General features: G+C 37.7%; 7 protein-coding genes and 1 long non-coding RNA gene across 9 annotated transcripts; 2 read left to right on the forward strand and 6 right to left on the reverse strand.

Annotated features, from left to right (window-relative positions):
- The first annotated feature begins 3,164 nt into the window (after positions 1-3,164).
- LOC140237695 (protein CDV3 homolog) lies at positions 3,165-11,305 on the forward strand. The gene is made up of 5 exons (XM_072317621.1): positions 3,165-3,547; positions 5,815-5,894; positions 7,967-8,124; positions 8,604-8,814; positions 10,051-11,305. Exons 1-5 carry the CDS (start codon positions 3,287-3,289, stop codon positions 10,172-10,174), a joined length of 834 nt encoding a protein of 277 aa, XP_072173722.1. The 5' UTR covers positions 3,165-3,286; the 3' UTR covers positions 10,175-11,305.
- Positions 11,306-14,756: 3,451 nt separating this feature from the next.
- LOC140237551 (putative gamma-glutamylcyclotransferase CG2811) lies at positions 14,757-27,299 on the reverse strand. Of its 2 annotated transcripts, XM_072317488.1 has the most exons (4): positions 27,082-27,299; positions 22,448-22,694; positions 21,385-21,638; positions 14,757-15,755 (listed from the first exon to the last, which is right to left on the reverse strand). In XM_072317488.1, the coding sequence occupies exons 2-4, from the start codon at positions 22,628-22,630 to the stop codon at positions 15,725-15,727; spliced, it is 468 nt and encodes a 155-aa protein (XP_072173589.1). In that variant the 5' UTR covers positions 22,631-22,694; positions 27,082-27,299; the 3' UTR covers positions 14,757-15,724. The 2 variants fall into 2 exon arrangements, with proteins under 2 accessions (XP_072173589.1, XP_072173588.1); XM_072317487.1 differs by lacking the exon at positions 14,757-15,755 and having other exon boundaries at positions 19,748-21,638.
- A 250-nt stretch (positions 27,300-27,549) lies between these two features.
- Positions 27,550-29,419, forward strand: LOC140237711 (uncharacterized). Its single transcript, XM_072317632.1, has 2 exons — positions 27,550-28,164; positions 28,909-29,419. The coding sequence occupies exons 1-2, from the start codon at positions 28,128-28,130 to the stop codon at positions 29,193-29,195; spliced, it is 324 nt and encodes a 107-aa protein (XP_072173733.1). The 5' UTR covers positions 27,550-28,127; the 3' UTR covers positions 29,196-29,419.
- An 8,865-nt stretch (positions 29,420-38,284) lies between these two features.
- Positions 38,285-40,189, reverse strand: LOC140238349 (putative gamma-glutamylcyclotransferase CG2811). The gene is made up of 2 exons (XM_072318282.1): positions 40,004-40,189; positions 38,285-38,620 (listed from the first exon to the last, which is right to left on the reverse strand). The coding sequence occupies exons 1-2, from the start codon at positions 40,187-40,189 to the stop codon at positions 38,285-38,287; spliced, it is 522 nt and encodes a 173-aa protein (XP_072174383.1).
- An 8,679-nt stretch (positions 40,190-48,868) lies between these two features.
- Positions 48,869-50,070, reverse strand: LOC140238031 (uncharacterized). The gene has a single exon (XM_072317956.1). It carries the CDS (start codon positions 50,068-50,070, stop codon positions 49,348-49,350), a length of 723 nt encoding a protein of 240 aa, XP_072174057.1. The 3' UTR covers positions 48,869-49,347.
- A 10,301-nt stretch (positions 50,071-60,371) lies between these two features.
- LOC140238350 (uncharacterized) lies at positions 60,372-97,062 on the reverse strand. Its single transcript, XM_072318283.1, has 54 exons — positions 97,033-97,062; positions 96,544-96,588; positions 96,016-96,069; positions 95,379-95,432; positions 94,470-94,523; positions 94,047-94,100; positions 93,628-93,726; positions 91,803-91,856; positions 91,060-91,104; positions 90,512-90,565; positions 89,497-89,595; positions 88,838-88,882; positions 88,170-88,223; positions 87,630-87,674; positions 87,109-87,162; positions 86,686-86,739; positions 85,796-85,849; positions 85,007-85,060; positions 84,321-84,365; positions 83,860-83,913; positions 83,488-83,532; positions 82,962-83,015; positions 81,904-81,957; positions 81,415-81,522; positions 80,861-80,959; positions 80,455-80,553; positions 78,744-78,797; positions 78,233-78,286; positions 77,666-77,719; positions 76,686-76,739; positions 76,061-76,114; positions 75,620-75,673; positions 74,982-75,089; positions 74,003-74,056; positions 73,571-73,624; positions 72,942-72,995; positions 72,084-72,191; positions 71,550-71,603; positions 70,750-70,803; positions 70,162-70,269; positions 69,713-69,820; positions 69,108-69,215; positions 68,232-68,285; positions 67,898-67,951; positions 67,398-67,451; positions 66,898-66,969; positions 66,408-66,479; positions 65,710-65,727; positions 65,323-65,382; positions 64,492-64,663; positions 63,695-63,810; positions 63,059-63,130; positions 62,408-62,629; positions 60,372-61,465 (listed from the first exon to the last, which is right to left on the reverse strand). Exons 1-54 carry the CDS (start codon positions 97,060-97,062, stop codon positions 61,319-61,321), a joined length of 3,807 nt encoding a protein of 1,268 aa, XP_072174384.1. The 3' UTR covers positions 60,372-61,318.
- A 1,067-nt stretch (positions 97,063-98,129) lies between these two features.
- On the reverse strand, positions 98,130-99,263 carry LOC140237965 (uncharacterized). Its single transcript, XR_011901872.1, has 3 exons — positions 99,233-99,263; positions 98,375-98,428; positions 98,130-98,208 (listed from the first exon to the last, which is right to left on the reverse strand). It is a non-coding gene; the product is annotated as an uncharacterized lncRNA (long non-coding RNA).
- Positions 99,264-99,591: 328 nt separating this feature from the next.
- Positions 99,592-121,515, reverse strand: LOC140238352 (uncharacterized). The gene is made up of 14 exons (XM_072318284.1): positions 121,419-121,515; positions 112,532-112,750; positions 111,284-111,473; positions 110,640-110,893; positions 109,681-110,124; positions 108,493-108,936; positions 106,717-107,142; positions 105,891-106,310; positions 104,438-104,884; positions 103,310-103,738; positions 102,425-102,853; positions 101,799-102,244; positions 100,325-100,378; positions 99,592-99,666 (listed from the first exon to the last, which is right to left on the reverse strand). Exons 1-14 carry the CDS (start codon positions 121,513-121,515, stop codon positions 99,592-99,594), a joined length of 4,374 nt encoding a protein of 1,457 aa, XP_072174385.1.
- Between the last annotated feature and the right edge of the window lie 13,252 nt (positions 121,516-134,767).

The following is a 134,767-nucleotide window of genomic DNA, read 5'->3' on the forward strand; positions in this document are numbered from 1 at the left end:
AAGGCGCGCGATAAAAATGGACACAAAATGGCTACCCTACATGACGATACAAAAGAGAGCTAAGTACAAACTCAGTACACCTAGGAACATCATTCATTTCCAAAGGTAGTGGTATTTTTATTATCTTAAAAAGATTTAAAAATTATAGTCGTAGCTTTTTTTCGATTAAGGGGATTGTTTTGAAGAACAAGATTTTAGAGTAATAAGAATTATTTCGTGGAGGTAAAAATTTGGCAACAACATGATCTCACAATCAAAACGCTCGATAAACAACAACAACATCTTCAAAGACAGCGCGTCTCAGGCAAAGACACACATCACCTGAGACGCGCTGTCCCTGAAGCCGCTGCTGCGGTTTATTAAGCGTCAAGGCAGCGCATCTCAGGTGATGTGCGTAATACGCTTGAGGACCGCGCGCTGTCCATTGTTTTGTACAGGATTAGCGCGCACTTTCGTGTCTTATTAGTTAAGCGTCTTTGGTTCGAACGCTCCCCTGGCGCGGTACGGTACGGTACAGTTCACTTTAGGAGAGCGCTCGAACGCACCCTATGATGAGAGAATTATTATTAATGACAGTTAAGTCCTATGTAGGGATTTCTCGTTCTCTGTGGAGGTGAGTGTAGAGGTCAGTGGTGTATGCAGTGACACCAAGGAGGTAAAGGCTAGCCTACTACTTTCTTGGGTACACTTACTACATCATACTTTGTCCTTTTTTTTTTCTACTTCTAAGCGTCGTTCTATCTACTTAGAGATCTTCTTCTTTCTTTCTTTTTTGAGAAGAAAGCGCAGGATGTGAAAAGTATGTATGATGATAAAATATTATGGTTTTAAAGAGAAGAAGTGTATATATATATATATTTATGTGAAGTTTTGTATAACAGTCTCGGCGATGCTGATGACGAAAATATATTTTCAAGATTATTATCACAAGTATCCATTAATCAATTATCCATTTTCAATTATCTTGAAAATAAATAGGCCTAATTAGGCCTTTGACAAATACTACCAAAATTGCATGATTTAAAGCCGATTAATTATTCTAAATTTCAACACAATTTAGCTTTAAGCTTTGTTTCCATTTGAGTGTTTGATTATGGAAACATTGCCTTGTAAAAAGATGAAGTACAAAAAATTGGCAGAAGTGACAAAGACTGGGACAATGGACGGTCAAAATGGCCAATGAAGTCTAAAAAGCTGTAAATTTTCCTCAGTGGCATCTTCTTCTTCGTTAATATTGTGCCTGATAGTTCTATGGGGGTATTCTGCTGTATACAAAGATTCTAAAATGAATGAAAGTTACTTCGCGACCACCAAAAGAACAGATCCACTAGTTCTCAATATTCTTATCGTAAACTCTAATGTTCTTAATGCAGGGGTCGCGGAAGCGGGAGGGCTGGGGGCTGCAGCCCCCCCCCCCCCCCCCCCCCCACACACACACTTTTGGCTCTTTAAAAAAAAAAAATCTTAAAAAAAAAAATCGAAAAAAAAAATCGTAAAAAAAATCACAACACCCATGAATTTCAATTTCCAAAGATTCCGCCCTTAGATTCTTCTAAGCGGGGGGGGGGGGGGGGGGGGAGGGGGGAGGGGGGGGAGGGGGGAGGGGGGAGGGGGGGAGGGGGGAGGGGGGAGGGGGGACCTTGATACCAACCCCCCCCCCCGGTCTCGCAGCCCCCCCCCCCCCCCCAAACTGAAAAACGTTCCGCGGCCCCTGTAATCCTGTAATGGGTCCAATCAGGGAGGTGTCTCTTTCCACCTCCCTGGTCCAATAGAGGCACGTGTAGTGAAGTACACGTCGGGCAATGACAGAACAGTGTAAAGGAGATATAAAAGGAATTTCACCAATCTCAATCTCTTTGAAAAAATTATACACATGACCTTGGCCGCCATGCTTTCATGACGAGCTTTAGGCCAATTGTTCTTTCAAAGTTTAAAAAAGAAATGTTTTTGTGTGTATTTGTGCATTATTGAATGTGTGCGTGGGTGTATGCGTGTGTGTGCGTGTGTGCGTGTGTGCGTGTGCACGTGTGCGCATAGTATGTGCAACGTTCTCTCGGGTGTGTGTGTGTGTGTGTGTGGGTGTGCTTTTTGATCTTGGTGAATCAGAGGATATTGGGAATGGGATTTGATTTTAAGAAGAAATATTCTTGCATGAAAGATACCTATACATACCTATATAATACTGATTGTTTTCAAAACAAAACAAGACAAGTTGTGATCACTGTGACAAAGAGTATTATGTGCTGACTCAGTGATTGTCTTCGATTCAGCCATGATCGAAATAATGCCTTAGCAACGATCTACTTTTTGTCCAATCTTCTGATATTTCAAAAAGACGTGTAGAGGTCAAATAAATGCCAAGGCCTGGACAGTTGGAATTAAAAAAAAAAAAAAATGATAAGATTCAGAATAAGTTTTGAATTAAAAAACAAAAAAACATCTTCACACTCGCTTTATGACAATGACAATTATCTTTTGTTTGTCACCTAAACCTAGGGTCTATGTTGACCGAAAGATGAGAAAAAATTGAGAAATTGTCTCAAGAACATGCCTATCTTCCGGTGAATGTCGATATTGTGAAGATTTTTGTTTGTTGATATACCAGGGGCGGATCCAGGAATTCCGTAAAGAGGGGGCGTGTTTACAAAATTAAAGGGGGGGCGCACGCACCCCTCCCCCCATTTTTTTCTTTTTATTTCTTTTGTTTCAACAAAAAATAAAGGGGGGGCGTGCGCCGGCTGCGGTCCTCCCTGGATCCGCCCCTGCATACGCTTCTTGGTCGTTTGTTGTCGTTGTTGTTGCTGTTGTTGTTGTTGTTGTTGTTGTGGTGGTGGTTGTTGTTTTTGTGGTTGTTGTTGTTGATTGCTGTTGTTAGTTGTTGTTGATGTTGGTTGTTTTGTTGTTTTTTTTTTTTTTGTTTTTTTTTTAACCATCGTCAATGGTTCCACAGTGCACATACCAGTATACAAGATCAGCCTCTCACAGCTGCTGGACAGTGGTGATGCGGAGTGGTGCGGAAGCAAGCCCTTTCATATTTGCTGCCTCCATTTTGTTTAGAAGACCCAGGGGAATGTTATAGCAATCCATGACTGCTAGAAGCAGCGAACGCCATTGAATCGTACGGAAACTAACTGCGCATGTTTCATCACACGTGTGTAAATGCGGGCATGGCAGCTAATGAAGTACACGCTACCGAGACCTTTTTCCTGAAGTTTCTTTGTCATATGGTGACTTTATCTACACATTTTCAAACAAATAGAACTGTTTACTGTCATAGACTGCAAAGATGAGTGAGAGTGAAAAATCTCTGGAAGATTTCTTCGCGAAGAAGAGCAAGAAGAAAGGAGGGAAAGGGAAGGGCAAAAAGTTCACCACCAGCGATGAGATCGCGAAGAAACTCGTCGAACAAGACGTAGCGCCCAGTACGGGGTCAACCCGGTATGGGCAGTCATCCAGTTCCACAGATTCAGGTTCTTCCAAGAAAAAATCTGAAGAAAGCAAAGACGACAAAGGCGGCAACGACATGGATATGAATTATCGTTTTAAGGTGAGAAACAATGGCACCTATGGGGAAACTATGGTCACAATGGTATTTAATTATGAATTGATTTTACTAGACTAGATTCATTTTTTTATAAAATTTACTGTAAATTTATTTTGATTTTCTACATTTTAAATTGAAAATGTAATTGTCATGATTCATGAATGCCACTGTAATTTTAACTATACACAGCCCAGTCGCCGCTGTACATTGTCGCGTAGCGTATTAACAGCGTCTGGTCGGGCTACTGTAATTTATACTTACAAAACATGTAACGTTAAGCTGTAGGGCCTATAGTTATAAATTTAATTTAGTGTGAACTTACAGTTTTAGGCCCAAACAAGTATTGAATAAATAGACCGTCATCTAAACCTGCCAATGTCAAGATCTAGAATGCTGAATTATCTAGATATGGATCTAAATTCTTCAGATTTTTTTTTTTTTACAGTATGCTATCTAGATCTAGATGTAGTTTGTAATGTACAGTTGATGTTAAATAGTTTCTGGGTTTAATTTATTATTTTTTTATTTCTATTGAACTTCATTCCTTGCAGCAAATGATTAGAAATTAGGATGAATTATGAAAAAAGTGATAATGGTGATAGAAAGTCTTTCATTTTGCATTATCTTAACTTTCTTTTAGGATGTAGAAGTCTTAATCATGCTGAAAATGTTCTGTTCTACTTTGTTTTACTTGAGGCAGTGTAATTTAGATGACAACTTCTTCTTGCTTGTGGTCTTTCTGGGCCCCATTTCATAAAAGGTTGATACGATAACTCTTGCTGGAATGGCAATTGTCATGGTAACGACAAGAATCCAGCTTCCTGATTGGCTGTTGCTATTGGAAGTTGCCATTCCAGCAAGAGTTGCCATCCTAACATCTTTTATGAAACGGGGCCCTGGTCTGTCAACTTATGTCCTATGCAGAGGCTGCGTCTTTCAGAAATTCAGCCAAGACCTGGCAGCAGGAGTGAGGCTATGCCATGGAGGTCATCCATTCCAGGCATTGAATTGTGCAGTCTTCCACCAGGTGGTACTGCTGTCTACTTCCCCACAGTCTCATCTGTCTGACTCTGAAAGCTTCCGCTGGTGCAGGCAGGCTTGGAAGCGCCCGACTCCAGTGCAAGTTGGTTCAGGCGACACCAGTCCTTTTGTAGTAGGTTGTAGCAAGGAAGATTGGATGTAAATGGCAGCATGTTGGTGAGGCTGCCTGCAGGCTGTTGTTCCTTCCATTTGTTGTTGAGCCAGGCTTTCCGGCTGAGGTTCCTGTTCTCTGAGGAGAGGGCTTGTTCAGTCCCAACAAAGGGTTTCCTGCTTTTAAGATGTTGTCTAGTATAGAGGGAAGACAACATACATATGTAGGGGATGGTAATCTTCTGTGGCAGCAGTAAGTGCTACCTGTCCTATGGTGGCCTCGCTTCTACATTGTAAGGGGATGGGGTGGGATGCCTGCTAGCACAGGGAGCTGGTGGGTAATAGTTGGTTTCAGGCAGCCTGTGATGGTGCGGAGAGTAGAGTTGAGTTGAACATCCACTCTCTTAGTGTGGCAGCTGTGCCCTCAGACAGAGACACAGTATTCGGCTGGAGCGTAGACAAGGGTGAGGGCAGTGGAGTGAAGGGTGGTAAGATTGGCTCCCCAGTCATGGCCGCATAGTCTGCGTAGAAGGCACACTCTGGCAGATGTTTTCCCAGCTACATTCTGTGCGTGGTGACGGAATGTAAGTGATCAGTTGAATTTCACTCCAAGGTAAGTTGGAGTGGCACAGAAAGGGAAGTTGGTTCCTTGGAGTTTGACTTGGAATTGGCGGTCTGCTTCCTTTTCAGGTGGAACACAGACTCTGGAGATGGTCTTTTGTGCATTGAGTTTCCACTGCTGTTGCGGGTGATGCATTGTTCAATACGGCCCCATGCTCGCATGTGGTTGTAGCCATGGTCCGTGGCCGGAGTCTCTGCTGGATACAGTCTCTTGTGAGTGTGACAAGCCTGCTGCGTACAGCCCACACATCAATACACAATGCAGTAAGCATACAATCATTATACACCACCAACATAAGATGAAATAAACAATTTTTTATGCAACTGATTGACAAATTGCCCTACATTGACGTGAACAAATTGTCAATCAGTTGCATAAAAATCCTCTCCACGGAAGAATTTCATGAATTTGAATTTAAGCATAATTTCTGGATATGCTACATACAATGTACACGTACACCGTCCAAAGATGTGTATTTTAGGTTAATGATGTCATCTTATTCTTTCCTATTATGCAGGATGATGATGAGTGGACAGATTTTCATGATGACTCACAGAAGGATTACAGTGGGCTGAAAGTTCAGGCCCTTCAAATCACGTAAGTAAAGATGTAAGAATGTAAATTATGTTATACATGTAGTTTGAACAGGGGAATCATGAATTCCAATTTATGAATTATGCGAGTAATGTATCTAGGGCCAATTATTATTGTCATTAATCAAATTGATGCTTAGAAATGTAATTTTCCAGGTCTTACCTTGATGTAATTGACATTTACTTACCTATAAACACCCTGTACATACTGTGTATGTGTTATGTAGGTTATACAGTATAATGGGACAAGCAAGTGATGAAAGTTTGGCAGATCATGGCTTGGTCAAGAGCCCTTTTTGGTCATGCCCAAAATTTTAGTGCCAGAAAAAGTTGATATATACAAAATCATATCAAATGACATCACAGGTTTGAATGGTACATGTAGTACATTTAAATCTTGCTACAGTTAAACTCGCATAAGTCGATCTTCTCGGGACTGAGCAAAACACATCGACTTAGGCGAGTTTCGACTTGTGCGTAAGTCGAAAAAAATCGACTTACAGTTACACAACGCGTACACATGTATAATGTACATGTATGTTGTCTACTCTGGAGCCGAGAGCTGGAGCGGTGTGCCCGATATTTGCCCTTCAGCAAGACACTTTATCCACATTGAATATTACCGTTATTCATTTCCAAAATTGAGAGCAAACATCTGACATTTATTCTAGCATCTTGTGGAGCCGATTGTTACCGCTGTTCATTTCCAAAACTGAAGGCAAACATCCGGCTTTTTTTTTTTTTTTTTTTTTTTTTTGGTGGTCCGGCGTGCGTTTTTGGTGACCCCGGTCGCATATTAACCATTCGCGAAATCGTGATTCGATTCGCGAAAAGACTCCGCTAAGTATATATATAAGGCATAGATCGCTACACTCGGCAGGGGTGATACGTTGTCCTTTCACCAGGTCTGGGTAACGGAAACCAAAATCTCGCATGAGTTCTTGCGTTACCTGTCGTTAATGTCAACGAAACATCGTTGATTTGCGCTTGGGATCGTTACTCATCGTTACTACAAACGTTAATTTTCCCGATCGTTAGTTTGCGTTAATAACGACTCAGGTGAATCCGCTTGCGTTAATGAAACTTTAATGTTTATTTTGACAGTGATTTATTACACAATAAAATCTTATTCGACTTAGGCACAGTGAATTCAATGGTTTTTCCGTGAAAGTGTTCTTGGAATTTCATCGACTTAGGCGAGTATTCGACTTAAAAAATTCGACTTGTGAGTGAATTAATACACGTAAGTCAATGGGGAAAAATCGGGACTTTTTAAAATCTTTGACTTGCGCGATTATTCGACATATGCGACGTCGACTTAGGCGAGTTTAACTGTATATAAAGTAGTGTAGTAATGCTGGATGGGTAATGCTTTAAAATTATCAGATAATGAGAGGTACATGTAGTAGGGATGACAGTGGCAGCTATTCATTCATATTTCCATTTTGGGAAGAAACTGAACACCTGCCATCAAACATGACGTGTTGATGTCATTCATCTTGTGGAAGTGATATTTTAACCTGTTTCTTCCGCGATGCTCCCAGAAACTTCAAGGCGCCCCCAATGAGGTTTCTTTTGTGCACCAACAAAGAACAGACAGGTTAACCCGTTGAGGACGGACTGATTTTACTACAACACGCATTTCCCATAGACACCCACCCGAGTATTCTCGGGACTCGTCCTCAACGGGTTAATAGTCTGTGTGTGCGAAAGCAGTCCAAGTAGTACAAATGTATTCCTTTTTTGAGGGTCAAGTGCATGTGCCATCGAACAATGGCAAATATCGAATGGACATGAGATTATGAATCGAGCATGTGCTGATGGGTTTTCAAACTCTTGTTATACACTATAAGGGCACCCAAATGTGGTCAGCAAAAGTCGAAATCTAATGAGCTCAGACTCCATTGCTATGTACGTCTACATATGAGTTTTATAGCAAATCAAGCACACTTCTATACAGGAAAAAAAAAAAGTTATAGAAGGAACTCTAAGGAATGGGTTGAAAGTTCAGGCGTGTAAAAAGAAGAGAGAGTTTGTTGAAGTAGATTGACATTTGTGATGTTTTCTGATCCACAGAGATGACCCTGGTGAGGGAGAGGAAGATGAGGAAGAGGTGGATGAAAATGGAGAACCAATCAAGTCCAAAGGTCAGGGACAAAGTGGGCCATGGAATAAGAACACTGAACAAGTTCAACCATCTCAAGCAGTTGCTGCTCCCGCTGCACAAGAACCAGGTAAAGTCTTGAAGGTGCATGATGTTTGCCATCTACCTACCCTTGAGTCTAAGCATTTGAGAGCTTCCACTTATCTCACACAAATTTCTACAAATTTGCCAGATGTGAATGAGAAGGGCGTTAAGTTGCCACTAAAGCCATAGTGTTCACCCCCCCTTCTCATTCTCACCAAACGAATCATTTAAGCTCACTTTTCTCAGGCACAACATTCTTTGTTGCTATCATACGGAATAGGTGAAGGAAAGTGTTCACAGAATTTTTGTGGAAAGTGGGTATTTGCTCTCATGAGCATTGTGCAGTCAGTCATAACTTCAGGAATACAGTCATTTTCTTTTAGATAATACAAAGGAGAAAAATATGATATGAAAAGCACACCACAAAAAAGGTACAGATTGGTAGGAAGAAAGATAAAAAGTTTGGGTGACTTTCTCATAGCAACTTATGCAGTGAGAATATTTGCGTGGTTGATTTCTCTGCAGAACCTCCAAAGGAAGAGCCCAAACCAGCAGCATCGACTGGAAAGTATATTCCACCCAGTAAACGAGCTGCAGCAGCAGCTGCTAGTAGCCAGGTTGCATCTGGACCAAGTGCTGCAGCTCAAAGGATGGGGCGCAAGGGCAAAGCCCCGCAGATTAACAGTGAATTTGAATTCCCAACTCTAGCTGCAAGTTCAGAACTGGTAAAGCACAGGTGAGATACTTCAAGAAAAAGATCAGTCACATGACACGTGACGTCTATAGTGATGTACTAGGAAGGGCAGTCTTTTTGCCATTGATTCCATTGTCAGTGTTTTGTCAACCATGTCACCAGGCCCAGACCCTGCTCATGGGAGATTATTGAGGTTTGGTCTTTTTATATTGCATTTTCAATGCAGGACCATTATTTGTGACTGTGCATCCAGAAAACAAGAGTGTTCTTCTCTCTTGCAAAGAGTTGTTTATGACCCTGAAGTATCTACAGTTTAACGTTATATTCAGTTGGCTTCATGTTCATATTTCAAGGAATCACAGACACATGGAAGCTTCATCTTATGGTTAAATGTCAAAAGACTTCTGCTAGTAAAACTGATAATGATACCATAATATTGATGATGAGCATGGTATATGGAAGTTCAGGCAGGCCTCTAGCCATATCTAACAAAGATTGTAACAAGACAATAAAAATTTGATCTCTATTATATACAAGTTCACCAATGTATGCCCATGTGTTTGTGTTTGACACAGTAAGAATGTTCAAAATAAAAAATCTGCTCCAGCGTATCTCTGTGAATGTCCGTGATTAGCTAATGAATACAAGGAATTTCAAACATATTTCAAACTATTCTAGTGCTCATTATCAATGGTGTGAACATTTCTTCAAATTTTCAAATTCTTCAGGCATTTGCTGGCTCGATATGCTCTAGCAGCCTTTTAAGTAGTGTCAAAGCTCTCTTAGATGCAGTTTTTATTTATAAAGAGTCAAAAGTTGAGGTGTGTTCAGTCACTAAGGTTATGCAAAGGAGCTGATTCTTGAACCTCCCTGAAAAAACAACAACAAAAAACCCCATTCTTTTCATGGCCTTACAACAGGATATTAAGTCCTCTCCAATTTGGGCGGTGTTATTGCTTGTTGAGTAACAGAATAGTGTCTGCCTGATATTTTTGGAACCTCCCTGATTTTGATGTGTAAATGTTGTACAATTACAAAAGCTTGTGGCACAGGTGTGTCATTTTTGCCCACTACATGGGAGAAAAATCCCTGGTTGGTCATGCTTGCATGAAACCAAAATCTGTAGCCGAGAATAAATCTGCTCACCTGCCAATGCAAGAATGTTGTAAATTCAAATGGCATTGAGGTGGTAGTCACTCTATAGTGAGCCACTACTATAATAAACTCTCATGAATGCATTGATTATACAGTGTGCTTTCTTCCGTCATCAACTTTCAGTAACAAAGGAGAGGATGCTACATTCTCCACAGTAACACGGGGAGGACAGGCTGTGGACAATGCCAGCAGTAGAGGCCCTGACTTAGAGCTAGGAAATCGTTATGCAGCCCTTGGAGGAAATTGACACTTTACCTGTGAGGGAGAGAATACTAGGCTGGTATAATGTGGCCTAGAAAAAAAAGACATTGTCAAATAGACTGATATTTTTGTATCGTGGTGAGGTGCTAGAGACAGTGCAGTGAACACCTTCAGAGATACTGATGAGAGCAGGCAGAGTGTGATGATGAGGAGCATCATCTGCGGAGCGTTTCTTGTCTTTGGCTGCTGGGAGAAATGAAGACCTGACTTTGTGCTCTCCAGACTAGGCATTTTCCCCAGCAATGAAACCAGGATCCCTGGACCAGCACAGACCCACACTCCTCCCCCTGTATGTTTTCTGTTTGTTTGTTTGTTTTTTAAGTTATTTTTTTTCTAGCACAACTTCTGTGTAAAGTGAATGCCCTTGGTTAGGGATGTTATGATCTTTCCCATTTCCCCCATCAGAATTTATTCCATTTTGAATATTGCCTATTTAATGATGAAGTGAGGAAGCAGTATTAATTTTAGTGTATCAGTAGGAATACATGTCTTCGTGATGAATTCAATATTTTAGATATTTTCGTTTCAACAAAACATCTGGTACTTCTCTATCCAGAGCCATTTTCTAAGGGCCCAATAATCTCAGTCTCAAATGGAAAAAAAGGAAAAAAAAAATTAGTATGTAGCGAGCTGACATTTCAATGTCTTGTGGAATTAATCCAGATTATAGATGATATAAATATGATCACCCACCGAAAAAAAAAAAGAATATGAAAACCTTGGTGGAATTGAATTCTTACCTGAAGATCAACACTAAAGAGTTCCCCCTATCTTCAAGTAAGATTGTATGATGCTTGTGGTGTTTTACAGGATATTATGAATTGGTTAAATCAAATAATCAAAGTTTGGTAAATTTGGATTAAAATCACAGAAAGATCTTACAGGATATGGAAGTATCATTTGTGATGATAAATATTGTGTTAAAAAATCATCAGGAATTGAGTATGATGTCATGCTGTACAACTCTTGATCCAATTCGGAGATGTTTTCATGGGAATCTGTTTGTTTGTTTTTCATAGAAATAGTCCTTATCATCTCACCTCACAGTCAAGTGTCTTCAACAGTAATTTCAATTACACTGTGTCATGGTAAATATTGCAAGTACCAAGTACTGAGTATACTGTTGTCGTTTTGTTTCGTTTTGTTTTTTGTTTTGTTTTTTTGTTTTTTGGGGGGTTTTTTTGTTTGTTTTTTTTTTGTTTTTTTTTTTGGTGGGGGGGGGGTGTTGACAGGTGAATATGCAGGTGAAACCATTTTTATTTTGACAGTAAACAGGATTAACTTTGAAGAATGAAAACATGGTCAGAGCTGGTGGGAGGTTTTAACATAATAGCAAGTTCACTAATGCACGTTGGCTGTTATGTGTTTTGCTTCCCTGCATTTAATGCCAATATGTCTTACATTGTTTTGATAGAAGTGCAGTTTCATAATCAGATAAGTTGAGTATTTGTCTATTTTGATACTTTTGACATGCCATGTTGGTATTTATGTTGATGCTCTATTCCCATTCAAGTCAAATATTGCATTAGTTACAAATTTATCTTCACTCCTTGTAGTTTTATTAACTTTTGTCATCTATAAGTAACAAGAAATTGCTTTAAATTGTTCAATCTGTATCCATTTCCATGCTTGGGAGTGTTTTGGCCCAAATCCTTTGGACAGGACTGGCCCACTGCCAATGGCTACTCCATCACACATCTTAAGTAGGATGTGTTTAATACATGTACAGGACTTCATTTACTTTTGCAATATGTGGGTAGGGGAAAATTGCATTATCCTCTTGCAGTTCTCATACGTCCATCATATGAATTGTACTGTAGTAATCTTTATACAGTGTACTATCTGTACCAAGAAGAATGTAAATTGCTCCATTTTTGTTTATTCTATAGTCGAAGTACAAGTTTATTCTGTCTCAAAACAAGAACATAAACATTTCATTTTGGGGACTGTTAACACTCATCTCGTAGAGAATAAGCGATACATTAATTTTGAGTTTTACAGTTTTACTTCTTCTTCTTTTTTGTCCAGAAGTACAAAAAGATAAAATAAACAAACAAAAAAACAAGTTATGCCTGCAGGCAAATACTTCGCATTGCAATTGTACTTGTACAAGTATGTAACAAAAATTTCTCTTTCATGTCTATGAAATCAATCCTTGTCACTCTGATCATTTGCCTGCTTTTCGTTAGACATTTAGAAACTTCATCAATGTCCCATGCTACATGCACATACAACATGCAACACTGTTGCGTAATTAGAAATATGAAGTGTACATTGTTCGCTAAAGCCTGGCCAGAATGAGAACAATCTTTACTGTAGCAACAGTTATGATTTGCGTTCTCCTGACCTGTATTCTGCAATATAGGCCATGATGTGATACATGGTTAATGGTGATATTCATCCAAAAGTACTAAAAAGAAGAAATGGAGTAGATGGGGAGGATAAACTTTGCAATATTTCCCCAGAAATGAACAATGCCTCAGGGAAGAATGAGACACAAATGGATGGAAACTCTAAAGAACCATTAAAACTCAACAACTGAGTTCATCATTGTACACCGAATAGATGTATTTGGCACTATGAAGTCAACCTTGCCTTGTTTCACCAACCTTTAACCAAGGCGACCCTAGCCACCCTCTGAACTGGCCAAGATTTAAAGCAGGTGATGGTAAGTTGGGTGTGCAGCTCAGGGTGCCTTTGTCAAAGCCACAGTCCACCTTGCACAAGTCAAAAGACGGCAACATCATGCATACAGCGGGTGAGAGCTAGGATGTTGAATCTTTCTGCTGGACACATTGTCAATCAACTTAAATACAATGTACATGTATTACATAAAAAAGGCCATGCTTCAGTCATCTTTTTTTTTTTTTTTTTCATCTCAGTGGCTTTGACTTGTGTTAGGTTGACTGTATTTATAAAACTCTTCTTTACTATTCATAGACAATTATTGAAATGTGATTGTATTAAGAATATGACCATGTATGGGAGCATTGATGTATTGTGTTTGCATGTATTTATCTTTTTATGATTCAGACCTGAATAATGCTAAAAGATTATGCAACAGATGAGTGGGTTTGTTTTCTGCATTGATATTAACATGTTGAGCACCATGGTAATAAACCCCAAACATGGAGAACTCGCACTCCAGCTTCTGTCTCTTTGGTTTGGTATAACCCATTGTGTAAACTGAAAAGCACTGGAACTATATGGTGTGACTCAGCAGTTTGTAATTGGAACACACCTATTGATGGTAGAAGCAAATTGCCAATGTATTAAAGAAAAAGAAAAATGCAAAATCATTTAAACAAAATTGTGTGTGCAGTATTTGTGTTAATTATCTTGGTGACGTACATGAGGCATGAAATTAATGTATGTCTGGTACATGTATCTTGAGAGCAGAACAAGAAAGAAAGCGGTCATTATGATATGTGCATAGCTACAGTATGGTACTTGTAACAAGCTTTATCTGTTTTTGGTTTTTTTTTTGCATGATGAAGCAATACCATTTGGAAAGGGGAATTCCAGACTACTTATAAGAAGTATGAAAAGAAACGGAAAAGCTTTACAAGCACAACAGTGAAGATTTTATCAAAAGTTCTGATACATGTATTTTTAACTTGCTAACTTTCACAAAACAGTTTTTGTCTCTCCTGCGTAGCCGAAGCTAGACATACACATAGGCATCCCTTTTCTGTCATTATCATCAGCAGTTTGGCGTACTCTCTGTAACTTACCACAGCTTTTAGTAATGACCACCAAACTACGTAACACCACAGATACCTTTGTATGTAATCTAAAATTGCCAGTCAAGTTCGAAAATGGGTGAAGTCTGACAAGTTCAAAGGCCAAATAGTCAGTGAACTTAACCTGATAGCACTATACACATAGTATTGTGGTATACTCGTAATAACTGTGCACAGCTTTGAGCCATGACTGCCAAAATTCACACCACGGGTACATTACCTAAAGATGCCAATCAAGTTTGAATATTGGTGAAATCCGACAAGGTCAAAAGGTCAATGAACTTTTCATAATAAGCATTTTACTCATAGTATTTTGGTGTACTCTCTTTAACTTTCCACTGCTTTGAGCTGTGACCACCAAATTAACACAGAGGGTGTACAGTATCACCTAAAGGTGAAAGGTCTGGTCAAGTTTGAACATTAGTAAATTCCAACATGGTCAAAGGTAAAAAAAATTTATGAACTTCACCTGACCGTATTGTGTGCTCTCGACTTTCTTTTTTTTTTTTTCCTGCTTCAAATGCAATACTGTAAAAGTGGAAATTTTCGCGGTGTTGAAAATTTTTGCACACCATGCCAGGCTGGCCTTCTTTCATGACACTTTGCCACATGCACTACATATTAAACGTGCATGTCATGCTGCTTGTATGTATAGGCAGTGACTTCCTTTCTGAAAGCCCATGATAGGGGGTCAAAATTCTATCACATTTTCATCCGTAGAAGGGCGTAGCTCTAGAAACATGTCACAAGCTTTGTATTATGGTACTATGTACATATAGTTGACTTGGACAGGGATTTCACGAACATAATTATATAAATAAGGATGACTCATCAATGTCACTAAACATTGTCTCTTATTTCTTTCATGTACTAAAAACACAAATGCTTTTGGGAAAGAAGGTCAGAGCTTTATATTGAGGATTTGAGGGGCAAATGGATGTCAGCCATTGACATATAAATGTATGTGATGCTGTCCGCAGTCAGGTCTTTGTTACTTCAGATATTACATTTTGGTAAAAGTACAAATGATGTCACGAATGCTTGTGATACCATTTTGCTACACATTTTTTTTCCTTCAATTGTCTCTTGTGCACTGCAGGCAGCTTGAGAATCTCAAGTTTTCACTGTCATTTTTGAATTACATTGAAAAAATTATTGCACACTCACTTGAGGTCATATCATTATCTAGATATTTCCCAATCATTGATGACATGATCTTGTTCTAAAAATGGTTTTGCACACCATCCAGGTAGAACATAACGCCAACACAGGAGACATTCAATATTATTTCAGTTGCTGGTGATATTAACAATATTTACTGATTTACATCATGAATAATAAAGTGCTCATTATCTATTCAGTGTCTAGGTGAACAAAGTGTTGTTGCTGGGTGTTTTTCTTTTCTTTCTTTCTTTTTTTCATCACAGCATACATTTACGCACAATAAAAATGTAGAGCTAAAAATGCCCACATTTCTGTGACCTACAAACACCAATTAATTGCACTGATGCTTTGTTGCAATTGCCTTTGGCTGTCAGCTTCTTTTTTTTTTCAATTCTATGACAAATAACATATTTCAATAAAACATATGTCCATACTTCATATCAATATTTTTAAACATCAAGAATCTTCTGGAATGAATTTATGACTGTAGTTGCAGGTCCTCATTTAGTGTCTCTCACAGAAACAGCTAGAATAGTCTTGTCACCAGCCAGTCTGGATTTGCTCCTCCTAACATAATGTGTCTCCTCAGGAATCTCTGTGGTTGCTTTGTACAGGTGTCACTCCTAGTGTCATATATCTTCTACATTATCCAATTCTTCACTGTGAAAATGAGATAAAATAAAGTAACATTGCATAAGAATTCAAAGACACTAAACGAAGTCTTGTCATACATACATGTATTAGGAGCGAAGTAACCCCCCCCCCCCACCCCGAATAGTCCTCCAAAGTTTTAATTTATGATTTGAACTTGTGACTGAGACAGCTGTGCTATCAAAGAAGTAAAGCTATATTCTCTCTTGACACACTACAATTGTCCTTATCACTTACTACACATGTACAGAAACAAAACAAACTATTGTATTTACACACTGTCTTGGCACACACTGTACCCCTCCTCTCATGAACACAAGACTTTTACATTATGAGATGAAAATTAGTTGAAGTAATTCTGTACCTCTCAGTTGAAGTATACTGCATCTATACATTCAATCTGTCTTGCCTCTCAATCCCTTGTAAACCGTGTGTGATGTCAACACTTTATTTGTACATCTTATGTTCACTTTTATATATTTATGTTCACAAGTACAGCAGTAAATACATGTAGTTTATACAGATCAAAATGTGTCATGGCGAGCTGTAAGTTTCAAAGGGCTATACAGCTGTTGATTTATGATACAATTTATGTCCCGTAGCAAGTGTCATTTCATGCGATTCCCGCAACCCCCCTCCCCTCCCCCCCCCCCCAAAAAAAAAAAAAACACAAAAAAACCCCCCAAAACAAACAAACAAAAATGCATTATTATAATACTGGTATTTTCTATGTACTAAGTTTTACAACAGAAAAAAAAACCCCACACATAGCAGTTAATTAATTTTTTTTTTTAAGTTTAAAAAAAATCTCATGGTCACATGACTTCACTTATTTCTATGGTATGATCTTTAAATACTAAAAGGTGCTTCCTTCATCAGCTAATAGCTGCAGGGCTGCTTTTGGAGACAAATGAGCTGTTATATCATGTTTCTCTCTTGTAAGCACAGATAGATTGTGTAGTGGTGTGTGGATAGTCAGTCATCCAGTCTTTTTTAGAGTGATGATTGGAATAAGAAGGAACAGTGAGGTACAAGAAATAAACTTTGGTTCTGTCAAGTTTCAAATGTAATTTCTCTTTTGTTGAATGTTACAACCTGTTGAATGTTACAACCTGTTACAACCTTGAGTTTCTCAACCTGTATGACCTGTATACTGGTAATAATGTGTTTGTGATGGTACAGATTTAGCTTCAGGAACAATGTTAATAGAATTATCAGTAGACTTGTAAGATGAAGACAGAAAGGCGGGGGGGGGGGGGACTGTAACATTTAGATAAAATGATGTACAGATTATTTTGAAAAAAAAATAGATGTATTTAGAAAACAGTATTTCATTTCTTTGTCTTTTGATTAAAACACAAAACAGAGCAAGTACATTTTAAGTTGTAAGTAGAAGTTCGGGCATGAAATGTCGTAAGCTACGTTCTACCATGGAAGAAAAAAAGAACCAAACAAATAAAGATAACACAGCCGTGTCAGAATCCTGTCCCCTGTTGGAGATGATTTGCACAGTACTTTTAGCGGGATCAAAAACTCCAAAAGTGTGTAATTATCTGCATGGCTTTCCATTATACATAAGTCATCATCTGCAAATAGTGGCTGCAAATGTTGTCACTCGTCTGGTGGTGTTTTTCTGACATAATCCAGACAGCTTCATGTGAATGACAGGAGCAATAACTTGTTTCGATTCTGTTACTAGTATCTCAATCAGTAGCTTTCCTGATGTGTCAAGCATATTATGGCATCAGTCCTTGACACATTTTAAGTGAATAGTGACCATCACACTTGCTTTACTTCAGCAATGACCTTATAAGGAAATCATTCTCTTGCTTTGATTAGGATTTTAGTCATGAACAATCTTAAAAGTAAATGACAAAATATTTCTAGTCTGTTAAAAAATAGAAACTTTGTGACACAGATACAAGCAGTGAAAGTTCTAATTAAAGTCATGATTCAAATTCAAATATAATTTTATTGATTTACATATTATAACAATATAGACAAAGCACCATAATCTTGACACTACAATGAGGACTGTCTTTTGACCATTACATTATAAAGGAGATTTACATCAATTATATCACATAACACAGTCATTTCTATCCAGTACACCAAAATAACTGCATTACCACTGGACCTCCCTGTCAGAAGTCACAGCAAGAAAATATTTGTGACCTCTGACCTTGCACTCTTTATCCCCATATCATACAAATTTTACTTCTTCTAGGTTTTTCAGACCAGGCTTATAGCGAGCTTTTGCTTTCTGGATGGTAGGCGAAGAGGACAGTTGGGGCGTAATGGTGGAATGTAAAATCTATCCGTGCATGCATGAAAAAAGAACATTCTCGGTGGAAATGGTGTTTGGTTTGTAAACAGGACGGAATGGCTCGCTGATGTATGTTTAAGTACAGCACATGGGCATGTGATAGCTGACACATTACGGTGGACACAGGCATACCCGTCTTCATAAATTGAAACAGCTAACAAATCAGGATGGAGAAAAAGCGAGCACGGTGGGTCACCCTCTATCCTGTATGCCCAATCATCCCAAATTAAAAGCTCCCTCATGAGATTTGGGATTTAAGACTGAAAATCCAATTTAAACATAATACCTCTGACAGAGTCAGTCAGAGTCAGTATGTTTCATATAGAAGATGCAATGAAACAGTGAAATCTAGGCACTTATGCATGTTCTCTATGCTATATACACGTATATTAAATATATTCGATGTAATATTGCTTTTAAATTACTCAATAGTACAGTCATTTTCATAGCTGCTTTCAGAACAGTAGCACAACTCCATTGCACAAAAATGACTAGAACAGTTTGACATTACAATGTCAAGTACATGTATGAGATGGCATCTATAATATGACAGTTTCAAAATACTCACAGACATCTTTTTATTACCAAGCACTTTCATTTCCCTTTGTAGGATTATTAGATGATTGTCCTTTTAACCTGATGAAGACTAGTCCCAAGTATACATGGGCAGGTGTCTATGAGAAATGCATGTTATAGCAAAATCAGTTAGTCCTTAACGGGTTAAGGGATTCAAAGACAATATTGTGCTGTTCAGTGATCATATTGACAAGAAGCAGACAATACATGAATAGTGCAACTTTTCATATTCGTGAAAGCTGAATGCTTGACAAAGTTAATCTACTCCATTCAGGTGCCTTGTTATTCATTTAACCCTAACCAGGCCAGGCTTTTTTGGCTGTTCTGTGGCTGGGGGAGGGTTGAATAGATCCCCCTCGCCCCCCGCGAGATCTCGGCCATCGATCATGCAATCACCATGACAATTGGCACGTACATTACCTGTGGCATAATCAACCAAACTATAAGAAAAAAAGGAATTTAAATTTTCATTTTTTAAATGAATAATGCTAATTAATGTATGCGTGAAATCATACATTCTGCTCTAAATCAGAGAGTAAAGCTCTTAGAATCCTAATTTTTGGTGATAACATTCTTTGTAGCACTTCTAATAATGTACTAAAAAAAATGTGTTATCAAAATCAATTACTTATGAATTGTGTTTTGTTTTTTTATTTCTTATGTATTTCTTTGTTTTTTTACCTTTTGTTTTCGTCTCTTTTTCCCGCAAAATTTATGACAGAACCTATTTCAAGCATGATTAGTCTAAAATAAATTGATTTCAGCTGATGAAAATGAAAATAATCATATTTTTTTTAATAATCACATCTTTTTGAATGACAAAAACTCCATTTGCCTAGACTTTGTACACAAAATCATATTTTCAGAGCCATTTTCGGTCTGACAATCATGTCTAGAAGGTCATGCAGCATGTCATAAGTGTCATGAGTTGTGCGGCGGAATGGTCATGGAAAATGTCGAATGGAGTTGACTAACTCAACCCCCCCCCCCCCCCCCCGGCCATTTTAGGGTTGAAGTGTACCACCAGCAAAGACTTGCTTTTGCTCTTTGACAGATACACCAATCATATCACAACTATAGAAGTTGTGGCTGAGCCAGGTTTGTTTTTGATTTATATACATGTATTCACAGGTTCACTCACTGTGATGTCGGAATTGACTGGTGTCAGCAGTTTGTGAGATACATTGTATATCATGTAACAACAAAAGATTGAGCATAGTGTTGGTGCAAAATTATATATCAAGTGAATAATTCCCAGGTTAAGCATAAATATGGGTTTAGATATTTCCTTTTCATTCTCATTTACCTTGCAAGTGATTTTTCAGCTCAGCTGTGTTCACTGTTTTTCAATGGGTTTAACAAAGAATAAATGAAACATAGATGTATATCAGGCTGAATGGTGTACTACTTTTATGGTCTCCAAGGGGGGAAATCCCATACTTTTCATCTACATACAGGGAGGATACTTATAATTTCCCATACCATCATAAATTGTGGTTCCCAATTGTAAATACAACCTCATGCAAATTGTCTTACAAGTCCTAAGTTATAAATCATGAAATATTCTCCTTCTATAATATGATAATGTGCACACAGTATCAGTAGTACTTGTATTAAAAAAAACATTTTGTAGTACTTTGGCATGAGAGAGTACCATGCAAAAATGAAGTCTCATTAAAGTCCTCATTCTAAATTAGAGTCATTATGTCATTCACATAAAAATAGCCAATAAATTACATTATGGCCATTCCCTTATTTCTGACATATATCAATAGCAACCTGTTAATTCTGCATCAACACACAACTTGACTCATTGTAAACTTTGGAAAGGATGTTTGTAATCAACATGTTAGTGCAGACATCTGTCTGCCAATTCTGTAGACTTTTACCAAAGAAGGACATAGCAAACCAGGGGAGCTTTGGGGGATGTAAGGGCATCGTGTGTATTTATGTATCACACTGGCAATAATACTTGCAAGACTTTTGATGAAAATGTGAAAACTGGCCTCTGATGTGGCACCGGCCCCAAGGGAGCCACCCCTGGCTGTATCTGCCATGAACAAACTTACAAATACATTCACTATTAACGTACATTGCATCTATTCAGAGTATTTCTGGTTTTACAGAAGACAATTTAAAAAGATTCTCTTATTTGGAAGTTCTGAGGCCCCTTGGGTACCCAGGTGACGTTTGGTGCCAGTTTATGCAAGTATATCTATGCTATTGTCCTAGCAAAATAAAACTCTTTTTGCTAGGTTTGGTGAAAATTTGACCATGCATTTTTAAGAAGAGGTGAAAAAGTAATGTGAAAATTGGGCCACATCTTGGTCACCCTGAAACAAACTCGAAACTACAGTCACCAATGTACTTTACATTCGACAAGTACTCATAGCACTAACTAAGCTCTGCTATTTCCTGTTCTAGGGGACAATTTTTTTAAAGGAGAGGGAGGAGCATGGAGTCCATTTGGACAAATTGAGATCCTATCACCCTACAATTGCTACTTGACAATTTAAGTGAAAATCCATCATGGAGTTTGCAAGAAAAAGTTGAAAATGTAAAATGTTTACGCACAATGCATGTCAGAGAATGAATGACTGCAACAGTTCATTGAGCCTTTGGCTCAAGTGAGCTAAAAATGCACATCTATTCTTCTTAAATGGAATGCTTTGTGGGGTGTCAGCTTAAAGAAGTGGTTCTATTTTATCTTCAAACCAGCGATCATTCCTCCAGTACCTTTCTACATATGGCTTCCCATGTGCACCATAGCTGTCATAGTTACTGTACTTTTCCAAGTCTTTCATGTCAGGTTTGAACTGTGGCAGGAAGTAGAGCCAACACTGCAGAACTTGGTGTGATTCGGTGTCATCAGCTGGAGTTGTCATCGCTATAGAAACCTGCCTTCGGTCATAGAAACCAGGGTAGCCTTCCAGTTCATCAAGCTTCGCAAACACACTGTCATTGACCTCGTACACTTCCCCTAAAACATTCTATAGATAGACAAAGGCAAATAAATACATTTCGTCTGTTGAGAATGAGAAGGGCGTTAAGTGTTCTTGAACACTATGGGTTTTGTGGCAACTTAACGCCCTTATCATTCTCAAGCGACGATTTGTAATATCAACACATACATTTTTTTTTGTATGGTTTTACACAAACTTTACCAGAAATTATGATGTTGTACAAATGAGAGTGAACAAGGTACAATGTACCGGTATCTAACTTTTCTAAAGTTCCACAACTAGATGATTCCAACCCCCCCCCCCCCCCCTCCAGTTCACTATGCAACCCAGACAGAAATTTAGAAGTCTCAAATCTAAGACACAGACCAAGGAAAGTACTCATTGTAGTACAAGGAAAGTGCAGTTTCCTCAGTGTACATTTCAGAAGTTTAACCGTACATTGCTCAGCATTATAGGTAGGGCTATTCCACAATCAATAAAGACAAACAGCAGGCAATTAGAAATACTTGTGTTGTACGATGTATCAACACTTTAAACTAATACCAACAAGGCTTTTTAAAAGCTGCGAGTGCAGACCTCAAACCTATCAAAACAAACAAACAAATAAACAGTGATTATCAGCGACTACGGTTTCCATGTATTCATTTTGTGGTACTTAATTCATTAAAATTTGATTGTTCAATATCACTTTGATGCTATCAACATAAATTATAAAAATAAAATAATCTTCTTTTCATGCAACATACTTGTAAATTAATGACATATATCACAATACTGGTAAATCAAACCATGGGAAATGACATCATTTTTTTTTTCTTCTTTTTGCAAATACTTACATGACCTTCCCCTTCACTATCCAGAAGGAAAGGAATGTTGAATTCAGAAGCTATCACCAGTGGCCATTTGGACTGTGTCTGACCTTCCCCTATAAGTTTGTAGCCCTCTTTGAAGTCTGTGATGACATGGTGGTTTGGCTGGCCTCGCTTGAGGGTTCCATACACAAACACAAGATGGCTCATTCTAAAGCTGGCTTACTGCTGACACTGCCTGAGACTCCACTGAAAATGTGTGTCCTGGAAGGTGCTAAACATTGAATGAGAGAGATAACAGTGGAAATTATTTGACATCATGATCAAAATATCTAATTGTATAGTTTACTCTGCGATCAATACAGTCATTCAAAACACTTAAAGTTTAGCTAGCTGCAAAAGTGTTCATTGCCTTTGTCTAAGAATGCATGAGATGATACATAGTGGCCTTGTTGAATACAAATATGCTTTAAAAGAATATGGAGAAAATTTATTTGTGAGAGAATCTAAAGAAATGGTACCATATATGAGACAGATCTGTGAATGAACAATGAGCCAATCTGTTACTAGTAAATGTTATGTACTGTCATTAGAAAAAAAAACAATCTTGTATGAGAAAAACATTTGTACAGTACATTATCTTGATCCCACTATTTACAGTGTCCTTGTGACATTTTGCCTAAAATTGTTCTCACCCCATCATTAATAATACCAATGTTTGATAGAAGAGCATCCAATGTTCTTTCAAGTATCAATTCCATTGCCGGTAATGGATGGAACTGTAGAACTGTATGACCTATTTTCTCCCCACCCCATACGAAAATGCTTTCTTCATATTTTTTCTTTATACAATTCTGTTTATGTTTTCTTTTCTTTCTTTTTTGAAAGCATAGACTGATGGAGAATCAAGGTGAATAAATAGACAAATAACTTCTCACTACAAAGGCACCATAGAACATAAATATAGGACTGAAGTTTGCTTTTGACCTGATGAAGACATTGTTCTTGTAATGTAATTATCATTTGACTGATATAGCCTGTGTCACACTCTCTGTCTAAAAACAGCTTTGCACAAGGTTACTGACAATATTTGATAAAATTAAATTTCTGCCTAGATTTCCCTTCATTTTGGATTTTTTCAGAGTGTCAACCTATCAACAAACCTGCAATTTATTTTCCACAGAAGACTTACAAGTTATAAAGTGGCTGTACTGCTGGCACCAATGAGATAGAAAGTTTCAAAAGATTTGTGGGGTCAAAAAAACTCAATCCATTGTGGAAACTTTTGCCTCCTTTCCCCCAAGTTTTAGCATGTCTCTATCCACTCCCCAGTTTGGGTTCAGCATAGCAAGAACTCAGATGCAATTCTTACAGAACAGTTTCTATTGCAGTGGACAGGCACACACAATCAACAGACATACTTGTAATGACACAACCTGGGCTTCCTGGTCTAGCTGACATTGATAATGAATGACAGGATCAGCTAGAGCGAATACAATCGGTCTTGAGCCAATGTCCTTCATTGTTGAGAATAAACAAAACATTACACTCTTGTGTATAATAAAAGAACCAAGCTTATCAAATTGTTTATGTAAGCTCATACCTTCCATACACAGTCTCACTTTTGAAAGCCTCAAGGAAAAGCCCACAATTGATTAAGTCTGCAGTTCAATGAGACTTGTACATAAGTAATAGGCAGGAGTTCCAATATATATCCACACAAAATTGATTTTGTTTTTCTTTTAGTACTTGATACAGAGTATTTATAGTTAAAGGAAGTGTCAAATACATTTGGACAAGTAGCTCTGAAATATTACTATATCATATCACTCAGAATATTTCCTGGTGTCTTTATTTAGAGATGTGTATGAAATGAAGAAATACAGAGTATAAGAGCTGTGTATGACATGAAGAAATATGTTTGTATGAAGATTTAAACAATATCTGTATGAATTTTGATCAAGCATGTCATCACACTGCATGGTAGTTTGTAAATTGAGCCTGGTGTCCATTGTAACAACCCTTGTGCAAGGTTTACAAATGCCCTTGTTTGTTCAGTTTGTACTTGCATCTTCTTTATTTTGTAAACATACAGTCATATGCACTATTAGAATTGATTTTCTTTCTAGAAATATGAAATATTGCTTTTGTTCACACTTGAGGATAATTTCTGAAGACACATAGCTAAAACATGCTTTCACTTAAAGGGAAGGTAAACCCAAAAAGCAATGTGGATTGAGTGAAAGCAGCAACATTAGTAGAACACATCAGTGAAAGTTTGAGGAAAATCGGACAATCAATGCAAAAGTTATGAATTTTTAAAGTTTTGGTGTTGAAACCGCTGGATGAGGAGACTACTGGAGGATATGACGTATGAGTGGACAACAATACAAAGAAAATATAAAGGAAATTCAACAAAAATTCACTTTTCTAGAATTATGAAAGAGCAATGGACCAACCTCTTTCAGAAAGCAGGGGGAATAATTGCTACCCCTAACATATGTCAATATCAAGTTGATAGAATTTCTAATTTTCATGAAAAATGGATTTTTGTAGAATTTTCTTTATATTTTCTTGGTATTGTTTTCCACTCATACGTCATAACCTCTAGTAATCTCCTCGTCCAGCGGTTCCAACACCAAAATGTCAAAAATTCATAACTTTTGCATCGATTGCCCGATTTTCCTCAAACTTTCACTGATGTGTTCTACTAATGTTGCTGCTTTCACTCAATCCACATTGCTCTTGGGGTTTATCTTCCCTTTAAGGCCTGGTTTGAGGGAAGGAGAGAGTGGACACCAAACTCAAAGTTGCAGCAATATTTCCAGGGTTTAAACTTTGCATATTATGGATACCTCCATGAGCTGACTTTAAATATACGATTTGAAAATGTAGTCAAAGCAAGCGAAGGCAGAATCAAAAATTCAGTTTGAAACACGGTTACTATGGACACACACACACAAATATTCACTGATGTCAGTACCTTGCAGCAATGCAAGGTTACTGACATTATGGCTTCTTTAGAAGCAGCAATCCTCTATCCCATCTGTGAGACCTTGATAAGAGCCCACGGTGGTACATTCATTCTAAAATCAAAGAGCAATGAATGTGTGTTAAATGCTCAGAGGAAACTTGCTACCCGAGGCACTCTTTCACATTAAACATTGATAATGGAATATTTTGAAATTGATTACAGAGTTCACATGGTCATTCTTTTGCAGGGAATTGTTGCTGAAAATTATACTATAAAATATTTGAAATAATGTGCACAAATTGGGTGCCTTCTGTATGCTGTGCAAATGCATGTCATATCATTGGTGTCTTAAAATAGGCCATTAACATTCTACCGTTCATATTTGTACCAAAGCACACACACACACACACGCAAAATCATTGAAGCTTTGAGACACAATCTCATCCAAACAGGGTCAATATGACTGAATAAAAAAAAAAAAAATACACTGGTTGTATTTGAACCACTGCAAATTATACACATGCATAATATTTTTAATGTTCTGTGAATCTCTCCAATATTGTAGAATTATAAAACATTTATCTCAAGTTTTCCAATGCTAGGGCATACTACGTACAGTGTCTCTACATGTCTAGGCATGCATGGCCATTGGTCATTATAATCGTAACTTGGCAAGGTTTAGAGTTTGAATTCGAGTAGAAGTTAACCGAGTGGGGGTGCAATGGCCAAACATATGGAACTCTTTTGTAACTATCTGGAAAACATACATTTTTTTTTAGGGAAAACTTCCTTATGCTCTCCCCCCCCCCCCCCCACTAAATTTGCCATAGCACTCCACTCCAGTGTAGTAGTAGTAATAGTACACTAGCTTACGGTCATGGTGGATGCACACATTTATCATTTGGCAAGTGGTGGGGTCAGCTCAGCATGCATCTGTGCATATTAGCTACCAGGGGTAGGGTTGTGCAGAGTGGCGTGGCAAGGCAACAAAAAAAAGTGGGGAGGGGGGGGGGGGGACAAAAGGAAGTCTTTCCCAAGAAATAAATGAAATTCAAATAAATTAAAAACTAGAAAAGCACCCTCAGAGTGCAGGCCTCCACCTAGACAGAAAGATCCGTCTGTCCGCAGGAGTCTTTTATTTTTTTGACGTTATCACTTATCCGTGAAGCCAGACGCAGTCTCTGTGGAACATTTCCCCCGACAACCAGATACAGACCGATCTTACGGTCAAGCCTCGCCTCCACCAAGCAGCTCATTCTCACCAATCACAATGCACAGAAGCTGAAAATCACCCAATTTCCTAATATAAAAGCCTTTTGTTTACTTTTTTTTAGATTGATTAAGCTCTGCATTGTATCAATCCCATCAATTCCAATTAATTAGCTATCCCAACTGATCCAAACTTTGATGTGTTGATATTAACTTTAGGCCTAGGCTAACCGCAGCAGCGACCCCATACGGACAAATACGTACCGTAAAGGGCTGTTACTGTGTTACAGCGCCCCGCGACGGGGTTAGGCCTAGGCTAGGCCTACTTCAACTTCAAGGTTTCACAAGGTGTTTCTGTTTGACACCCCGCCCGCCCGTTTGGTTTGACAGCTCGACAGACGCCCAAGGTGCTTGCTCAGCCGCCTATTATGAAGATCAAAAGTGAAGTGTTTGCCGGATTTGCCAGGAATAAACGTACCAGCCGGTCTCGCTAGATCAGATGTCAACTTCAATGATTTCGCTCGGTGTTTATATCTGCATGCACACACGTGATCCGCTGCGGGTGGGACTGTAACACGTAACGTTAAGTGGTTGGAAGATGATGGTCCCTTGCTTGGGCTCTCAACAGAGGTGGAGGTTCGAAAGCCGTAGGGCAAGACCCTAAATTACATCAAAATGTATGTGTATTAAGATCCTAGAAAATACTTCAGGACTGTAGAAAGGCCGACGTCCTTCAGTGGTTTACATAAATCCTGTGGCTAGGGATGTCGGCGATGATCGAAGGTCGAGTTGTTTAGCAGTGGTACCTGTTGTGGCTGAGCGGGCGCTAGACGAGTTAGCCTGCATCGTCTGAACTTTGACCTCTAGTTGCACAGCGACTGTCAACAATTCCCAAGCGAGCAGCTCGTACTCGTGGCTGTGTGAATGTACAGCTGTATATTGTGTGTAGGATCTTTGATGTGGGTGACACAAGACTAAGAGATCTTCTTTTTGGGGCGCATGTGAAAGGTAATTGCAATACTGGCCCGGCCGGCATCTAAACTTGCTTGCGACTGTCTCGAGCTGGGATAACCGTTGATCTGGTGATAACTGATAAATCTGATAACTCTGATAAAATGTTTTCCTGAGGTCACCCGTAGTTAGGTGCCTAGTATAAAGCCGTTTACAACGTCTGCGTTATTACTGCCACTGCCACCGGTTATTATAGTGGTACATGTACGTACTCAACTGCCGAAACTGGTCGTCTGTGAGACTGTAACGTTTAGAACGTTAGAGACGAGAGTTTGATCTAGGTAACTATCGTTAGGCCTTTTAGGGGGATCTTATGCCTGGCCTCACCAGCTCTCGCTCTAACGTTAGAATCTACATATGGTTAGACGTCTACCACTGATTTAGAGACCACTTCAGTAAGGGCAGTACAGACTACAGTGCCTATCCGACGACGACGGCGACGTTCTTTCTGATTCTATATACTTCACGGCATCCAACACCTTGCTACAATCAATCTCGAGTTTTGTCATCATCATGGCCACCAATGCAGCGTCGTACTATGATAATGATGGTAGGTCTTGCATCTTGTTGTTTCACCATTTAGTGTTTAGCCTTGATTTTATTGTGAAATCAATTTACTTTACTGACCTGGACTAAAATGTAAAAATAAACATTTAGTGCCTACTTCGTGTTGTTTTGTGCATGGCTAAAGGCCTACATGTAGATCCTAAGCTACATTTGCATTTGTACAGGTAGAAAAGACCATCTCTAATTGTGAGGTGCAGAAGTGGTCAGAAATAATGACATAATTTCATTACTCATTACCCAATATTTAAAAGACTAAGTCACCAAAAATGTCCTCTAACATCTTCATGGTTTTTAATACTTGCCGGTACCCACTATACCAGTAAGTTTAAATTGTGCATTTATCGCTGGTGTTGTGTGTATTTTAAAATGTATGTCGAGTGGACCCCTTTTATTAAATCAGCTAGCCCACATGTATGCTGAAAGGACTATCCACCCTATTGCTGGAGGTTTCACTTTGTTGAACTCCTTTAACTGACAGAATGGAATCATCTTCCAGGAACCAAAGGTTTCTTTACAGTTTCTGTAAACTTGTCTATCAACCCTTTACATATCATTCATTATCATAGTTTTGGCAATTTCCTGGACATTAATTCTCAGTTTTTTGTGTGTTTCTTTCACTGGTAATGAAGAGAAAGCATTCCTTTTCTTCTCAATGTAAACTGCTTGTAAGAGTTGTATTCCTGACATTTCTTTGCATGTTTTGTGTATTTTTGTAATTTGCAATAAGGCACGCTGAGTGACCACAAGCTGATAACCATGTCAACCCTAATTGGAAACCGTTACCCTGAGCTCGGCCAACGGCTTGGGATGACTTTGGGACAACTTGAAGAGATCAGACAATCATCTCCTGGTAATCTTCAGCATCAGGTGTTCACCATGCTTGCCATGTGGAGGGACATACACCGAGACAAAGCAACCCTGAGTGTTCTGCAGGATGTTCTGAAAGACTTGGGATGGACATCTGTCTACACTCAGATCAGGAATACTCATGACAACTTTTATGTAGTGTTGTGATTGCATAACACCATCATAGACTTACAGTTGTGTCACTGTTTACAAGCATGTTTGCCTGTAAGAAACACACATGTATTTAGATTCCATGCAGGATTCTTCTACTTTCTTTGTCATATTTTTTCGTCATCACATGATAGCTTTCACATGACATTCATGGACTTGGAAAGAAAGTGCATGACATAATTATGATATTATATCCTAATGCCACTGGTATTCAAGAGGAACGATTTGGTTTGACTGGTCCTTTTCTTGCAGATAATGTTGAAATCAAATACAGTTCTGTCATGTCTGTAGAATGAAAATGGAACCTGAATGATATAAACTGTAAAAGAGAATCAGGCTCTATGGTGTCGCTCTCATTTACCACATGAAAATGAAATTCAGGTTTGTGGATGACACAGAATAATGTACTTAGCCCCACTGACTATGAACAGGGACAGAAAGGGATCAGGTTTTGATCTCTACTGAAAATTATTTGAATTGTAAGATAAGTTTGTTTGTTTTACGTAAAGCTATGTACTTTCCTCATAATACTTGCATTTTGGTTGATAATGTTACCATTATTTTAGACTACACAGTAGACTTTTAGTTGAATGTCATAGAAATTAAGAGGGATGGTATATAGATTTGGTTGAGATGGGGATTCAGATTTTAACTTTTTGCAGGATGTGGGTGTAATTAGACACCAATTATATGAAATATTAAAGAGGATACAGTTCTAAGAGGAATAATGAAAAAGAAGTTTATTTGAAGTGGCAGATATATCCAAAAAAAAATAAATAAAGTAAAACAGAGTAATCGTAACTAAAAGTGGGACGAACGATTTTCCCCTTATGAACACAATATTATTCAAGTGAACATAGAAATAAGCAATCTGTGGTTGAATTTGAAGAAATGCATGATTTGAGATTTCTATGGAAAATTCAGTGTATAAAAGGTGCCTAGGCCTTACCGTAAATTTTAGTACAGTGCTCTCCCGTTACAACGAACACGGTTACAACGAAATTTCGTTAAAACGAAGTAAACCTTCTTTTCCCCAAATTATCCCCATTAAAGTCTATTGTACAAAATTCGCTCATAACGAACAAGGTTATAGCGAAATTTTCGTTATAACGAAGTCTTTTCCGAGCGCCACTGACAAAGAAAAACAAAAGAAATGTGCTCTGTTATAACGAAATGCGGATCACTTTCGAAACGTTGTACGTAGCGGAACAAGCGTTTATAGCGTCTCTGCATGGGCAAACGCTTCACATCATTGTGTTCACTCCGTGTGTCACGCACAGTTTCCTGTACGGGAACTTGCGTTATTCTAATACAATAATCTGAAATTATGTAAGATTCGTTTTATTGTTCCGAAGGTTGTTATTGTTCCCCCCCCCCCAATCCAAAAAGTGTGTGTGTGGGGGGGGGGGGGGGGCAAAACGCATTTTGCCCCCCCCCCCCCCAAAAAAAAAAAAAATAAATAAATAAATAAATAAATAAAAATAAATAGATAAAAATAAATAAAATTATATATATATATATATATATATATATATATATATATATATATATATAGAATACAAATAGGGACATTTATTAGCTAAGACCAGTAATTCTAACTCTCATAAATGTTTAGACATTCATTTTTCGTTGCGTGTGAGCAGATTATCTCAACCGCATTCAGCGGTAACCGTTGCAGTTTTTAGAGGCCTTTGGCTACAAAAAATCGTGTAAATATCAAAATGCTGGCGGATTTAGAGGCGGACACAACTGGCCCATGCCAACCCTCCTTAAAAATTCTTCTTTGTTTTGTATTTTTTTTCTTTGTTTTTTTGTGTACCACCCCCCCCCCCCCCCCCCCTTGAGAAAAAAAAAAAATCTTCCATACGTCCCTCTTCCACCGCTGGTTGTTACTGACGGGACACCTGACGTACTGTAGGTAGCGCTCCCGGAAAATAGTTTTAACCCCCGCCCGCACCGCCCCCCCCCCCCTTCTTAATTTCCAAAGCGAAAAAATATAGCTACAAACGACAGTTTATGGACTCGCTCCGCTCGCTCGCATTCAATCGCTATGCCATTCTCCTGATGTTGCTGCCAGTAATTGCCAGCAGTTGCGCCCGGAGCGTCCCCCCCCCCCCCTTAATTTCAAAAGCGAAAAAAAGTATAACTACAAACGGCAGTTTTTATACTGTAAAATGTCAAAATTTTCAAGCTCGCTCGCATTTAATCGTTATGCCATTGTAAAAGAGAATGTTACTGCCAGTAATTGCCAGCAGTTGCGCCTGGGCCGCCCCCCTTAATTTCCAAAGCGAAAAAATATATATATAGCTACAAACGGCAGTTTGGGGACTGTAAACTGTCAATATTTTCAATCTCGCTCGCTTCGCTCCCTCGCATTTAATCGTTATGCCATTCTCCTAACGTTGTTGCCAGTAATTGCCAGCAGTTGAGCCCGGTGCGCCTCCCCCTTAATTTCCAAACGAAAAACCTAGCTACAAACGGCAGTTTTTGGACTGTAGAATGTCAAAATTTTCAAGCTCGCTCGCTTCGCTCGCTCGCATTGAATCGTTATGCCACTCTCCTAATGTTGCTGCCAGTAATTGCCAGCAGTTGCGCCCGGTGCGCCCCCCCCCCCCCCTTAATTTCCATGCAAAGCGAAAGATATAGCTACAAACGGCAGTTGGGGGACTGTAAAATGTCAAAATTTTCAAGCTCGCTCGCTCCGCTCGCTCGCATTTTATTGTTATGCAATTCTCCTGATATTGCTGACAGTGCTTGTCGTTTCACACCGTCATTCCATATAATCCGTGTAAGGAAAACTTACAATGTTGCTCAATGACTGCGTTGTTGAATGTATGACATTCCGTGATATATTGTAGTCCCATTAAGTTTGCAGACTGACAGCGCACGCACACTCGCACAAGCATACACACCCTCAAAATTACCCTTCCACAAGGTGCCCCCCAAATGTCTCAACCCACGGTACGCCATTGTACACACACACACACACACACACACACACATATATATATATATATATATATATATATATATATACATATGTATGTGTGTGTGTGTGTGTATGTGTATATTGTGTAACATAATGTATGGTCTATCGTGAGCCCCCTCCAATATTTGCCCCCCCCCCCCCCTCCCCCAATCCAAAACTGCTTCCGGCGCGCCTGATTCTGATACACCTAAAGTAACGGAAGGGGGATACCCCCTCCCACGGTAGGGACTTTTTGTAAAAACAGAGTATAAAAGTCGCGTTTATAGAGAATTTAAAGCAAATTTCTAGGGAATTAACATTGAAAAAAATCAGTTCTAAGGACTATGATCATAACATACGGGAGTACATTAATAATGTGATGGTGTGAGATTCTCGGCGAGGGAGCGACGCGACCGAGTGGGGGGAGGGTGTGGGAGGGGGGACACCCCCTCCCACGGTAGGGACTTTTTGTAAAAACAGAGTATAAAAGTCGCGTTTATAGAACATTTAAAAGCAAATTTCTAAGGAATTAACATATTGAAAAAAATAAGTTGGAAGGACTATGATCTTAACATACGGGGGTATAATTATGTGATGGTGCGATCCTCGTCGAGGGAGCGAAGCTCCCGAGCGGGGGAGGGTGTGGGAGGGGGATACCCCCTCCCACGGTAGGGACTTTTTGTAAAAACAGAGTATAAAAGTCGCTTTTATAGAGCATTTTGAATTAAATTTCTGAGGAATTAAACATAGTAAAAGAAATCACTGCGAAGGACTATGATAATAACTTATATGAAAACTTTTCATTTTACTATAAGTACGGGCAGAACGAGCGAGCCACTTTCACTTTGCAATTTATGTGAAATGTACTCATTAAAAGATTAAACGTGATCGCATCGTTCGAACAATAAAAAATATTCTTATACTGCTAGAAAGCAAAGAAGAAAATGAAAAATGTAAGGTTTACTAAAGGTATGTTTCAGCGGGCACACTCAAGGACACGAGGCTACCATCTATACATTAAATTTAATAGATACAATAATAGATACAATAATGTATGTTGTTAGTGTACTCAAGTATTATAATTTTCGCCCCGTCAGGGACGAAAATTTTTGCATTTTCAATTATGAAATTACAACATTTAGACAAGAAATATGCCTTTATTGTTCATTTTGATCTTTAAATCAGTGATTAATTATTTGTTACAGGGGGCACTTGGGGGGGGGGGGGGCAAAAACTCGTTCCCCCCCCCCCCAACATTTTGTTTGGGGGGGGGGGCAAGTTCCACCCCTGCCCCCCCCCCCCCCCCCCCCGCTTCCGGCGCCCTTGCGTGTGTGACAATACAAACAATTTAATGCTCTCTTTTAAATGTAATATTTCAACGAAATTAAAAAGGTACCATCCCATTTCACATAGCTCTCCAGTGTATAATGAGTACTCAACAAACAGAATATGACGTATGCGCGGTTTTCTTGTTTTCTCATTATATAATGTATTGTTCGGTTATACGAAATTTCGATATACCAAAATACGAAAGAAAACTTCCGGTCCCAAGCATTTCGTTATAACGGGAGTGCACTCTATGTACACCACATTTTCTGTGATATCAAGAGTTTTGCTCAACTAGACTTTGGTATCTCTTACATGGCAAAAAGAGGCAGATTAAGAGAACCAGTGTGCAGAAACCAGGTAGCAATACCAGGGCCCATGGCACAGCAATGACAAGTTTGATATGATTTCATAGCTCACTATATGCCTTGTTTACCTTTTATGAAACCATCTTGTCTACAGATTATAGCCTGTACCCTTTGTAAATCTTATGCAATTTCTCATATGTATGTGACACCTGTGTGTGTGAGTGACTTTTAATTAATTGAAATGTTTGGGGTTTTTTTTAACTTAGCCAATATACAGCTGTACATACATTGTACATTTCAAAATCATGAGTGTAGCAACAACAACAAAAAAAAAAAAGCTGCTGAAAACTGCTTATCCAATAGCGGCGAGCCAATGTAGTAGAATGGAGCCAAAAGGGGCCTGAGCTCAGGCCTGTTTTGACTCCACTGATTTCAAAATTCTTGTTAGAACTACAATGTAAAGAGCAGCACCACACATTGCTTGAAATTCATCACACTTCAAAAACATCATATGTGCCCATTCACATTGAACATGCAATAAAGAAACCTTTTCGAGAATTACAACAAATTGATACACTGTCATGTTCTTTATGAATTATAAAATATATGTTTTGTAATGTTTCACCAGGTGACATTACTTTCACCATTAAAGAATATTATGTTATGATAAATGGTTACTGAGTATGAACACTCAGATGATGAAATGATAGCTGGTTTGTCCGTAGATTGTCTAATTGTAAACGTTAACCATATAAAATTTGCATTAGAGGAGGATTTGATTACACAACAGGTTAACGGATAGTATGATCTGCAGGTAGGTTTACATGTATATTAGAATGTATAGCACAGTCATTATAAAGTGTATGTACATGTACAAATATAATGATAGATAACTACATTAATAATGCAATGCATTTCGATAGCAGAACATTACAGTCAACTGAATTATCATCATTCTTCAGTCTTGGTACGTGTTCAGAGTCATGATGATAATAATTACTAAAACATTTTTTTTTGTGCTAATATCATTATCATTATGATTATTACTATTAGATACATATACGATTAAACATGTTATCTTTCAGTGATCGATTGAAAAAGCTTCACATGTTTGTACATGTATTTTCAACTACACTGTACGTGTATTAACTTTCAGAATGTTGGCACGCTTGACACTCCATGGTATAGTGCAGTGTACAAATGTATTTTGAAAATGACGCTTTTTTTATGACGACATTTTTCAAGTAGTTTGTGAATATATGATTATTTACAACAGTTTTAGAAGTTGAAGTAGAAGTAGTAGTATCAATGGTAATGTTTATTTCCGTAAAGGAATCATAAAATGAATGGATTACCCGTATTTAGCTTTGTCAACAAGACTATACACGTAAACTTGATATAAAATAGCACAACAGAAACCTGAGTAAAATGTGTTATCTAAAATGTTTTGAAAGGGGGTAAAGAAAAGCGAAAATTCGAGTTAAGTTGACAGGCGAGAAAAATATTGAACCGGCAAGGATTGCTCAAAGACATTCAGTCATGTAGATCCAATTAAAATCAGTATACCAAACAAAGATTCTTTTTTTTTAAACAAAAAGAAAAATGGTAAAAATTATCACACTATATACATATAAAAAAAAACTAATACAAGGTAGAATGTTCAGAAAACGTTAGTTCACACTTTATCCTGTTATGTCAGCTAAAAAGAAACGATAGAATAAAAGTAATCGCTATATTGAACTCGTTAATGAAATGAGCTAGGTAATAAGCGGGTCCGCTATCTATCAATGATCGTCATTTATCATGTGAAATTCTGAAATCACTAGGGAAAGCAGTACACTGGGAAAAGCATGCTGTAGTTAGAATAAACGGAATCTTCACTTGACTCACTTTTTGGGATGGGGGGGGGGGGTGTAGTTGCTCGCATAGTTTTGATAAAGAATAGCTATTTTATCAATTCCGCCAAAATAGGAGTACTCATTAAGTGGCCATAGGGGAACTCATTCGGTGTCACAGCTACCACCAGTCCACAGAGATATTCTTCTTTTTTTTTTCTCGTCGGTCACTCATCCGAAGCAAAGTCTGTTACTTCCGGCCACACACCAAAGTGTATGTGATCGCAGTCTGATGAATACGACTTGTTTTTTTCAACTATCAGGTCAGTGTCGGACATGTCGCTCATGATCCTCACCGGACTATCTTCGGTTTTATTATAAAAACACCAAATAAAAGTCCGAAGACTGTATTTGGTTAACATCAAACTTGACGATAAAATAAATAATTGAACTTAACAGCAGGGAGACACAGAGAAAAATAAACCAACTAACACTTTACACAACAACTGATTCATATTATTGATCCCCCCCCCCCCCCAAAAAAAAAAATATATATATATATATATAAATGAAATAAATAAATAAATAAACCAAACAAACAAACAAACAAAAACACATTAATATTGAAACCCGGAAGTGGCACCAGGAATATAAACTAGGCGCCCACTTTTAAAAATTTGACGCCGGCCGTGTCCATCATCGGATTACGCCTGACATATCCGACACTATGACCTGATGCTCGACAAACTTACGTCTAATCAATCAGACTGCGATCTGATACACTTCGGTGGGTGGCCGGAAGCAACAAACTTTTCTTCCGTCGAGTGACCGATGATAAAAAATCTCTCTGTCACTGACTCTCTGGCCACTGACCGGATAACTATACAGCACCAGTCTAAAGAGTAAGCCGTTATCCTTTTTCCCTCATTTGGTGTTCACTTTGAGGCTACACCCCTTAGTTTACCCTTTCTATGCCAATGAAGTTAATGTGCACAAATTTCACACACAAACATATTGAGAGGTAATTATTGTAGCGTTCAGAGGGTTAATTATATAGTACTGTTTTGGAGTCACTTGTATGACAGTATAATCATTTTACCTCTGCCCACTGTTGTGTAACCAGAAACTCAATGCAACTCTTAATATCAATATTTTTTTTACTACATTTTGTATTCAAGATTAGTATTTTTCATGTATTTTAGATAAACAAAATGAGCGGCTATGATGGTGGTAACCACCACTGCTACAGGTTGGCTTTACAGGCAATCGTCTTAAGATGATAATGGTGGATATCCAAGTGGTGTATATGACCCAGCGGCATAGTTCAAAGAATCATTATTCAGTTGTTACAACAGCACTGAATTAACTTACATTAGATTATACTAAATAATATAAATTGGAGTTTTCTTGAAATTTGCCAAAGATACTTTTTCAAAATATTGTATCAATAGCGATAAGTGTAGAAATATGCATCATTAGTAACCACGCAAGGCTATAGCTAAATGCTTATACTCGGTAATTATAATAACGGTATAGTATTCCCTGATAAATACCGTAGGCCCTTTTTATTAATTTACTTTCGCATACTCTGTGCGTGTAGGCTTACACTTGGTTCATTATTCGCCCTTTTCCAGTGTTATCTACATCAAGCTTGATTTCGACCATAAGTTCTACCGAATATGGACATTTGTCTGTATTTTGACGCCATTTTTGTTTTCCAGACCAAATGACAATTTGTTTAATCTCTAATAATTTATGGTGGTAGACATTGTGTTTTATTAAGTTTACGCACATGCCTGTGTAAAAAAACCATGTTACTTGACTACGGAATAGCGCCATGTAAAGATAAAAAGACTGGGACATTATGCACTCCTAGTCAGAATTCCGAAGGATAGTCTTTTACACGTACATGTATGTGTGCCAAATCTGGTACTTTTAGACAGCACTGAACAATATGTCTAAAATTATTATTATTTGACTATTGATATGCTGCTGAACTAGGCCTATCTATAAAATTCATTGTTTACCATTTGCAGATGAAACAAAAACCCAGCTTCAGTGCTTCCAAATAGTTCTAAAATGTGAATTAGGGATAGAAACAACCAAATGTAAAAATGCCGAATAATGATGAAAATAAATTTTCATTATTGTTAGATTTGAAAAGTGTGAACAATAGTTCTGATAAAATTGTTTCTATACTAAACAGTCTATACAGTTACGTCTTGCTCAGAAAAATAATGATATCTCCTTATATCTTAGGCTTTATTGCGAAATTTTTGTATGGTATAGGATTTTTGTGAAACAGCTAACAAAGTTTAATGTGAAACTCGAAGATTTTTTTTTTTTATAATTGCTCCAAATGGTGAACAATACCTTTAAATTTTGATTGGAACCAGAAATAGAATGTGCGTATGCATAGTGTGTGTTAACATATATCCCTGTGAATATGACATAGGTGAGTTGTTTGTTTGGTTGTGTGCGTGTGTGTGTGTGTGTGTGTGTGTGTGTGTGTGTGTGGAAAACAAACGGTAGTTTGGAGGGAAACACGAATACCTCACATCATGATACACACTGTACGATGGGAAACAAACGATATTATAAATTTTGTGCCAATCATAAGCTGTCTACTTGTCATCACAAACTTCAATCTTAATAGAGGCCACATCCCACAAATTCGTTTTTAACTTCGGCAAAAGGTATGAGCCAACCAGTCTTGGTATCATAAAGTGTAACAAACTTTTTGCCATGTGATCCATTGCTGTCATAACTCTCAAATTTTGGCAGGCCTTTTGGCAGGTCTTTGAGAGCAGGCCTTTCTTTCGGTAACACGTAGAACCAACATTCGACGCTTGCTGGTGCCTCAGGCTCTCCACAGTCAAGTTCCACTACAGTCCGTCTGCGATCATACAACTCGGGGTAATCTTCCAAATAGTCCAGAGTTTTCAGCATGTCATCGTCAACTTCGTACACCTCGCCCTTAATATGCTGCAGAGAGAGAGAGAGAGAGGGAGAGATGAAATCGCACATCGGCATGCAGTGGTTTAAGAAGGTAATTTCTCGCAACCTCGTGATGGCGGTGTCGAAGCGATTGAAGAGATCTCCTCATTATTTTTAGCTCCATGCGACCCGGCCCATCCATGAGTTGACACAGCAGCTCCGAACGATTCACTCTTCAGCATAAAATAAACATAAAAACGTATGTTTTAAATCAGAGAATCGTCATCGAAATCCAAGTTTGAACCCATTTTGATATCAATACGTGTCGTTATGATCTCCCTCAAAATCATCTCATTGAATTTAAAGATTCGCTGATCATGTGGTTGTAACGTCTCTTACGCAGACGCAATGTCTTTTGATTTTTAAGCCATTTGTGGAGATAGACCTACGACATGTTTAACGTCTTATTAAAAGGGACATGTTTCATGTTTTATTGAAAGGCATGTTTTCTCAGTGACTCTATACTCGTCACTATAGACTACTGTATGTACCAACATGGTCTGTACGCAAAGTATTTCTGATGATTCGAGATAGGCGAGAGATTCCGAGCCGTCTTTCACGCACTGAAGCGCATCAGTGTATGACATTTTTATTTTGTGCACGATTTCACACAGAAGGACCATAGTCCTTCCACTGGAAGGACGCCAGGAGAAACTGATTGTTAATCGGCGAAATGTCGCATGACTAAGTTTTCATTCCAGTTTTGTGATTTATAAGAATTTTGGAGATGCACATAGCTTCATAACCCACCTCTGACATAAGTGAATGTGTATATTCATTATCAAAACATCATTCTCGAAACATCAGTCACCATTAATCATGACAATTTTCATCAAGAATTCAAATAAGCATATCGCGGCACAAAACTGATGAAGGTCCCCAAAGAAACATATGCAATTTATTTTATCTAATTAAACAAACAAAAAAAGTTTGATCTAAAAGTTGACGTATAAAGACAGCAGATGAATAGAGTATTTTTTGGAGCAAATTTATAGAAACGAGTTAGGATAGTTGATTTCAGTGCAGTGTCAATGCGTATGACCCTCCTAGGGGAATGTCTGTTCTAACAAGGTCCAGTAAATACATGTATCATGCTTTATTAGAGGAGGTACAGTATCAAGTTAGGAAAAATAGGAGTACGTCAGCTTCAAATTTCATAACCACTTATTAATTTATTTGGAAATATCAATAGAACACCGAGTAATCCAATTTACCAGTACTCAAACATTTATTCATAAAATACATTGTAATTCTAATCCGCTGTAACACTGGTTTTGATTAGTTATACTGTCATTTGAAATTAGATTCTCGTAGAAGGTATTCATGCGCAAATGCTACTGGTATTCAGTACAACATATAGTGCAAACTTACGTGACCCTGACCCTCCATATCGAGAAGGAAAGGGATGTTGAACTTGGTGGCAATAACGAGTGGCCATTTTGTGCTGGTCTTTCCTGCTCCAACCAGACGATATGACCCACGTTCAGCATTGGCGAAGTATGAGTGCATTGGCTGATCCGACTTCAGCGTCCCGTAAACAAACACTTTGGTTTCCATTATCTCTCCACGCATGTAAGCCACTCGGGAACCAATTTAAGTTGTTATGTTTTTTCTAAACATATTCTTTATTTTGCTTTAAAATTTATTGTATGATTGCCCCAAGTGACCGGAGACACATGTGGGGAAGTTCAGGTATGGGAATATGTATACCTGGTAGTTGAATATTGCCTTTGCTATAGCGTGCCACAGTGATCACAGGACAAACACAGAAGTCACTTGACGCTGAGGAACGTGCATTATAAAAAATTACCATTGGCAAAAGCTAGTTTCCTTGCGGTGTAAAGGTCGAGCCTGGTTTGTGCATATCTCCGGATGTGTTGTACCGCGAGGTATAAGTATAATGACATCACCTATTATTTGATCATTCACTGGGTGAGAGACGTGACTTTGCTCAGAATGACACTTTAAATGGGATGGTATAGTTTCGGTTGAGTTTGGGCTTTAGGTTTCTATTGGGTGTGTTTTGGGGTTTTTTTTTTGTAAAATAATGAGAAAATTCATATATGAAATGAAAAAGAGCATATTATCTGAAATGACTTCAAAGTTTATTTAATGGCATCGGGTTTGAAAATGGTTGAGATATTCAAAAGAAAGCGACTTTAATAAAAGATGGGACCCACCTTTTATTTGGATCGCTTTGTTTTACTTTGTTTTTGGATATCTCAACCATTTCAAAACCGATTATTAATAAACTTGAATTAGTCTAAGAATTGCATGCTCTTTAACATTTCATAAAGTGGTTTATAAGTATCTCGCAAAAAGTTAAAAGCTGAATCCTCGTCTCAACCAATACCATCCCTTTAAATCATAACCTGTTTAGATCGGTATTATGTTTATTATGCAATCATCATGACTAATAACGCGGCACAAGCATGATGAATCGATGTTAATACACTCAGCAAAAAAAAAAGTAAACACTTTTTCCAGTTCATATTCTTCATGAGAAAATTTTCATAAAAATCATTGTGTTACATACCATATTAAAGGTTATTCAATTTGCTATTAACCTGGTAGGTTTGTACAAAAGGAAATTTCACTCATGAGTGAACACATTCGTTTTTGTCCTCTAAGGCACAAAAGTAAAAATTGCAGAAATTCACTTAATGAAATCAATGAGAAAGATGAAGTTGAAAAGGTGTTTACCTACTTTTTTTGCTGAGTTTACATGTAATCTATGTTCCTTTTCGGGAGAGATACTATGTGTTATGATTACCATCTTCTGTTTGGCTAGCAATGTTTCCTGTACAATGTATTTCTTTGCTGGACATCATTTACAACATAATCACAGAGAGAAATAGAGACAGGCAGACAGAGAGAAAAGGTTTATGTCGCAAAACAGATGGGACAGAACTAATCTCATCCAAACTTGATTGCAAAAGATCGACATTAAAATATGTCATAATGAAAGATGATCGATCTGTTATTTTCCGCGCTCTATTTTCAAGATATTGTTGCTATCGTGTTTTTAACTTTTATTCGTATCGACGTCATCGTAGTAAGAATTTCGTAATTATACCAAAATGACATATAGATATAATTAGGCAGAGAAATGGTTTGTTATCATTGGTTCAAGCCTGTGAATAAGGCTAGTTTATTGACCTGGGGTGAGTCCTTTCTCGACCCGATGCAGCGATCACAGTCTGCACTACATTCATTGTCCTTGACGTTTTCATAACCCATACAAGCAAAAGATAATAAAGGAGATATGAAAATATAAGGAAAAAATCACTGAACTTTGAAACAGAGTTTTCTGGGATGCGTAAATAAGTTTACACGTTTATGTGCAGTCAGAATTAATAGACATCGTCGGCGTTTTCACGAACTGACGCTATTTCGATTTTGGTCAAAATTTTCAAAATCGAGATATTGGTACCAAATGAAAGTGCTTTCAAAACTCTACCGAATCCCAAAATTTTAGATCACAAAATTAATTATTCTTAATTTTATCAAAGAAAGAAAAAAACGACGGTACTCGAAATATCGAGAAATTGAGAAAAAGGAGTTTCACGAACCGACGCACGAAAGATACGCCGGTTCGTAAAACCCGAATTGCTACGGTGAAGAGCAATGCGGGTTTCACGAACTGTCGCAGTTGCGTTACTTTGAGCTTTGTTCAACTTACTGGCCTAGAATTAGGTTTTGGCCCTAATCCAGATCTCAGAGTGAGAACCAAACCTTCTGAAAGATGAATGACGGCCTAAGCCAGCCCACTGTCCACGAGTGAAGTGAATGGTAAGCTATAATCCTATTAAAATCATGCTCAAAATAACAGTTTCAGTTGGACTACCATAACCATTAATTGCGGTAGTGTGTAGTCCCATGTATTCAATCGCGTGATGCTTATGAAGCCTAGTCTGTAAACGCCATACAATTTCAAATTAGATCCCAAATCATATTATTTATTGTTTCTTTTCAACTTATGTCGTTACTTCTGAGACTACTGAGTACTGTAGTCGTAACGTCTGTGTGCAAGACATGCAGATTGCAAGATTTCAAAGTCTCGAAGACACTATTTAAAGCCTTGACTTTTGAGTTGAAAATGAAATCATGAGATTGACAAAGTAGGCGTACTAAACAAAAAAAAAAAGTCTAACAGTAAAACTCAAAGGAAGAGTAAAGAATAAAGTTAGACATGTTAGACTTTTACTTTCAAGTCTAACTATTAAGTCTAAGTTAAGACTTTACTTGTAATACCGGTACCAGTTACTAAAACTAAGATCAGCTGAAGTCTAAGACCAAGTCAAATTAACACAGTTCAGAGCCATACCGGTACACGGTAGTCTAGCTCTAGATCTACATCTAGACTAGTGGTAATAGTAGGTAGAGTCCACCCATTTTTTCCCCCAATCTTTACTGGTCCATTCCTGAAAAAGTTACTGGTCAGTGTCCAACAGTGATTTTTCCTGGTCAGGGACCGTCGGACCAGTGCCAGTGTGCAGCGTTGGTGTAGATGTCATCTATGACAGTATGTGGTCTAGTGATACTACCTAAACACTACGAGTACTCTACAGGTTAGGTGGCTTTCCTGTACAGTGCAGTGTTAAAGTATACTTGTGAATTCAGCCCTAGTACCGTACTGTGTGTAGTGTATGTCTAACGTTAGTTCGAGTGGAGTACCTACGCACAGCGGTGGGGCTTTTTTCCCCTAAAACTTGTGAATGTGGCCCAACCAAATGGCGTTTATATATTTACGCTTGATTGATAGTGATACAGTGGCGCTGTCGATTTCCACAGCAGCCATACATAATCTTTTGTCCTTTCTTCTTTCCTTATTTCCCTTTGTTCTTTCACACTTTTTATTCTTGGAATCGAAGGACTTCTAAGAAATGTCCCTCGACTGATTTAACCAGGACTCTTGAGTTCTGGTAAACCTAACCTAACCGAGTAACCGTTAACATTTGTTAGGCCTAACATAACAGTAACACTGACTTAGCCCTGTATTGACTTTGTCTTTGGCCGACTTACTGAGATGGCGAGTCTAACTCTTTAACGTTAGTCTAAACGTAGTCGTTCGATCTGTCAGTGTCAGTGTCACCGGCTTTTGTATATGGTGCCATCTCTAACGTACGTTAACAAGTTGATGTTAGTTATCTATGTCAACTTACTGAGTCAGTAATAGTGGTACTGTCATCCTGTTGGATATCGCCGCAATATCATCCGTGACGTGTTAATTTCGTGTCACAAAGACAAAAGTTGCCAAGATCTAATAGTATTAGATGTCTAGATCTAGATGTAGTCTAGATCTATAATATAAATTTTGTGAACCACTGGTAACTTAAAAGTGAAAGGTCTAGACTTCACTTAGTCTATAATTAGACCAGACATTCATGAGGCAAAGGCCTATTTAGTAGATCTATTCTTATTCTATTTTAACGTCAATTCCTACTAACTCGCCACGTGTTATTTCTAAGGCCAAGGACTTCCAGGTTAGTGATTTTTTTTTTTCATAAATACCAAACAGCAGACGTGTTTCATTTGCATTCTTGTGCAGACTTCATGAAAATATGTGCAGTATCAAAGAAATATGATGCACATGACAATGCCAGTGTTTTATAGGTGAATGGTTAATACCTTTAAAAGCTGAATGATAATGTAGAGTCTAGGTCTAATTAAGATGTTACAGTCTCTGATAAGAAACAGGTTTGATTGTCATAGACTGTTTCCCAAATGCAGGTACATGTAGTAATATTCAGCTATTTCAATGCAATGCCTTGTTTACAAATACATGTAGATTTATATTCATGTGAATGATGATTCAATTTCTACATGAGACATACCAAGTGCTAAACATAATATCTTGCATCAGTAAAATTTGTAAATGAAGAGACAATTTGAATATGCATCAAATACGAACAGCAGCATTTTTTGACATTCTTTGATCCTGCATAGGCCTACCATTTTGTTTTATGTTTAATATAAATAGAGCAAAATAATTTCAGCTTCAGTTTTGTTGGCTGATTTTTTTTTCTTCTCAAAATTAAAGTTGTATCTTGTGCCATGATGTTTGATTTTAATCAAAAGTTCTTAATTTCTTTCTTTTCTTTCAGATGACTGGTGCCATGTAGTAGCGAAGAACTGGACTGTCTCAGATAAGAAAAGGAAAAGTACAGGGTCGTGTATATCACCAACGGATGTGAATACAATGGTAATGTAGAGTCTAGGTCTTATTAAGATGTTAAAGTCTCTGATAATAAACAAGTTTGATTGTCGTAGACTCTTTCCCAGATGCAATTAGTAATATTCAGCTTTTTCAAAGCAATGCCTTGTTTACAAGGACATGCAGATTTATTCATGTGAATAATAATTTAAATTCTACATGAGACTTACTAAGTGCTAGACATAAGATCTTGCATCATTAAAATATGTAAAAGGCGAGACAATTTGAATATGCATCAAAAACAGCAGTATTTTTTTGACATTCTTTGATCCTGTATACCGTTTTGTTTTATGTTTAAATAAATAGAGCAAAATAATTTCAACTACAGTTTAGTTGGCTGATTTCTTTTTCTCAAAATGAAAGTTGTATCTTGTATCATGATGTTTGATTTTAATCGAAAGTTCTTAATTTCTGTCTTTTCTTTCAGATGACTGATGCCATGCAGTAGCGAAGAGCTGGACTGTTTCAGAGAAGAAGAAAAAAGTACAGCATCGTGCTGATCATCAAGGAATGTGAATACAATGGCTTAGGAAAGAAGACAATCTACAGATAGGATAGAAGGGAGAAATTGGGATGAAGGGCGACAACATAAGGACGGTATATCTACAGTGAAATGTGATTGTAAAGTGGAAACATGAAAGGAGATCCTAAGATTGAAGGTGAAAACAATGCATTCCATTCTGTGATGTCATAATTACAATTTTGCTACACTTTAATAACACTACAGAGAGACATTTATATCAAGGAAAGCTTCATGTGGATGTGGAACGTTAGATTTTTTTAAGTGTTCATTGGTATGTATTTCATGATAATAAATCTTGAAGGTTTTGTGTGGTAATCATAACCTTGTGATAAATCTTGATAGATTTCTAAGTGCACATTGGCAATATTTAGATGATGCTGTAATCAGATTAAGTTCTATTCTCCTTTATTCTTTTATTTATTATTTTGTTGTCTTCAACCCACTTTGAATGTGTCATGTATGATTCTTATAAACATGGGAACATGCACTCCATGTAAATGATAGGACTTTTCACAAATTGACATAATTATTCAACCATCACTAGACTGTTCTGTTATAAGATGTTCTTTATCTAACTAAAATTGTAAATTATGATACGTGTATGTTCCCATGCAAACTCACAACAAAATACAGAAATTTGAGTTCTTTTAATAATAATTCATTATGTCTCTAAATTCACGATTAAAGAAAGTGATTGCAATAAGGATGTCAAACATCGTATATTAAAATAATAGATTATTCATTTGTCTCCATCCGTAGTAACGCACGCAACTGCAGTGTGCAGTTTGTAGGCTGCTGTGAAAAAAAAATCACAGGCAGCCCAAGCAGGATTCGAACCCACGACCTCTGGATTACTAGACCAGCGTCATAACCACTAGACCACCAGAGTGCCCTGGCGCTACCTTTACACATGAATAATTAAGTATAGAAGGGCTTGGGGGCGCTTCGAAGTTTACTGCTCTTATTAAATATGTACATGTCATTTGCAACTCAACTAAAGATGATTAAACACACTGAAATTCTTACTTTAAATGATATTCATAATCTGTTTTTTTTTTTCTTTAATAGCTTGGGATGTACACTTTATACACTGTATGGGTCTACATTTCGCCTACAATATGGAATTCTTTACTTCGAGACGTTTGTTTTTAACAAACAAAAAATTAAGAGTCCTTGAAAGGTGCTGTAAAACAGTGGTGTTTGTTTGTTTGTTTGTTTTTTGGTGGGGGGGGGGGAGGGGAGTCAAATTAGCCTTGGCCCCTCTCCGCCGTCTTTTTTTTTTTTCCTTTAGCTGCATATTTTTTAGTCATCACATGAAAATTCGTCTGCATCCACCCCGTAGTTTTGCTGATGACCTTTCTTTTTAATTATTTTAGCCACACACAATTTTGGCTGAATTTCCCCAACCCTCTTGTGAATTTGCTAGTACATGTACTAAAACACATTCTCAGAATGTGTTTATAGTACTGGTGGATTAAGGATTCACAGGGAGGGGGGGGGGGGTCGGCCAAAATTTCTCTTTTCTCATAATACAAGCCTTCGGGGCGAAAGGCTGATATTATGGGCTTTCTACACACATTTTTAGATGCTAATTATTGGTTAACATGAGCATGATCATTTATGTTGTGATTAATTTGTTTCCTTATATATGTATGACTTCTATTAGAGACTTAATTGGCTTGGCACTCCTTACATCGACCTATTTTAGACACCCATTTCCCTCTCTCGTGCTTTTTCTCTACTGTCCTGTGAATAGTGTAACTACATGTACATGCAGTACCTCTTCTCTTTTGTATGATATACATCAAGTTTTTATCTGAGCATATGGGTGTTGCAGCACTCACAAGCTTCATGCATATGCAGCAACATCTTTGAGTGGTCATATACATACATGTAGTTATGCTTGATATATTAATTTGAGGATGTTATTCTTTCTCTTGTATATGTTCCGTCCGCACTCTATAGATGTAAATGTACGATGTAAGATTTGGTGTGCATGTTCGAACTGTGTTCCTCTTTTTGTGAACACACAAGAACTGATATAATAATGAACTTGAATTACACATATTCTTGAATCTTGATTCCATCTCCATTTGCCATTGGATATGTATTGATTTATGGAGCTCTTCCACAATTGTTATCCTTCCCATTGTCATTACTCATCTCTGAATAATTCAAATTTGATATTCTATTGAGGACCTATGTTTCTTCGATTACATAATGTACCTCTTCAATATATTGCTGCAAAAGGCATAATAAAACATGACCATTATTATATATTTAAAATGAAGCTTGAAATTCTGATAGTGTTGATATTCATGTATTTTTAGGAGTTTATCAGTTTCGAAGAGTGCATGCAGGATGAGTTTATGTCTTTATATGATCAGGTGCAGCTATCATAGAATCTGTTGAGCAGGAAAGAGAAAGATGGAAAATGAGGAATTATGAGTGAATTCGCATGCGAGCCAAATGACAATAATGACACTGATAAAAATTGTGACAAAGTAAATGTCACAAATATGTGGAATAATAAGAAATAAAGAAATTAATATATTATTTCAGAGAAAGAAATAACAGAGTGCATGCATGAGTATGAAAGATGAGTAAATACAAGTAATTATTACTGACTGGCACGTCTTTTTCCCAAGATTTAGCGGTATCCTTCATCTTAGAACAAACATTCATAATTACAGTGTATTATGAAAGAAGTGAACCGAATTTGAATTAAAAATAATGTGAAAAAATGAAAAAGTAAGTTAATTAAGTAAAAAAAAAAACGGTAAAAAGTAAAAAAAATATGAAACACAGTATACCGAATACATGTATTACCATAGATGTCCAAATGCAAAAGTGTTAAATAATAATATATCCACAAAAAAAGGGGGGGGGGCAAAGAAATCTTTGGAACGATCAACCACAGCTATAATAACAATACATGCGTGTACTAAATGAAGATGAAAACAATGACAACACTCTTTTTAGAACAATTAAGAGAAACTGGCTTGTATTATCATCTTAATTATCACTAAATGTATTGTAATCATCACAACAATCATTACATGACAATTAATTTCAATTAATAAGGTTATTGTTGATAAGCAGGTATAGCCCTAATAGTATTTGTATGTAAACACATACGAAAATGAAATAGCGACGGTTCGTAGATACACGCGTATTGCACGTTACCTATTGTACAGGCCCTACAGCGCGGGTCTCACGAACCGGCGTAATACAACTTACGTCGGTTCGTGGGACCCGCGCTTAAGTACATAACCTATGGTGCGCGCAAGAAACGATGGATTTACGAACCGACGCAGTGAGTTTGAAGACAGAAATATCGTAAATTTTTTGAATTCACACTAAAATTACACTATGGATAGGAAGAATAACTTCCACTCTCATCACCCTGTCAAAATTTTCACACACAAGACAGGAAAAGTCATTGAAAACGTTGTCTAAAACTTGTGAGATCTTTAAACGCGATTTTCTCAGAACTGCATTTTCGCTCAAAAACGAAATAGCGTCGGTTCGTGGTAATGCCGACGACATGATAGCCACTCGTAGATAAGTGTATACATAGGACCCTACCAATTTCATTTGTATGCTTTTGTCCAACAGTTTTGAAGCTGTATTTAGCAACATTTAGGCCTATTCATATTTTAGTCTCTCGAAATTGCAGGAGGAAAATACCGATCGAATATACTATCGACACAGAGATATTATGACCACCTTGTGTTACGCACTAGCTTCGGGAACAATCAAACCTCACATGGAGTTGAGTGCATCTCATTCGTGTTAGTCCAAATTTGGTCTTACTATAACAATCAATGAAGGTAAGCCTGCAGTGTAGGTCTTTTCTGATATTTACACGGCATGATACAGTCCTACGGTCTCGAAGCCACAATGAAGAAAGCAAATAAGATTGACGTCACATTAAGACCCTACTGGAGTCTATGATGATGTGGTATATTATTGTCATATTCCACCAGCACTCATTTCATATTTAGTCAGAGCGAATTCAACCTTATTTGCAATGTCCATCAGTTTTGGCAGCACGCTCAGCACACCTATGTAGTACGCCATCTCTTGTTCACTGTCGAAAAACTTCATACAGCTCTCCTTCACGCCAGGGTGAACCAATGGGAAGAGGTTATTGTGACGATCAAGAAGAGTCGTCCAAGCACTGAGGAGCGCCTCGAGCTCTCCTTGGCTCCTCTTTTGCATACCAGTCACTTCCACATTCCTCGGCACTTTGCGCAGTTTCCCAACAATATCCATCTTTACCTGCTGCCGAAATAGGCGAAAATTGTGTATATTTTTGAAGAAAGTTTCGAAAATACCGCAGTGAGCTCTGGCATCACTTTGAGTATCATTTTCATACGATCTCCTAGAGGAGGTCGCCCTTGTGTCTGCGGTTCGTACATTGAGTCTGGGCATGCTTTCATTGCTCGATGAATCAGATGTGTCCTCGAGTGTCACTCTTTCTTGATAGATTGCAAAGTTATCTTCCAAGTCCCTAAAGGTGAGCACGGGAGCGTCTTCCTGTGACAACGGACAAATTTCCTTGAGGGCGCGGATGAAGTATTTCTTGCTTTTATCGAATTTACTGACCGAGATGAGCGCCGCGCTGAGTTGGTCTCGGTAGAACTCGTGTAGTCTCTTCACCAGACCGTAGAACTTCGCTTTCTCCCCAGCCATAACTATGACAAAATGAGGGTGTAGGAAAGAGAAAACGCAAAACACGTAAATGTTGGTGAGTATAAACGTAATACTTTCATGAGGGGAAACAATTTGGGCTCAGTTACACAAGATGAAACACCGTCCTTACACAAGGACAGAAGATACGTTAGCACAAAAATTGTGGGAAGATGAACGATGTAATAAGTGTCGAAGAAGCAGTAAAGGACTGTTGCATACCTCTCTCCCGCAATAACTGTTACGTTCAATTCAGTGGGAAAATGGGACAGAAATTTAGTTCATGGTCTAACATGATTAATATCTATGCAAATCATCCTTTCGGATTGCAATTCACTCGCCTGAAAGCTTACCGTCATAAGAGGCTCAGTGCTTGAGTTAGAATCATGGATTTCTTTCTTTTTTTTATTGCAGCTAATTGACAAATTGCCCTTTCCATGAAAGTAAGCACCAATGATTACTTACAATGTTTTACTGGTAGCCATGATGATGATAAAAATAACCGGCATATATTCGGGTAACCGTAGGACTCGAACCAACGATCTCTCAGCCAGTGCTGGTCCTAATCCCTGCGTATTGCGAATTTATTGGAATTAATGAATTCTCGACTTTTTTTCATTGCAACTGATTGACAAATTGTCGGGCGAAAGCTTGGTAGTCTGCAGTGGATACGGAGCGTGTCCAGTTATCAGGAGATCGTTGGTTCGAGTCCAACCCGAGTATATATCACAGAACTCTACACACGTAGAAGAGTTCTGTGGTTATGCCCAGTATTATTATGGCTATCATTAAAACACTGAATAATCGGTGCTTATTTACGTCGATAAAGGGCAATTAACGGTCGATCGGTTGCAATGAAAGTAACTCCATGCAAGAATTAATTAATTTGAATTTAGTTTTTGTTGGTACTTTAAGGAAATCTGCCACCCAACTTCTGTCTACACTAGCTACCTCAATCATAGTGTATTCTCATGGTCAGCGACGCAAACGAATCTGAAATTATAGCTGTCAAAGTTATTTACCCTATAAGTTGCCATGGTATTTGTAACTATATTGGTTATATCATAATATCAATGCAAGTAATATACATTTAAAGGGCTGGATACAGACAAAACTAAATTAACCATATCATACGCTATGACTCGAGGGATTTTCTGGATCACTAGGTAATATTGCTTGTGCGCATTGGTAACTAGGCTTCGAAGACCATGTTAGTTTCTTGCAAATAGAGGACAGCCTGTTTTTGTTTTTTTCTTAAGGGGAAATCGTGATTCAGTTTAACATTTACTGCTAAACTGTGACACTTAAAGCTGACATTGAATCTCCTTCAGTCGCATGTAGAGGCGAATGGGGTAGGAGACCGTAGACATTATGATGTATAGCCATGATGTCATTCACATAGATTCTCTTTCATTCATCCCCTATACACAATCCAAGCCATCGCACAGTAATTCAAGATACGCCCAACGGGTGACTGGATTTGGATCGGGAATGGGGATGGGGGTGGGGGTGGGGTGATCGGTTATAAAACAAGGGGCTTTAATCAGAGAGAAGAGAACAAAATGTCATCAAACGTTACAGACAGGATTCACTGGCAGTTTGCATAGACAGACAACGGCCCAGGATCTTACAATAGATCCAACCCTTCGAGGGATAGGCTTAACGAGTCTATTGTTACTTCACATTAATCCTCTAATTGTGTCTTAGTTGTTAAGTTTTGTCCGTGACGACCTTCAGGGTATTTAACTAACCTCTTTACAATCATCTCTGTCATTATGTAGGACTGTCTTCCAGTCGTCATGTCGCCTAAAGATTTGTGTAGGAGTGTTTAGAGTACCTGTAATTCTCCTTGCAGATTGTAACCAACATGGCCTAGTAATTCTTTGTCACAGCCCGTATACACTGTCAGTTTTAGACTCCTAAAATTTATGACAACCCATGCAAGCGACCGGGTTAAGTCAACATACATGAACCTCAAGGCAATATAAATCATTATCTCTGACCTCTAAATTCATATATTGAATAATAAAGCTTGATTTGATTGAGAATGACACGTACATAGCTGCTTTGAATGTTTCAAAAAGTTATCGCCACTTTATGTCATTAATCATTGGTCATCAGCTGTAAGATTAAATGATTATACATAATTAATTGAAATCACTACAGATTATCAAGTAAAAGAAACCGATATGGTTATGATAATTATGAATCATCATTGCCATGCTCAACTCATACTCGATCAACATGTGGAGCTGGTTCAGAATTTGACATGATGGTTATGGAAGTGTGGCGAAGAAGCAAATATAAGATATGCAATGAAATAACGATATGGCAGAGTGGCATATTGACCAAAAGATCACATTAAATTTATAGATATATATGAATTATATTACTTGAAGAAAGTTGCTTATTACCTTCTAAAATGTCTAATCAGGAGCAATTGAAACCATGAATGCTGATCATATATAGAGAGGTTCTAGGTCAGCATTACAAAACGCATTGTCTGCCCTGATATGAGTGTAGGCTACACAGTATATTTGCCGAGAGGGAGATAGAGATATAGACAAACTTTTATTTTGCTACTAAAACTCGTAGAATTATTGAGAACACACTGAAGTGTTGTTCATCACATGCCAAACACACACACACACTAACACTAACACAAATCGTGACCCCCACATATCGATGATTTAATTATTTCGTTATCATTACCATTTCTGGTTGGAAAAGATGACAGATTCATAAATTTGCATTACAGACGTTAGATGAGCTTCTTCCTCCTTCTTAGTTCAGTAATTAAGAACGTGGAGTTTTGTTCTTGTCTCCGTGTTTTGGTCTGGGTCTTTTCCGTCTACATTCCACCAATCTTGGGCACCTAGTATCCATACACGTATATATTTTTAGGATAATACTAGAAATGTTCGAATTATTAGCTATAGGAATCTGTGATCTTAAAGATTGTTTTCTCAAAATAGTGATAATACAGTATTATGATTTAAACAAATATCTTCTGGACTGACCTGCGACAGAGGTTGACCAAAAATTCGCGTAATGATTGGCACACCTTTGATGCGATGAGGCAAACTATTGGTCCTTTCATGGACCTCACCAGAGCCCGTATGTCGAGACAAGAATTTTATCCACGCTTACACATAGCCATCCAGTTATTGTCAATCACAAAAAAAAAATAATAATAAACAACAAACGACATTAGTTGCGAAAGAATATGCTGCAGATATCCTGTTGCATTATGTTCCGACTTGAAGCAGCTCTTTCTGCTCATCACAACATTATGTCGACTACGAAGAGATGTAGATGTACCGAAAAACACGGTTTTATTTTCCAGTTATACCACAATTCTTTTGCGACATCCAGGAGAGTTGTCAGTCTTAAGAATGGTGTTCAGCACGTGAAAGACGGTCCATCACAAAAGTTTCATTAAAGAATGTGAATAAAAGTATGTGGCAGGAAGCAGAGGGTCGAGTATCACAGTGCTAGTCAGACCTTTTGTTTTACAGCTGACACTCGAATACAGGAGACCATAAAGAATATCCCAAAAGCCGGCCTATATATCCCAGATAAGATATGTACATGAGATGCACGTGTGATGTAACATACACGAGACAACTCGTTGGCAAACTGACGCACAAGAGCAAACGAGTCTTCTCAAGTGATACGTCCTGCACGGGTTACCATCACAGACAGTCCCATTTTGTGGTCCGCATCTCAGAGAGGTCTCCCTTCGTTCTCAGAAAGGCCATTTGACAACAATGAGAAGACCACTAGTATAATAGATTGGGAGTGAAGAACCATTCAAGTCCGGCAAATGAAACCCGCCACCATCGATCGCTCAGTTCTTCACTGTGATTTTGTTTGTCTTCAGTCAGAGAACCGTACAAGTATACGAACAATGTCACCAGCCTTTTGGTTTATCGCCAACAGTTTAACTAACAAACAGCGGACACATTATATGAAGAAATGTTGCAAGAATGATGTTATATTAAATCTCATTGGTAATACCTGTATAAGATACAAATGGGACTAACATCCATGAGACAGGCCTTGGAGACAGGAGGCGCATACGTGCTGGATAACAAAGAGATGGGCTATAATGTGAGAGGGGGAAAGGGACTATAGGGCAGTGAAAAAACAACAGCGCGAGGAAGGGCGAAGTTAAACTGGGCGGAGACCTCCTTGGGCCTTGACTAGACAAAAGATATCTCTGTTGCCTGATTACTGTACATAGTTACAACAGTGTGTATCGCTTGCCACTTCTATACTGGGTATGAAAATACAAAAATTATATATCACATTTGTATAATTATGGTTATTATGATGTTGTCAATTGAATCCGTTAAGGGCTTTGCCATAATACATTACTATGATAAAATTCAACATAAGTTTTATTGTGACGTCACGCAAGACTATACTGAAAGTATTTTGGATACAGACGTTGCGGATTCATTTACGTGTTGGTTAATTTTCTGGGCGACGAAAACAAGAACACAACATTATAATGACTCACATATCACACAGCAATATTGAGTGCATGATAAAAACGAATAGTTCTGTATTATCATTTCCGCGTCTCCCTCTCTCTTCCCTCTCTCTCTCTCTCTCCCTCCCTCTCTCTCTCACACTTAGGCGGGGAAGGGTTGGACTCCATGAACACTTCATGACCCCTAAGTATCCGTTGATTGCATGTGACGTCTTCACAAATCTATGAGATGTATCACAGAGAGCAGAAATGCTTTGACAAAGGTTATATGGCTGTAACTTAGATGGATCAAAATGATTAAAAAATTATAGAAAATTTTTGTTGTATTTTTCATTATAAAGAGGGGGATTGGTGGCAAGAGCCATCAAAGAATATGTTCGAGAGAGAAAGAGAAAGGGGGCCGTGACGGGTGATTGATATGGTCTGCGAACTTTGTGTAAAATCTCAGTTTAGGGGACTTTATGATGAATTTGTAACTAATGAAACATTGTCCAAGCCCACTACATAGTCAACATTATTTTTTAACTTTAAAATTCATGCAATATCGGGGGACGTTTAACTATTTCGTAGTCTTAGATTGAAAGGCTAGCAATGCCCACTGAACACAATTATCTAGTAGGAACAAAACTAAATAAAAAAAAGCTAACTATATATATCTATATTCGTCTATACGTGCACAGTGACAGCGAGAGACAACCCCCCCCCCCAACCAAACGCACACACACCCGCTCTGTTACCCTATATCGTGGGATGCCTAATGGTTTTGAATATTCTACATGAAATGAGAGTGATAAAGTAATTTCAATCTATGAATATGTAATGTGATTGAGCGCCAATCAAAGTGTGGTGCTAAATAATTATGAGTGCATGCAAGTGCCTGTGGATTTGGCATAAACAATTAGGACCTTCAAGCCCTCCGTTATGTTTGCAGTTCTTCGTGTCTTATATCAGTTTCATTCTTCATTGACAGATTGATAGGTCAGCTATTTATTATGGTTTAATAATCGATTACACTCTTATTTTAAAATTCACTATGTTAATACACTTGTATATACCGGCTTCTTGCATTACACCGACTATTATACCGTGCTCTTTTCATTCAAGTAATGACTCCTTGCTACCCTCAATGTACTTAGCAACGAACGAATGGCAAGATCCAAGTGTTGTTGAGTTGATTTTTCTCATCCAGAAAGGTTGTAAAACCTTCAGCAAACAATGAAGAAACAGTGAATAGTGTCGGCGGTTGTAAATTGGTTTGTTGTGCCCTTAATGACGTACACGTACTTCACAGGTAATCTTGCCAGGCCATTATGGGTACGTCTCGCGGAATTTTATCAGTCTGTTTGCAACTCTACGTTTCCTTTGTTGACAACAAACTGACTTCCTGCTTTTTGGGTAGAAAATTCATGTCATTTGTTTCTGCAGAGTGTATCGTGTCCTCTTTAAAATCGTAGCAGCTGGATGATTCATGACTAAATTTTAGATATATTTTTGTTTTTTCACTTTTGTAAGCAAAGACAGTTTGCAATGAAATCAATTAATATAACTTCTCAGTGTACGTATTAACAGATGGACACAATTCCTAGGTGGCATGTGCAATACTACAGACATAATTATAACATCAACCGAAGCCAATCCGCTCTTTAAAATTGTTTCGCAATGATGATTGTTGCTCAGTGGCTACTACTGCCACCACAGTTCCTAATTGCAGTGGTTATGGCGATGATGATGATGATGATGACGATGATGAAGATGATGATTCATGGAAATGATATGGATGCTCATGATAATGATAACTTGGTCTTCTAACCAAGAAATATGTACAGTGTATAAATTCACGTTAGTATAGGTATACGTAAGAAATGCATCATTTTCATAGATCTAAGTAAGTAAACATCAGTATTTTTCTGGGCCTTTTTTTTTTTCTCTAAAAGGCCAAGCCTGTTGAATATAATACAGCTTCAAGACAACTCTTACAAGACATAATTACCTCGGAATGAAAGCTAGGAGGTAGACAGGAGGCAATACTGCTGGCAATTAAAGCCCTGAAAATAGTGAGTCTTGTTTGGATCGAGTCTCCGACGTTTTACTTTGTTGATGCATTGTGTGTATCTACATTATTTTTTTTTTTCAAGATCATCATTCTCATCAACCCTTTCCTATCCCAGGCTGTCCCTGTTCTCTCTCCACGGATTCCACAAGGGGGAAAAAAAACAACCTTTTTAAACGTCGCTACATGTGTATCCCTTTCTCTTCCAATATCGTGCATGGTCTCCATTATTATATTCTATATTCTTTGTATGTCAAACTCACCTTGGCTTCTCGTTGCAGGTTTCTTCGGAGGATGGAGACGCTCGAAGATCTCCATCTTACCTCGACGTCTGTTGCTATGCAACACGGATGATATATGTCTCCTTAGTCCCTCTTCAAGAGATGATTCAAGACTTTTGTCAGATTTATTCATATACTTCCATGCTCCAAGATGTATAGCAATGAGAGAAACGATGAACTGAGAAACGATATACTGATGATTAGTGGTAAACTTGAAATCAGTAGGCACCTATCCGGCCTACAAAGGGAGTGCTTATTCGCTGATGTCTCTTCGAACAGTACAGGCCGCATTCATTGGCATCTGTGATGACATTTACGAGGATCAAGAGACTTATGATATTTATTCATCGTAATGGAAGAGGACGACAAAGCAGAAGGTAAACTCTCTGGCTGCCATGACCCTGCACTTCAGATCCGACCCCGAACCGTTCATGCCACATTCTTGACCCGAAGCGACGGTAACTCTGCAACGGTTCAGGCAGCTTGTCCATCCGCCCCCGTACACCTGATCTTCACCCAAAATGTCTGTTTTTAGTCAGAGAGAGGAACAAACATAGGTTTGTTTGCGACTGTCTGATTTATTACTGTGTCTTCTCAACTTATCTCTCTTCAGACAGTAAAGTAGCTACCGGGGACGGACACACGACACAATTACAGTACCACATCACACGAATATAGACCTACACATATACTTCTTGGTCCATGGTGTCTGTCAATCCCAGTGACGCTACAATCTTTTCTGAGAGAAGACGAAAATTATAACAATGTAGCGAACATAGTGACAAAGCTGACATGGCTCTTTTCTTTGTATGACGTCATGTTTGATCTTCTTGAAATCACCACTGCTGTACAAATATCTTTCGAAATTTTAAGTAAATGGGGTTAACGTATACGGCACGTCTGCACGTTTTAGCGTTTTCGCTGTGGGCTCAAGATTATCAAAATAACTGTCAGGTCGTCTGATCTGCCATAGTGGCTGTATGAAGATTTAGTCCTTCCAGTTTAGCACTATAAAAACTCTCAAGCTCTTTAATATCGAACGATGCTTAAACAATTTTCCCATCTATTTGAATGGGTGATTTAATAAAATCTCTATTCTCCAAAAGTCGAAGTTAATTCCTCTTCAAGTCCAAGCTGACTCAAGTGAATATCATCAAAATATTGTAAAATCAGTGTTGTTGTTGTTTTTTAATCAGATACTTAACAAAGAAGTTGCAAAACTTGTATTTGCAAATTTTGCAACAATACAATGATATTGGTCAAATTAATTCGAGTGAATTTTGAAAAAGCAATAACATCATTAAGTCCTACCTGAGCTGGAGACATCTTAATTCAAGGAATCTCATTCATGTTGAAATACTATCAGATGGAGACATCTTATCTTTATCTCATCAAATCATTGTAAATGACAGTTTCGGTTTTCCTTTGGAGAAAAAGATTTTATAGTTGCTAAATTATTCACAGAAATATGAGTTAACAAAAATCATGACAAACTATGCAGCGATGACATCATCGCGTCTACTTTACATTATATGCTTATTAATTCTTTCTTTGCCAATGAGTCAAATGTGTACAAATTTCACATACAAACCTATTGACAGGTAATTAATGTTCCACACAAAGGGTTAACTGAACTGATTACTCATTTGGAAGCAAATGTAGATGCTCAAGTGCTATTTTTTTTTTTTGCATCAAAATTAGTCCAAAAAATTGTCATCTTTTATAATTTTGTCTAAAGATATCGAATACCTTAATTGCAATGTTTGTTTGTTTTCAATTGCACTAGATAAATTATGAAATTGGGGGATTCATAATACAGTCAAAACACTAGCATTAGCATGGATTATAAATGTTTTGGAACGATATACAACTTCTTAAACAAGAACACGCCAAGTGACACATTTATGCTGAAGCCGATGTAACAGTTGTGCGTTGGTTCTGTACGTCTTATTCGTTGCTATTGAGCATTATACGAATTAAATGGAAAGAACATTTCAAATGATGATCCATGATATATCTATATTGATTTAGACTAAAAGAATAATAAAAATAAAGATGTCAGTCACTCTCACACGCAGACTAGCTCAACTCACAAGTCTACCACTAACATTTTCAAATAGATACTCAATTTCCTCATCTTTTATACTGTAACCGTGTTATCATGTTTCCTTCAATGTGATGGTGACTGAAATCACAATTTTATGAAGACATCTGGCACGTTATAAGAATTTTTATTTAGTCTATTATGAATCTGTTAGTTCGTGTTATTCGATTTGACTTTTTTACTTTAGCTTCAACGTGAATATGGGTCTCCATCATATTATCAAGCAGTGCCCCCCCCCCCCCCCGACACACACACACACACACACACACACACACACACACACACACACACACACACACTGCACATACACACTCAGGTGGTTAACCATACACATGATAATCTATGCTTGTTCCCGATTCTTCTAGATACCCCTCTGAGGATGGAAATGGGTTAGGATTCAGACTCCTATTACGGGCTTTTGGAAGGAAGACATCAGTCATAGATAAGAGTGTTGAGACGAGTACATCGAACATCCATGTATCTGGTTTCTAAAACCTTCACTTTCAAATTCCTCAACTTACAATCATGATTACTCGAGTATAGTGTCAGTTTTTTGTTAGGTAATCTTACGGCACTGAATGCTCCCATCTTTAATATTTTGTGCAGTCTCGAAGTTTTATTTCATTGTTTGATGTTTGATATTGCTGCTCTGAATAAAAAACGTACACACAAATACACACACACGCACACACTCACATAAACGCACGTACGCACGATAATTATAATACAACGTATACAATACAGACACATACACACGCATCACATCTGCATAGACACATACTGATTGACAACTGCCTATCCTATATTTGAAGTAAGAGTTTGACTTGATGCGTGCTATTCTAGTATCAAGTTGTTTTCCTCAGATTCATTGTGGAAATTTGTCACAAAATCTGTGTATGCTATCAATCTTCTCAGAATTCCCTATATAGTTTGTCGTTGCAATAATGATTTGCCGTTCGGGGGCTATGTCATGAATTTGAACAATTCTGTTCATACACTAATCACAAGAGTAATGAACTGCTATGTAGATGGCCTGGGAATGTATTTTCGTAAGAAAAATTGCACCTCATCATTATCCTTCGTGCGAGATTCGTAACATTTCCCTTATCACTCTATGTTAATCAACTTGAATGTTTTTCTCTTGTAGAAGCACTGGCAAAGGTGGGTCACTTTTGCTCAGTTTGGGGCTGTCTGTCTTCTTTTGGTAATGATAACGTTAAGGGTTTTCTCCCCATAGAGAAGGTCATGCAACTAACCCATCCACGTGCACACGTCATCAGTCTGTTCACAACCAAGAAAACAAATCAGTTAATTGAGAGATGACAGCTGCAGGGAAGCAATGAACTTGTTTAATATATAATTCTCTCTTCATACATCAATTCATGAATCTACTTCAAAATAAACAAGACATATTCCATTGATGTTGTCAATATTTCTGTAGTAGTTGGTCTACATCCACTATGAAATGACGATGATTTTAATTAGATTTGTTTTCTACTTTATGGCTGAAAGTATTATGTACAATTCACTTGAAAACGCAATAAGACAGAAAAGGCACATACATTATTTGGTACTTGATGCTGTAAAATCACATATTGAAGAAAACATGAAGGAAATTGATAATACTCTCTTATGGAATGTAGTGTGAATTCTATCATCTACGATGTTTAAGTGACAAATGCAAAGGTCACAATTTTTGGTCCGGAACCTAACTGATGGAAGTAGTTCTGCTGCAAAATTAGATGTAATTGCAGTGTGTTAACGAAAACTTGACGTTCTGCTTCTACTCCTACACACATGATCTATGCACTCACCAGTTGGTCTCTTTTACACTTTAATCATGGATTATACTCGAGGGATGATTACAGCTTAATCACACACATAAGCAGGCATATCATAACAGATGTACCCAACGAGCATGGTATAATACCGTGCACCTCAGATGCAATAGCAATATTTGTATCAGTAGATTTTAATAAACGTTAGGCAGTTGACTTCATCGCAACAGGCTGTTTTGCTTATTTTGAAGTAGCTGTAAACATGATAAATTTTCCATTCAACATTTACCTGGCCAGCCATAATTTTTTTTTCTTCAACAAGTTTTATTGCTCAATATTACATTCATTTTCCTGGACGGCTTCCCTACAAATTTCATATTGCTCTCAAAAATATATAACGCCCTTTTATTTATGTCATGTCACAAGTTCTAGTCCTGAAATTGGCTGCCAGGTTGTTTCTTTGTAGAGTCGACATTATTTGGATTCCAGTCACTTTTGTTTTTCTTTGGAATGTAGTGTCTATTTGAGTGAATTGTGTAATTATGAGAAGCATACGGGTCCGAGTGTGACTCCAAATTCTTGATCTGATCCGCCAATGTCTGAAGGAGCGATGTCTATAATTGGAAGTCGAGTGTTTCTCTTGGTTGAATAGTTTATTACTGTCTGTCCCCATTCTCCTGTATGATACTGTGAAGGAAACGAAACAAAAATGAGGTATAGATTAATCATACAGTTTATCATACTTACAGAGTTTATACAATGTGCGTATAAAAACTACTACACGGCTAATGAAACGCAATGAATCCCTATAGTTGTATACATCCTAATTAATTATTAGTCTTAAATATCACAATTTCATTCCTAAGATTATCTAATTGGAGAAAACGGTCACTCAGATCATGAATCTAGATGATCACAAAAACTTCCATTGCTCAAGGTAATTATTCTACTGTTTGCTACTTTTACAACGTGCGACTATGACAAAGTTTTCATGATGCGGCATCTGTCTAATGAAAATCTACTCCGACTTTGAAGACTCATGCTATACGCCTGATGATTTCAAAGGAGATTACAACGATATATCGATCAAAATTGCAATGATATATCTATTTTTAGTTCATCATAATTATTGTCACAATACATATACTTTTCTTTTTACAGGCAACATTTTCTGTACCCTGTTGATAATAGCTTTGAGGGAAATGCATATTACAAGCCTTGCTTTTTAGCTTCCCTTACATTTTCAATATTTTGTAATAAACATTATCCATTTTTGCTTCACAACTCATAGTGTGATTACTATATTTTGATGTACTTAGAATATATAACATTGCTTTATGTGTTTTATATACTTGCACTCTTCATTGAAAATGAAAATGAAAAAAAAATGAAATTAAGTTATATCAATTATAATTAAAATAATGATGATAGTAATGATGACAATATTATATTTATGATGATGTTAATGAAATTTGCAAGAACCATAATAATGATAAAGATAAGATCAATCCAGTTGTAATGAAAATCGCTACAAATGCTTCCAGAAAATATATAATACTGGAACATGGGTCAACTGAAATTAGTGACATCAAAAAATTAAAATTGCATGAAATTATGAACAAAACTTACTTGACATCCGTCTTCAATTATTTCGTATTGCTCTGGACTGAGTCCATCATATGAAAGTTCCACATCTGACGTTGTCATGAGTCTAAGAGCCTGCTCTGTTGATCCACTCTCACCATTCCTCACGGCTACAGAGTTCTTACAGTGGTATGTGACATTCTGGTGTGCCTTGTTGGACAGCAGACGCAGGAATGTCAGCTGAACTTCACTGGCGTCATAAGAGAACTGAAAAAAACAAAAAACACAGGGACTTTGACCGTAATAAATTATTTCATAGTAAACACTAATCGTTGGCAAATGTTATGAAAGAAAATTCTGTAAAAGAATCTGCAGAACTCTATAACTAGTTACCTGACCGGTTTAATGTTCTTGAGTGACCCCCTATATAAAGTGGAACTTTGAAGACTATAGATCGGCATGACGAAGCGGGGTTACACCTAGTTATATTACACTTGTAGGTCTTTCTAACTGAATTTACAGTTCAGACACACAAAAAATGAATCAATTAATCAAGGTGATTGATATTTCTCAACGTCGAATGATTCATTGTAGGATAAAAATATAATGCTACACGTTTCTATGAAGAGAACAATGTCCCGTAAAGACTTGATAAAATTGGGAGGATGGCAAACAAGGGGGCGCCCTTCAGCTTACCTTTTCAAGACCTCTAATAGTGCTGAGGTATCTATGTCCAGACTCGCCAGTGTACCATGGAGCACGAGTGATCTGCATTGTGAAAATAAAGAGAAAATTATGGTAGAAATCAATGAATATTGTCTACACTAGAAGTCTCTGCATGTAAACATAATATGCTGAATCGAGATAAGCAATTGCCATCATCAGAAAGTCTAACATACTTATATTAATATGCCAGTGCCTTATCTCAAATATATCAGAAATGAAACATGCATATAGTTTCATATTAATAATCCTCTCATCACGATTTAAAAGTGCCCAAGGATCATCAATAACCATTTAGACCTATTTTTCACTGTTGAGTAAGGTATTACATTCACTGAATCCCGTTAATAAAGGGGAATTTGCCCTAAACAGAAAATGAGAATTCACTGAATTAAGAATCTTATTGTACATACTTCAAAAAAGTTTGAGGAAATTTTGTATAAGCTGTTCAATTCATTTATTTTTTTGTTTAAACTTCAGATAAACCCATGTTCAGTCATAACATAATGTGATGTCACGATAGTACAATGTTATCAGTACCTCTGGAGTGAAACCGCTCATTTAGCCTTGACTGAAATGGAAATAAAATTTGCCAGGTTCGGCTCTCACCATATCTGTTCTTGGGGTGATGCAGGTCTCTGGTGTGCCCTCCTCTCCTCTCTTCACACAGTGGGCTAAGAAGGCATCCTTGACTGAACCCTCGTTGGAATCGATCCAGTAATCACCTACAGAAAATGGACGTTTTTGATGCTGGTATTAGAATCTGAAAAACTCTGCCAGCAAATCCAACAGAGATGGGACATTGATTCTTGCATGGTTAAATTCTATCAAAGGTGTTTAGTAGCACAGTCATCCAGTCTCTGTTTCCTCTTGTCTTACCCTCCTCTTGAAGTCATTCTTTTTGGCAGTTGCCACATATTCATCATCTGCTGTTGGTAACGGAAATGTCAAATTACATTTCTAATAGCGACTATTATGATAAAATCATGAAATACTTCAACATTGTTTGTGACTCTAAAAATGTGCTACGACAATTTACCTGCATCGTTTCAAGTTTGTCCAAATCACACTGAACAAATTCACCCTAATGTATGATTATATTAAATCAGGCGAAATCCCAGAGACATTTTGACATATCAAAAAGACAGGAGAGTTTCCCTTCTCTTCCGACGCAATGTCACATGAAGTTAGTTCCTTCTTTTGCATGACTCCAAATGTCGCAAGATTTATATCGATAGCAGACAGTTGACACTGGAACATGAAATACTGTCCGATCTTAAGCAGAACGCCACAGATTTGTTACAACTTCCACAATTTTCTTATGATTGAATGAAACTTCTTCAGACATGTCGGCAAGACAAGGTTATTGCTATAGTACTATCAGCCTATACTTTACTGTCACTTACCATCGGGAGCATCTGGGAAACATTTGAAGAGGTCTTTGCAGCTTCGCACCGGCTGTTCCTTGCTGCCAATGGGGGCGTACATACTCTGGATTTGGAACTCGAATTTCTGCAAATACATCTCGAACTTGGTTCGGTCCAGGTCTTCGACACGGACTGGGATCTCATCACGGTACTAGGACAGAGTTAAAACAAGGATGTTTCCATAAGATTAGAATCGATAAGGGTATATGGAAACAAAAGAAAATCCTTCCAATTTTACTCGTTCACATGCCTCGGTGAACTCATGCACAGTGCCAATATCAATGTCGTACCAATTCGCGGTCTATTGATTATTTTACAGTCACAATTATCATGACGGTGAAACATTCTTGTTTCACAATCGCAGCAAATACTATTTTAGCAGCTTACATCACATGAAACATTTGCCGAACAGGAAATATGTCACCTTAACAAAAAAAAAAAAAAAAAAGATAATTTTTTCCTGTATGTATTTTTTGTCACTGTCATCACAAATCTTCGATAGAGCTATGATTAATCAAATTAGTTAAAAAAACTGCGGGAGGCGGTTATCAAGTAAGATTACTTGATGTATACATGATTGGTTTCATATCAACATTCTCTCATTTTTAGCTGAATACAGATGAAATCAGAGTGGATAGGCATAACCGACATAGTATGGTTCCCCCCCCCCCGTTTCAGTACGCACTAAATATATGACCGTTGTGATCGCCTCAAATGTTTTTTTTTAATATACTTGAATGCTACAAATTTATTAAAGTTGTCGGACGAAAATCAGTTTCGAACGCGTCATTGTCAAAGTTGAGTACTCACGTAGTGTGAGTATTGATCTGGGCCCTTTGACTGTTGTGCTGGTGGAGCGAAGGCGTAGCCCTGTTGAGAGAAAGATAAAATCCTCAAAGATTACTGAAGTTGATGAAATTATTAAAATGTCATACAGAGTGCTTCGCAAGGAATGTCTTTTGGCATGTAAATAACATGATTAAAACATTTCTTTTCAATCTATTTATTGGCACCGAACAAAACAAAGAATTAATACCTTGACTTGAATTCACCTTATGCGCTATGTTACTCCTTCAAGCTAACATAAGACTGAACAAGGGAAGACACTAATGGTAAAAAGCACACCATTCATTAGAAAGAAGGTAATCAAGGTAATGCCTTGTTCAAAATCAATCTGAATACGCTCTAGTAACTTACCATCTGCACGGCTTCTCCCTGCCAAGAGAAAGAAAGGAATCCAGGTTTATAAGGAGTTCGGATGGATAGTGATTGAAACATGACGGTAACTTTCATTTTGAATTAAAGTACAAGATATTTATGAATCGAGAATGAAAAAGTGGTTATGGTTCTCTTCCATGTACGGTGGTCACTTCATTCGTCTCGCATACAGTTTTCGTTCACCAGTACTAATGACTTAATGTCTAGTATATCGAATCCAATTCTTTTACTATTCATATTCTACATTTTCGAAGAGATGACTATATCATGGGATTAAAGAGATAATACTGATTATTAAAGTAATGGAATGCAGCTTTATTATGTACGGAATGTCTCTTGTATGTAAAGAAATACAAGGCTTTGCGACAGCAAGTAAATGGAAATTTGGTTTGAAATCAACGGGAACACTTTGCATAGCCTTGCCTATAGTTTAGACTAGTCAAGGCTTTCTCATTGACCGTCTTCACTTTGTTATTGAACGATGGGTCTCAAACTCCCTGAACAGTCTTGAACATGAATGCTACATGATTCAGTTTGTTGGTAAACTGAGGCAAAATGAGGTCGACTTGGCATGGATTCAGTGCTTACTCTGATCATCGGACAGAACATTACGAGATGTGTTATCATGAGGTACTGAATAATGGCATAATATTAATAATGACGTGGTGCATTCTTACGGGAGGTCCAGGAGGTCCGGGTGGACCAGCTGGCCCGGCTGGACCAAGGGTTCCTCTCTCTCCTCGCTGACCCTGTGATAGGAAAGGCCCAAAGAGAGGATTGGTTACAGACCTGCACAGTTAGATCGGGGCACTCTGACAATCACATAGGGCTTCTTCCTGACGCAGTTTAAAAAGATCCGGCTAGACAGACTATACATTCAACACATGATGCCCACAAGACGAGTATCATATTAATGTGGAGTGACTTGATTTAGGATACTGTGACATAATCAGAATAAAAAATCTCAGAGATAAGCGTTTATTGTCGTAATGGTGAAAAAAGACATAGGGGGATAGTCATCACGTTTGCCATCAGCGTGATATTGATAACAAACTAGTTGTTGTAAAATATGCTCAATACTACAATGTGTGGCTGAAACACCTGCTGGTTGATTTAAGTTATATACTACCGTTAAACGAGGAGACACACAAGCGTTGCTTTACTTACGTAAACACCGCGCAAACCTGGTGGGCCACGGGGTCCGTCCTTTCCAGATTTACCCTTGGTTCCAGTGGTACCCTGTTTAAATGAACATTTTATTAGAATAAGATGTATCAGACCGATACTAAGTACATGGCATAGGGTAAAGGTCCATTATGTACATGCAGTGGTCATGGGATTTTACATAACCACCCTCATGGAATGGCATCAAACGCATTGATGTCACTGCTGCTTGTTGTTGTATGTTAGATTTATATCACCCATTTCCGTTTTTATCATTTCCTTGTTTTAAGGACGGGATTCAAGAAATCTTATTCAACGCCACGATTTGTAAGAGCTGATTGCAAACATCATCAGTGTCTGATTTCTTCTCTATCAGAATGGAAGAAAGTAAGAATCCGCACATCCTCCGTCTTCAGTTTTTGCTAAAAAATTGTTTGGTAGCAAAGCATGCACATTAGCATTGCTTATGACAGACATTCTCGAATCACAAAGAGTATACTTACAGGCAGACCGCGGGATCCTTCTCCTCCAGTGTCACCATGTCGGCCATTTTCGCCCTGCATGGATGAAATGACTTGTGGTGAACATTTCAAGTTTCCCAAAACTAACAACATGAATTTCATGACTAAAGACTAGAGAGTTGTCTCTACATTCAATGAATATGAAATCAAGATATTCATGCATTTCTCTCATAGAACAGGTATCAAGCTAATCATTGTCATGTTATAACATCTAACACTTCATAATAATGATGTAGACCATGTCAGTGTCTAAAATATGTTTAAACTATTTAAAAAAAGGAACGAATAGGGTACTGCAAAGTCAGTTGGACATTTTGTGTTGCTCTAGAATAAAAAGTCAAACATGCGTCAACATGGAAGGGCTTCTGCGAAACCAGGGTAAGACATGGTGCACCATCTAAAATGGAAAAGGGAGTGTTATAAGCATATCACATTATTGCTCAATCAGAAGGGGAACACTCACAATGGATCAAAAAACTTACAGGCTTTCCAGGAAGGCCAGGGGCTCCAGGTCGTCCGGACATTCCTTTGTGTCCCTGAAATATACCAAGGAAAGTTCGCGTTAATAATGTGTTTCAGAGCCTTTCAGTCAATTGGACTGTTTGCTAATAACGCTGTGTGATTAAAGTTAAGAGAAATAAAATGTTTTGAGTTTTATAGTAATCCTCTTAACGGCAACGTTCAGCTGTTAACGAATGGACATTATGTTCCCAAATATTGTTGGATATAATTACTATTTGATTCTTACAGATTAGAGGGCTGAATGACACCATCAGTGTGAAAATCTTTCTCGTACAGCTTTCGTGTTTTACTTACTGGAATTCCTTGTGAGCCGGCTTCTCCTCTTGGTCCGGCGGGCCCAACAGGTCCCTGAAACACAAACAAAATAATATTGATGCGTTACAGCTTCACGGTCATAATCAGGTGTGTGTCTTTTCAAAATATTCACATATTTCTGTCAGTCACACATTACCTAGACAATCATGTATTTCTACCACAGCATGAATCAAGTAGCGACACTTTCACTCAAAAGTGAGCGTACAGATATTATACAGATATTTCCTTTGCAAAATTCTATGTACCAGTCATAACAGGGCATATAAACATAATTCTATGTATCAGTCATAACAGGGCATATAAACAATGCGTATACAAATATAGTTTGTGAAAGTAGATTACTGTCTATGGCGATATGAGTTTGAACTATAAGAAAAGAATGTGATAGCAGAGATGTTGCAAAAGGTATAGATGGTAACGATCTAGTGCAGCAGTATTTGGCGATTTTCCTGAATACTGTGTGTGTTTTGTCACGATATCCCACAAAAAGTTCCATCCTCTTATAGTGAAAAAGCCTCTATGAAGCCAGCAATGCAGTTTATCTATTTCAAGTAGATATGGAAATACTTTTACTTTTTATTTTTCATGGGAACACTTTTCAAGCTAACATGAAGGAAAATAGAGGAACAAGCTACACTTTACACGAATGATTATTCTGCCCTGTATGCAACCAATGCGGATATAATGGCAGCTGGGACGTCCCAGGTGCCTAACCAACTACTACAGACAGTGAAATGCAACGTTCTGCTCTAGAGTCTCGATACTGAATACGTCTTTGATAGATAGTTTATATAGACTCTTGTTTGCTGGTCAAGAAACAATAAAGACTATCCCTTCTTTAGATTCATGTCTTACCAAAGGACCGGTAGCTCCCTCGTCTCCAGCAATTCCAACTGGTCCTTGTGCTCCTTGCTTTCCGCGTTGGCCACGTTCTCCCTGGGCTCCTACAGGACCGACTGGTCCCTATCAGAAGGGAGAACATATCAGGATTAATTGGTGTTAAAACAGACAAAGTATGCACAATCACCTGCAATCGGTGTTTGCGAGATTATTAGTAACATTTATGTTTAATAAACTACAGGCATGCTATCATGGAATCTGTAAACTGGATACCACATCTCACAATACAATAAGCATTTGATGCTAATCTAATGGCAACAAAATGATAACCTCGCCCTGTTCGTAAAGTTACAAACAACTTACGAGCGACTGGTGATCAGTTCTGATGTGCTAGACTTATCAGAATTTCCATAATTCAGCACAAGAACTGATAACCAGTCGCTCGTAAGTCGTTCCTAACTTTACGAACAGCTTTATGAAACACCCAACAGTGGGGTGTTTCAAAGCTGTTCCCCACTGTACTCTCTCTTTATCCGCATTATTTTGTGAAACTGTTTGCGGTAAAGAGACAAAGTGAGACAAGTACACAAAGTGTAAAGAGCCCACAACCAAGAACTTACCCTTGGTCCCATCAGTCCATTGGTGCCGTCACTTCCCCGAGCTCCAGTGTCTCCTCGAGATCCTTTGGCACCAGCTGGTCCTCGCGCACCGTCTTTACCGTCACGACCCTGTGAAGTGAAGGGAGGATTGATCCACAAATTAATCCTCTACTGTCAACCTCAATAAAAAAAAAGAAGTACTCTTCTATAATCAGTTTGAGCCCGATGAAAATTAGTACCACAAAGAATATAAAATATTGGTGCAAGAAAGATTATGGTAATTGTTTCTGCCATTTCGAATGTGAATATATAATGCATACAAGTGTCCTTGATTTTGTTTTAACTATCACCATCTACAAGGATAAAACAGAAAGATGAAAAACATAGAACTGCGTGATTTTCTTTTTATAATTCGGTCAGGTAATGAATTACATGTGTATGTAGAATAAAAAGTGATAAGCTGGACTTACGTTACTTCCACGGAGACCTGCGGCTCCAGGGGCTCCAATAGGTCCCCTTGGCCCGTCATCTCCTTGTGATCCCTCTGGTCCATCTGGACCAGGAGCCCCGTCACTTCCCTTTAATTGATATCAAGCAACAAGAGCACATTTGTCACCAGATTTATTACTCGACAAACATTATTTTCCTTTATTCATGACAAAATTGAATTAATAGAGCAATTGGATATGAATAATTGTGTGTTTGAGATTACTGTGTAATTGTTTAAAATCCGTCACATAATCTAGGGCCTATGCATTTAGCACTTAGACTAGCAATGGGACTAAATACATGTACTGGAAATACCCTCAAAAAGAATGTTGCAAAGTTGGTGGGGGTTTTTTCAGAATGCTTTCATACTCAACATCACAGTCACATTACTAACCATGCGGGTTTCCTGCAACACAATAGTTGTGGGAATGCGTCAAGGGAATGTAATAATCTATAGTGGCACGATGAATCTTATGCATTCTATTCATTGAATGTTGTTGTAAACTGGCTGATGAAAATGTCAAATGATTGATACTATGTGCCTGTGAAGACTGGAAAGGTAGACTTACCGGTCGTCCGAGCGCACCGGCCGCTCCTGCAGGTCCGGTCAAGCCAGCAATACCCTGCCATCAAAGACAAATCCATACATAATGAGATAATAGCAACAGGTCTCCACGTCATCAGTGTCTTTGTATTTTCTTTGTCGTCTTATAGATAACAATCATTCTTATGAGTTTGTCTATGTGCACTGAATTTGTTAGTTCAATTCAAGAAAGTATTTGATTCTACTAATTTTGCTCGTTTTGCACTGATATCGGCGGCTGAATAGCCATTTACACTGGCTACGGTAATTTTTCCATAAATTTTGGGTTTTTTAGTGTCGTTGTATAATGAATAAAAAATACGAAAAACTTTGAAGTCAACATTTTCATAGAAGATAGATTCAAAATGTTTTTTATAACGTTTCTTAAGTCTACGTTGTAACGAATTTTTACTTTTGAATTATTTCAGTTTAATTACTTTAGTCCTTTTCTGATTGTCTTCTTCTGAGTTAATTTAGATATAATGAATGTCACACACAAAAAAAGAGAGAGGACAAAATTTGTCAAAATTTAAAAAATGTCATTCAGAGAGCATTTGTATGACTCATCAGTTCGCGATTGGTGACAAACTATAATCACTATAAGAAAAATGATTGATTAATTAATTGTTAATTTATTCATTTGTTTATTCTTTCATTAATTTATTGATTTATTTTACTTTGTTTTACTTTTTATTTCATTTCATTTTTTGTGGAGGAGTCCAGGAAGACAACAATTCATATAAAAGTTTTCAAGAGCATAATGTCAATGAAATCGAGCTAACTTACACCAGGTCCAAGTAATCCGGCCTGACCGCGGGGTCCAGCGGGTCCGCGAGGTCCCTACATGGTAGAACATAAAATTATATACAGGTAGACTGAGTTGAAGCAAATGATTTTATACCAGAAATCAACACAGCAGACATTATACATGTACAGACACAACAATGACGAGATAGCTGACACGAACTGTATTATTTTAGAGGGATGAGTGTATATTGAAGAAGCTCAACCACCATCTATCCCTGATGAAAAGAGATTCAACAGCTGCGTCTCACTATAGGAATTGACCACTTGATGCAAGGTGAAGAAGTTTTGTGGCCTCTCCTTTACAAGTGAAAAAAAAAATGTGGCTTCCATGTCAAACGAGTCATTTCGAAGTAGACCTTAAAATGAATTTCAGAGTTTTCGCCTATTTTCACATCCTCTCATTCTGAGATGCAGAGTTGTGCTTCCAGCAATCAAAGGAACACGAGTGTCCCTTTATGTGCTGCTGATTTGGCACTCAAATTATTATCATTTGATATCGATACATGTACTCACCATGTTACCAGCGCGACCTTCCTCTCCACTTATTCCAGGTGGTCCTTGAAGTCCAACAATGCCAGGAGGTCCGCGGAGACCAGGGTTACCAGTTGGTCCTTTCAGACCCTGTCAGCAACAATGAAAGCAGCGTAACAATAAGCATGAAGTCAATTAAGATAAGCCAATTCGGAGCTAATTCATGCGCACATGGGTACACTTGATGGCCTTTCTTTTTTGCTCTGTTTGTTATTTATAGGCACATCACTTGTTTACAAAGCGGTATATGCACAGGCTTGTCAGTCATGTTCAAACAAAGGATGAGTTAACTTGCGTAGAACAAGACTAGTGACCAGAATGGTCCGTCAATTAAAACTTGGGAAAGCATCCATTTCATTAGTTTGCATTGGATTCATGAACAGCTGGGTGTTTTTTTTTATTTGTATTACCAAATACCAGTTTAGTGTCAGGTGGATGTGCATTATGTCTTATGGACAGAACAAGGGTTTTCTGATGATTTTCCCCTCTTATCACAATGGGGCTCATATCATGACAGCACACAACCCCACACACTAGCCATGATCACTCGATCGCCTCTTGATTGTCAGGCAAATACGATTTACTGACGCCATCCCGCCACGCTGGTTCACAGGATACAGATCTTTATCTGCAGTGAGTTACTTATACTACTCTATGACTTATAATGCATTTTCCTTCTCAAATGTGCCACATGAGATCTTTCCCAGCAGTGGTCTTTGTCACACACAAGAAGAAAAATAAGAACAGAGAAGTCACGGGTATGATTACTGAAGTCGAAACAAAACCCTAAAGTCTGATATCATTCATCACAGCGATTAAAGTACATTGTACAGCACTTACCTGTACTCCAGGATCTCCGTTAGCTCCGTTGTTTCCGCTTGGTCCCACAGGGCCCTATGAGGGATATAGTCAATGCTTAGTTCCCTATAAACATTATCACCTGTCTTATGTAAATGACCTTCTAATCGTTACTTGTTGGTACATCACTTACAGCATCACGTCCTTAAGCATATAAACACTAATATACAATAACACCCTGGAGTCTTATTTCTCTCGTAAATATAACGTCGTGCCAGAGTATAGTATGATATTCTACTTATAGAGTGGTGATAAATGCGATTAAGTCGTCCAGTTTTGCGTTTATTTTTTTTTTTTTGGGGGGGGGGTTGAGGGGGTAGAAACTAGGAGGCGATCAATGCTGCCATATGCAATTAAACATTTGGCAAAGAAAATAAGTTAGCATATTCAGAAAAAGATCCCTTCTATTTTATGTATCATGTTCTTGTAAAAGCTTTGAATATCATCTATCGTACCTATGTTAGTCAATGTACTTACAGGAATTAAAAAAAATCAAGAAAATTGCAATGGAAATTACATTTACGTCTTTTTCCCCTTTTCCTTTCCGAATCGAGGAAGGAAATAAACATATAGTAAATTTTGCGGTTGTGAAAATGTTGTTATTGTCTCACCGGCTCTCCGCGTGGTCCAGGGGGTCCGTTCATTCCAGTTGATCCAGAGGGTCCCTGTAGTAAGTTTCAAGAAGTTGCGAAGAATCGGTAAAACATAGCAAATCTACATTGGTGAAAGAGGGGCATCGCCTTCCAGCAAGTACTTTTCAACGATATTTACTGATCAGTATATTTTTCTATGACAAATACTCATACTCCTCATACTCTTTCTTTCATTCAAAGGGCATGTATAACACCGTGTGTGTGATGGGTTGTCCAGCCGTATTCTTGGCGTTTTGACCGCAGCTGCGGTCAAGAGTTTGGATTTCCATTCAATATTTCAACTCAAAATAAACAATAAAAAATATGACTAAATTGAATAATTGTGCCATGCTCAGAAGAGAAGAGGTATTGAATTATTTCTGGATGAGATCTCTAGATGAGAGTACTTACCGCAGGTCCTTGTAGACCAGATTCTCCTCTAGCTCCACGTGGTCCAGTAAGTCCCTGTTGAATACACAGAAGGAAAACATTGTTTCATTTACCAGCTCAACACATATCATCTTCTCTCCAATACGAATTTACATCATGATTTAAAGTCCACCGCGTGAAGTTACAGCAAGAATTGTTAAAAGGGATATCTTCGCCTGTGTCGTCTAACAATAATTGACGATTTCACGCTACTTGTACGATGCGGAGACAGACATGCTAATTCGAAAGCTTCGTAGTCAGAATCTGTACAGGTGCTTAGCTGGAACATATTTTAACAGTAGTGATGGCAAAAAAAAACTAACTAACTAACTAACAACCATTTATCGTGTTTCTGATTTAAAGACAAACAAACAAACGAGCTGAAATGACTCCCGTTGTAAAATTAAACATGTAACAGCTTATAATCACCTCACAATCTTTTGATTTACTCACCCTGTAGATCGAGTCATTCTCACAAACGTTATAATAACCACGTACCGTGAATCACAGAATGAGCCACAGGATTACCAAAAAGGCATCTATACAAAATAAGGAAGTTATGTCATCTACGTTTCATCTTGGTCATGACGTGAAATGTAATTTAACATCACTATAGATAAGAAACACTGTTCAAACTTGTCATCAAGCAGTTTAGATACCATGACCCTTAGAAAGAATATGAGATGACAATGCATTTCTTACAAATTATGAAAATATTGTAGTAAGATTCTCGCTCTCTCTTCTGCTAACAGTATATGAGTACATAATTATCATGGTGTTTGGTCAGCATAACCGTTGAATACCGGGACACTCTTAACCTTGGGCCAAATTGGTTTAGTAAAATTAAAATCAAGCAAAATTTTCCTCAACGAGTCAAGTACGCCACAATTGGATGAGTAGAAAAACATCGATAGCTGTGCTCTGCCTCCCTGATATCAGTACTCCCTTGATATCAACCCACCTGTAGTCCAACCCTTCCACGTCGACCTTGAAGGCCTGATGGTCCAGCCTCACCCTTCTCGCCTGGATTGCCGACTGGTCCTCGCTCACCTGGTGCGCCACCAGGTCCCTGGATGAGAGAGGGGGGGGGGGGGATGAACAGACATTACGCAAAGGATCCAGGATGATTAGACACACCAAGGAGACATCACATAATAAGGACAGTTATTCGTAATGCATAAAGTATTATTTATATGAATTCATAATTATTTTTTCTCTTAACACTCTAAGATAATCACAATATCATAAATTCAATTAAGTCATATTTTTGTAGGTACAATAACAATCACAATATGTCAGTGCATGCAAACATTATTTTCTTTTCAAATTATCAATCAAACAGGTTTGTGTAATTATGACACAATGTTAAACTTACTGAACATTCATCGCATGACTGTATTCTTTCTGTCATCATTTTTCAGCCTCATTAACATTTTTTTTCTGTGTCTATGTCTGTCTGTTTTTCTATCTCTATCTCTTTGTGTATCTCTTTCTTTGTATTCATCTCACTATAATCATTTTCATCTTATTATGTACGTGATAATATAGAGACCAGCCTACTTATTTTAATCTCATGATAATAGAGACCAGCCTACTTACAGGGTTGCCAGGGATACCACGAGCTCCTTGCGATCCTTTCTCACCATCAATACCCTGTCAAGAGAATTGTGACCTCAATACAGTCATTCATGTCATCAGTAAAAGACACATTTTTACACAGAGGGAAACATCAAATTACCTCTTGTTGTGGCAATATTTTTCCGTGTACGTACTGTTAACCTTTCAAGACATGGTCTTATTTTACTCATGTTTGAGAGGATATGTTTTCACAATATGTTAATCAACTATAAGGCTTCAGGATTTAGCTATGAATACGATATTACACAAGCAATCAAGGGTTTAAAGACACTTACATTTTATTCCTTCGATCAATATGAGTTGAATGACTACCTAATATACTGACAATATTCATCTTTGTGACTATCAAATTGCCACAAGGACTGAGTATGAAGCTAGAAGATGGTGTAACATCATACTTACGCGAGCTCCCTTGGCTCCGGTTGGTCCGTTAGGTCCAGGATCTCCTGGTTGGCCCTGAAAGAGACATACACACCAAGAAGAGGTTAATATTGAGAAATAAAAATCAAACTTTATCCCTACACCCCGGAGTATACGAGTAGACGTTAGACGTACATATACAGATCTAGGATCAGAATCATCACCAAAACGATGTGCAGTTACTTTATCATCTACCTGATATATCTTCACATATTATAAACCCTGGGGTCAAAGACACCCCTCCCCCCCCCCCCCGACATTTCGGGCCATGATTCCGCAACGCAATTTCATGATTTTTTTTTTTTTTTCATTGAAGTCTCCCGCATATTTTGAGACCAAATTTACTCCACTGAAAAATCGTTCTAGGTGCAATGCACGTCCTTTATTTTTCTAAGGAGAGTTGCAAATTGCCTAATGTATCAAAGGGCAAGTTTTCAGCAGCACTGCCATCCGATTATTAATATAACGTGATATACACTGCTCTTCCAATATGTTCGGCTGATGCGCCTTGTAGGAGGGATGGGACATGAATATTTCTTTTGTTATGATGTTATTTTTACGACTCACATGCCGAGACAAGAGATAAGATGGGAATAAAAAGACTCACGTTGTCACCACGAGATCCAGTTACTCCTGATGGTCCTTGAGGTCCTTGACTTCCCTGAGGAGTGCAAACAAATCGTTAAAAACATTACTTTAAATTCCATCAAGTTATACATAAATAGTCATCGAATAGAATGACCTAACTTAATATTATTCGTCTTACATTCCAATAAACACATATCGTTATGTCTACCCAATGCCTGACATGAAGCAAAAATCATGTAAAGGAAATAACAGCTTATAATGTGGAAACAGAAACATCGAATCCATATAGCAACATTTACCATGTTTACTGTACAACAGATAAAAAGTTGATGCGCAGTAAATCTGCTTAACAACAAAGTCTGATTAGAAAGTCTGATTTCAACCAAACCTTGATACAAGAAAATCTACGTAAATGACAATGGCTAACCCAAACGCAGACCCTAACTATATCATCATCATCATCATCATCGCATTCGTCATCATCATTTTTAGGCAAGAACAAGGTTTTCATTTCGTAAAAATCCAAGATTTCATTTCTTGACAAAGACTGATGATAAGTTTATAAGAACTAAATTTACAGTTTGTATACTACATGTATATTCTGATTTTTCTTTTTCTAATGGAGAAAATTATTGGAGAATCATTCTCGACTAGCACTAGTGCTAACTTTTGGTGCTCCTCTTAACATTTTTTCCCCCGAAACAATCAAGGTAGCTTTGAACTTGCTATAATTATGTATGTATGTATCTATACCTGCACATACATTTGTTTATTGTATTCATATTATCATACCCGCATGCTTATGCAATAGGCCTATTTACATTCTCTTGTAGGTATGTTTTGTTGTTAATAAGTTTAAACTAAACTCATCGTCATCTTCATAGTCGCCATATATCATATTACTCAACACTACCACCTCTGTGACACGTAACTTCTTGCTCTAAGAAGGCGTTTTGTGTCGATTCATAAATACTGGCAGTCTGTTGGAGTGGTACTAACCCTCTCGCCTGTTCGTCCTGCTGATCCTTGGTTACCACGTGCTCCTTGATCTCCCTGAAATACAGATTGATATGTAGAATGGAAGGAGGAATTGTAAGTATATAGAAAGCCAAATATTGGCTTTGACTTAAAGTAGCATGCTCTGGTTGGGACTTGAAGATGATGCTTTTGATGCTTGTTACCTTGTCTACGAAAGTCAGTAGTTAATGGCCCACTGTAGTTTTGCCTTCCTTAAGCTTCAGACTATAAGCTGCAGTGATTTCAGATGTGCATTCTGCGAGGACTATCATTTTAGGCTCTACGACAGCCTTTTTGAACAATACACATATCAATTCATTTACATGAAAGAAACACCTTGGACACCGGTTGGAACTTCTTTTAAACATGTACATATCTTATTAAGATCATCCCTCGAGTTTACTTATCGCAGTGTTTTGCTCAATTATGCTGCACTGCTTTATTGCCCACATAACGCCTTTCACAAAAGAGTTCATGAACAACGATTTATTTCGCTGCTGATACTTTCATTTCAGGTTATGATGAATATAAGAAATGGAGGGCGCTTACGTCTTCTCCCATTTCTCCGCCAGGTCCAACTCCTCCACGAAGTCCAGGTGGTCCCTATGGCAAATGAAGTTCAAGTGTCAAGATTTACACTTTGATTCACCAAGTCACATGAAGGATTGTTTGCAATTGATGAAGCCAGTATAAAAGTAATTATATGTAATATGAAACGGCATTGCTGAGATTTGACTCATGTCGATTGGCTCGTATCAATAATATGAGTCTGATTAAAGTTCCTTACTTCTGATGCTCTGGTTTAGAATGAACTTTGTCGAATGTGAACATGAGAATAAAGAAAGTGGAAAATAATTATGATGTTTTTCAGCATTTACGTGAAGAAACAAGAGATGTGCAAAAAATTCTCGCTTGTGCATATCAGCCCAGTGTCAATCAAACTTTTATGATAATTTTTATTTGTGCAATAATGTCAATGCTAAATTGATACTAAGAAATAAATTTGTCAGGGGAGCACATTGCACAACTAGAAGAGGCAATTCGTGCTATAAACATTTACCTGTAAACCACGTAGACCAGGTGGACCCATGACACCTCCGGAACCAGTTGGACCCTGTGGAAATATCACATATCAAACGATCTACAATAACAAAGACCGTAGGAATCATCCAACACGTGTAAACATGATAAAATGTGAATACAGTAACATAACATAAAATGTGGCCTTTCCCAAGAATCCCATCTTAAATCCGCACCTCTTCTAAATCTACATTAATGACATTTCTAATATTAGCGGCATCATCACTATATACTTTTTATACACCCAACCCTTATAAATCTTGCTGCAATTTAGCTTGAGGATATGCCAGTAAAACACGAGACAATTTTTTCTTTTTTTTTTGATTCCAGAAAAAGGCTTTCAAAAGACTATATTTATGTACTAAAACAATCTGTACCTTTTTTTTTTCAAAACATTGTAATATATGACACCAGTGTCCATACTAATTTATCTTATCATTTTTTTGATAATCACTCAAACGACCCCAGATACTCCTCGCCCCCCCCCCCAAAAAAAAAAGCACCCACAAACAATCAAAACATGTGGCACAATGGTTCTGATAAACTCAAAACGATATATACAAAAGACGCCTCTTCTCTGTTTTCTTTCAAGGTAATAATGAAGAAGCCCTTTTTAGAATGGAGTATAATCATGAAATTTTCACGAGTGATTGATTTGAATGTCATGACTTCATAATGCTTCCTCTTCTTCTCAAACAAAACAAAATCCCCCACTCCGTCAATATTACCCCGTTAAGTCAATTATTGTGCAAACTGCGTCAGTAAACACTACGCACACCCAAAACAAACATATGCAATTTTCTGTAAAATTACACGAAGTTATTATTATGATGATGACATTTGATTTCTGAACCCTCTACACCCATACCCACATTTTTTTGGAGCTATGGTGCCATCACTTCAAGCAATTGCTAGTAATGGCGCCACTTCCTGCATAAATCATTGTATTTATCCTGTCAAACAAGGTTTGTATTGAATATTTCTTTGTGCGCTACATTATATGTTTATCACTTGATTACTTTGTCATCCATAACATTATTACTGCTGTGAAAATTTATTGTGAAATAAGTAAATAAATAAATAAAAGTATCTGCAAACGAACAAACAAACTCCAACTATAATGGATTTACATCCGTGTCATTCATTGCAGAGTTGTTCATTTAGAAAAACCATAATATTGCCTTTTGATTTGTCAGGTAATTCAATCTCATTATCTTATTAAAAATTAATATTTCACATAACAAGGACTAACTGATTCATATACTTTCTCACAGTACGATGGTATGAATGAAGTTATACAATCTATGGCCAAACAGTTTAAATGAGCCATACTTTCATTTCCAAGTTCATGCATATAAAAGCTTTAATTATGTAGTTACGTAAGGAGACAATATAATTTATGATTTTTGTTTGGTAGTGATGTATTGCCCAATAAAGAATCATATTTTCACTAGACACGTTGAGTAAGTGATTAGATAACCCATGTAACATGCACTGCTGTGTATATTCTTGCAAATACTCACATTCTGTCAGTTGTGCCAATTGAAAAACAGCCTGTTTGTTTGTTTGTTTGTTTGTTTGCTTGGGTTTTTTTTCTCACAGTGGGAGGAGGACAATGATAAGATATTATAGGATGGTCACACTGTCCGAAGCTACAAGGTTTATCCCTCTGACCCGGCCCTTTGACTCACCACTTCTCCTTGGCGTCCTGCTCGGCCGTCCAGACCACGCTCTCCTACCAAACCAGCAGGTCCCTGCAGCCCAGCGGCACCACGGATACCAGGCTCACCCTATTGGAAGTTAGACATGAAATTAATAGATATAATTATTCTGTCATCCACTCATAGATATTATGATTTCTATATAATACAATATATTGTAATCTCGATGATATTAAAAACGTGATCCTTTAAAATCGAATCTGTCAGGAGAAAATCCTAATTGTGTATTGATTGAGGTCGTCGACATCTCACCCTTAAAGTTATCACAGATATTAAATTTGATCTTGTGTAAATGACGTTTGATGTATTCGAAATTAGCTAGAGGAAATCATTTAGAAAAAAAAAATACTTGAAACAGCAATTCAAGCTGACTTACTTCACCACCAGCAAGTCCAGTGTTACCCGTCGGGCCAGGAGGTCCGCGCTCACCGCGATTTCCGCGAGCACCAGCGCTTCCAGGAACACCAGCAGGTCCCTGTCAAAACACGACATAACACAATTATATTATGAATTGCATATGCAAACAAAACTTACAACCATAATGACAGGCTGTCTGTAGTGTCATATACAAAAGATTAATGCTTTACTCCTGTGTCCGCTGTGATTTATCATATTCCTGCACATTGTTACCTTCTGTATGCCTTCTATTCTGAGAAATAACATGAGTTAAATATCACGAGCTTTATATAGGCCCTTGTGAAAGTTCAATTAACGCAGGAGATCACTCACGAAGAGCTCACTCATGTTCATGTACGTTATTTCTGCTCCTCCAGTTAAAAACAACAATATCGTATTTCTTTATTTTGCGTTCATCTTTATTTTGATTTGTTGTCAAGCAAGTCTGTGACGGCCTTGATTTATTTAATGACATGAAAAGTCGAAATTTCTATGCGAAAAACATTCGAGTGTTAAGGTGACTTTGGTACTTACCTGACCACCGGCCAGTCCCTCAGGTCCCTGAGGTCCGCCCTCTCCCCGGCGTCCCTGGGCTCCAGTCACTCCGACCTGCCCTGGTGGTCCGGGTTCTCCATCCTCGCCCTTCACAGAACAAGAAACATTCGTGTAACTATCTCTCACAAGAAACACAATACGACAAAGAATAGTAAACTACAACACCTCATAAGATCAAAAAGGGTATGGTACTGAATCGCCCATTTTGTGTGTGTGTGTGTGTGTGTGTGTGTGTGCGTGTGTGGAGAGAATAGCAATGCTTTGATAAAGACGGCGGTTTGCCAGTGTTTGATCATTTACAATAAAACTAACAAAGAAATTGATAACTTGGATTTGCCAGTGACTGAGCAATCATGGGCAGCTGTTCGACAGCTACAATTGAACGCTTGATCCACCTTTGAATATGATGATAGTACTTCTCTGCCTATAAGATAAAGCCATTTCAAACATTGATACAACTTGACTTACACGGTCTCCTCTTGATCCTGGTTCTCCGGGTGCTCCTTGGGCCCCATTGAATCCCTGAAAGAGGGTGGGACGAAAACAAGGTCTTTGTGTCATTTTATTTCTCAGTGAATGATGAAAACACTGCAACCTCTCCATTTTTCCACAAGAAATTACCAGCTTAAAGGGATCGTACAGTATTGGTGGAGATGAGAATTGGGCTTTAAACTTTTTGCGAGATACCAAAAAAATACTTATGTTATAGTACAGAGCATACCATTTTAAGAGGAATTCAATGTTTATCTGATGAAAATCGGGTCTGGAATGACTGAAACATCCAAAAACAAAGTAAAACAAAGCGATCGTAATAAAGTGTGGGTCCCACACTTTATTAGAATCGCTCTTTTTTGGATATCTCAGCCATTTCAAAACCAATTTTCATCAAATAAACGTTGAATTCCTTATAGAATTACATGCTCTTTCATATTTCATATGAGGTTCCTCATTATCTCACCAAAAAATGTTGAAACCTGAAATTAGGTCTCAACCAAAACTATACGACCCCTTTAATGGCAACAAACTAATAGGCTAAACCTGCTTATCCTGCGGATGTGGCGAACTTTAAACTTCATGTCTTGTTTGTCTTAAGAACAGCGTTCGCCAATGCCCATATGCTTCAACAGTCATTATTTTCTCATGCATTCTTCTTATTATGTGCACACACATTCACAGGATTACAGTCTACCATATTAAATATGCCAAAATATTAAGAAAGTCAAAAGTGAATAAAGTATACAGAAAATTTTCAAACAGCTACTACCGTCTGTCAATAACAGAGATGATAATATAATTCAAGCTTGTATGTGTGTGTGTATGGGGGGGGGGGAATAAATAAATATCTATTGATAGGCACGAAAAAAAAAAAACTTTCTGGTCATATATCAACCACTTACTAACCCTACCTATCAATCTTCTTTCTGACAAGACAAGTCAGGCGAAGATTCCTCTATACGAATACTTCTACTTCATATGAACTCATCATCTATAGCCCAGAATTATCAAACCGAGTCAAAGCTACTCACAGCCTCGCCCTGTACTCCAGGGGGTCCAGGTTGCCCTGGTGGTCCCTGTGCTCCCTGCAAGACGGAGAAGAGAAACCACAGTTATATTTCTTAACATCAGACAGAATTAAGGAACAATAGAATCGTGATAATGATGAGCCAAACGTTGAATTCACACCATAACCGATTTGGGCCTCCAGAACACAATGTCAATACCAAATATTGACAGTTTTGGCGAGATTATGATACCTGAGACATCTCCGATCTCCGCAGACAATAGTCCGCAGCTGACTATAGCTGCAGAAGGATGCAGACATTATTATTGGACACAGTGCGTAGGATATGTATTATTATCTTGAGAAAGTTGTTATGACATTTCAGTTTTGATACAAAAACAGCAACAGGAAAACAAAATCACCAAAATATTTCTGCTAACATCTCAGGACTGTTTGCTAATTATAAAGACTTAATACCGAATGGTTTGATCCCTCGAACATCATACTGAGAGTTCTGGACCATTTGCGTTGCTGCAATGGTTTCCACTTACCTTCTGTCCATTTGCTCCGGGAGATCCTTCTTTGCCAGGTGAGCCCTGCAAGAAATCAAATCAAAATGTTCATACTTTGATAACCTATGTTTGAAATAAACATCCGCAATAAGGAAAGTCATCGCATCAACATTAAATAATCACATTCCTTAATCATCTTTTTTGTATATAGATTCTCAGATACTATACGACTATGTATCTATACTGATCTATAACGATAGATTAGAAACTGCTTCTTTTAGCACAGTGTGTTCGTTATCCATATAATTAGAATGAATATCTTATTTTCACTGGTTTTGTTTTGTTTTTTTACTCATCAAGAAATATGTATTTTTGTCAGATTGTGGATGAGGCACAAGGTAAGAGACTCACAGTTGGCCCAGTCTTTCCGTCATTTCCGGCCGCTCCATCCTCTCCAGGTGGACCCTGCAAACAATGAGAAAAATGTTGCAGGATAACGATTGTAGCAAGCTTCATTAACCTGATATCTAAAACCAACATATTCCTGCATCGATCTGTTATAATTATTTCAAAAGCAATTACAAGAAGATGATTCCGAATTAGGCAAATCGTCATTAATATTTCATGTTGATTTGTTATATTCGCTATGTGTTACTGATGATCTTTCCAACCACTGGCAATTGATTTTCTTCACGATTTTGTTTGATCGGTTAATTAGCCCTAACATTTAAAAACTCCTGATAAGTTTGTAATTATAGACTTGATTCATGATATGGTATTAGTAATAGTTTTCCATTCTCCTTATCTTGTCTGTGTCAGCGTGAAAAGAAACTCAAAGTATAGGTAGATAGAGGGCGGTAATTTCAACTCACATTCACGCCAGCCTGTCCTGGAGTTCCCGGCGTGCCTGGGGTTCCCTGTAAAAATAGAAGCAAGAGAAATCGTAAATACATCCACTCACGAGTCAACATGGCTGTTTGCCAGAATATCAACAACTTGCCTGTGAGCCCCACTCCAAACAAGACTGATTATGTCCAGAAAAGACTTATGTTGTGTATACACGTAAGAATTATTTCATGATACATTTGAAGATTTATTTTATTCATGGGATGTAGATATACTCTCAAGAGATGAACAAACAGAGAGGGCTACGAGTTGCTCTCGACATCATGATTAACTATCACCAAGCCTTCTCGATTCCTTTTATTTGTTCCTAATTTTTATCATGACATTTAATAAGCATGACTTACTTTACACTTGGATAGTAGAGACAACACAACAGAAAATATAAGGACACGATTGGCAACAGCATCAGATTTGGAACAGTTACAGACAATAAAGTCAAGTGGAAGTTCGGCGAAAAATAATCACTTAATCTATTATCGCATATGCCATCATTACGCTACTATCGTTTTACATTCTGCAAGCCCTTCAATGAAGTTCTACTTAATTCCATGCATTGAGTTGGGTGTTCTATAATAGGCCTACTCAACGCGATCAACCATACTGTATTATGCATAGAGACTATTGGGGTTTGCATGTGTGCAAGTAAACTCACCCTGCTTCCAGCATCACCTGGTGATCCTGGAGCTCCCTGTTCACCAGTGTCACCCTATATGGGAGAGAGGGGAAGAAACACATCATATTGGTAAGAAAAGATTCACATTTCTTTTCGCAACAATAGTAGCTCAAGACGAAGACCATGTACCTGTCATTGTTGTTCAAACGGCACGTGGTGGTATGTGTTTAAATTCTAAAAAGCCATGTCCACCCTTCCCTTCCACCCTTCCTGAGATCAATACTTTGTTACAAAGCAAATATTTAGGTAATAAGTCTTTGTCTCTTGTATGGTTGTGCAGCAAGTGTTTCTTCCAGAATACTATATGGATCCCGAGTACTGACTGAATGAATAGTGGATGGAAGCGGATTCATTGTAAGGGAGGAGAAATCAATGATATGGTGTTGTCGCACGAGATTAATCAAAACCATTTGATTATGAAAACAAAAGGCGAGGTTTTGAAGGTCGAGGAAAAAATTCTGCAGAGAGAATATGATTTGGTTAGAATTAAAGTAACTCAATTAAGACTGTAAACACAATGAATAACACCTGTTACGGGGGAAAAATCGTAATGCCGCTCTACAGAGGATTCATTGAAAGTGAGATAATACTGCCGACCGGGACTGCGGACTGTTGATTGTCGGGCAAACTTCCTGTATGGACACAGTCATACAGAGGGACCCTGCCACACTGTCTCTCTATGTTACATTGTCACATTGTTTTGGAATTATTTTTGAAAACCAAGCATGTAGTCGGTATAATGTAGCTTATTTATACAGGAATACTTACCATAGCGCCACTGAGTCCTGATGCTCCAAGAAGACCTGGTGCCCCTTGGATACCCTGCAGAGGAGATGGAATACCAATGTCAAGGTGAGTTGGAAGGAATAGACCCACGGTAGATTGGGATTCTTCCTATGATCTCATGCTTTTAACCAACTTTCTCTCGGCATTGCTATATTTACACTACTAATTAAGCTTCATTTGATTTTTTTTTTGTCATGCTGTCGCTGAAGAGTGTTTTACACAGCATTATCATGATGACTATTTGGTATTTGAAAAATTGATCAGTGTTGAAATGTACCGTCACAGCTCTTAGGCATTTCATTGAATTCAATTTACGGCCACGTCAAACAAAGGTCCTTCAGTTGATCAATTGACGATAGCGATCCGTAAAGTGGGGGGGGGGGGGGCATTTACAGGGGTGCACACGCCCCCCCCCCCCATTCTTTTCTTTTTATTTCTTTTGCTTATACAAAAAAATAAAGAGCCCCCCCCCCCCCCACTGGTAGATGTTGGATACTTATAACAACCAATGATTATGATATAATTATGTCGCATTCAGTTTGCCACAATATACAGTTCGAGGATTTATTACTTAATTATGAAAGCATGATGTAAAAGGTACGTACAGGTTCCCCCATTGGTCCACGTGATCCGGATGGTCCAGTCAAGCCGGGTTCTCCCTGCAGATTTCATGTGATAAATTCCATGACAAATATTCATTAAATGGGATGAATACTAGCTTGAAAATTGAAGTATGTGCTCAAAAATCATTTATGAAAATTTAATCAGTGTCATGCAGTGAAGAATTTGATATTTTCGTGTCAATATTGTATACATCATAGTATGTTAGGCAGAGGATCTTCTTTAAGAAAATAGTTTAAGCAACTCCTTACTTCTTCTCCGAGGCTTCCTTGTGGTCCAGGTTCTCCGGCTGCTCCAACTTGGCCCTGTGAACGAAGCAATCAACAGGTATATACTAGTACTGCTTAGATGAAGCAACTATAGCTAACCAGTTGATATCACAAAAAATCTTTAGTTCATGCTTCATAAGGAGTTCAAACAAAAGAGAGAGAATTTACGAAGTTGTCTTCATAATTGAAATAAATGCATGCCACATTTGCCTCAATCAAAGAATTAGTGCTTAAAAGACTGCAAATCTGGTGGAAGACGTTTAAACTTCTTTAACTTATCACGAATGAGACCGAGTACGAAATGCTGTGACTTTTTATCTGTGAAAATATTATCCTTGAAGCTTTGAATTTGTGACATTCACCGAGTATTATGGAGTATTATGCAAATCATGCTATCAAACTTACCCTAGCTCCAGCAGGTCCACGGGCTCCAGCAATTCCAACGAAGCCAGGAATACCCTGTCATGAGAAAAACGAGACAAATTTCTTACTCATTGGTTGTGTGTTACATTGTAACAATCTTCAATTTGTTACAAGTACCCTCAATAAGAATGGTTTCTATGTTGAGATGTCTGGTAGAAATATCATTGGTCAAGCAAGGGTAATAGAAGGGAAAAAATACTTGCGTGACTTATAGAGTTCGACTGGTGTATGATTTAGGAAGTTAGAGCACTAAAATCAATAGAACATCAACGGAGGAAATGTAACGATTACACTTATGTCAAAATTCAACTTTATCATGTTAATCGAAAGATTATAGTGAAAACTCATAATAGATATCTTCCTCAAAGTTAATTACAAATACAAAAGAGAGTAGCTGTACACTGGGGGAAACTAACGTGATTGTGTGATAAGGCAAGCAATAAATCATACTATTTAGTAAGAGATTAATTCTGCTAATGCCATCAATCTCGAAAGTTACAAACCACATCTCCACGCTCTCCAGTTATTCCGCTGATACCAGTCACACCCTGTGAAATACAAAGAGGAATTTAATGAACAGTCATTCAGATTCAGCAAATTAGATGAAATATTTCATGAGATATAAACATATCAGTCTCTTCAACATAATTATGACTGAAAATATATCTTCATGATAACTGATGTTGTCCGTCTACTGACAACAGATATGGTCCTGATGTTACTTCCTAAGCGTGTTCGTAATAGCAAAGGATGAAAAAAATTTTGTCTCCTAAATACACAGATCCACGCTTCTTGTTCTATGACATTTGACATTCTATGACATGAGATGCAAAATGTTCATTCAGTCTTTCTTATAGTATATCAGAGAAACAAGTGGTGTTCTTAGTACCTGAAATTAACCAAACTCATAAAGTAGATTTTACTTATGTTGAAAATTAAAGTCTTTGCTTAAGATATTTTGCGATCTTTTGAAGACCTGTCATAGGTTGGCATAACACTGAAGGTCACGGGGAAAGCCACGTGGTACGTGACGTCATTCATACCTGTGGTCCTGTGGCTCCAGCCATACCTGGTCTTCCTACGTCACCGGGAGTGCCCTACATCACAAGTCAATAGGGTGCATTGATTAGCCACAATCAGATCTAGACATTAACACTTTACAAGCATATGCCGTATTAGTCGAATACACAATATGGTGATCATGAAGTTTTATATAATTAGATGAATTAAGAAATTTTAATGCTGTTTGACACTCAATCACAGGTATGCGATCATAACTAGTATATGTTCTAGGCCTATCTGAAGATTGACGTCAATTTTCCTCTCTTTCTATTTCAGGTTTAATACGAATAGAACCCCTAAGCTTCCTTCATGAGGTTTCGTGAAACGATTATTAAACCTGATGGCATGGAGGTCCGCATGGAGGCCGGTCCCCTTAAGTACCACAATTTTCAACTGAGCGCTCGACCTCGGGTATCATGTTGATTTTTTAGCAAGGCTTCATGCAACGATAACTGCCCAAGGAATAAACATTTATTCCAAGTTATTGAATCTTCAAATCAATTCGATTCACGTTATTGAAAATTATAGAAATGGATTGAATTGAGAAGGAAGCAAGATGATCCACAGCATTTGTATGGCGCCATTTATATCTGTTTTAAAAAACATTCAGAGATCAAGTCAAAAAAAGACGAAATTATGATGAACTTACCATGATTCCAGTGGACCCATCCTCTCCGTTATTTCCTGGTACTCCCTGCATGGAGGTCAAATTAATGAGAGCGATCAACAGTGTGTCAAAACAGCCGTGACATCTACTCTTCATCATTATGACTAAAAGATCTCCCTGACCCGGTAGCCTGAAAGAATGAGATTCCAGTCCAGCATGTCTGCATATATCTAAGAAGTATAATTATATCGTGTTTAGCAACAAAAAGCAACGTCTATCTTCCCTCGATTATTACAGTGATTATAACTAGAGAGTGTGGATCTGTTTTCCACAAACACGGGTTACCCTTTTAGTCCATGACAGAAAGAAACGAAGCTATGATGAATTTTAGAAGCACAGTCTCACCCTGGAAATCAAAATGCACTCAGTTACCATGGTTACACGGCTCGAATAAATACCTAAGTCAGCAGTCGTGATCGAATAGTTAAAAGATAAGGGTATAGCGTGATCCACCTTCATTTAACGATACATATATAGCGCTTGTCATCCAAAACCAATTCACATTTTGTTGACATTTTGTTGACCAACTGGGTGCTGTACAGGGAAGGAGACGCGACTTTGAAATAGTATTCACTTTTCCCTAAGCAGCTGATATAATGGTAAAAACTCTGCCGTGGGAATGCTTGTTCAGGTGTACTTACAGGGGCTCCAGCGCTGCCGGGTTTTCCACGCTTTCCGGTCTCTCCGATTAGACCTACAGACCCAGTCGGACCTTGAGCACCACTGGTTCCAGTGACTCCCTGAAAGAGGAACGAAGTTAGAAGAGTGATAGAAGTTAACATTCTCATTACATGGCAACATAAGCGTGAAGAAGAATTTATCCTGTAGGAAAGCTGCCTATACCTGAACGAAACGTTGTTTGCTCGTTTTCATTAATCACGGGATAGAAAATGTCCTTGATTACCAAAACAGACTATTTTTTTCCAGTGAGGCCTAGATATTCATAGTTTTTAAACTGCTCTTTTCTTTTCTTTTTTTACTCCAAAAAAAAATCACATGTTACCATCCCCCTAATTCTTTGATAGTCTTTTCACTGCAAACTCGGCAGTTTAATTCATATCCTGACGCGTCAGTTGTCCGATTACCATCTTGAAAACCCCAGAAGTATCAAAGCCTAAAAATCGTTAAAACATCATGGGCCGGATATCTGGACTAATTTGACCTAAAATCTAAAACTGTGCACATCGGTAGATATCTTCAAAACATAACCAAAAAAAAAAAATATAGACATAGGAATTCACGCTTCACAAAATGATAAAGAGAAAGCAAATCCAACAAAGATGAGTACATCCCTTGGTTTTTGCACTATAGCTTTACACTCAAGGCAACTAAATAACATGATGGAGTGATTTCAAAAGCTCTTAAAAAATAAAATCATTTTAAAATTTTTACAAGTAGAAAAGGATATCATCCACAATCTTAACTGCATCTCATCTCTAGATCTATGACAGCATTGTGTCCAACCAATGTTACAACTCACTTGATTGCCTGTCGAGTTTATTGCTTATTAATCTCAGATTATCACCTTCTCCAAGTTCTGTTGTTGGAATATCATTAGTATCTTTACCTGTCCAACTTTGAACTGTTTAAACTGAAATAGTTTAATACAATACAAGTGAGTTTCGTAAGTTAGTTGAGTCATTTCTTCCAACTGACCTTGGCTCCATGAAGTCCGAGTGCTCCTGGCAGTCCTTGAGGTCCAGTCCTTCCCTATGGGATGGCCAACAAACAATGTTTTTAGACTCAATCAAAGCATGACAAAACAATTTCATATCAACTGACAAGACTTTTGAATGACGAGGAAAATAAAGAGAAATGGATCCCTAACAAAATAACAAAAGAACAACATTAGGGTGCACGACAAAGCAATACTCCTTGACAAATTAGAAAAGATATTTAATATGCCTTTGTGACCAATGTTTCATGACAATGCAGCAAAAACTCTCAGATTAAATGAGTAGACGACATTGTAAATGGATATTATGCAGATATATTCAAACAGGATTTGGAGGCCCTATCTACTAACACAAAGGTATGTCTAGATGTGACTAGCGGTGATTCGAAGACATAACGATGTTTTGTACAATGATTTGCTATCTATCTCATTTTTCATGGATTGTAAATGAAAACTGCTATTGAAACCCGTGTCATAGATGTAGGCCCTTCAGAAAAAAGAAAAGAATTATCTGAGGAAATGAACTTACAGTAGAGCCCTGTGCGCCCTGCTCGCCAGTAGTTCCCCGTTGACCCTGTAGCCACAAACAAGTATAAAGACAAGTGGTTAAAGGTCCTGTTTACCTTGGGAGCAGTGATTTAAAAAATTTTCAAATATCACATTTCATGCATATGTGTAGGTGTGTTGTATCACAAAACATCCTGCCATATAAAATTTTTGCAAAAAAGCCTAAAATATAAGGAGATATCAGCATCTTTCTCATTAAACCGTAACTGTAGACGGTTTAGTCTGGAAACAGTTTTATTATAACTATTGTTCACATTTTGTGTATTTAACAATACTTAGCATCGATTATACGGATTCAAATTTTTACAGTGGTTGTTTCTATCCCTAACTCACACTTTAGAACCATTTTAAAGCACTAATGCTGGGTTTTTGTTTCGTCTGCAAATGGTAAATTATTCCTTTAAGATAATCAGCCGTCTTCAATAGAACGAATACATTGGTGCAGGTCGATCAACAAAGACTGTCTGGCTGTAAATGGTCCTTCATTCAAGAGGTGGAGTAATTTATCTGGGTAACTTGATTCAAATGATAAATAACTATGCTGTAGACAAACTATATATTTCTTCTTTTCTTTTGTAGTTGGTAATATCATCATAATGAAAGATAAAAATTGAAAGACCACACAGAAAGTATTTCCGACGAATGGCAAGTATTCAAGTGAGTCATAGATTATACTGTAATTCACAATGGGGCAATGATACATACGGCTGGTCCCTTTGGTCCGGTTGAACCGGTAGCTCCAGTCAAACCACGTGCTCCCTGTTTGGGACAAGAAGAAGAAGAAGAAGAAGAAGAAGGAGAAAAAGTTACACTCAAACCAAATAAGAAGGCTGAAGCAGCTCAAAAACTTCAGAACTGTCTTGAGGACATCAAAATCTGGTCCTCAAACAACAAGCTTTGCCTCAATGAACAAAAATCAGAGATGATCCATATATATTCCAAACATAGAAACACCAATTCATTCCCAGATTTAGTTTCTGACAATGTTTCTACCAAGTGTAGTGAATGGGTACGCGATCTTGGTTTGATTATTGACAAAAATTTACCATTCAACAACCTTATAAGCACATTTGTAAGGCAGCATCTTTTGGATTGTTCAAAATTGGGAAGATAAGGAAACTACTTGACCGACCTACAACTGCCAAATTAACTCATGCATTTGTTTCTTGTCATGTAGATTATTGCAATTTCATATTTTCTAACCTACCTCAGACACATTTATTCCCACTTCAACGGATACAAAATTCTGCCGCAAGACTTGTCTCCCTCTCCAGAAATCCGAACCCATTACTCCAATCCTCCGTTCTCTCCACTGGCTTCCCATACATCACCGCATATCTTTTAAAGTTCTTTTGCTTATATGCAAAATTTTGAATGGGCAAGCCCCCAAGTATCTCACAGATCTTGTTTCTTTACGTTCCATTACTTCCTCAAGATCCCTCCGTTCATCCTCTACAATGCAATTGACTCCTGGACCTCGTACTTCCACAAAATACAGTGATCGTGCTTTTTCTCCAATTGCCCCTTCTCTTTGGAATTCTCTACCTGCCTATATACATCAAGTTACTTCCGTTAATCAGTTTAAGACTCTGCTGAAGACTTATCTTTTTAGTAGATAGTCCTTTGGAATGGTCCAGTTGTGGGGCGGTCGATGGAGGTGCACACTGATTTTGATTTTCAGTACTTATCGCATTTATACACTGTATCTATTTTTTCTTATTTTTTTTTTGTATTTTTGTATTTGTATTTTGGTATACTTTGGTCTAAATATTAATTTTCCGGTAAAATGTGCGCTTAGAAACATCTGTATTAAGCGCCTTATAAATGTATTGTATTATTATTATTATTATTATTAAAAAGAAGAAGAGCTTCTGACTCTGTGCAAAACACATCGTTGATACAACCATCATAGTCTTAGTGGCAATGAGATGATAGAAGAAATCTACTTTAATATACACAATAACATATGACATAAACACAAAGTTGTTGAACATCTAATAGTAAAGATGAATATCTCTCACTCAGGGCGAGTGATTAAGATGCAGATGAATTGGTGTCTGCTCTGTGTGTGATATTCACTATCAACAATGATCAATGTACTGCAGGATGTATCAGCATGCGGGATTTTCTGACAAGATTGCAAAATGTTCAACATGTTCAACGTAAAAACAGTACTAGTAAGATGTGGGTAAATTATATGAATCTCCTCCCCATTTCGCAGTGATATTGTGCATGTAAAAGTTAAACACGATCCATTTCTCTTCGTTCTGTATTGACGTTGCTTATCCAAATAGTTTAAAATGGCAACTGAGCAAAAAACAAATCAAAACAGGGTATCTTAAACAGCGAAGTTTGTTTCCTTCTTACTCCCTCTACAACACTGCACGTCCTGTCGAGTCACAGGTCGAGTACCTGGCTATTGTAGGATTGCATCACTTATGTTCGGTGCCTTTAATTAACAGTAATCCTACTTTGCGAATGAAAGTCTGGGATGGGGTCTAGCTCCTTTATTCAAACATTTCAAACTTACAGTATTTCCGACCGGTCCTGCACTGCCAGGGGCGCCATCAATGCCAGATGCACCTCCTTCTCCGCGGTCTCCCTGTGCTCCTCGTCTGCCCATTCGTCCCTGCAACGCAGTCCAGCACGATGTTGAAATGTCATGATATTGTCAATACTTTCATAAAATAAGCAAATGTACACATTATTATCATTTATCACACCTACTATATGCTAAACTAAGTGCTTAACATTCAGGATCTATGGTGAAAAGGTCGGGGAGACCATACATTACCTTTTACGAGATACAAGCATAAACGATTATGTATATCATTATATACAGTGTATGTGTATGTTACTGTGGAAGATACTGTACAACGATGCTCTTGAAGATCAGCAAGAGTATATACTAGGGGAAACAGGGGCGTTTTATATCAACATGTAACTCACAGTCCATCCCTTGTGTCCTATCGCTCCTGGCATTCCTGGTGTTCCGGGGGCGCCCTGCAGGGTTGTCAAACGAAAACAGTATAATAGGATGAGAAAAAACTTAGGGGCAAGAATGTGTAGAAAAAAATAACTAAAGGAAAATTATCAAGATCTTGTTTTCGAACACGACAATGAAATACTGAATTAATAAACAGTCCTCGCTTGTCGTGATTGCTGTCTGCTTACACTGTGCTTATTCTTGACCGATCTTGTTACTTTGTTTTCTTCAGCTGGTTATAATATTTTGATGAATTGCTGTATAATAGTGGTTTCATCAGATGCACACAAGTTCAATTAACTACTATACTCCAGTGTGCCAGCATAAAAGAAAAGAGGAAGGTGTTTACGATGAGTAACTGGGATATCATAACCAAGCTCACTCACACTTCTTCCGTTCTCTCCAGCAGGTCCAATTTCTCCAGCGAGTCCATTCTTGCCCTACAGAATACAAAAATAAGATAATAATATTTAGTTCAGTATTATGAAATGAGCAAATCTGACAGTACTTACGAGAAGAACATCATACTATAGAGCATAAAATTCTGCATGTGTGATTGACGTACACACACACACACACACAGACAGACACACACACACACACACACACACAACACACTACACCCCACCCCACCCACAAACATATATATTTAGAATAAAATGGGGAACCATATGTTTTTAGACCAAGAACAATTCAGCTGGCCGTTTATATGATTATGAGTTTTTTTATTTATATTTTTATTAGCTTGAGGAAATTGATAATAGAAAACAACTGAAATGATACATTCATATTAACACTTATATGAATCGGGACAAGAAATCACATTAGTCACTTTAAAAGATCATTTTTTATTCTCTCTCTCTCTCCCTTTCTTCGCCTCTGATCTCCCTCTAATGGACGGTTTTGGTTCCGCTCAGTGTACACGACGTGTCGAATAAAGACACAACGTGGGGTATCAATTAAGGCTTGACTTTAGGTTAAAATCTTGCATTGACGTTCTCTCCAAAGTGACGAAACTCATCGTTTTAACGTACACTGAGACACACAGGAAAACACAACTCTATACTGTACACAGGTACGTTAATCATCTCGTGAACTCTCAACAATGCAGATTTGAACGTGGCTGTAGAAAAGCCTTGCTAATATCACAGAGTGTTTATCCTTTAAGCTTCATTTTCTTACAGAGATCTGTGTATGTATCTCATGATAATATTACGGCATTTCATGTTGTGTCAATAATCTTGTGTCTTCTATTCTTTTGATACAACTGTGGAATATGAATTAAGGATACTTACGTCTTTGCCATCAAGTCCGTCGTCTCCTCGTGGGCCGCGGGGACCACCGATTCCCTGAGGCAAGTATGAGTAAGGGAAAGATAGGACTTTAGACGAGAAGGACCAACAATACACACACTAATATTGACATATGACACAGGTAAGGAGTGAGAGGAGAAAGTGTAATCCATATAATCCACATTCCATCTACCAGTATATACAATATGGCACGATTTGGCATGACAGTCACGTCTAATTTGTTATCTTTTTTTTTCGTTTGTTGTATAGTTGGATTTTTATACTTTATCTTATCCCGATCTTCATGAGAATAATCTGGAGTAGGACAAAGAATTATATATTTCAGTATTATCCACTATTGACGGGCTCCATTTCGATGTTAAACAATAGTTTCTTCTCACTGTCCTTAGAATCTGGTTTTAATTATCTGATTATGTATAGTTGAATACGATTACACCCAACTTGTTTGAACAACATCAGGAAATATACTTAGCTCTGTATGTATGAATGTATGAATGTATGTATGTATCTATGTAAGTGTGTATGTGCGTATGTATATATGATGTCATATCATGTCAGCATGCAAATCAAGTGCATCTTGATGTTTTAGCAACCAAATTAAGAAAGACTTGAAACCTACGATTTGTCCACTTGGTCCTGGTGCACCGGGTGGTCCTGGCAATCCAACGGCTCCCTAAGGAGGAGAAAGAAACAACGTTATCACACCGTACTTCAGATTTAATCGCTATTTTTATGAACTAGAAACGATGCCATGACAATGTTTTGACATTATAAAATGCGTACATTGTTCATTACCTATTCACTTTCACACAAATTAGTGAAGACTGAATTATGAAGTAATTAGTCTATGAAGATGTCACAGCGCTTTTTTCTTTCCTTAGATTCACTCTGTAGCCATGGATTACTGGTAGTAATAAGGGAAATTATTCTTCGATAAAGCTAATGATTCCTTTCCTAAAATTCCATTTATCTTTATCACACGAAACAGAGTCAGCATTGAAGACTATATATATATATATATATATATATATAATTTTATATTCTAATAGTTTTAATACTGTATATATTTCTATCATGAAAAAATAATTGTACACAGTGACAAAAATAATGTGATTCGCATAGAGCATTAAGAGAATGCTGTATCTACCCTTGATCCACGAGTTCCTGCATAGCCGGGAGATCCTGGTCGACCCTGTGTGGTAGATCAAGAAAAGTGATTTTCAAACCTGTTGGTACATTAACACTTGTGAAAGCATCAATCTAATTGCAATGTTCAGGGAATATTACAGGACTTTGTATAAATTACTACGAGCAGTTTGATTGTCAACGACTAGCACGTGATGTACTCGTTCGCAAACATTTATTCCAATCATAATATAGTCAAATGTTACTATGATATAATATTGACATTTTCAATAATATGTCATTATGAATGCCTGATAACATATACAGAAGATACCTTTCCTGAGGTGAGGAACCTCTGCTCTGAAAAGTCTAGGAAATTATGTGCAGGACAATTTCGAGAATGGGTGATGTCAACAAAACCCCAAACAAGATCGCAACATATTTTTCTAATGTCATGAAGAAAGGAAAGAATACGAAAAATAAATAAGCATCCTTTTTGTTATATACTTACAGGTCTTAGCGGCGTGTATGGGTAGGACATGGCAGCCCAGTTCGGTCCCTTCTGAGTTTGTGCTGCAGCAATTGCCTGAGAAAGTTAGTGACGGACAAAGAAGAAAATAAGAAGACAAATCGGCCTATAGGTAAACTTCTGATAAAGTCATTCACTAGATACGTAAAGACATAGGAGACTATATGAATTCAATGAGCGAGTCATATTTTGTAGTTAGTATAAGCGATAACTCATAAAGTTATTTGATATGCTTAATTAATTGCTTAATCTATATTATTATTAAAGAATATAATTATTAGGCTTATGCCTTGCAGATCTTCATAATGTAGATGACGCCATGAGTGTTGCAAGTTCTTGATTCCTTCTAATTTGTATTATTCCTGCCTTTTGTCATCGTAAATCGCAAACAGAAAATGTACAATTTTGTTCAATTCAGTTCGGTAATGGCTTGTTCATGGAAATAAGACAGAATGAGAAAGCAGCCAAATGTTGACTGATACAAGATTAAAAATCAAGAATACAGATAAAAGAAGTTAAAACTGAGTGAGAAATAATGCCTATTCTGTAGAAATGCAATAACAGGGACATACTTATAAGCAAAACACTAACGCAAATATACAAGTGAAGGGATCATCGAAAGTTTGGACGGTGTTATTAAAGGATTATAGAGAATTTTTAACGACAATAAAATATTGTATTACACTCTTTATATATTTTTATTAAATTTTTTCATTTGCCATGTTTGCATTGATTGAATGTAGGTGTATTCTTTTTTCACGTGAAGGTCATGATGATGATTTCCATACCTAGGAGTGTATATGTATTCTGTTCGTGCCCTCCTTCTTCAAGTCATACTCCAATAACACAGAGCTATCCTGCTCGACTCTTTGCGCATTGATGAATTAGCTCGTAGTTAAAACACAGATATCCCTGACTATACTCAAAACAATATGACACTTAATCAGTGTGAAGTTGTATACTACTCTGTTCGTTTGGAAATTGTTTAGAGATCCACTTTTCGGTTTTGTAATACAAAGACATGACTATGAAGCCACGGTGCAATATTGAAATGGTAGACCGGCAGGAATTCCTTCTTACCTCACCGGGTGGTCCAGGGGGTCCTGGGGGACCGGGATTTCCACGTCTGCCTCCTTGGCCATCAGGTCCTTCTTCTCCCTGGGAGGTTTAAAGTATTATATTTGTATCACTTTATAAGGTCTGTCATAATCTTCCTTTTCGGGGTGAGATATAAACATTTTTATTACAAAGTAAGACTTAATCATAAATATTGATATGATTCTGAAATGAAATGTATGTATGAGTGCATGAGTATAGGACTTACGCGGTCACCAGGGGGTCCCATGTAACCCTCGGGTCCTCGCTTTCCACGGTAACCCTGGAAGGAAACAGCATTAGAAGATATTAGAGTTTGTGTTTCTAATTGTATTTTGATCCATTTAATTTTTAAACGCTGGATGTTTATAGGATATCAGGGCCACAATCTATACAAAAGACGGAAAAAATAACGTGCAGTTAAAATGTGAACGTCGGTCTATATTACAGAAAAATCTTGATATGATGTAAGCTATGTCCCAGTGGATTCATTCACACATTGTCAACTGTTACTTTATATAATTCCCATCCGAATTGGCATTCATTCCACAGAGGTACGTTATGCACCCACGAACTATATAAAGGGGTACAGATAAGGATCTTAAAACCGTGGGCACTTAATAAATAGATCTGATCATAACGATTGGGGAACAAATTAATCTTTTGTATCACGAAGAAAATCGTAGTTATAAAGGTGTACGACGTTTCGCTGGCTTCTGCTGTGTTTCGTCAGGTACAATGAGACATGGTGGTGCGTTCTCATGACTGTGTATACGTGACGAAGCTCAGCAGTAGCGAGCGAAACGTCGTACACCTTACTACGATTTTCTTCGCGAGACAAAATATTAATTTGTTCCCCAATCGTTATAGCATACACCGCGATGGTCAACACCTTCACAAGATCTGATTATGCTGTTATTTCCCTTGTTTAAGCCTGCATATTTGTCATCTGATCATATACCAGTATAATTATGATTGCGGTAATGCCGCCATTAGTTTTAGTGTTCCAAAGTTACTTCGCGCAAACTGCAATAAACATCACTTGTGAACATCACGAAATATCATAGGATTTGCATCGTATATTTACCTTCAAACGTACTTCGTTAACTGGCTTGACTCATTTATTCATTATTTCTTCTACTATATATATAATGTTCCATCCCAATCGTCCACGTCGGTAGTAGATATGAAAGTGTCGCATCTCATGTGCAAAGATTGAGTTGGACCTGATTGTGGTGAGATCATTAACCATTTCTGCACTAATATGTCAAATGTGCACAGAGTTCTATACACACACACACACCTATGGACAGAATACATAGAGGGTTAAAATGTCATCAAATTTTGTATCAGACTTCGGCACACACAAAAAATACACGCACAAACACCTCCATATGGGTAGTTTTTTTTTTTTTCACGCGGTCTTGTCAAAGATTGTAACAAAGTCTATGTGTAGACCGAATGATTACTTACTGGTGGTCCAGCAAGGCCAGGTCTTCCGGGTGGTCCTACCATGCCAGGCTAGGGAAAGAAAGAAGAATAAATTGCACTCGAGGTACTGTCTTTTGTTTTGGGTATGTATCATTTTAAGAAAAGGTGAAAAAATTCATATCAAACTCGCATGACAGCCATAACAGACACACGCGCTGTCTGAATGTTTCTGGCTGTGAATAAGTGTCATAGATGTAACCTTCACATTTCGGGGGGGGGGGGGGGAGATCATTATACATGCAAAACTAACACATGTATAGTCCTACTATCAATACGTTCGACTGGAAGGGAGCGTCTTTCCCAACCTTAGGTTCAGCAATGGCGATTGAAAACCTGTCAAATTCCTTATAGACAATATGAGAAAAAACAAACCGTAAAAGATAAAAGACAATCATGTCCACAAAGAGGTAAAGCGTAAATATGATATTACGGGTTTCATTTTGACTTTTAGGGGAATCGGGATATTTTGCAGGTATCAATATATGACTCGTAAAACGTGATAAAAATGTAAAATGAAATCTTATAATTAGCGGCGACGGCAACAGTTTCACTTCATCTTTTGCTTGTTATTTGTTCATTTGTGTGTGTGTGTGCGTGTGTGTTTATGTGTTTTCTTTGGGCTTTTCCGTTGTTTTGTTTCGTTTTGCTTTTTTTCTTTGGTAGGGTGCAATGAAGATAATACACGTACCGGAATCTCGAATGGCTCCCCCTTGGCTCCTTTAGGTCCTGGTCGCCCTTGCACCTGTGATTGTGACGTTAAACACAATCGTCATTCCACAGTGACAAGCACCAAGAGCGTAGTTCTCTTTTGCTCGTCTTCCAACAGTATGTAAGATTCAGTTATTGTCAGTTACATTTACTCTACCAACGCGTGAAAGGTAGAAATGAAAGTACTGAAACTGTGTGATATCCTCTTTGTTCTTCCGTGAAATTTGAAGATGCAGTCACCCAAATTTGATTGAATCAGCGGTACCATAAACCGAAGTAGAGGTATAGTCGCAAGAATTGAACGCAGTCTAGAACCTCTATTATACCAAAAGAATTCGGATTCTGCGCTTCCAGCAACCCCGTTTTTGTCTGATACCAATTTCATTTAGGGTTATATACTGCCTTTCAAGGCACGTATGTTAGGTGTCTCCTTTTAAAGCGTCTATTTTTAAATCCACGGTTGTAAAATTTAGTAAGATTTGATTAAAGAAGAATAGTTGTTTCATTACATAGCGCTTTGCATCCAGTGGAAAAGGCGCTTTATAAATGTGTATACTATTATTATTATGAATATAATACACAAAACGTGATGACTTATACAGCATGTCAATAAATCAAGCGTCGGAGAAAATAAACGGCTCAGACTTGTAAAGTAAAAACATCAGTGTGGACTCACCGGAGGAGGTTCTGAAGTTGTTCGTATATCACGCAACAGACGCATTGTAGATGGGGAGAAAATATGAAAAATACATTTAATGATTCATACAGCGGGTGTTCGTTATCATCATTATTATCATTGTACAATATCATTCTTTCATGTGATCGGTTTACAAGATTACCTATCCTCACCTCTTTGTGTAGTTCTGGGATAAAAAAAACAACTACATATATTTAGTCTATGTCATCCAAAGTTTGTATCTGCAAATAAAAATTGCACATGAAGATGCAGAGTGGAGATTTGTCACATAGAGGTTAGAACATAAACAACTGGGTTAGAACAGGAAACAAAATAATGCATGCAGTTGTTTAGACATTAGACTCGAGGATATTTTTTCAGAACAGATGTGTATGCGGTTAGTTGTAGTCCAGACAATCTGAGTGAAAGGGGATAATTACGGAGCTCTCTGTCGGTGGTTATAAATTAACAATAACTTTCAGTTAACTAGAATGTAGAAAACACAATCATGAAGGATTAAAACGAATAGGAAGGGGTGGGTACATCAAATTCCATGCAAGGATTTTTTTTTTTAACATGCATGACAAGAATAATCAAATGGTTGTACCCTTCTCATGATTAGCGTCTCAACGTGCAAAGTGAATGAATGGAATTAGTTTAGATCTGGTGAGAGAGTTTTTTTTTTTTTTTCGTTTATTCTAGTTGTGAGATATAAAGTGTATTGGACCCACGTGCTTATGAGGTGGACATTACGGTTCCTTTAAATGAACGTGTATACTGTTAGGAGTAAGAAATACTTACGAGGTTTAGCACATTGCATTAATTTACAACTAGTGAGAGAGTCTTCACGAGTGCCTCTCATAGAGAAATCACTGGAAGAAGCCTGGTTCTTAGTCAGCTCAGCGCAAAGATAGTAGGGCTCCTGGCAGTTGACTTCTGAAGAGTCTACAAGGGCCTGAAGGTTACGGAAGACAATGGTATCGCCAGAATCCAGGTCGCGGCTGGCATCGGCAGGATCTAGACTTTGTGTGCTAAGGATGTTGCGGCGACCGGAACCATCGTTGTTGTTAGCGGTAAACGTTTCCAGGCGCCACAGATTGTTGCCCGCAGCATCCCCTCCTGTAGGGTTGGAATTGACCCTGAAGTCGAATGATAGTTCGTTTGGTCCCTCGTCCAGTTGGTCATCATCGTTCAATGTGAGTCGAGTGTCGTCTATCAAGACGCCTGGATGTGACATTAGAAGAAATGACAAGACTGACATGTAACTTTTTTAGTTATAACTTTTCAAAACCTGCACCTGTAAGGCAGATTTTGACGACAATGACAATTAGATTAGATGTTCATTAGGGTCTTCCAAGTTCCCACATTATTTTTAGCATAAATTCAAGGAAAAAAAAATCATACCTTCACAGTTAAGCTCGAAGCAGTCGACCAAGACTTCCTCATTGGGATTAGCCACCATCTCGAAATCAGGAGAGGCATCCCTGTCCTTACGCAGTTCGGAGCAGAAGTACCTGATTTCGTTGCAGGTCAAGCCAGTCATGTCAAAGTTGGTGTCTACTGCTCCATATCGGATGTTCTCCCCGGGATAGGCAGCCTTGTCTTTCTGGTACTGAGTGAAAGTGTAATCCCTCTGAGGGTTGTATCGCTGACCGCGGCCATCAGGGAAAGAACTGCCGAAAGTAGTAAGGCCCCACAGATTTCTACCCTGGGCTTTACCGCTGGAACGGTCAGCGATGGCGGTCATGTCGTACAGAATTCGGTTATTACGAGCTCCTTCCCTCACTATCCCATTTCCGAGAAGATTGGTCTCAACATCATTGATGATAACGGCTTTATGATAAATCAGACAGATAGAAAAAAAAATATTTTACCTAAAGTGACAACTCGGTGATAATACACCTCTCATTAAAGCAGAAGTAGTAGTAAATCAGCGGGCTCATAATTTCTTCTTTTTTTTTACTCAATGAAAATAGCCTCAAGAAAAGCCAGCATTCTAGTCTTATGACAATCTGATAGTGACGTTGTCGAAGTATTCATTTTCTTAATTTCATCACAACACGTACTTGGTCTGCTGCCACCTCCTACCGTGTTACTTACAAACTGAGAGATTACATCATGTCTACTGATAAGGATGTTATACACAAGCACAATAATTAATGTTTGAATCAGTTCTTGAAAATAATACTTTCGTTACTGTGTCGCGCAATTAACAGTTCATCTATTCGTTAATGACATCATCGTGATATTTTGGAGATGGGATTCTTATAATAAATTGACAAAACTTACGTCTACGACATGGCTGCTCCTTACAGCTGATGATGACATCACCGCCTCCTTCGATTTCAAATTCAAAATCAGGATTGGCGCGAAGTCCTTTCGAGAACTCGAGACAAAGGTATTTGTACTCAGAATCGCAGCCAATCTGTGATAGATCAAATTCAGTCTCGAGGTTTTTCAGCTCAAGTGGCGTGCCACCTCCATCAGCTGGAGTGGAGGATTGTCTACGGTTCAAAATTTGGCGCTTGTAACCCAGGCGAGGTCCTTCACCCTGTGGGTTCTGAGCACCGAAGACGCCGATGCGCCACAGACCGTCCCCGCTGGCGGGTCCGCTTTCAGGTAGAGTGCTCAGATCAACGTTAAATGTGACGTCATCGGGTTCATCAGCCCTAACTGGCCCGTTCGTCATGTCCCAGTCCAGGTCGTCGAAAATGATGCCTGCCAAAAGCACCATATGATAACGTCTTAGTTAACCTTGCACAATGTAACTGGCAATCAATACACACAAAGATAATAGCAGAGAGAACACATACTGTACCTGGCACTGCGTGAAACCGTGATCTTAATTTCATAATCTTTGTATTATTTGACTGTGGAACGAATTAGCATCCTTCGTTACCAAGCGTAAGCTGAGATATTCAAACCATCATCAGTTTTCCAGTTCAGTTCAGTTTGTCTTATTTGTCATAACATACAGGTACATGAAAGAATTACGTATATCACGTGTAAACATTAACATATTTCGAGGTACATGTACAAGTGGAGGATACTTTAATCAATGACTAGGATTACGGCCTGGAAGTAACATAGTGTATAAGAAAATTCCAAATTATAATTTGAACTGAAGGAGCAACAGCAGAAAAAAAAGTCCATGTAATCTTTAGTTAACGCATCAAGTTAACGCATCAATATAGGACTATTAGAAAATAAAGAAAGAAAATACGACTAATAGTCGCTATTTCCGTTACATGTGTGTAAATAGTCCGCAATTTTACCCTAATAACATAATTTCTGCGATCTTATCTGAAAGCAAACATATGTATTCAATGATCATCGGATAAGTTAGCGAGTTAAGTGCAGACAATACCAAAACAACGATTAGATTTTTTTTCCTAGATGAGAAAGGCGCTTCCTCACCCTTGCAAGCTCCATCGGGAACTTCGAAGCAGCTCCGCAGCACTGACTCGTCTGGTACTCCAGTGAACTTGAACTCCGGTTGAGACTGCTCGTCCCTACTTAATTCGTTACAGATATATTTGACCTGAGGGCATTTCAGGCCCGTCATATCAAAGTTCGTTGCCAGGGGAACAAAGTCCAGAGTATCACCAGATTGCAATACAGGGAGGGCAGCATGGTAGCCTGATAGCACTTGTTCCTGGAAGTTGTTCTGAGGCCCACTACCATCAGCACGCTCGCTACCCCACTGGCTCAGCGTCCACAGGTCAACACCTCGCACGGTTCCTGACTCATCGGTGGTGGTAGCTACTGAGTTGTACTGGATGGGGTTCTCTGCCTTGCCTTCATACAGCATCAGGTCAGACGGTATATTGGTGGGGCTGGACTCCAGGTTGTTCACTTCCACTCCTGTTGATTAATAATTACAAAGGGAGATATTCTGAGTAGATGTGGGTTTCATGAACATACACAGTAGTCAAGACTCTAGAGAGCTTTGAAATACACAACACGGCCAACAAGAAAGTCATTTATATTGCAGTGTCACAAACAGATCATTGTGCCTATGTTTCTTATTCAGACTTATAGTCTTGTTCTTTCTCTCATCTTTTTGTGTTCATACAGAAATTGAATATTGTGATGTACTGTTCCCTAAAAATATGTCACATTGTAAATTCATTATCTTATCACAAGACTGCAACATGCATTCTGCGAAATGTACTATACTGAACATAGGTGTTTAGAAAGCGGGTTTCAGACCTCCTATCGAATCATACGTATAATAACATCTCTAAGAGACATAATGCAAGCTTGAATGAAAGCGGAATATTTGCTGAAATACAGAATTGAGCGAGAGTGTAACGCGTGCAATGAAGAGTTCACAATGTGTGTCTCTTAGAGTGGACACAGAGAAATTGAGAAATGAATTTCTTGTTTGCAGCGGGCAGAAAAGATGTGTAATTCAAAGCTGTCTAGAGGAGGAATCAAGCATTATTTCGACATGAAGCATGGGCAGGAGAGGAGAAGCACAGGTGGGTAAATGCAAGATCTGCATTCTAAAGAAAAAGTATGCTCCCCTTACTCTTGAAAACCACCACATGGCTCCATGGACCTGGTACAGCTTGAGTCTCTTGCCTTGACGTTTCGTTGCCTCGACCTGGTACCTTCCGACCACATCTGATAGGTTACATCCCGTTTCCTAACCTAAAACCGTGACGATTAATGTCATTGGGGGAAATTGAATGGATGGAGTCCATTCGGGTTACAACAATTGTACCTAGAACACGGGTGGGTATACTTAATGATGCTGGAGGCCAAGTGTATTGCAAAGGTAAATAGAATAAGAAGTTCGGATAGAAGACAGATGAAAGAAAGAGTGAGAAGAAGAAAACGTTTGTGGTTAGGATGATTAAAATACCTCTGCATTCCTGCTCTTTGCAAGAGATAAGAGTGTCACCCTCTCCTGCAGTCTCGAACTTGAAGTCGGGTTTGGGACTCTCTCCTTTCTTAAACTCGATGCACAGGTAGCGATATTCATCACAGCCGAGCTCGTCAATGGGGAACGGTGTGTTAATGTTGTCGAAGCGGAGTGGTCCTCCTTCTTCCAGGGGCTGTGCCTGGTTGAAGGGATCTAGCATTTGCGTGATTTCGTCACGTCGTGGACCGCTACCATCAGGTGCTGTGGCTGCAAAAACGCCCAAACTCCACAGGTCCTGACCATTGACGTCAGGGCTATCGGGATCAAAGTTGATGTCTGCAGCTATGCTGAGAGGGGATGGCTGACCAAATGGAGCGTCACCCACTTCAGCATCCCAGTCAATGTCGATAGCAGTGGCACCTTTCGAATTCGACAATGATATCATAAGGGGCTTCTCAGTTAAACAAGCATCATTGTCATCATTACTAACAGAGTAATACACGTGACAATAACACATAATAGTCATTGTCACTTCAAGGAAAGTATTGAAGGTACTAACACAGTAATACACGTGACAATAATACATGTGGTATACAGATTGAGATGAAATCATTTAGACGTGATTAAAAAGTCATACACACGTAGGCAGACTGTAAACTCACACACACACACACACATACGCACACATAGATTTTTTTTATCCTTCTTGTAGATTTATAAATTTGGGTAGGCACATGCCTGTTACGGGTGTGGTAGACTTGTTACTGTCGATTTTATTATTTTATTTTATTTTTTGTCCGAAGCATTGCGATCCTACATGACTCACCTTTGCAGCGGTCCCGCATATCAATACAGGTGGTGGTTACTGACTCGTCGGGTCTTGCCTCGAATATGTAGTCAACGCTGGCCCTGGGGTTTTTCTCAAGATCAAAACAGAGGTACGGCGCATCTTCGCAACGGATACCTTCCATGTTGAAATCAAAGTCGACTTGCTCGAGAGGTAAATTTTCTCCCTCGTTCAAGTCAGTGGCAGCATCAGCGGGGTCGAGGATTTGCTCCACAAGCCCTGTCTTGGGACCAGATCCATCAGGCTTTTTGCTGGCATACGCCGCGACCTTCCAGAGGTCCTCTCCAATCACGTTCGTGGAGTCGTCTGCCGTGATTCCCGATAAGTCGACCGTGAGAGGATTGTTCTTGTTTTCGATCAGGACTTGGTCCCCCAGGTCAGCTTCGAGGTCCGTAAAGACAGCCTCTGCGAGTGGATCGTAGCAAGAATTACGAGTTAATACATCATAACAACTAGGCTGTAGTTTTAGATACACGTAATGATTGGTTAAAAGCTCTATTTTCGTCACAATCAGTTGCAAATTACCTATTCTTGACACGTTATGATTTTCTGTATGTGATTCGTGATCCGGGAATGTTGGATTCTTATATGACTGGTGCATTCATTCTTTCTTGACTCTTTCTCACACTACAGATTATTCCATATAATTGATTCGTTTGTTTATCAAATACACATGTATTGCGATCAAATACAAGTTTAGATTCCATGTGTGTGTGTATTCGAATCCTCAGACGGTGAACGACCTTGGCCGCGCGAGTACTATTTTCCCTTTGCACTTGTCCTACAATCCTAAATCAAGTTGTTCTTTAACTTTGAACGGAATAACGTTTCGACTCAATTAAGGATATGCTACTTCTGTCATGACAGTGATTATTCAAAGCTTTTATGAAGTGTGTATAGCAGTGGATATTGTTCTTAGATTTAATTGTTAAACTTAATTTTGTGTGATGTGAAGAAAAAAAAATAATAAAGTGTGTCATTGTCATGAGTACAGCCATTTCAAGCACTGATTTCAAATACTATATTATGTAAAAACTGTGTATCGTAAAGAGTGCATTACCTTATTTAGCTTCCATACGGAGCTAGAAAGATAAGCCGTAGCTATATAGATATATATAAGTTTAACATACATTTGGTTCATGACAGGTTCATCAGTAACAAACATCTTGATGATGTCTTAAGTCTATGCCTCTGTAAATTGGTGTTTGTTTGTTTTTATCTAGCATGGAGGAAAGCCCACTTCGTTTATCTTCTGACATGGTCAAGTATGTTATAAGCGTGTGTGGTTTGGTTCATTTGTTTTTGTCTGTTCTCTGACTACACATATTCAAGTATATATCATATATTCTTTTTGCAAATCTCGTGCACCGAACTAATGGTTGTTGTCGGTAAACCGTTATGTCAATGTTTATTGAAGAAATGCCCCACTCTATCCTCCCTGTGGAAAAAAAAAAGTTTTATCATTCATCTTTCATCAAATAGCAAATACAAATTAAGCATCGAATTCGACTTGATTTTGTTCATTTACTAGTATTTTAAAGATAGTGCCCAACTGCTAAGGTATGACTTGCAGCAAATGATAAGATCAATTGGTTAGAATGATGGCTCTATAGAAATAACTCTAGATTGTCCATTGATTTCTGCATATATCGTGTTACAAACAAAAAATAAAAATTAGTCAGACAGGTCAGCATTTAAGAAATATTCTCCATGTTTGAATGTTAAGAATGTTCAAGCGATGTTCTGTAAGCTTACTTGATAAACACTCTTGTTCCTTGCAGTGAACGAGAGTATTTGCCTCTGGGCTGTCGTCAGCAGCCCCATCAACTCTGAAATAATAGAGTGGTACGGGGTTCTCTCCCCCCGTGAATTCCACGCAAACGTATCCGAAGTCATTGCAGCCCACCGTTCCGATCTCGAAGTTGGTAGTGGCTCCTGCAACTTCCAGCATACTATCCGCTTCCAGGGTCTGGCCTTCCTGCGTGCGATCCAAGGTTTGTTCCTTGTAGCCAAACTTTTCGCCGGTTCCATCGCGATTTCTACTGCCGTAAAGACCCATTCGCCACAGGCCATTTCCCTGTACCATGCGATTGCCTTCGCGAAACATGACAGTGCTATCTATGCTCACGCCGGTCTCCTGCCCGGGTAAGACGCGATCCGTCGGCGTCAAATTCCAATCAAGGCTTTCAGCGTATACATCTGTTCAGCAGGAAACAGAGTATAATAGGGTTACAACTCTGTTTCCACGGGTTTGCTGTTGAGCAATGATTTCATTCTCCCTTTTCCTACTTCTTTTCTTTTTATTTTGCTTAGCGAATGGATGATGATCATGAAATACACAACAGCAGTTAAGCACTTCATAATCTAATTGCGCCGTAGCTATCTTGATTTCAAGGAGGACTAGTCACATTGCATTGATACCCAACCAGTGAACTTGGTTGTTGTTGTTTTTTTTTCCTCTCTCTCTCTTTTACGCCTTTTGCTGCATCATTGTCGCTTGGAAAGAGCAACGAAAGCGTAAGCCAAACCATATTTATACATTGTCTCCGAAGTTCTCCACTAAAGCTTCGATAAATGTCCGACACAGGTCATGTCATATTCCCCTTACACAAAGAACGCTTATTATCCCATAGTTCAATAACATCAATGCCATTCATGAAAAGTCCTTGTTGAAAGTCAATGAGATTTCACCATGGTTTTCACAGTCTTCCTATAAAGAAGCCATAGTCCGATCACGACAAAACGAAGTCCATGCACTTTAGAATTAAGAAGATCGTAATGCTTGCCAGGCCTGTACAAATAAACTCTGTTGTTTCCTTGTCTAACTGTAGTCTCTAACATCTTTTGATATTAAAGACGAGAACAAAGCCGTGCATATTTCGACATGTTATCATGTATGTCAAAACCTGAAAAGAATAAATCTCCCATGAACAATATACTTACTTGACAAACATTCTTGTTCTTTGCATTTTATGATTGTGTTTGCTTCTCTCGATGAGTCAGCTGCCCCGTCAACACGGAAGAAGTAGTTGGGATTGGGGTTTTCACCTCCGGTAAAATCGACGCAAAGGTAACCGTAGTCATTGCATCCCACAGACCCAATCTCAAAGTTGGTTACGGCATCCATTATCTCTAGAGGGCTGTCAGCATTAAGGGTGGTGCCTTCTTGCGGTCGGCTGAGAGTTTGAGATTTGTAGTTAAATTTGTCTCCGGAGCCGTCAGGGTTCCTGCTGCCGAATAGACCCATTCGCCAGAGCCCGCTCCCGGAAAGTTCTGGGTTTCCCTCGCGGAAAATGACGTTGCTATCAATACTGACCGAAGTCTCCTGACCAGGTATCACGTACTCCAGGGGCTCCAGATTCCAGTCGAGATCCTCAGCAACAATGCCTTGTGGAGATTGAAGATGATAAAACAACTTGGTCTGGGGATTCCATACTGAGGCATCGGATATATAACCATAAATGCATACAGGCTGTAACCTGCTTACTCAACCATCTCTCATGTAAGTCTTGTTTATAACAATGAAATGGGTTACTTAAGTCACACCATGTCTTCCAGTCTGGTTAGCTGTTTAGGTCCCTGATTGTTTTAGCCTCAAATGCAATCAATGTTTTGTTCAAAGAGTCAAGGACTGCAGCATGGAATTATCAGGTTTGTCTAATTAAAAACCGCTACTCGTGACATTATCAAAGTAACCAATTTAAAAATGGATAACGAGTGGTCTTACGTTCTCTGTATTTAAGACAGCAAATTCTTTGATGAGCTCTGCATCGAGTATATACGTTGATCGAGTAATTACGATGAACATTTCGATGGCTTTGGAAAAGAAGATATCAATATCATCGCTGAAAAACTGGATCGAATCCTACTCCTGTTGATATTGTTTCGTCTTATCTATTTACCTTTGCATTCAGGGGCACGAGTGCACCCAGTCTGGGCCGACTCGTCGGGATAGCCAGAGAATTCGAAGCCCAAGTCACCCGTGGTCTGCGGATTGTCTCCTCGGTCAATTCTGACACAGATATACTTCATGTCGGTACACTCGGCCATTTGATCGGCGAAAGAAAAGTCGACATCGGCGAATTCGAACGCTTCTTTTTTCTTGTAATACTGTGCCTGTTGGGTTTCGTCGAGTGTTTCCCTCGAGTATCCGAATCTGTATAGGATATATAGAGACATGAAAAGTTTCCAAGTCGTTTCCAAATCGGTATTGTTAAAGAGGAAATGAACCCCGAAAATGACTAAACTCCAAAAGAAAGAGAAAATTTTCTTTTACAGAGTATTCCAAAATGACCCTCAAAATTCGGATAAGAAGTAAGCAAGATGATTTTTCTCGACCAGTCCTAAGGAATATTCGAAAGTTGATGTCATAACATTTACAAATTATGTTTGATGTACACGTAACTCACGATGCCTTGATTGAATTTTACCCGTGTATAGGCCCACTCTTCACTGCCCTGTGCAAACTCGGAAAACGAGCGAATGGGCCAGCTAATTGACTCAATGTAGCGCACCATGTAGAGAAAAGGTTAATGCTGCCACTAACCGCGGACCTCTTCCGTCAGGGTTTGGTGAAGCCCACGCACTGAGCCTCCACAGACCTTCACCAGAAACTCCCGTGGTGTCCATAGCTTCCTGGAACTTGATTGGAACACGGAGCTGCACGCGGTTATTTCCTCCCTCGAAAAGGGGGCGGGAACTTGTCACCTCTGGAGTTACTCTCTTCACCTTCACATCTGTGGGATGGAACAAAGAGAGATGCAGTAATATTAGTTACATATAATCACATCACAGTTCCCGCAAACTACTTTTCGCAGGGCTTTGATGCGTTGTATAGTATGTGTAGAGACAGACATCATCCTTCGTCAAGGTTTATCTATCAAAGGCAACTATTCACTTTCGATTGTAATTATTTTTGTTGACTCGATGACCATCTTGACAGCGTTTCAGGTTTGCTAACCGCTCATCACTATGCCATGCCGGACAGCAAGAATCTAGTGTGTGTGTGTGTGTGTGTGGGTGTGTGTGTGTGTGTGTGTATGTGTGTTTGTTTCTTTGTTTCTTTGTTTGTTGGTGCGTGTGTTTTTTTTTCAGAACAAAGGAAAAACTTAAAATCATCTTGTGACTTTAGGACAATGGTTCAAGGTCCCAGTTTCAGGGTTTTACAGTTACTTGTGAGCGTTGCACAAAATGACGACGGGCTACTAAAAGAAATGTTCAGATATATCTCGCATTTTTTTAAGGGAATCTAATGTAATCTGGAAAGACAGAACAGACCAATTCAGTGAAATCAGGGTACAAACTAGTAAGAATGACTGTCAGTAAGCTTGCGTCTTCTGTGAACTTTATTGACATGACTGTGACGTCGGGTACGTTCAAATCGTCTTTTTATTCGTACGCAAGTGCAATTTTACAGTATTGTCTTTCTGGATTTGATAAAGTGACATAATATCAATGATAAGCCTTCAAACAGAAATACAACTCTCTATATCATTGTAAAAATCCCCATTACATACACCAGACTAAGAGTGATGGGTTTTGACAGTTACCTTACGAACTCGATTATTTGGCGACATCAATCTGCCCAACCCTTTTTAATGTGTGTCCGAAGGTGCAATTGAATTTCCTTGAATACGAACATGTATAGTTTCTTATTGCATCGTATATTGCACCAGTTACAGTGTCGGATCCAGGGGGAGGGGGTCACCGGGCGCGCTTCCCTCCCCCTTTAATTTGTGTTGTGTTGCCAGCATAAAGTATATTATACCAAAGTTGAATTTGACGCATCACTTACTGTAAGGACAGAGAAAGCAACATTCGCCCTCTGGTTTGATCGGCTCCGGACAGAACGCAGGCTGACAGCTTTCAATGACACATGTAGTGGTAGCGTTGTCGCAGTTACACGTGGTACATTCGTCAACCTTCCATGATTCTCCGTGGAGATAGGGGATTCCCCGATACACACATGGCAGGAGAGGGTCTGCTGAACTGAGGCTGAGTGAAAACGACGAGTCTTTTGAGTGGTGATGAAAAAGGAAGAGGGAGAAGACATTATAAGGTCGAAACATTAGTACAGTGCCAAACATATTATACGTGAAAGATGCCTGCTTCCTAATATCATTGTACACTGTATTTTTCTTGCTTTGACATTGCCGTTATTCAAATACCCAGTTCTAAAGTTCGTTTGGTTTGTGTAATTGACGACTATCAGCCGCTATTATCCCGCTTGACTGTTTCCATGACTATCACGTCCATCCTCCAGATATAAGACATTGCAAGGTGAGATAAGTGCTTGCTTCAAGTGACCATTCCCCTTTTCATAAAACATTGAATTTCCCCGTCATAACGTTATGTTCAGAGAAACAATGCGGACAGTTATAACATTTCTTGCCAAATTCTGTTTTGTCACATCTTTCAGCGTTTCGCTTTTTAGACCTGTGGAGCATGATGTAGGGATTTTTTTTTTTACTGTATTGTGCAGAGTAATGTTGACTTGCAAGGTCCATGCTTTGTAATCTTACAACTTACTTTCATGCAGTATCTACGGGAATCAGCTAAGACCACAAGTCTGCTACTCTACCTACGATTACGCTGTACAGAAGATGCGTTAAAGTGCAGTCAGAGTTTAATCAGAATATGTATACAATATATATCTCGATTCTATGATTACACTAACCAATCAGCTGCAATCAAGAATTAACCAAACCCGTAAACAATACATGTCTTGTCTTACAAGGCAAGTTGCCATGCAGTGATAATGCGGAGCTCATTTCGGACCTAGCTATTAAAAGCCTCACTTTGACACCGCACATTAAGTTAGCTGATTGGTCGAGAAAAATTCAACCTCAATACTCTACGGTTCTTATCCAGTGTAAATGTATAACTCTATGAATGAAGAGCTTACTTCCAAAAGGCACTAAATCCATCGTTTTTCAATCAATTTATCGCCTTTTGGTTGAAAGCTCGTCAAATATGTATTCTATGTAATTATTTTAAACACATTCTGAATATTCTCTTTATACAGGAAATGAGTGCAACCCCTCCAGTGGACTTAAAGGGATCGTATAGTTTTGGTTGAGACCTAATTTCAGGTTTCTAACATTCTTTGTTGAGATAATGAGAAAGTGTATGAAAGAACATGTAATTCCATGAAGAATTCAACGTTTATTTGATGAAAACCGGTTTTGAAATGGCTGAGAAAATGAGAAAATGGCTATCCAAAACAGAGCGATTCTAATAAAGTGTGGGACCCATCTTTTATTACGATTGCTTTGTTTTACTTTGTTTTTGGATGTTTCAGTCATTCCAAACCCGACTTTCATCAAATAAACTTTGAATTCCTCTTAAAATAGTATGCTCTGTACTATTTCATAAGTGTTTTCTTGGTATCTCGTAAAAAGTTAAAAGCCCAATTCTCATCTCCACCAATACTGTATCATCTCTTTAAAATGCGATTGGTTGGCTTTATCACATAAGGTACATGTATCATCAAACAAACAAGATGGTAGAGGTTTTAAACCATCAGACCTAAGAATCCGATGTTTCATATGTTTGTTCGCAACAGCTGTGATATCAGCATCAGCGACAAGTGCGAATTAGATGAGACTGTGACGTCAGGACTTAAAAAAAAAATACTACGTCCTTCGTCTGATTTTCGTCAAGTTGATTCTACCATAATTACCTTATCATCTGATAGGGTCAATGGGATTTAAGTCACTAAATCATTTACTAATCACATGACGGAACTTTTCGGGCAAACCAATAGGAATTATAATACCATCGCCTTAGCTAATTTACTGATGTGCTCGCTATATCATCACCATTCAGTGAACACGTGTAAATTATGTAGTTCCATATTTTAGTTCTTTAAATAGTACGAACATCGAGTAACCCCTACCATTCTGTTCATCTGCTTTCACACCTATTTAGTAAAGCCAACTTAAAGATGGTATTGACCTATACACGTTAAACATAGTTTATGTATATCGAGATCTTATGCTCGTTTATTTTCTTAACACCCTTTCCTGTCGTAGCCGTCTCATGTTTTATGACTGTAGCAAAGAAAATAGTTCTTTGCACATCGTGGTATAATCTAATTATGTAAAACTATTTTACAAAGATCTGAAGTGTCTTTAGTAAAGGCCATACTCACTCGGCTGTCTTCATTGCATGCTTTGGAGTTTATTTCACATGACACTGTGAGAAGGGACATTCCATTCCGAGCATGACCAATCACCAAATCCAAGCATGACAACTTGAACCTTATCACAATTAAATAAGATTAGTCTGTTAGTTACAGGGAATGGGTAGGGATCTGGGTCAACCTTTGTATTAGCCACAGTACATTACAATTAATTGTTCGTGTTCATATTATTTCAGAGTGTATGTCTTTGATTTCCAATTTTGAAGCAGAAACCTTAAGAATATGTGTATGGCAACCTAGGTTGAAAGTTTATATCTGCGATTATTGTTCATAAAGAATAATGGAATTTTCGTGTATAACATGTTTAAAGGCACTGTTAACCTTTGGGAGCAATGAATTAAAAATTGTTCTAGTTATCACATCTGATGCATATGTGTAGGTCAATTGCATCACAAAACAGCCTGCATATATATACATATATATATACGTTAAATACGTTAAATGAATGTTAAATGCAAGGAGCTATTACTATTTTTCTCAATAAACCATAACTGTAGATGGTTTATTCCAGAAAAAAAGAAAATCTTACCATATAACTTGTTCACATTTTGCATATTTAACAATACTTACATTGACTATATATTAATTACATTTTTACATTGTTTCTATTCCTAACTCATACTTACATTTTAGAACTATTTTGAAGCACTAAAGCTAGGTTTCCGTTTCATCTGCAAATGATAAGTAATGCCTTTAAACGTAAAGAAATACATGAGGACAGAAACATGAATGTATTTCTGCACACAATCTGTTGTCTACGATATTTTTGATCACTCATATGATTTATTCCTTCTCACGCTTTAATGTTACATGATATGCATTTTCCATATCTCTCACATAGGCGGAGTCTTTATTTCTAGCAAAGTTCTCCATACCCTATTATCTTACGGGAATGGCAAAGATGTTGTTGCTGTTATGTTTCGCCGATGACTGTGTCAACAAATGTCGATAATCTCACTTCACTGACATTTTCATTCTTGTCTTTTTTGCAATTATATTAGTAACAGTGAGTGTCTATGGGTGGAAGAAGCTTTGAGAATCCGTCTTTTTGTGTTATGATCAATTAATAAACATGCAGTTTAGTCACCGTGATTAATGGGGGTGGAACTACCCATGCACGTTGCACAAGCATGCAAACCAGTGGACAATGACAAGACAGGTTGGAATAAGAAATATAGATAAAAACAGAAGTATAATTTCAAACAGTATTGATGAAAGATTCCAAAAAGATGATTGTAGAAAAACTACTGTAATGATATATTCACAGCCTCTCATGCATGACTGTTGAATCAGCGAAGATGAATCTTTTACCAGTGAGTATGGCCAGATGTTGAAGACTTCCAAAAGGTTGTTTGGGAACAAAACTATCTGTTATCATTCCCAAATACGACGGGTATTATCTTGTGTGCTTGTAAAACTCTGTCATTTTGGAAGCTTACTCGCGTGTCTTTCTGGAATACATGCTCATGCAAACACCGTACACTTTACAAAATCAGTATTTGTTAGATATTGAAATAAAGATAATCTTAATCACAATGAAAGCACGATTCGTCCCCCCAATATTTATTAGGTAACCTTAAATATTCGAGAAACGTACGCGACAAGTTGTGCATTTCATCTGTCGATGAATTTACCAAAAGAATTACCTTGTTTAGACAATAATTAATAATTTCTTCGTAACATTTTTCTCCTGCTCGTTGCGTGAGTTAATACGACAATACCACAACGCAATGGAGGCATATAGAGGTTTGATTTGTCCATGTGTGATAAAGAACGCAATAACCTCATAGAATTATCGTGTAGTCTCACATCATTCAAACCCAAATTGACCTGATATAATCTGTAAAGGGCTATAATGCAAGTGTTAGAGGAACGGCATAGCATGGAAACCAAAAAGCAACATGCAAAAGACCTACCCCATGTATGTTCTTAAATTAAATGAAACGTGTACAGAACGTTCATATAAGTGGAGAAAACCTGAATTAGTATTCCGAGTGATTACCATAAAGGTGTCCAGGAAGGTTACCTATCTAAGGATGATTGGCGTTTATCTACGGAGACTCAAACACAATTTAAGCAGACGTTGAGGCGAATAAATATCATTTGCTGGTAAAGGGAACAGGCTTAACGAGGCTCAAGAAAGCCCATATCTCTTCTAAAAGATATCAACTTAGTACCGCGTCTCGCACAAAAGGTAATTGGATTTGTAAAATAAATTTACTGACTTAACAAGAAGTCCAGAAAGTCGGAGAATTGATAGCGAACTCGACAAGGTAAAGGAATGACAGAGGGAGAGAGAGAAGAGGGGGAAGAAAGACCCCTGGGTAATTGCTTTGTCAGCCACCGCTGCGCGTTGGATGCGATTGGTCCTGATCTTTGTGGGATAGCAGGGTGGCGGCTAGCAGCATGTTGGTTCCAGGTCAAGGCAAATTAGCTTGTAGTGTTTGTTGAGGAACAAAAGAAAGCGCCATGTTTGCAATATAAGTGGTGATAAAAGTGTGTCAGTGTTGTCCTAGGGACTGGAACGAGAAATCGAGCATTTTGATTTAGTCAGTGAATCATCAGTTCCTTCTATCTATCAAAAGTATGTGATATGTTGACACGACTGTCTGAAACCTTTCATAAAAGATATGCTCTGAGCTGTTAAATGAGTTTGCTATCTCATCACGTAACAATGCACGTGCAGATGTTATCGAAAGGTTTTCTATTCAGATTGTCACTTTGCATGTGTATTTTTTGTTGGAAAAGGAAAAATGAAATGAAGTGAAGTACAAAGAAGTAAAATGAAATATAATGAAATGAAATGAAATGAAATGAAATGAAATGAAATGAAATGAAATGAAGTGAAGTGAAATGTAATGAAATGAAATGAAATGAAATGAAGTGAACTGTAATGAAATGAAATGAAATATAATGAAATGAAGAGAATCGAAATGGAGTAGAATGAAATGAAGTGAAGTGAAGTGAAATGAAATGAAATGAAAGAGAACTTGCCTTCCTCTGCACAGTATATGAATAGGTTTTTTATTGACCTAAAATGTAAATTCAGGTCAATTTTCTAATGCATGTCTGACATGTCTTTATATCATTAAAGAGGTCTGATATGCAATGAAAGAAATGAAATGAAAGATAACCTGCCTTTCTTTACAGGGATCTGAAGAAAAGATTTTTATTGACTTAAAATAAAAATTCAGATCAATATTCCAATGCACATCTGACATGTCCACTACCATTCGAGAGGTCTGGTTTATTTCTTTACATGTTTCTTTTCAACAAACTTGATGTGATCTTCATTGATCGAGGTATTTTCAGTAATTTACAAAGAAGAACAAAATCTGATCATATATTTTTCCATTTGGTTATCCGAGCTAGTAGCGTTTTTGACCTGTCCAAATAAAACGCAGGTACGAAAATATGTAACAACTTTACGCAGTTGAATTTCACTATTATTAATCAAAGTCAACAATTCTCAACACGCAATAATTACTTATCAATCCAGCAATCACATTGCAAATTAGGTAGGTAAACTGCATCTGCTTGTTCTGTTAGTAGAAGGAGCTAGGATTTTATCAAACACTCCGAAGTTTACATCATCTTTCTATAGTCCTCTTTTTCTCAATTTAAGACTTTTGCATTCAAGTGTAAAGAGTAAAAAAAAAAATTAAGCTGTCAGAATATGCATAATTCATTCTTGAGTCTGCAAAAGAGTAGTAAGGAAATACTATTCCACTTGAATGGAATCATCGACTACTTTATCACATTTTTTTTTTAATTCATGACATCAACACTCTTTGTTGATAATTCAAAGATGTGAGCAGTTATCAAAATATGCCACTTACTGGAGTAAAACCGTACGTTGGTTCATAGAATGTATGTATTAGACTCTGTACGGGTCTTTAGAAAGCTGATGCACTTATTTCGGAGAGGTCGCATGTTCCTGGTAGCGCGTTATTATTCCATATTGTATTATTGTATTTCTACTCGGAACATCATATTTCTCTGTTATGAACGTTTCTCTTTATTTTTCCCTCTTGGCAAAGGTAATAGTAACGATAACGATAATGATAATAATACTAATAACGAAAATAGATCTTCTGTTAAAGCGCACATCTGCTGATGACCAAGGCACTGTTAACCATGATTGTTACAGCAAACAGCAATTAACTAAAAACAACTCAAGATATCGTGACAAATCAAACAGATGGGTCACCAGAGAGGTTCTTTTCAAAACTTTGGACCTTGTGGGTAAAACGCACGAATTTTCTCGTGAGTTAAAAAAACGAAGACTTCGTAATCAGTTGATAATTGTTTGTAGTGGCTAAAAACATACGTTAAGGCTATTCACCAAACAATAATCATACTACAACTCAACATGATTTCTGCCGATAATTTGACGCTACAGATCCTTCCCCAGGTATCATTAAAGTCATGTTCGTATATAAAACAGTAACCATTTAAACAAATCTTAGTTTATTATAAAATGCATTATTTCTGTGTTATCTACAGATTGCATTGATTAAATATCACAGACTTTGTGGCATAGAAATGAAATTATTTGCTTTTCTCGTGTAGGCCTACGTAACGTACAAATATGCAAAGGTGCAATAAGGATTACGAAAATGAAAATGTCAAGAGAGACTTAATACATGCGATACAAGCAAACAGTCATTAAGACATCAATGACAATGTAATCAGAGCGAAATGCTATGTTTCGTCAGTTTAAACGAGAGTAGGGTTAAGTAAACAATTGACTTTGGTATCAATATTTTTACGGTTTCTCCGTCGCGATTTTAATACAAATGACATGTAAGACAGTAATCGCTCACACCATTCAATAATTTTCATGTTGATTTTTTTTTTCATCGACGGTTCTTTAGGCAATATTCGTATGTCTTCAGATTCGTGCACAGCACTCTAAATGAAATAGTAATATGTCTTAGTTTAAGAACAAAATAATTGATAGTTTGTTGTAAAAAAAAAAATGGCTTCTAAAGTCATTCACACATTGTGTGATCGAAATGCCCTATCGAAATACACTATCTCTTCCTTTTTTCTTTAAAACAACATTAACAACACTATCCAATGTGAATGTTTATACTATTTCATTAAAAAAAAACCCGGACACTAGACTAATCACGATTATACAGTAGATGAACTCTATGATTATGATTAGCATTGGCTAGATGTATTATTATGTACTTTTATGTGAGTCACTTTTACTCTAGCTTCAACCTAATAAACATGTCTAGTGATCAAGAATGTAGTAATCCCTTTAACTATGTAACTACCAACTAGTAACTGCCTTGGTAGTACCACGATGGGCCATGCGCAGTTTGTTAGTGCCTTTCCTTTGAAGAGTGTTCATGCATTTCATAAAAACAAAACCTTGTGTTTTTAAACACAGTTATTACGTACTACTGCGTGCCGTTACTATACGTATCATGATCATTGTTATATCATTACTGTTAGATTAAATTTTACCACCATTTTCTCTAAGTCATTGTGATAATCTCACATTTAAGCTTTTATCATTCTCTTGAAGACAGAGTGGAAACAGGCAAGGTCACATAATCTCTGCTGTTATCATTCTATCTGATCAGACTTTTATCATTTATCAGATGTAATCTGATGTAATTTATGAATGCAAAGCCCACTAGCTAACTGTTGAAATATGATTCTATGTTATGTCGATAGCAGAACACGAAACGATCGATTAAGTAATTCTCAAAGTTTGAAAGATTATCAAACTTGTCAACAAGCGAGTAGTCAACAAAAGAAGTAGTCCTTCTTATGTGTTATGGTTTTGCCATTTTTTAAATAAAAAACCTTGCCATATCTATATTATATAGAGCGTCTTGTTACCTTGTGAACTGGTAACTAGTCATAAAGAAGAAAACATTAACCTCTATAACTATTAGCAACAGCGCTAAAGAGAACACTTTGAAAAACGGCCCTATAAAATGATTAGTCAATGGTTTTTAGCAACATGTTCATCTTAGCAGTGTTGAGTATAATTCATGCTATCAGAAAACACCCCTTATTTTAGGATCACTGTTAACAGGTCAATCGGGAAAGTAAGTAAAGATCTTACAACGACAAAGATTAGAACCCGTAGTTTCCATAATTCTAACGATTACTAGGTGACGATAATCTTCGTCATAGCATGGACACACAAGCAAGCTTCTGCACATAACAGGTTTTGTGTTTTTAGGTCAAGTCAATGAAAATTCGTTTCATCCACAATCATGCATGAGAACTGCATTACAACCAAAAGAACAAAACCAAACAGACAAACAAACGTTTGTAGCTGCAGTATGTAAATGTAGAAATATTCAGATATAGAAACATCTTGTCGAAAATATATAAAAGTGTAAACCTTTGCTCAGGAAAATCAATTTCCTGTATATTCAAACACTAACAATTTCTAAATAAAATAGGAGATGCCGATAAACATTTTTCCTAATGGAAAACAGCCTACCTTGTCCTTCGCAAGTTACTGCCAGCGTTGCTATGAAAGCAAGTAAAAGGAGCAGCTTCCGCCTATGCCGGCGAACTTGGTCCACAAAGCTATACATGACGTACAATCTTTGTGACAGACCGAGCAAGCAGATTACTGAGGAGACTTTGTGCTGGACAGACCTTTACGCCAGCGCCTCTCCTCTCTGTAATAGCCAACTGAACCAACGTCGAGATGGACTTCTCGCCATCGAGTTTTGTACCGCTGCGCCACGACCTTGGAATCCCTTCTTCAGGATAAAAACTACTTCGTAGACGAAAATGTATGAGCTGTCTCGATGTTTTTCTCTCCTCTTTTTTTTTTTCTCCTTGTCAGACAAGTTTTTGGATCTAAACAGTAGGTTTCCTGTCACAGCTGTCATTCCAGTTACAACCAAGTGCAAGGAGACTAATTTGGTTAACCTCCGCCACATTATGACATAGCCCCCGGGATAAGTATTGCATGGGAAGACGTGTCGCCTGAGGATATCGGGTGTTTCACTGGGAAATATGAGCTGAGCAAGCAATTGTTCAGCAGTGTCATCAACACAGCATTCCTCGACAGAACATCCAACCAGGATGAGAGTCTAAGTTGTAGTTTTGAAAGATTTTGAAAGATGAAAATAACTCTGGACAAATCTATTGAGAAGTATATCTTCCGCAATACTTAATCATACCGTCTCATTATGAGAAGAACATTAAATTATAGAAAAAGAAGCTCCAGTACAAAACAACATATTCCTTTTTTCTGTAAAAAGTAAAGTTATAATGAAAAATGAACTTGAAAAATTGAACAGATCAAAATAAATATCAAAATAAATCAAATATTTTCTTCATATTCATACGAATAGTATATTTTTTTCTGTTCTTATCATTGCTGATTTTGTCTTCGTGCCTTCAGGACTTCAGGATAAAATTGATAAATTAATAAATTAATAAATTAATAGTTTCCCACTCATTATTACTTCTTGGACTCCTCTGTAAATCAATCGATTAACTTTGTTGGTTAGAGCCCAAGCAGAGTGGGTGTCCAGTCTGGGAATCTGTTCAGTGTTTGGTGTTTTCAATGAATATGTAACAATGCCTTGCATTATTTTGGATGTTAATGATGGCTGAAATAAATTGTGCAATGCTGTCAATAGAAATGTGTACTTACAGCAGTGATTTCAGACAACTGTCACCAAGAATTCTTCTATTTCCTTTCGACAACTGCATATGCTTTAGGGATTAAACTTTTCCGTGTGCTTTATCGCTGAGACATCTTTTTCATTCTATCTAAAAGAGGTGTATTTCATTTTGAAATTACTACTAATATATCTGTAAAAGAATGTATGGTACAGCCTGGATCTGCCATATCTTTGTTTGATCTATTCTCTCTACTGTGTATGGTGTTAATCTTTCTTGTTCTGTTTTCTTTAATACTGGGATTGGCACACATTGACATAGTTATCAAACGAGACTCGGTACTCTTGAGTGGGAGATGAGTTTGATTTCCGCCAGACGCGTACATCCTTAACCCTTATGTATCAGTGGGAAACTGAAAAATAAAATCCAGGGTAAAACTAATATGATTTTGATCGACTAAACCACATTCCCTTCATCATTGTTCCTGTTTTCACTTTTTATATTTATATCCTCGTTAGCTCGAAGAGACGTCGCATATATCTTTAAATTCGCAACCACCGGAGGAGAAAGCCCAAAGAAAACAACAAGTTAACCCCATTTTATGGAGGTAACAACATTCATAATACTGACTACATTGCAAGTTCTGGGATGTTTCATTTTCTTGTTGACTTACTACAGACAACTCCCGTGATAACGGACACGATTTTAACGAAATTTCGTTACAACCAAGTAAAAGTTCAGGTCCCGAAATTACCATATTTAAAGTCCATGGCGCAAAATTTGCTTTCAACGAACACGGTTATTGCAAAATTATTGTTGTAACGAAGTCATTTCTAAACACTATTGGTAAAGAAAGACAAAAGGAATGTGCTCCATTATTATAACGAAATGCCGATCGCTTGCGTAGTTACATAGGAGTGCAAACATTTACAGGGCGTAATTTCTGCATGGATGGACGCTTTAAAGTTAAGAGCGTTTAATTAAAAATCGCCCATTTCGAACTACGATTGGTGCATGAAGTGAAATGGGATGCGACAAGGAAATACACGTGGAATCCTCGAGTGATGATTGTTATTCCGATGGTTCGTTAATCCGAAAATGAAATAAGGTTCGTTATTCCAAAGATTAATTCGCTATTCCAAACCACGAATTCCGTGCTAGTAGTTTATTAATCCGAAAATGAAATAGGGTTACTATTACGAACATTTGTGGCGTTATTCAGAATGTTCGTCAATCGGATTATTGAATATGGTTCATTACTCCGAAAGTTTAGTAGTCATGTACATGAAAAAGGTTCGTTAACCCGAAAGGGGAAAAAAGACGAAGACTAACAAACCTTCGGAAATACAAACCTTATTTGATTTTTCATTAAAGAACCTTAGGAATAACGAACCTTATTTCGTTTTGGGATTAACGAACCTTATTTCACTTTTGAAATAACGAACCTTCAGAATAACGAACCTTACTTCACTTTCGAGATTACAAACTTTCGGAATAACGAATCTGATAGTAAAGGCGAACCTTCGTAAAAACGAGCGAGGAATCACGAACCTTGGGAATAACGAACTGTAACTGATTCGTAAGCCATCACTTTTAATACATGCGTTTTCAAACAGCGCATAAGTACAAACAACCCTATGTACTTTCTTAGACAAAATGAAATGAAATAAATAAATGAATAAATAAATAAATGAATGAATGAATGAATAAATAAATAAATAAATAAATAAATAAATAAATAAATAAATAAACGAATGTAATTAGCTGGCACCGCATTCAGCGTATGATGAGTAGGCCCTAGTCAATAAACACCTTACAATATTGTTCGCATGTACATTATTTCACTGTATTATTCGGTTGTAACGAAATGTCGATAAAACGAGGATTCGTTATAGCTGGAGTGCACTGTAGCTTACTCACTCAGCAACGCAGTAAAGCGAACGTTCAATGATTGATGTTATGAAAAGAAACATACAGAAACATGAGAAAGAAGATGTGAACTAACATCTTGAAGAAACTGTCACCTATATAACAAGCTTGCATTAGCGATGGAATGATACTCATCAATAGAATAACTATAAAGCAAACGATTCTTTGCTTATAAACCTCCAAGTGGTCAACATGGCAAAATATACAGCATTGTCAGTTTATAGTCTTGATTCCCTGCTCTGTCTCTTGCAATGTATGCTTAGATTTGCTGTCAAACAATACGTACCAAGAAATTCACAGTGGAAATAGTTAAATTTTCCCTTTTTTGCATTCTAATTTTGAGAATTTGGCATTTCCATAAATTTTAACATCTTTACAACGTTTTCTCTTCTAAAGCCAAAATACCTACTATAGGGCCCATTACACATTCATGTTGACTTTGATAAAGGAAAACCAAACAAACGGGATAGTAAATACTTTCATTAAAACTAGACATTATATAAGTTGCATGCCATCATTGAAATTCACGTGTTTTAGCAAAAACAGCTATACGTGTCTCACCACTGATGTGAGTACGATGAGGCGATGATGAAACTGCATTAGTTATGACTATCCCACCCATACAATTTACTATATACCTATTTGCCCTTGATATAGTCTCGGTAGCAGAATAAAGAAAAGCGTTTCGTAAAAGAAAAAAAATACAATCAATGAGACTTCTTTAACATTTCCAAACACACGCACAAACACATACACACAGACGCATATAAAGTCTGCTTTCAATTTTGCTTGAATGAAAATCTCTTGATACCTTCAATCTTGAGTTTGTCTGATGTAGTTGCATGCGATTTCACAGCGTGTGGAGTTACGAGCTCAGTATGAACTTGACATACATTCCAGTAGACAATAGACAGTAGACTATGTAAGTCGGACCTCAAATTGAAACACACACACACATACACACACACATACAAACTAGCAATAGGTACTAGTGGGAGTACCCCGTTGTTTTCTCCCATAGACGAATACTCCCACAATCTCATTTTACCTCCACAGTGCCTGACTAAATACAGCCAAAATTAAGATCCCAGCAAACACATGTTTTCAGAACGTTTCCTAAACTTCATTTTTTTAGGTTCCGTTCGTCTTCGTATAAAATGGACGTTTTTAAAACGTACATTACAACGCCAGACTTAGCATTTACCGTAAAGCACAGGTTTTGGGGAAAACGTTTTAAACAAGTCACTGGACGTTACAAAACGTTTTTACTGTGTCTGCTGACGTCTTCGTCCCTTATAAACGTCAACAAAACGTTTTTATTAGGTCTGCTACGTCGACTTCGTCCTTAATGAACGTTTAAAAAACGTTTTTATTTGGTCTGCTACATGTTCGTCATTGGTTTCTTTATCATGAATATTCATGCCTATTTATGAATATTCAAATAAGAAAATATAAGATTTGAAAACTAGTGGAAATAGATAAAAGACATTGAAATCTAAAGATTTATGCTGGGTTCAAACTTTCTGCGTTAAATAAATAAACTTACCTACGTTATTGTTCAGTTATTCACAATTTCAAATCGTGTTATGAAGAGATATTTTCATATGATAATAGGCCTAATTAAGGTGTGTGTGATCTAATTTTAGTAACCATGTTTTCATGCATTACAACATTTTGCTGGTATATAAAAGAATATGATACAGATTCATCAATTAGAGGATGTATTATAGGCATAGGTGGTAGGGCATTAGGAACAGGTAAGGATAGGAGTATATAGGATTAAGGTACATTAATCCCAGATTGTGCCTGTATAATCTCATAACTATATATTTTTTTCAATACCCAATAAAAAAAATAACAGACGTTCTTAATAGGTTTTCTGGACGTTCTAGACGGATATGAAAGGTTCTCTAAACGTTCTGGAACGGGTCATAAGACTTTTTAGACCTATTTTGAACGTTCTAGACGGTTTTCAAAGGTTTTCTGGACGTCCGCAGAACGTCCACAAAATGTTTTGAATATGCTTAAAAGGTTTTACTGACGTCTATAACAAAAGGTTTTCTGCAGTTCCTTAAAAATTTTTTACTTTTAAAAACGTTTTTATAACGTCCATTTCAAACGTTTTAAATACGAAATACGAATACCTTCCACAAAAAGACCTTCTGAAAACGTTTTGACGAAACGTCCAAATAACAAACTTGGAACATTTCAAGAACGTTCAGAAAAAGTCCAAATGTTAGCTGGGATGGAATCCCCACAATGTATCTCTAAGGGGCTTGCTCGTAACCCCACCCCACCCCACACACGCATCTTGCAACTGAAACATTCCAGCCCATTCAAATTTTGTACTTCAGTATAGCTTCTTTTGTATCTCAAGAAATCGAATGCTTTTCTCAGACAGAAAAAAAAAGATAAAAGAATACTCCCTGTTGAAATCGTTCGGGCGCGATCCTTATTCCGAAAGCTCGTTAATTCGAAAATGAAATAAGGTTCGTTTTTCCGAAGGGTCGTTAATCCGAGAATGAAATAAGGTACGATATTCCGAAACGCACAAATTCCGTATTCTTTCATGTTCGCTATTAAATCCGAAAATGAAATAAGGCTCGATAATACGAGCATTTGTGGCGTTATCCTTAAGCTCACTATGCCGTTCGTTTATCCGAAAATAAAATTAGTTTCAAATTTCAAGTTCAATAACATTTATTGCCAGCAAATGTGATTATGTATAAGTACAAATAACATGCGTTCAATTTGAAATGTAAGGATTGTAATTAATTCAAAATTATATAAGATTCGTTATTCCGAAAGTTCGATAGTCCGAAAATAAACTAAGATCCAAAATCTGATTTTCTTTTTTAATAAAGGTTCGTTCACCAGAAAATTAACCGTTCTTCCGAAGGTTTGATAGCAGGAATCCGAAGGTTTGTGAATCCGAATATGAAATCGTGGGCCATATTTGCCTAGTGTTGGACTCATGTGCCTTATTTGTTTAGTGTCGAACTCTATGACTCGTGGGGTGTATGATTCATGGACCTTTATTCAATGACGAACTCGTGGGCCGTATGGCTCGTGAGTGTCGGTCTCGTGGGATGACCCTGCGACATACTAGTAGATCAAAACTCCTGATTTGATTTAATCTGGGCTATTGCAGCAATTGCAGTTGGTTTTCGGACTAGCAAACCTCTTTTCATTTTTTTTTTTCAATTAACAGACCTTATTCCATTTTCTGAGTAACGAATCTTATCACATTTCCAGATTAACGAACCTTCGGAATAACGATCGAGTCGTATTTCATTTTCGGATGTACGAACTTAAGGAATAACAAACCTTTTTTGGCCTAACGGACTTTTGGTATAATATCTCTACTTCATTTTCGGATTAAAGAGTTCGTTCTAATTTTTGGACTACCTGGAGTGAACGTTCATTTTCATTTTCGGACTAAAGAACCGTCGCAATAAGGAACCTTAAATTTTCAGAATTATGAAGCTCAGGAAAAACGAACCTTCAACATGTTCAAAATAACAAATCCTCGGAAGAACGAACAGTAACCAAATCATCAACCCAAATGTTATCTGTATAATACTTGGATGTACAAACAATCATGAAAACTGAATTCATTAACTCATCTGATGTGACAATGTAATTGCAAATGATATTTACCCATTGGCTCAACGCGTTAACATGTAATGGACCTTTACTTTCATTTCAAATTTATAGTAAAGTGATCACTTTAAGTATTTCCATCTTTTAGATTACCCTGGTATGCAAAGACAAACTGTTTCAAACACATAGGAGGCAGCTTGCAGATCACACATTAAAAGGAACGATTGTAAGACAAACACATCAGTCAATCGTAGACGTTAAGATGGCCAAAGTTGCAGCTAATGACGGACAAATAAGAACACCCTTCACTGATAATGTCATTAAATCATTACTTTTGATATTGCGCAAAAAATCAAGAATAATTGATCGCAGACTACAAAATTGTCACCAAAAGGTAAATAACATCCCATGCAAGTCAAATGTAAAGTTGAGTAAATTGAAAGGACTGGTGCCTCTCAACTTTTTATTCTTTAAACAAGCACAGAGATGAAAAAGAAGACAATGAAGTATACCTTCACTGCAAGAATAGGAAGCCAGGGATGTAAGGAGTTCCAATTCTGTCTTCGAAGCATTTCCACGTCCTCAGAGTAAGAACTCTGTACTTGGGAAAAATAAAAATAGAAGAGAGAAAGTGAGTGATTGTAGGTGAATAAAGAAAGAAAAGGAAGAAGAATTCGGGAGTGAGGATGAAAAATGCAAAGCGAGGACACGGCAGTGTCACTCCCAATCAGCGGGGAATGTGTTATCTTGATAAACAGCAACGACTTCGCCGTGAGACACCCGGAAACTGCAAAGAAGAGGGAAAAGATTTTCCACCACTAGGTATCAAAATTGCTTGCTCAGCTCTTTGAAGAGAAGAAAGCTTGCTATAGGTACAGAATGCTGAGGCTAGCACGATAAGAGATGCTGGTGTTGTTAATCCGTCTACCGAATGGATGCTGTCGTGAAATTGGTTTTAGGTCGGTACGTGCAGGTACAGGTGTAAGAATGTCTATAATGTGAAACTTTTCTGTGGTTTTGTTTTCCTTGAGGACTATGCTGTAGTAATTGAATAAATGGATTGTGTTTATATGCTTTTTTATTTATTTATTTACCTATTTATTTATTTATTTTTCCCCGCGATCGAATGGATCTAAACTTCAAAGCCTATTTGTTACAGTACAAATTGTACTTTTCACGTCAGGTTGTTGAGGTTTGTCGAAATACGTCTTCGTACGTTTAAATAGAAAAAAAGAACAGAAGAAATGTTGCGATAAATCACTTGTTCAATACAGAGTGTACTTGCATCAAAGATGACATTTTTCCCCTTCTGTCCTATAAACGACTTCTACGTCTGAAGGGAAGACACGTTACGTGTTTCTTGTTTTTATTTTGTTTTGTTTGTTCGTTTTTCAGAGAAAAGTCTAGCTTGGAAGTTCTTTTTCATTCCGTGATACCGAAACAGCGATTCCACGTGATCTATCCCATCCCCAAAAAGGGAACTTACAATCATCTTTTCTTGGATACAAAAGACTTTCTTATGTACCAATTGAGATTTTGATGAGTAGTTTCAAGTCAGTACCAAATAGACAGCATGACAAAAGCGATAAGCGAAAATTTTGCTCTCAACATACCCGCACTATATTCTACGTCAAATTGCTGAGGTGATGTGGGTATATAAGCATTTGCTGTACGATTGGTTACAGTTTGGTATTCCCAAGGTTTGTTATTACGAAGATTCATTTGTACGATCGTTCGTAAGTCAGAATATGAAATAAGGTCCGAAAGTCTGAAAATTAAAAAGGATTTATTACTCAGAAAATGTAATTAGATCTGTTATTTTAAAGGTCCGTTGGATCGAAAACGAAAAAGGTTCCTTAATCTGAAAGTTCGTTAATCCGGAAATGAAATACTCGTCAGTTCGAAAATGAAAAAGTGTTCGTTATTTCAGAAAGCGATGTTTTTGAAGGTCCGTTGGATCGAAAATGAAGAAAAATATCGTTATTAGTAAGGTATATCCGAAAATGAAATAAAGTTGGTGATTCTAAAGGTTCGTTAATCCGTAAGTTGGTCAATCAGAAAATGAAATAGGGTTCATTATTCCAAAAGCCATCCGGTTCGTTAATCCTAAATTGAAATGAGGTTCATAAGTTAGATAATGAACATAGGGTTCTCTGATCTGGAAATGAACAAAAAAAGTTTGTATCTTCGAAGATCCATAGAATCGAAAATGAGAAACAAAAAAAGGGGGAAAAAAGTCGTTAATCCGAAAATGAAATAATGTTCGTAAGTCCAAAAATGAATTAGGATTTCTTAATCCGGAAAAGTTTCGTAATTACTAGAATGAAAAAAAAAACAAAAAAAAACCTTTTAGAGGCAAAATACGTCGTTTTGAATAATAATAATTATAAAATGGTAGGATATTACGCGAGGAATTTGGTATGATGTCAGGAAAGGATACACGGGGACCATCCTCCCACTAGTCATACTGCCCACAAGCCAGACATTAAAAAAAAAAGAAACTTCATTGGTCATGCATCCACGAGTCATAAACCCCACGAGTCATACAGCCCACGTGCTACACACCAAGAAAAAGGCCTACGAACTAAACACTATCTCGTGTCTACAGACAGTAAAGCTCTTGGGCCTGCTTTTCCTGATGTCTAACTCATGTCATAGTGTCTAGCTAGTGTGCTACATGACTCTTGAGAAATATAACTCGTGGGCTATCCGACTCGTGGACTGTATGACTCGTTGGTGTCTAACTCGTTTACGTGCACTCGATATACCTGTATACTTTTGTCAAGAAGTGGTACGAAGATCAAGAATCTTGATTCTGGGCAATTGCTTTCTGAGCAAGTAGATTTATGCAATGGGAAATATGATAGTAATGGTAAGAATAATGATGATTGTAATTGAGTATGAATGGAAACATTGATGGCAGTAATGATGATTGTAATTGAGTATGAATGGAAACATTGATGGCAGTAATGATGATTATAATAAATGGTATAAACAACAATGAACAATCATTATTATGATAACAATAAGAGTTCTGATTATATCTAAATTCACAATGCGTATCATCACTATTGTTAGTATTTTATCATCGTTATAATCATTGAGTGGGATTTTGAGAGGTATTACCTTTCAATCCCTGATTCATGCAGTGGATCATTACTGCCATAAGAAGCACTATATAATTATATACATGTATGCACAAATCATGACGTTATAGATTCAAATTGTGAAGAAGCAAAGGTCTTTGACCTGTCAAGGGTGCTCCAATAATGACGACGACGATGATGATAATAATGATGATGATGATAATAATTATGATAATGATAATAATAATTAGTATAATAATAATAATAATAATAATAATAATAATAATAATAATAATAATAATAATAATAATATTATCATTATTATTGTTATCATTATTATTATATTATTATTATTATTAGAATAGTAATGAAATCACAGTTGTGTGTCTACATGTCTACAAAAAAAAAAGACACAATGCAACACAACGCAAAAAGAGCTATCAATATGCAAAGGCCTTATTTGGATCTATGACAGCAGGGCTTGATTACGTGCATTATGCATATCTTTGGGTGTTTTTTTTTTTTTTCTTGAATGAATATTGACAAAGGAGCACATTGCATACTGGAATTTTGTAGACAATTCAATTCAAATGTATTCTATTTTTTCATTCAACAAAGAGTAAAACAAAACACAATTCCACATTTTGAACCTTAATATTATAGTCGGCTGCGAAATCTACTGTTCTGTAGAGTATATTTTCACTTCATTGTTTTTATCGACGTCTAGACCAAGAGAGCATGTTATCACATTACTCCTAAACAAATACATAAAACAAGCTGTTTGACTTTTTTTCACAGCAAAGTGATTGTGTATCCTTGTCAGATCTTATTAATGGTATATATCTACACCAAAACCCCTACACACACACGCACACACACACACACACACACACACACACACACACACACACACACACACACACATACAAACCTATTCACGATTGCACTGTTCCTCCTTATACCTACTTTTATATCCCCATATCTTTCACGGTCACGCCTTGGGTTGCCTTTTGGCCTCTCCCTTACAAATTGCTCTCATCACGTCCCATTCCATCACATTGGATTGAATTCCTCTCCCGTTGAGAAATAGCCTATTTATGTCAGGCGGTGTCTGCCATGTTTATGATACTTGTTTATGTCGACTCAGGGAAAAATTGCCTTCCGAGCCGACTGTCATAACATCTTGGCTTTAAAGGGATATTTTGTCCTCTGTTCAAAATGACTTGACCAAGCGTGGGAATCAAAGAAACAGGAGAGTAAAAATATCATCACAGTCAGACAAAAGTCGAGAAAGTAATGGTATTTTAAACTACGACACATCATCACAAAACAACCCTACCATCGGTTTGTATACTTACAGCTCTAACAATGCAAAGTTTCTTAGTTGGTTAATCACTACAGTAATTCTTTCATCATTAAAGTGATTCTTTTGAACAGATTTATAACAAAATTGAAATTTTGTGAAGCCTATAGAGAGCAAACTTATTGGCATGACAAATTCACATCATTAAATTGCATATACATTATAATCATATCATTGCACATTGACCTTTGACCCCTCTCCATAGGTCCTCAGTCCCCTCCCCCCCCCCAAAAAAAAAAAAAAAGAAAGAAACACTGCCCCTGAAGTTATGTTTAGGAGATGATTTACCATTTATTTGAGTGAAGAAATCATAGACTACACGTTATTTTTCACTCTTTCTTTAATCTTTTATGTTTTCTTACATACATTCTTGTCTTTATTTGTTATTTTTGCCTCTCTGTTTTGGTCGTCATATGGATTGCACTACATGTATTGTATCATGTTGGCATGGTTGGTTTATTTCTTTGAATATTCAGGTGTTAAACTGTCTGCCTGCACGCTGTACGCCCGTATCAAGGTATCTTATACAGTTGGCGTGAACCAACTAACTTTTCGCTTTTTAAAAGTATTGCTTCATTACTAATTACTTCTACTGTATCATATATTATAAGCACATGGCAGTCTTGAAAACCAAACCATATGTTTCTTAACTTTGACCTTCTTTGTTCAAGTAGAATCATTAATGTGGATCATATTTAGGATTGAATGGGTACATTCGAAATGATATATTATGAATGCTTGATTACTGACCAAAATGAATGATTTCACCTGCAACAACAATGTCCATATTAAATGAAAGCAAGAGATTTACTAAGCAGAGGGTGAATCCGATGCACTTGAAGTACGATTTTTTTTCCTCAGTCTGTCTCCCTCTGTGCAAATGAAATTTGTAAGATTGCAACTGCTGATCTTATTTTACATGTTAGAAAAAACAACAACAACCGAAAGCATTAGATGTCACGTTCGATTCCCGCTGGTTCCTTCTGTCGGGCATGTTTGTTAAAAAAAAAAAAAAAAAGTACAGAGGGAGACCATACAGAAAATTAAAACCTCAATATCCAAATTGATATTGTTCTACCTCAAGCAGTCTGTGCAATAGAGCGTAAATCAGTGAGTATTGATTATATAAACGATATACTGATACAATGTTTAGCCTCCTTTTGGATACAGAAAATAGATTAAAACAACACACATCATGTTTCTGTTGACTTTGAAATGTAATAAGACACTTCGAATAAATTCAACTAAAAAGTTCAGTAGATGTTACATGAAAGTTAGACAAATTATGGAGGTTGAATAATTTCATGGTTTCACGTTTTCATGCTTTCATTAAAAAGTGATACAGATCACAATTCATCTAGGCCCTGATGTGAGCACTTCACGTTTCTCCCACTGTGAATAATATTCACTGCGTTCCTTTTGCTGAGTACAAATCGTCAATGAACACACAAAGTAGACGAATTCTATTCTTGAGTCGATTTTATTGTAGTTTATCTTCATACCTATTATTACTTTGCATCACTTTTCAGATCATTTTATTTCAATTGGTATCACACAGCCATTAAAAAAGGTTAAAAGTATTATATAAAACAAGCTACAAAACCAGTAATCATTAGTCCCTGAACATCTCTACCTATAAACGATAACGAGACATCGCCTAAATATATCGAGGAGATCAAGAGGATCTTTTCATTGGCTGTCGTCTTAAAAAGAAAAGAATGGTATCCTTCTTAAAACAGTGATAACATCAGCATAATAGTCTGACTAATATCAGTGTCGAAAATGTTCCAAATCACGAGACGTAATTTAAAAACGGTCGTGATTTTAAGGTCAAGACATATGGAAAAGAGACGTACACACGGCATTTAAGAATTGTCTTTAACTGAGTATTCACACAAATACTAGTAATTTATCTTTGCAGAGTGTCATAATGATGCATTATGAATGTAAAAAAAAATCAACACAATTCGTCCTAGCACATTCACGATCAAACATAAGAAAAGATGACCTTCGGAAACGAGGTTCGATTAGTGTAAAATGCTAAATAAATATTGTTGTTGAATGTTACCAGCTGAGCTTAAAATTATTTAGGATTTCTAATACTTTACAACTAAAATATGAGATATAGGAAATTTGCACATCATGGTGGGAATAATTCAGTTGTTTATGAAGGCTATCAAAATGTGATATTCCTTGGTTTTCTCAGCAATATGCCAATATATCCCA

Source organism: Diadema setosum, chromosome 14 (assembly GCF_964275005.1).
Source record: "Diadema setosum chromosome 14, eeDiaSeto1, whole genome shotgun sequence".
NCBI classification, from domain to species: Eukaryota; Metazoa; Echinodermata; class Echinoidea; order Diadematoida; family Diadematidae; genus Diadema; species Diadema setosum.

What these genes read in the sequence shown, in the direction of transcription:
- LOC140237695 (XM_072317621.1), top strand. Translation starts at nt 3,287, where the DNA reads ATGAGTGAGAGTGAAAAATCTCTGGAAGATTTCTTCGCGAAGAAGAGC. An exon ending in ATATGAATTATCGTTTTAAG is followed by an intron (nt 3,548 to 5,814) that starts GTGAGAAACAAT and finishes CCTATTATGCAG; the next exon opens with GATGATGATGAGTGGACAGA. An exon ending in TCCCGCTGCACAAGAACCAG is followed by an intron (nt 8,125 to 8,603) that starts GTAAAGTCTTGA and finishes ATTTCTCTGCAG; the next exon opens with AACCTCCAAAGGAAGAGCCC.
- LOC140237551 (XM_072317487.1), bottom strand. Translation starts at nt 22,630, where the DNA reads ATGAGCCATCTTGTGTTTGTGTATGGAACCCTCAAGCGAGGCCAGCCA. An exon ending in ATAGTGAAGGGGAAGGTCAT is followed by an intron (nt 21,639 to 22,447) that starts GTAAGTATTTGC and finishes GTCTATCTATAG; the next exon opens with AATGTTTTAGGGGAAGTGTA.
- LOC140237711 (XM_072317632.1), top strand. Translation starts at nt 28,128, where the DNA reads ATGGCCACCAATGCAGCGTCGTACTATGATAATGATG. An exon ending in GTCGTACTATGATAATGATG is followed by an intron (nt 28,165 to 28,908) that starts GTAGGTCTTGCA and finishes ATTTGCAATAAG; the next exon opens with GCACGCTGAGTGACCACAAG.
- LOC140238349 (XM_072318282.1), bottom strand. Translation starts at nt 40,189, where the DNA reads ATGGAAACCAAAGTGTTTGTTTACGGGACGCTGAAGTCGGATCAGCCA. An exon ending in ATATGGAGGGTCAGGGTCAC is followed by an intron (nt 38,621 to 40,003) that starts GTAAGTTTGCAC and finishes CTCTCTCTGCAG; the next exon opens with CATATTAAGGGCGAGGTGTA.
- LOC140238031 (XM_072317956.1), bottom strand. Translation starts at nt 50,070, where the DNA reads ATGGCTGGGGAGAAAGCGAAGTTCTACGGTCTGGTGAAGAGACTACAC.
- LOC140238350 (XM_072318283.1), bottom strand. Translation starts at nt 97,062, where the DNA reads ATGTCCTACCCATACACGCCGCTAAGACCT. An exon ending in ACGGAAAGACTGGGCCAACT is followed by an intron (nt 83,533 to 83,859) that starts GTGAGTCTCTTA and finishes GATTTCTTGCAG; the next exon opens with GGCTCACCTGGCAAAGAAGG. An exon ending in CCGGAGCAAATGGACAGAAG is followed by an intron (nt 83,016 to 83,487) that starts GTAAGTGGAAAC and finishes TCCGTCTTGCAG; the next exon opens with GGAGCACAGGGACCACCAGG.
- LOC140238352 (XM_072318284.1), bottom strand. Translation starts at nt 121,515, where the DNA reads ATGTATAGCTTTGTGGACCAAGTTCGCCGGCATAGGCGGAAGCTGCTC. An exon ending in CCTGACGGAAGAGGTCCGCG is followed by an intron (nt 110,894 to 111,283) that starts GTTAGTGGCAGC and finishes TATCCTATACAG; the next exon opens with ATTCGGATACTCGAGGGAAA. An exon ending in GGAACAAGAGTGTTTATCAA is followed by an intron (nt 107,143 to 108,492) that starts GTAAGCTTACAG and finishes ATCCACTCGCAG; the next exon opens with AGGCTGTCTTTACGGACCTC.